At 44.9% G+C, this 144,179-nt stretch overlaps 1 protein-coding gene and 1 long non-coding RNA gene across 3 annotated transcripts; one reads left to right on the top strand and one right to left on the bottom strand.

The window, feature by feature from the left end:
- Positions 1 to 72,113: 72,113 nt before the first annotated feature.
- Positions 72,114 to 79,688, bottom strand: LOC132527800 (uncharacterized). The gene is made up of 3 exons (XR_009543100.1): positions 78,685 to 79,688; positions 75,505 to 75,754; positions 72,114 to 74,335 (listed from the first exon to the last, which is right to left on the bottom strand). It is a non-coding gene; the product is annotated as an uncharacterized LOC132527800 (long non-coding RNA).
- DUSP22 (dual specificity phosphatase 22) lies at positions 79,164 to 126,487 on the top strand. Of its 2 annotated transcripts, XM_060163844.1 has the most exons (8): positions 79,164 to 79,619; positions 91,453 to 91,486; positions 95,555 to 95,637; positions 113,931 to 113,980; positions 122,614 to 122,688; positions 124,290 to 124,461; positions 124,896 to 124,968; positions 126,156 to 126,487. In XM_060163844.1, the coding sequence occupies exons 1-8, from the start codon at positions 79,599 to 79,601 to the stop codon at positions 126,200 to 126,202; spliced, it is 555 nt and encodes a 184-aa protein (XP_060019827.1). In that variant the 5' UTR covers positions 79,164 to 79,598; the 3' UTR covers positions 126,203 to 126,487. The 2 variants fall into 2 exon arrangements, with proteins under 2 accessions (XP_060019827.1, XP_060019826.1); XM_060163843.1 differs by lacking the exon at positions 126,156 to 126,487 and having other exon boundaries at positions 79,165 to 79,619; positions 124,896 to 125,654.
- Positions 126,488 to 144,179: the final 17,692 nt, after the last annotated feature.

Genomic DNA, 144,179 nt, shown 5'->3' with positions numbered 1-144,179 from the left:
AGAAATGATGCTGTGAGGATTAAATGAGATTATGCTTCAAAGGGCTACGCACAGTGTTGCCACATGAGAATGTCAGCTTTTATTATGCTGCGGATAACGATCAAGACGGAAGGCGTGAGCAAGACGAAGAAGATGAAGATAATCTGACCAAGTCAGTGAAATAACTGATTGGTCTAGCAAGGGAGACACACCAGCCCAGGAAGTTACCCGAATTATTGTGGACCAGAAAGAAGCCAGGTTGCTAGCTTGACTCCATAGCTCTTCAGCCTGTGATGGCATGTTTTGCAGACAATATGGTTTCTTGGGAGATAGTTCTAGCTACCACAAACAGCACAGTTGTGTCCCCTCTGCAAAGACCACTCTTGGCCAGTAGTAAGAATAGAAAGTGATGACAATGATCAGTCCACTGGCCAGCTGGGATGGAAGGGGAATTCTTCCACAGATCATTGTAATTCCCCAAACTGAAAACTTGACCAAGTAGCCAGAAGGTTCACAAGGGGCCTCTGCTTGTCAACCCATGGCAGTCTGGTGGGTTTCAGGCAGGGTATCAGTATGAGCTTTCTGCAGCGCAGGCTGGCATGTTGCTTCTGTCCTGACTCAAGGACCTACTCATGACATTCTGACTCACCAGCACCTCTTCCTGCAGCTTCTCTATACAAGACTCTCTCCCCCAAGGGCTAACGAATGATAAAACTCAGAACCAACAGTTATTAAACATGTACTAGGTGTCAAGAGCTGTGTTATTCTAGCAGCATAACAGCCTTATGAGGTGCCTACACCCCCTTTTTACGGAGGAGAAGACTGGGCTGTGATGTCTGGGTGAGTCTTCCCAGATTACAGTTTGTAGCGAAATGCAGACCTGAGCTCCTTGGCTCCAAAGTCCACATTCTTAACTGTTGGACAAAGAGACTGAGCACATCTCAGCCCACATAATTTAGGGTTGTGGTCAGTATCATAGTTAACAGATTAAATAAGTGCATATCTGGTATGATTTGAAAGGCAGTAAATGTCTATTTAAAACAAACAAGCAAAAGCAACAACTAAAATACCATCTGTATTTCCTGAAATTCTTATATTGCTCACCTCTTTAGATCAACACCCTAAGACTCTATCTACTAGGGAAAGAAATGTGATCTATTAAACAGACGCTATGTGGCAGGTAACTGCCAGGGATCCTGGGCGATTCTTGGGCACATTAAAGTTTGAGAACCTCGCCCTAGAGCATGTCTCCATTCTCTCCGCTTCACCCGTCTCCCCTTGTAGATGACTCAGAACTCTCTCTGTTCCTGAGTTCAACACCGTTCTTCTGGTAATCTGACAGTATCTGCACCCAGCTGTCCCTTTGGCACTCAGTGGCCTCAAAGTCAGACTTTTTTTTTTAAATAAATGTATTCATTCTATTTATTTCATTTTTGGCTGTGTTGGGTCTTCATGGCACGCGGGCTTTCTCTAGTTGCGGCGAGCGGTGGCTATTCTTGGTTGCGGTGCACGGGCTTCTCATTGGGTGGCTTCTCTTGTTGTGGAGCACGGGCTCTAGGCACGCGGGCTTCAGTAGTTGTGGCACGTGGGCTTCAGTAGTTGTGGCTCGTGGGCTCTAGAGCGCGGGCTCAGTAGTTGTGGTACACAGGCTTAGTTGCTCCGCGGCATGTGGGACCTTCCCGGGCCAGGGCTTGAACCCGTGTCCCCTGCATTAGCAGGCGGATTCTTAACCACTGCGCCACCAGGGAAGGCCCAAACTTTTTTAAAAATCCTCTCTGACTTCTCCATTCTAGTCAGCGTTGACACCATTTCTTTACCACCCAGGCTGGAAAACTCAGTCTCCCTGGATTCTCCCTTTAACTTGAGAGAACCAACTGAGTCCTATAGATTCTGCCTTTGTACACTCCTTGGAACCTCCTTCCTCTGCTTCCCTCTCCTGTGGCTTTGTCCCTGTTCAGGAGCTGTTTGTTCTCCACCCCACCCACCACCATCAGGACGGGACGAATGGCCTATGCTGAGAGCCGCTGTCCCAACTCCTGTCTCTCCCCACCACCGCCCCTGTGCACACCACCACAACTCGGACCACATCATTGCTGTCAAGGCTTCCCACCAGCAGATGCTGTCACTGAAGGTCATCCACAGGGCGGCTCTAACCTGCCTCAGTGCTGCTTCTCCAGCTCCCAGGCAAGCCCTGGCTCTTGCTGCCCGACCACAGCCCCTAAAGTTCTCTCCTTTGGAGTGCTCTTGCCGTCTCTCCACATAAACGCTCCAGAGTTTTTATTAAGACCCTTTCAAAGGCACACTTTCTCCAGGGCTTTTGCTGGTGGCTTCTGCCGCTCCGTCCCAGGAAAGAACTTGAGGACAGGACATGTGAGCCTCGATCCTGACCCAGTGCTTAGCAGCTGGGTGGTCACAGAGAAACCAGCCCTGCAGAATGGGATTGAAATGGATAGGTAGGTAAGATGTGGACTAATGGGAACCAGCCTATCTTAAGCACCAGAAAGACAGTGTTTGAATCTAAGCCCAGCCCATGGTTAGCCACGTGGCCATAGTCGAATTGCCTGGACTTTGATTCTTTATAATTTGATTTTCTTACCAGCAAAAATGAGAATAAGTATCTCTTTTAGAGAAGTTCTGTGAGGATGAGAATTAACAAATGCAAAGTGCTGCATACGTGACCCTCGACAACGGTGTTTTTATTGTTAGTATGCCTCCTGTCCAACAAGCATTGCACACACTTACTGTGATTATTGCTCTCAGCCCTTTGCAGCTCCCCTGAAGCCTTATCTTCCTTTGCCATGTTTTCTACTTATTTTAAGATTGCCTTTCCCTTGACTAAACTTGGAACTTCCTAGAAGAGAGACTGCTTCTTACTTATCTTTGTATCTGTCATAGAAGCTAGCAACATGCCTGGCACACAGAAGTAGCACAGGTATGTGGGATTTGGTTAAATCTGAGGAGAAAGGAGCCCCAGGTAGGCATGGAGGGTGGGAGGGGGTGTCCTTTGAGGCACAGCAGTGGGGACCTCAGGGACAGCTGGGGGCAGCCTGAAAACAGCAGAGAGACCCAGGGCAGCCAGGCTCATGGGTTTTCAGAATCTGGCCACTTCACAGTCTGCCTCCTGGGGACGATAAGAGGCGTGTGCTGCAGTGCAGTGTGATGTTCATGAAGGAACAGAACCTTCAGTCACCCAAGCTCGGGTTCAAATTTGGGTTCTGCACTTAACTAGCTCCCTCAGCCTCCGTTCACTCCTCCATAAGGCCAAATAAGAATAAGATGATGAGCTCCAGAGGGTTTTAAGAAGACGGATTCTCGGCCAAGTGGCTTGAATAACAATTTTCATCTTTCAATGTGATGACTGAGAGATGTGAAGGAAAATGGCCAAAGGGCAGGATTAGCTTAATCGCTAATCCTGTAGAAACTCCACCACATTACACCACCTCTTTGGTTGTAGGAAACCCCCCTCTTGGTCCCTGCCCTCCCATGGGCGAGTAACACAAATGCCAACTACTGGAAGTGATGCTCTACATCATGTGTCATAACCACCTGCGTCCAGGGTGTGCACATTGGGGTGGAGGCACACCGGGTGAGGGAGTACGGGCACACGGGCTGTCATCCACGCTACTTAGAGCCCAAAAGGAGCTGAGAAGGCCAACAGTGGTCAGGTTATTGCCAACTTCATGCTGAAGGAAGCTTCAAATCCTGGCTTGTCTGACTTCAAAACCAGGCTCTCTTCTTGAGGCCACGACATCTCAGAAATGAAGACATAGTCCCAGTTCTCAGGAAGTTCACAGTCTAATCCCAGATTTGGAGAAGAAATGAACTGACTGATTGATATGATCAGAAGGAAGAAACATCACACGCCCTTAACAACCAAAAATTAAAACTAAAAAAGCCCCAAACTCTTTACTGACCAACTTCCTCCTACACTTCCCTGCACTTTTATCTTCCCTTCTAAGCAGAGGACCAGGGCAAAGACCAGACAACAACCTCTCCTCTTGTCTGTTTTCTGACATCTGTACTTTTGGAGGGAGGTACTGCTTCCTGAATTAATGTTCCAGAATCAGAGCAACTTGAGCCGTGAGATTTCTAAATCCCATCACATGAAGTACCAAGTGTGTGTGATGCTGTTTGGTACAGAAATCTGATTTCCTAAAAGGAAAATGCCCTTTTAGCACCAGCATTCATACTGAAGGGAGGCTGCAGCACCTCACTGCCCTGAGGGACCGAAAAGGGGCAGGAAAGCTGGTCGAAGATTCCCCTGGGGGAGAGTGTTGACCTGAGAGATGGTGACGACTTTTTTGAAGGTCCTTAAGCTCCTCGAGGGGTTACGTTCTGAGGGTTTACCTTGGAAGAAAAGAACAGGCTGGAAGAAATAGGGGAAATATATGCTTACTTGGAGGCATATAATAGACTATAGACCCAGAAGCAGCCTTGGAGATTTAGTCAGTCCAACCCTCTCATCTTACACACAACTTGACTAAGACCCAGAGAGGTGAAGCAGCACGCCTAAGGCCACACAGCCAGCTAATGGCAGGAACCAAAGTTTCTTAGCAGCAATTCAACACTCTTCCACCACGTCAAGCTGCAGAACAATACCTTACAGCCTTGGTGGGAAGTGGGGAGGCCAAAGCAGCTGTGCAAACCCCCAACCCTCCTCACAGGCTCTGAGTCCATCCTTTCCCAGCCTGGAGTAATAAACTGACGTGTCAACATCTTTGAGGAGACAATCCGTACGCTGTTCGTTTTCTATGTCTTCCCAGCCCCACTTCCGTCCTGTCAAGCACCACACCTTGCAGGGAAAGTGAAGCAGGTGCTGAGGGCATGGGCCACTTGCTGGGCTCAGTATGATGAGCTAACTGAGCAAATGTAAAATAAAAGAATAAATCAATGAATCGTCTATATTTTCTTTTTTACAACCTAAATCAATATCCTCCCTAATTAATAAAAAATGAGTGAGTTTTAAAAATATAGATACAAGAAAAAAGTATTTCACATCTGCTCACTCTTATATATAACTTTTTTCACATATTCAGACTGTATACATCTGAATATCCTTAAATATTATTTTATACATTTGTTCACATAAGCCCTGTATTTTAGTTATATTTATTCCTAAGTATTTTTCCCTGTTTAAAAAAAATTTCAAACCCACAGAAAAGACAAAGGAACACCTAATCTACCTTTCACCCTAGATCTATCAATTGTTAACAGTTTGTCATATTTGTATTCCCTATCTCTTTCTCTGACAAACCGTCTGAAAGTATGTTGCACAAATCAGATCACTTTACCCCTAAAAGCTTTTGCATGTACTATCTAAGAACAAGGACATTCTCCTACATAACCACAATAGCATTGTCGCAGCCAAGAAATGTAACATATAAAGACATATAAGTTTTTTCGTGTGGTTTAATTTGGAGCAGCATGTGTTGAAGAAATCTGGAAAAATTTGATGCTACTTCTACCAGATTGACTTGAAGCAGCAAAGTCTCAATTTTGCATTAATGCCAGTCTGGGTTCTGCCATAACCTCCACCACCTTGCCCACCCCCTGCAGATGTTGACCTTTTCACACCTTAGGCACAGGGACTCTAAAGAAATAGGCTCAGGGGAGGCTGCATCCTTTCTCATGCAGGGGCTGGCTTTTAGGCTTCTCAGCCAGAGTCATGAAATATTAGTATTAGACTAGCTTTAGAGGTGTCTGGGAATCTTGCTGATTTGAAAACATATATAGCTTATTTCCTTTTCATGGAAGCCTCTTGTTTTCAGTCAGACGGAGCAGAGCATCGTGCAGATGTATTTTTCACTTTAATGTGATGCACTTACTTACTCTGCCTTCTGAGGTGACGTTTCTAATCGAGGGTGCTAGCAAGGCGCCCAAGTTCCTGTAAATGCTCCCACAGGCTCCAAGTAGCTGGCTGTGTGAAACTACAGCTGAGTGGCAAGGGAAGGCACAGTGACACAAAGAGAAGAGAAGTAACGAGTATTCCAAGAAGCACACCCAAAGGGTTAAATTTGAAAAGAGCCGCAGGAAACGTCAAACAAGGGCTGGTCTTCATGGAGAGACTAGAAACTTCTAAAAAAATTTAACACAGTTGCCAGACACAAAGAAGCAACTTGCAACCTCTAGCAGGGCCCTTAGAACACTTCTAACTCTGAGCTTCCTTAAAATGGATAGCTATGGTGACTTTAAAATAAATAATATCCTGCCTTTGAGGGCGGAGATGCTCAATTAAGGGATTAAGGAACATTTGAGAGTGTACTGCTAGGTCGGCCACTAGCTTTTTGCTGCAACAAAGTCCTCAATTTCAGTTATTTAAACATGTAGAGTGGCATCTGGGGAGAGAATACACTTTCTGATAAGAAAGGAAACTTATTTTTTTTGAAACTGGTTAAAGATTGTCGAGTTTGTAATTCCCAGAGCTGAAAGAGCTATATTACTAAAGGAAGTGAAGACTCTGTGGTCCCGTATTTGTAAGATGACTAACAATAACAAGAAAAAAATGAATGAATTCACATGCATATTAACAGATATGAAACTTCTACTTTGGCTTCTTTCCTAAAAATTGTTTTTATTTGTCCCAATATTTTCCTCAAAAGAAAAAAAATGTAAGTGGGTTGTAAAGATAGATAGTTGGCATCTGTTAGGGTGGAAACTACCGTAGAGTATTTTGTAATGGTCAGAATAGAAACATCAAACAAGCTAAAAACTTTGCATCAATGCCCGTACTGCAGGTTCACTTTTTAAGTAGATAAGCAAAGTTTTAAGAACTTTGAAACATACTAGATCTGTTGAGGATGGCAATCTAAACCGTTGTGCTTTTCTAAATAATAAAATGTACATTGGCCTCAGGAGGTGAACGTGTGCTTCTGAGATTCTCTTTCTGTAATGTGAATGGTCAGTGTTCTTTTTCTTTTCTCTGATGGTGGAAAATGTCATAATGATACATCCAATTATATATTCTGCTGCCTCTTTTTCTTTCTTCTATTTGTCTGAGATCACACATTTGACTTTCCATGTCCCTGCGTGGTCCAGGGAGTGGAAATTCCGAGAGGTCTTACATGGGGAGTCCCCTTCCCTCCCGCCCCTCACACCCGAAGGCAGAGCAATGGAGGTATCTGAAGTCTGACAAGCTTGGCTCTAAAAAGGGACACTTTTTTTTTTTTTTTTTTTTGCGGTACGCGAGCCTCTCACTGTTGTGGCCTCTCCCCCTGTGGAGCACAGGCTCCGGACGTGCAGGCTCAGCGGCCATGGCTCACGGGCCCAGCCGCTCCGCGGCATGTGGGACCCTCCCGGACCGGGGCACGAACCCGTGTCCCCTGCATCGGTAGGCGGACTCTCAACCACTGCGCCACCAGGGAAGCGCTAAAAAGGGACACTTTTTATCCCATGCATTTTCTTATAAATGTGAGAGTATCATTTATTTTGGGTGAAAGCCTGCACAAAAGTGGTTTAGTAAAAAGCACATTAGAATTAAGCTGCTTCCGCTTTCATGCTTATAGTTTCATTCCTAATTTATAGCTGTCAGAATTGAAGCTCCTGGGTTTTGCAACAATGACAGTAACAAAATCCTCTCCCACTTCTCTGTGTATTTGCTGATGAATTTGGGGAAGAGGGGTTTGGGTTTGACTGGTCCTCCCAGCCTGTGCTTTGCGCAGCCTCTCCACAGCCAAACACAACATCCAGTTACCAGAACAAACTTACGTCCCTACTTCAGACATAGACTCCCTTTGTTATTGTTCATTACAGCAGATGACGATTCTCTTGGAAGTAATTTTAGAGGAAGTCTTCCAGCCCATATGGCCCTAGTTCAGCTTATGTGGCAATTCACTCGTGTAATCGTACATGGTTTTGTCAGTGTGGCCTGTCTCCACAGTAATGTTTTAGCTTCCTGGATCTCATTTCGTCTGTCTCTCCACTTGCAGTGTGGGAGAATGATGGCTTAGCCACAGTCCAGGGTCTAGAAGGCTTGTGAAGCCCTCGTGCGCAGTCTAGCTGGGAGCGGCATGGCTGGGGAGGGGTGCTGAGCGCCAGACTCAAGGCTGCATGTCTCGTTTTCAGGAAGCAGATCTGCTTTCTTCCGCGTGCAACCAGCCTGATCACATGGCGCAGGGCGACCACATGTCAGGCCCAGAAGCGTGCGCTCATTAAAGCCCGACAACAACCCTGTGAGGTAGATCAGATGACCATCCCTTTCCAGAAGAGGAAGACCAGGCCCGCGAGGGCTCACAGTGATGGCGTAGGGTTGGAAACCTCTTTGCAGTACAGCATGGCAGGGGGTGGGGAAGTGGGCGCCCTCAGGAAGCCCTGCCAGTGCCATGGTTGAAAAGCTACCACCTGCCTTGGGCATCAGGCAAACAAAATACCTCATCCCTGCTTTGCGAGTTTTTATCTGAGTGGCTTCATCAAAGTTGCTTAACCCTGACCCTCATCTCTTTCATATGTAAAACAGGGGTCAGAAAATTTACCCCACATTTACCATGTGAAAGCAATTAACTGAGGGCCAGTTCTGCCATAGGTGCTCAGCACATGTCAGCTGTGTTCTGCTCACGCCTGCACCCTTCCACCCTCAATGCCCCAGTGACTTCACTCACCGTGCTGCCGCCTGCCTCACTGCCCATCCTGCCAGCCCAGCCGGAGCTACAGCAGCTGCCCTCCTGCTGGCAGAGCATGTCAGGGGTGAAAGAGAGTGTTTTCTAAGGGATGTGATGTGCAAATTTCCCAGGCACTGATTTCTCTTTTAGCTCTATTTACCCCAGTTGGAATTTAATAGCTCCCGAGTGGCGCTTATTCCCAGGGACTAGGTTGTCCTGAATAAGAACTGCGGGAGGCCTGGACAGGAAAGCATGATGTTTCGGAGCTCCACCTGTGACACCCTCTGGAAACATCTAAAGGGCTTGAGAGCGTGGCAGAAGAGCCATTCCTCCAAGAATTACTTGCAAACATTCTTCCAACTATGTGCTGGACAGTCTTTAAAATGAAAACTAATTCTTGCTTTACATATGCCCGTTTTGTGCCAGGCACTACATGAGGCTCTTCACCTACCTTACTGCTCATTTCTACACCAGCTCTATGAAGTAGGTATTACTATATCCATTTTAGAGATGAAGAAACTAAGCAGAAGTAGAAATAGATTTAGAAAGTGACAGAAGCAAGCTTCAAGTCTGGGGCACTCTGGATACATGTAACCTTATCCTTCCCGCTCCATCTTTGGTTCTCACTTCCATTGGCTGCACCCCTGTTCCACCTCTCTGGCTTGGGCAGAAAATCAAACCCCCTAATCCCAACTCTGTAAATTCACCCCAATGATCTGAGCATTTATGCCTCACTACAAGGGATCACTCCTCCTTCTCTTCAAAGAGTAACCACCGCCTGGCCAGGCCGGAGTACCACTCTCTGCCCCCACCATCCTGGGCTCCAAGTCACCTTTGCCTTCTCTGCTCCACCTCTGTCCCTTGACCCTCCAGCCCCAGGTCTCTCGACTCCATTAGTGCACTGGCCCCCAAACCCCCTGTCCGGGCGGATGCAGCCTCAGGCCGGGAAGTAACTTCATGAAGGATGTGACTCACCTTGCAGAGCCCCAGAGACAGCATGTAACCTCCTTTAAGGGCACTGCTCTGACCCTGCATCTCCACTGGCCTCAGGCGAGAGGCAGCATTTCGTGCGCTTAGGGCTCAGGCTCTGCCCTCACAGGGAGCTGGGCGCGTAGCCAAGCCCCACGTGGCTGGGAAACCTGGGCTTTAATCAGCCATTACACTCTTTGTGAAATGGGAATAAAGTCTCCCAGCAGAGTCCTTAGGAGGATCAAATTAAAAAAAGAGAGAGCCCTTATTTGACGTCCCTCCCATTACTGAAAGGCGAATAGGTGGCAGTTGTCGTCCATTTGTCTGCGTTCTTCTGGAGCGGCACAGGCGGCCACGATGCCACGTCCGTCCGCGGCGGCCGTGGGGACAACAGTTAGCTGTCTCTGGGGACACAGCTGGGACCATTGGGTTCTCCCGGTTTCTCTCAGATGTCTTCACTCCAGACCCCCAGCTCCCTTTCGACCAAAGGTAAGCATTTTTCTGAAGGAGCGGTCAGTCTGCGGACTTCGAGTGAAGAGAAGTCCTTTCGGACCCTGGGCTGGAGACCCCGGCACGGCACCCAACCCTCTGCAGCAGGGGCCGGGTCTGCAGCACCTCCCACCTAGGAGTCACTCTGCTCACATGCGCAGTGACTTCTACCCCGGCTGGGCCAAACATCACAGGTGAAAGGCAAGGCCTCTCACAAGACTGCTCTCACTTCTGATGCCAACCACGAGCTCCAGGGTCCCCAGGCCACCTGCACCTCTGACCAACAAGCTATAAATTCAGAGGTTCCCACAAGCCCTCAGGCTTAATCATTCACTGGATGATTCACAGAACTTAGGAAAATGGTACATGCATGATTATAGTTTCATTATAAAGGATACAAATCAGGACCAGACAAAGAACCTGGGGTCCTGAGTGCAAAGCTTCTGTGCCCTCCTCTCCCCGTGTCCTCAGGAAGGGTCACCCTCCAGGCACATCAATGTGTTCACCAAGCAGGAAGCTCCACTGAGCCTTGGGGTCACAAGTTTATTGGGGTTTCATTCCACAGGCATGATGGATAGAATCACTGGCCATGAGGTTGAGTCAATCTCCAGCCTCCTTCCCTCCCCAGAGGTTGGGCCGACCTCACGTGGCTCAAAGCCTTGATCCTCTAATGACATCATTCATCTTCCCAGTATGGCCAGCCCCCATTCTGAAGTACCTAGGGCCCACCAGGAGTCACTTCATCAGCATAAACTATCAGGGCTTACCATGAACAGCAAAGTTACTCCAGTCACTGGGGAAATTCCAGCGATTTTGGGGGTCCCACCCAGGAACTTGGACAAAGGCCAGTTAGATTCTTTATTAGGCAGGGGTATGTGTATCTACTTGCATGAGCCTTCACACACATGCACATGTATGTGTCCTCTGTCATCCAGAGGATAAAACCATATCTCCTTAACATGCCCCACAAAGTCCTTCATTATCTGGCCCCACTCCTCCTTCCCAGCTCTCCCTCCGGCTGCACAGAGCTCCTCACTCTTCCCGGGACACCAGCCCTTCCACTAATTCCCAGGTGCACGTCTCATCCTCGCTGCCTGACGTGAGGCTCCTTCACGGCCAGAGAAGGAGCCTCATGTCCATGGCCCTCCCCAGAGAAGCCCTCCCCAGGGAAGCTCTCCCCAGCTCCTTCCAGCAAGGCTGAGTGTTCAGTCTTTGGTGTAGCCAAAGCTCTCTGATCATATTTCTGTAATCAAAATTAACACGATTACTTTTCTATTTAATTTAATAGTTTTCCCCACTTGATTTTTAAGCCTGTGTATACATTAAATGGTGTTTTTGGCTACAAGTAATAGAAAAATCTGGCTTACATCACAAGGACTTTTCTAGTTTACTTAATAAGTCTAGAGATAGCTGAATCCAAAGTGTTTCAGCCACTCAGTGATGCTGTTGAGGACCGGGTTCTCTCCGTCCTTCTACTCCGCCTCCCCTGGAGAGCTGGGCTACCTGCCAAGTGTTCATCATCTAATGCGGAGGATGGCAACTGCCACAGCTGCAGGCATCATGTCTCCACAGTTGTGCTAAGCAGGAAGGGAGGGAGGAACAAGGGACTTGCTCCTCCTGCACTTCTCTCCCTCAGGAAGTAAAATAGTTTTAAGTAGCCCCCAGCACACTTCCTCTTATATCTCATTGGTCAACACTGGGTCACAAGCTCTCTCCTAGACCAGACCCTGGCAAGGGGAATACATTGCTACAGTTTATTTGAGCTGTCATGCGTTCCCTAAGCACAAGTGAGGTTGTTTTAGGAAGGAAGATGGTGGGAATGGCTGGGGAGGGGCGGTCCTTTGACTTGGAGTAGTTGTAGAATGTGTCCTTAGACAAGAGAAAGGCAGTCAAGGGTATGAGGAAAGGAAGGAAGGAAGCAAGGAAGGAAAAGGGAAACAAGCAAGCAGGCAACGGTAGGAAGGGGGAGAAAGGAAACAAGACAGAAATATTTAACCAAAACAAAACGAAAAAAGGCAAGGTTCTAGCTTGTAGAAATTTTTAAAACTCAATTTATATTACAACTAAACCATATTATCATCACTTACTATGGCTTAATAGTTTTCAAACTTTTTGAAGCAAACTAACTTCTATGTCAAATAAATAAAATCTTGGGTTTTTTATTTTTTAAATTTTTATCATTATTATTATTATTGTTTTAATTCTATGGGTCAATATAAGACAAAGATAACCTATTTTCCATCTGGAAGTGACTTGCACCACACACTTTTTGGCTTATTCCTGGTTTGCTCTTGGGAAAAAATGCTCCATCCCTCTTTAGAGTGAAGATAAGCACTTTCTTTGGAGATTGACAGGGAGACAAAGCAGAATTAAATAATAAACTTCTGCAAATTTCAAATTTAGTTTTTCTCAAAGGACCAATTTCTCCCAGTCCCTCAACTTGTGGCGTCCTTGTTGAAGTCCTCCCTAGACTCTCAGGCAGTGCTGGTGGAACCTCAGCAGCCGTGCTCTGGATGAGCCTCCCTCCATGATGCCTGCACTGGCAGAAGGGCAAGACAGAAGATGCACATTGGAAGTTGTGCCCCAGAAGCAAAGGACAAAGGTGCATGATTTCATCCCTCCTCACAAGGTCTAAAAGGAGAGAGGGGCTCAGCCAGGCGGTGGGTGCTGATGTGTGGACCGATTCTCACCTTCCTGCTGCCAGACGGATCCAGATCAGTTTCAACGGTTTTGAAATGAAACTCACCTGGTGTATGTGGTTTGGATTCATTCTTCAGGTGTAGGTGCCCCCCAAGGTCAAATTGAAACCCTCGAACCAGTGCCTCTTAAGAGGCTGACCCTTGTAAGTTATGCAATGTGTGCTTCAGACACCCATCACCTGAGGCGGGTGGATTCTCAGAGCCCAACAGGACCCACCTCCCAGCCAGTGACCCCCTGGAGTCCTGAGCTGACAAGAGAGACTTGTGTCCAGCACTGACTCAGAATGAAGGCACCTTGGACCCCAAAATAAACTCCGTTTACTCTAGACCCTGCCCCCTTAATCACATTTCCAGTACACAAAGATGATGTAAATCCTTCAAATTTATACCCAGATGAAATCATTATATCTAAATATATATATATATATATATATATACACAGTATGTATGTCCACACATATGTTTTTAAGTGTGTGTGTGTATATATACGATTCCGAATCTTGCTTTTTCACTTAATGATATGACTTGCAGAATTTTCCATATGATCATATTTAGACCTACCTCATCCTGTTTAATAGCTGCAAAATATTCCATGGTATGTATATGCTACAATTTATCTAGTCTTCTATTTAGGAAATAGGAGGTTTCCTCTCCTTCCCTCTTTTTTGTTTTTTTAGCCTTACAAATAATGCTGCAATAAGCAGCCTTAGACATAGATATCGATAGATAGATAGATGATAGATAGAGATGATACCTATTTACTTAAAAACACATGTCCATGGGGTATATAGATTTGCCTGGAAAAGAATATATGACTTTTAAATTTTGACAGGAGGGCTTCCCTGGTGGCGCAGTGGTTGAGAGTCCGCCTGCCGATGCAGGGGACGCGGTTCGTGCCCCAGTCCGGGAAGATCCCACGTGCCACAGAGCGGCTGGGCCCGTGAGCCCAGGCCGCTGAGCCTGCGCGTCCGGAGCCTGTGCTCCGCAACGGGAGAGGCCACGACAGTGAGAGGCCCGCGTACCGCAGGAAAAAAAAAAAAAATTTTTGACAGAAATTGCCCACCAAAATTATTGCACAAATTTACCTTCCCACCAGCACTGCAGGAGACTTCCAGGTAAACCTCACCAGAACAGGACTTTATCAAATGTTATTTGGTGCCGTAGTTAAATAGACGGCCGTGCGCATTGCACTGTTACCTTGATTTGCATGCCTTTAATTATGAGCGTAACTGAGAAATCTCTTTGGTGGCTATTTACATCTTTACTGTCACGCACTGGATGTTGATATATTATTTTTCCATAGAATTATTCACTTTTTTTTTTTTTTTTACTAATATAACAGAGCTCTTTGTACAGTAAGGAAAGAAGCCTGTGGTCCATCATGTTGCAAAATTTCCCCAGTATATTGTTTATCTTTTGGCTTTGTGTATTTTTTATGTAAAAGTTTAAAACAATTTGTGCAAGATTAATCAATATTTTTCTTTATTACTTCTGGCCTTCCTTTATCAAGATGATTTTTGAGATCAACCATCTTTTCTTAGAACTTACAGTTATAACTAATTTTAACGTATCACACAGCTTTTAAAAGATGACTGTTAATTCATAATCTCAGTGATTCCTGGGTGATGTTCCTGTGAAAGCTTTGGCACTTGTAAATGCACTTTTGTCCTACGTGACCTTTTCTCAAGGAAGACAAACTCATTAGCTGCTTGTCCTTCCCATCGTATTGGTGTGTGAGAAGATGAGTTTTGAGGACGCTGAATGCTGGTTAAACAATTATATGAACATTCATGGTAACAGCAGCCAGGTTTCCTGATTTTTTAACTGTGAAAGATTCCTGGGCTGTTAGAGCCCTAATTTAATCTACAATTTACCTTATTCAACGGTAGTGCCATTTATTTTTGTTTAATTAGAGTGATATTTCTTTTGATGAAATACTTTGAAAGAGTGGCCTTCGGGACACGCTGAGCACGTTCAGTACTTGTGTCTATGGTGGGGTTGGCTGGGAGGAGGAAGGAGGGGGATGGGGCTTGGGTAAGCCAGCAGTATTTTCCATTCAGATTCTTCTCTGATGCCCCGGGCCGTGCTTCCCTTCCTTTTGGAGTATAACTTGTGGTGCTGGTGCCTTTAGGGAATGGGTCAAGTCATGCTAAAGGTTGCTGTGGTGGGAATGCATATCGCATATCAAATGGGAAATTGTTCTTCAATCACTCACACCAATGCTGCGTTATTTTTTTCATTTACTTTTCAGTAATTTCAATACTTATGTAATGAACATGTATTAATTTTACTTTTTAAAAGAACAATGGATGTGGGAAAAAATTAAATAACAATAATGTAGAAATTTAACTCTTGTTGGGTGAACAGAGAAGATTCCTGAGTTCATTCATTTTGAAACAAATGTGGGAGGGTGAGAATACACGAGCTGATAAGGGGCCCTAAAGATCAGCTGGCGATCAGATGTCCACGTGACAACAGAGGCAGAGACTGGAGTGATGCAGTTAGAAGCCGAGGGATGGCAAGGATGGCCAGCCACCACCAGGAGATGGGAGAAAAGGAGACACGGCCTTGCCGACACCTTGAGTTTGGACTTCTGGCTTCCAGAGTGTGAGACAATAAATTTCTTCTCCTTTAATCGACCCAGTTTGTGGTAATTTGCTATGGCAGCCCTGGAAGCTAATACAGATACTGAGGCTCATTAAGTAGAAAGTATGACCAAATCCACTCAGCCAGGATTCACACTGAGGTGTCCCTGATTCCAAAAAAGTGATGTTTTTTCTGTGCTCCACACTGCCCTTCTAAGGCCAAGTGAGTGGTGGAGGTGACCTCACGGTGCACCCCTCAACCCCACTGCGCTGGCAAAGACAGAGTGGAAAGAGGCGGGAGGATAAACCTCTCCCAGGGGTGTTACTTCTGCTCTGAGCTCGGCAATCATGCAAGCAGGTTTTCTCAAAGCAATAGCTACCACATAGAATAATCACAACTCCACAGTTCAGCTAAGGAATAGTTACCTTAGGGATACAAATCAAGTTAGAAAAGGCTTAATAATAATAGTAATAGTGGCAGGAGAATAGCTCAGGTGAAGGGCTTTGCAAACATCAGAGCACAAGTGACTTTCTTAAAGACACACAACAGAGAAGTGGGGTTCTGAGTTTTAACCCTATGAACTGACTCTACACCAAGTGCTGCCCTAGTAGAAAGTTGTCGTAAAGGACGAGCATGCAAGAGAGCTTTGAGGGTGTAATTAGGTCACTTCCGCTAGGGCTTCCAGACAAAAGTCTCACTAACAGCTCCTGGGGAAGATGCATTTGTCCTTTCAGACTCTTGGCCCAGGAATCTTTTTTTTTAATTTTTACTTTTTATTGGAGCATATTTGATTAACAGTGTTGTTAGTTTCAGGTGTGCAGCAAAGTGATTCAGTTATACATATATGTGTATCTATTCCTTTTCAAATTCTTTTCCCATTTCAGCTATTACAGAATACCAAGCAGAGTTCCCTGTGCTGTCGTTGTTGGTTATCTATTTTAAATATAGCAGCATGTACATGTCAATCCCAAACTCCCCATCTGTCCCTCCCCCGACCCTTCCCCCCAGAAGAAACTGGATGTGGCAAATTGGAGGCTTGCCTGGGGGCCCCTAGCCTTCAGGGAGGAGGGAGGGTGGGACTGAGAGACGCAAGGGAGGAAGGAGGCTCCTCTCCTCTCCCTCCCGGCCTCTCCACATGCATATTAAAAGTAGTCCATAAAATCTCTTCCTTTCAAAATATCTGGGTTTGTCGGTTTGTACCAATTACCCCAATCTTTTCTTTTCTCCTCCTCTTCCCTGTTCCTCTAAAGCTTACAGTCCATAAACAGATGGCACTGGATGAAAGTAGTGTTGGGCGTGGGAGGGAGACGCCGTGGGCAGAGGGACCAGTGCCGACAGAGGGTGCTTGCGCGTGGAGGAGCTGCATCCTCACGGATTGTCCTGATGCAGCTTTTCAGTGTGTCAGGAGTTGTTCCCAAATCCCGTGTCAGAAATTCATCACATCTTATTAAAAGGACTATCTTATTCGTATACTCTCTTTTCTTTTCCCACAGTGAACACAGAGGAGCCTAAAGAGAATTTACACTCAGGTTTAAATCAAAACTCCTATCAGTGAACATAAATATTTTCCCATTCAAAAAAGAAAAGGGAAAAAAAGGTTTTGGAAACTTCCTTGGTGACTTGATTTTCCTTCACTTGTTGTGCTCTCTCTTCTCTCTCTCAAGGCCTCTTTCCATTTTTTCAGACATCACAAAGCAGAAAAGAAACTTATCTGACATAGACTCATCCAGGACGAGGAGCCCACCACACACCGAAGGCTGTCAGGGTGAATGTGGTTAATCATTTCACAGAGAGAAACCTCTTTCTGGGGAGAGCAGAGAGAGAAGAGGTTGAATTTTTTGCTCACTTGGAATTGACAAAATAAAATTGCAGAACTGGGGTCTGTAAGACCAAGAGGGACAGAGAAATAATGAAACAACAGCTGCTAGGACATCTCACCAGCCTGTGTCTTTCACAGCCCCGCTGCCCTCTCTTCATGCTCCTGGAAAGCCAGGTCTCTGGGGCATTTTATCTGGGATGCTGATAGGGGAAAAGTAGGGTTCTAGGAAGAACTATTAAAACAATCAGGAGTTTTGGATTTCTGACCTCAAACCTGTGTGGACAATAAATAGAACTTTCTATATCCAAAAACAATTTCTTCTTCCGTGTCCATTTTGCCTGTTGGGAGAAACTTGTTTTCAGGCAAGTCAGGCCCTCACCCCCTCCCACCCCCAGGATTGTCTTCAAATACAAAAGCAAAGCTCTTGTTCTACAGCCCTGCCCACCTCTGGAGCACTCCGGTGCGCAGGCAGTCCCTCTACTGATGGCTGCTGGCGCCACACCGGGCGCCCAGAGACCTAGAGAGCTTCCTTGGGCCATCTTCCCAGGTGCACCATTTCTATTTTTGCTTTCTTGGTAATTCCCTTTCATCCTCTCGACCCCCAGTAACACTGTTCCACAAGTCACCTAGGACTTCGGAGGAAAGTATTCTGTGACACAAAATGCAGTGAAAACTCTACACTAATGTTGTTTTTTGATCCTATAAAGAGAAGGAAAACCCCTAAGTTGCTGCCAGCCTATCTGATTTTTCGTCTTCTTTCGTGTTACTTCAGGACTCCAAAACATCAACTAAAAATCAGAGTCTTGTCACAGAACAAAAGTAAAATGCCATTTTCCCCATGATGTGGATAAGCAAACACGTACACACCAGTTCTCAGGGCTGGGCATGCTGTGGCACCGTGCAAGTCTCATTCACTAATGGTAGAAATATAGACGGTATACAGCCTCGCGGTGAGTAACCTGGCAGCAGGCATCTAAAAACCTTACGCATTTGGAACACTGATCAACTCTACTTGGAAAAATGTTAATTATATGTTAAAAGTGACTCATATACCCAAAAATGTGTGTGCACCATATTTATTAAAGTACTGCTTAAATAGTGAATAATTTGAAAACATTTAAAAATCCAAAAATGGACTCACTATATATTTTAGGGTATTTTCATACAATGGAGAAAGTATACAGCCATTAAAACTTGTTGTAGATGAATATTTAACCACATTAAAAATGTCACTGATATATTAGAAAGTTCATATTACAAAATAAGATTTATAGTATTGTTTTTATAGAAACTTATATTTATATTATGTAATATGAATAGAACAAAGACCAAAAAAACCCCTAAAAGCTGAAATGTTACCATTAGTATTCCTAGATTATGGGCAATTAAAATTTTTTTCTTTTTCTAAAATGCTCACAATGTATTTTCTATACCTGTATAGTTTATAATTAGAACTTTTTAAAAGAAATTCACTGGATGAACAAGACAATACTTTTTAATATTTTGTTCTTTCCATCAAAATGTTCTCTCCAGCATAAAGCCCAATAGAAGGCAGCACAGTGCTCAGCCCCTCATACTTCATACAAGCTTGAAGAAGAAACTTCACAGAAATGAAAACTATTGTGTTTCACACACCTGTTCTAAACTGGAGGCTAAAGATAACAGCTCCTGCTGAATTCAAAGCAAATTTACAAAAAGCAAAAACAGTCTCCTCAAGAAACAAACAAAAAACCCCACCACCTACCACATACTCTTTCAGTGAACACTAAATTCACTTTCTAGTTGATTGTCCAATTCCTCCCTATTATTTTTCCTGTAAAATGAGCCACTAAATTCATGATCACTCAAACCAGACAGCTCTTATTGATCATTAGCAACACTGAAGTCCAAGAATATAGAAATTGCACAAACCTGAGACCAAATCTGCAAAGGACAACCGAGAGGATGATCTAACAAAAGGAATTGCATATATAAAGGAGTGGTATTTATAGCACATATATATATATATATATATATATATATATATACTTTTTTCTTTAATATTCTTTATGATACATATATATATACATAAAAGAAAAAAATTATAGTTGGAAAGTCTCTTAGTAAATAAAAGGGAGCTCTTACTATATATCACTACATTACTATTAATTAATTTTAACTTTTGAAAGAATGTACTTCATGGAACTAAAAAACCACTGATGGTGAAAATGGAAACAACTGTTGAAGTAATACATTTATTTGACTTGACTGTGTGCAGCCTCTTTGCTCTCTTCCCCTGCCACACTCCAGGACACCAGTATCTCCCAGAGAGGAGCTTCTACACAAGTCTGGTGCCCAACTTTTTGCAGCTGCCACGCAGAAGACACCCCTGATCACCTGGCTCTAGAGGCCAGGGGGGCTTAAGTTCCTGGGTTCCATTGAGACTGTCACAATTGGAGGGACAGTATTTGGCAGACTACTGCTCCAGGGCACTGCAAACACAGCAGGCTGAAACACACCTCAGTCTTTCTGAGAAGGAGGCCTATTTGCCTGTCCAGAAGCTTCAGCTTGAGGGGCAGGCTTCTGGCATGCAGCACTTACAGAGGCCAAAAAGATGCTCCCAAGAAATGGAGGCTGGTGGAGGCAATCTTCATGCTTGGCCTCTGCCTTGCCCCAGATCACCAGTATCTTACAGAAAGGAGTTTATACCCTTCTCCGGCACCTTGATTTTTGTGGTTACTGCCAGGGGACACCTCTACATCTCCTGGCTTTGATGACTAGCATGGCTTATGCTTACAGGTCCCTCAAGACTGTAACCAGCAGCAAAAGAATACTTAAATAACTACCACCTCCAGGGCACAGCAAGAGGCAACAGACCAAGGAGCTCAGTCTTTCTGGAAAGAGGCCTATTAGCTAATCATCATAGCTGCAGCTTGAGGGGCTTCTGATTAAGCACACATCTAAGGGCGGACTGTAAACCTTTCCTGATACCTCTGAGGGTGGGCACTGTGTTCATGCTATCCCTCTGTTGCATGCCAGAGAGCCAGCATTTCTTGAAGGGGAGCTCTTACACACGTCTGGTTCCCCAGTTTTTATGTCTGGTACCCTGGCTTTTGCAGCTGCCATTCAGGAGACACTCCTTTGCCTGACTCTGGTGTCTGGGGGGCTTGCATTCTTGGCTCCCACAGGACTGTAACACCTAGAGGGAATGTTCTCAGAAGGCTACACCACCAGGGCTCTTATACATGTACAGGGCACTGCACAGAGGGCAAAATGAAACACACTCCCAAACTTTTTGTGAAAGAGGCCTACTTGCTTGTCTTGGAGTGTCAGCCTTAGAGGCAATCTTCAGGTTTGGTACATCTAGAGGTCTATGGATGTGCTCGCAGGGAACATAGTCTGGAGGTTGCCATCTTTGTGTTCTCCCTCTGCCTCACTACAGCTCACCAGTATCACCCAGAAGTGAGTTTTTATGCTCATCTGGAGCCCCAGTTTTTGCAAACTGCTGCCCAGGGAACAACTCCAGATCAACTGGCTTCGGGGGCCAGCAAGGCTTACACATGTGGTCCCACAGGACTGTATATATTTGCATTATTTAAAAGTTGTTACCTGAGGGTCTGGCTTCCAATCAGCCTGAATCTAAGTGCTGACTGAGATCCTCCCCTTTGGGACACTGAGTGGTCTTGGCACACCTTCAACTGCTAGGAGTTATTAAAAATAAAATAGGTTGCTTCAACAACCACAAAGGTTCGAGAGACATCCAAGGCCATGATTGAATGATAAGGTTTTCCTACACAAGGCCAACCCTTCAAGATTGGGAGAAGTGGCTGTTTTATCTAATGTGTAGAAACTAACACAGAGAGTCAAGCAAAATGAAGAAACAGAGGAATATATCCCAAATGAAAGAACAAGATAAAACCTTAGAAATACAGCTTAATGAAACAGACATAAACGATTTACTTGATAAAGAGTTCAAAGTAATGGTCATAAAAATGCTCACCAAACTTGGGAGAAGAATGGATGAACACAGTGAGAACTTCAACAAAGAGATAGAAAATATAAGAAAGTTCCAAATAGAAGTCACAGAACTGAAGAATACAATAACTACATGAAAAAAGACACCAGATGGATTCAACAACAGACTAGATGAAGCAGAAGAAAGGATCAGTGAACTCAAAGACAGGACAAAGGAACTCACCCAATCAAAGCAGCAAAAATAAAAAAGAATGGAAAAAATAAAAAAAGTGAAGAAAGCTTAAGAGACTTAAGGGACAACATCAAGCAGACTAACATTTGCATTGCAGAAGTACCAGAATGAGAAGAGGGAGAAAGGGGTAGAAAACTTCTTTAAAGAAATAATGGCTGAAAACTTTCCTAACATGGGGAAAGAAACAGAAATCCAGATCCAAGAAGCCCAGAGATTTCCGAAAAAGATGAACCCGAAGAGACCCACACCAGTACACATTATAATTAAAATGTTGAGAACTGAGGCTCAAAGAAGTGAAGTTGTCCCTATCACAAGGTTAAGTAACCAGATAATATCAGAGCCAGGGCCAGAATCTAGGTCTTCTCATTTCTAGTAGAGAAGTCTTCACCTCCACCACATTCTCCTAGATCACATCTCAGAATAGTGACACAACTTCCACTCCCTAGAAATGTTTGCCCTCTACATTGTGTAGGCACTTGAGGTTCTTGACTAACTACTGCTGCCCAGAAAAGGAAGTGGAGTGACTCAGTGAGCAAGCCCGTTGCAGCTCAGGGTGTCGGAGTGCTGAGGAGACTCCGTGGGGATAACTTCTCTCTGTACCTTGAGTTATCACTATCATCATTTCAGCATCCAGTTCAGTGACTACACTCATTTCTTTGGACAATATTATGAACAATGGCTTATAACTGTTTATTATTTTAAAATCCATCTATTGATCTATCCTCGTTGATTTTACAATCCCATTTTTCCTATTTCTCTGTGCCCTTTGACCGGGAGTTTAAAAATAATATTAGAGACAGACAAGTTATTCTTATACTTGAACCAATTCCAAGAACAGTGTTTTCCAGAGCAGTGAATCAGGAGGGGTTGCTTTGGCCTGAGTAGAGGTAGAGGAGCATTATTACGGCCTCGGACTGGGTCTAGTGCAAGCATCTCCTCTGATTAAGCACAGGCATCCTCTGAGATGCAATTAAAGGCACTATTGCCTTGGTGGCTCCTTTACATATAAAAATTTTTTTTAATTCTTTTATGGCTGTAATTGATACAATGACAAAATCCAGGTTGGAGTCATCATTATATCCTCACTATTATTATATTTATTGTTTCTTCTGATTTTAAAAGAAATTAAAATTAATTATTTTTGAGGGTAGCATGGGCCCTGGGCCCCATGTCTCCCGTGCCTGTTGGAAGAGTGGGCCCTGATCAGACTTAGATGGGCTGAGGCAAATCCTGCTCCTGTTGCATACTCTTCGTGGTATCATGAGTTCCCCAAACCCCTGTTTCTTTTTCTCTAAAATGGGGATGATCATCAATCTTCTACCCAGGGCTGCTGTGAGGATAGAAGGAAATAATACATATAAAAGGAATATCCACCCCCATCCCTCCATCTCCTCCCTTTCCTGGGAGACTGATCTGCAGCATGTGTCCTGGATTTCTCCCTTCTGTAATAACAGACAAACCACTGGTCAGTGGCATAGCCATTAGCAGAATCTAGTTTTCTAGATATCAGCTCATTTTTCTCCCTCTGCTCTTGTCAACACGTTCAGAACATTGCTAAAACTTTCCCATGATGATGATTTCCAAATGATTTCATATCTCCCCATTTGTGCACAAACACAAGCTAACCTCATGTATAGAATAATTCACCTTGAGCATCTTTTTAAAAATTAGCTAAAAAACAGAGTTACTTCAACCACAGGAGACAGAGGAGGAATAACGTCCAATTAATGGTGAAAATATCATTCATTGATTCAAATTATTTGCTTTATCCTTTTACGTGTCAGGCACCAGAACAGTCTTATAAGCCAACACATTGGTATCTTCAGAACCAAAATTCACTGTGAAAATAGACAAAGCATTTTTTTACAGTTACTTTTGGTACCTCAAAATCTTTGAGACAAATGCTCTAGAGCGTCATGTGATAGGCAATCGTATGGCTTTTCCAATAAAGGAAGTGTGACAGTTTTTACTCAGGTAGGATAATAGGCATTACAAAACTGGCAGTAATGACTCCAGAGTTTCTAGTATAATTACCAAACTCTGGTGCAGTGGTTCTAAACCATTAGTTCTTAAGGCACAGACTTCCAAATCAGAAAAATTTTGGTAGTATTTGTGAAGGGTATAAAAGATAAAGAATGAATTTAAAAAATGAGCACAGAATTATTTATAATGGAGAAAAGTAAGGAAGTAAAAACACCCAACAGAAGGGATTAGTTAACAATCATGGCCTATCCATATGATGGCCTATGCTATCCATATGATGGAACGTTATAATATGGATTAAATTTTGGGGAATGGAATAGTGCTCATATCATGCAGAGAAAAAGCTGAATAAAAAACAATAGTGATAGTATGATGCTCTCTAAATGGCACACACACACAAAATGGTGAAAATAACCAAGATTGATGCATTCTGTAGTATCCTGAGGCCTGCCTTCCTCAGCTATTCATTTGCCATGAACAGTTGTGAAAGATTCTGAAGTGGGGGAAAAAGTGGGTGAATATATGGTGCAAATGATTCTTTTTCATATAAATGCAATTTAATTGTGTCCCTATTGGAAAGCAATTGATCATTGCCCTATGGAAGAACAATTTTAAGACTATTTGTAAATTCATTTTATAGTTCCTTATTCCCTCCCTATATGGTTCTTAGAATTCTCCCTTGAACTGGTTGTAACATCTTACTGCTTCCCTTATTTAATTAATGAGTACAATAAAACCTTTGATACATGTTCATTTTATATTTGTATTAGAGTCTGATTTTACCTTTTTGTAAAATTTTTCTTTGACATATTTCATCACCAATGATGAGATAACTCTTCCCTCCTTTATACAACCTCATCACCATCTGACATGAACCAAAGCCTAAAACCAGGTCTTTAAATCATTGGCCCATGATGGGTCTAGATTATCTGACAGAAGGAAAAGATATCAAGTAAAACAGATGTTATAAGATGAACAACTTCACTATGAAAAGTCTGGAAACCCAATCTCTGGTTACTGGTTTGAGATCATCAGATATGCATACTCTCCTTTGATACATTTTAAATGTATGTGTTGTGCTAGGCTGAACTACAAGAAATTTCTATCTTATAGGTTAAAATTGTCAAATATCAGCATATTCAAACCATTCAATCTAATCTAATCTATATATATATATATAATATATGTATATATATATACACATACAGACAGCACAGATTTATACAGAGTAAAACCCTAAATGATAATGGAATTTTCTGGGCTAATTTAGGAATAAGCAGAGAACTGCACTTCTTTGTGTTTCTCTGTTTCTTTAAGCTCTTATTTGTGAAACTTTCTGTGAAATGTCAAGAGGAGAAGCAGTGCAGTATTGTAAGAAACTTATTAATCCAGGAATGAAAAGACTTTTAGTCTAACTCTTGCTCTAAACTGTACTCATTCCATTAGCAAACATCACCTTAGAAAACTCTTCTTTGTTGATGAAGGATCTTGCACTTTATCTGGAGTACCATTTTGACAATCTGTTTTTCCTGACGATCTGGAATGAACAGGAAGTAAAGTAGAGTTGGAGCTTGAAATTCTCTGTTTTACTTTTGGCTGGTAAGCGTCAAGTTTTGAAGAAAAGCAATTCTTGATATGAAATTGTTTTTCTGATTGACTTCTTTCTACCAAAGGGGAGAGCAGCAAACACAAAGCCTGACTGAGATTCCTTTAGCAGAGCTTCAGTGATTCTGAGTTTGACTCTCCTATATTTTCATTCTACAGAGCACATCCCTCCCACACAAACTCACACTCTCCCATATCCATCATGGTGAGTGTGCCACTCATGAAGATAATGGCTCAGGCATGCAGGAGTAGGACAATGCCCTGCCCATGACACCACATGTGCTCTTGGTGCCAGTTAACGGCAAAGACTTGCGTTGAGTCATCTTCAAGTTCTCACCTTCTCCTCGGCAGTGCATGTGACCTTCAAGCACAGGTCTTAGAAAAATGACCAGGATGATGGAGAGACAAAAGAGAAAGGGTACACACTTTTTTATATAATAGCTTTATTGAGATATTATTCATATACCATAAAACTCAACCTTTTTAAGTATCAGATTCAGTGATTTTAATGCATTCAAAGCATTGTGTAATCATAGCCACTAATTTAGAACATTTTTATCATCCCTCCCCCCAAAAAATCTCTCTTACTCATTAGTAGTCAACTCCCTATTTTCCTCTCCCCCAGCCCCTGGCAACCAGTAATCTACTTTCCATGTCTACGGATTTGCCTATTCTACACATTTTATATAAAAGACTCATACAATACGTGGCCTTTTTTGTCTGTCTTCTTTCACTTACCATGTTTTCAAGGTTCATCCACGTTGTAGTATGTATGAGCACTTCATTCTTTTTATGGCTGAATGATATTTCATTGTATGAATCTATACCACATTTTGTTTATCAACTGATGGATATTTGAAACTTTTCTACTCTTTGGCTAGTATAAAAATGCTGCTACTGTGAACATTTATATACAAGTTTTTGTGTAGATGTATGTTTTCATTTCTCTTTTTTTTAATTGAAGTATAGTTGATTTACAACGTTGTGCCACCCTCTGCTGCACAGCAAAGTGACTCAGTTATACACATATAGACATTCTTTTTTTATATTCTTTTCCATTACGGTTTATTACAGGATAATGAGTATAGTTCCCTGTGCTATACATTAGGACCTTGTTGTTTACCCATCATTTCTCTTGAGTATATATCTAGGAGTGGAATTTCTAGGTCGTATGAGAACTCTGTATTTAATATTGTGAAGAACCGCCAACTGTTCTCCAAAGTGGCTGCATCACTTTATATTCCTATAAATAAAACAAGAGTGTTCCAATTTCTCCACATCTTTGCCAACACTTGTTATTATTTGTCTCCTTGATTATAGTCATCCTAATGGGTGCAAAGTAGTATCTCATTGTGGCTCTGATTTTCGTTTCCCTAATGGCTAATGATTTTGAGCATCTTTTCATGTGCTTATTGGTCATTTATACATTTTGTTTGGAGAAATGTCTCTTCAGATCCTTTGCCTTTTTTTTTTTTTTTTTTTTTTTTTTTTGCGGTACGCAGGCCTGTCACTGTTGTGGCCTCTCCCGTTGCAGAGCACAGGCTCCGGACATGCAGGCTCAGTGGCCATGGCTCACGGGCCCAGCCGCTCCATGGCATGTGGGATCCTCCCAGACTGGGACACGAACCTGTGTCCCCTGCATCGGCAGGTGGACTCTCAACCACTGCGCCACCAGGGAAGCCCCTTTTGCCCCTTTTTTAAAAAAACAGGTTATTTTTCTCCTTATTATTAAGTTGTAAAAGTTCTATATTTATTATGAACACAAGTCCCACGTAAGACGTACGGTTTTGCAAATATTGTTTGCGTTTTATGAGTGGTCTGTTCACTTTCTTGATGGTGCCTTTTGCAGAACAAAAGTTTTAAAATTTGATCAAGTACAATTCATCTATTTTTTCTTTTGTCACTTGTGACTTGGTTTTGTATCTAGGAAGGCTTTGCCCTATTCAAGGGTATAAAGATGTACTCTTATAATTTCTCCCGAGTGTTATAGTTTTAGCTCTTACATTAAGGTTTATGACCCACAAAGAGTTAATATTTGTATATAAGGAAGGAGACCAACTTCATTCTTTGGTATGTGGATGACCAGTTCTCTCAACACTACTTGTTGAAAAGATTTCCCCATTAAATTGTCTTGGCGCCCTTGCCAAAAATCAATTGACCACAAATGTGAGGGTTTATTTATGGACTCTAAATTCTTTTCCATTGACCTACATATTTATCCTTATGCCAGTACCACACTGTCTTGCTTTCTGTTGTTGTGTAGGCTTTGGAATCGGAAGGACGACCCTCTTCTAACCTTGTTCTTACTTTACAAGATTATTCTGGCTATTCTGTACCCCTTGATTTCCATATGCGTTTTCTGCCAAAAAAAAAAAAAAAGCCAGCTGGGATTTTGATAGGATTTGATTTGCATTGAATCTGTAGATCAATTTGGGGAGTATTTTCCCCTTAACAATAAATATTAGGTATTCCAACCTATGAACACGGAATGTCTTTCCATTGATTTAGGTCTTCTTTAATTTTTTTGATGATGTTCTGTAGCTTTCACTATACAGGTCTTACATTTCCCGTGTTAAATTTATCCCTAAGCATTTTAATCTTTTTGAGACTATTGTAAATTGAACCATTTTCCTAATTTCATTTTCAGATTGTTCATTGCTAGTGTATAAACTCAATTATCTTCTGTACATTGATCTTGTACCCTGCAATCTGGATGAATTCGTTTATTAGTTCTACTATTTTATTTTGTGGCTTGCTTCAGATTTCTGTATATAAGATCGCGTCATCTGCAAATGAAGAGGGTTTTAATTCTCTCTTTACAGTCTGGATGTCTTCTTCTCGTTCTTGTATAATTGCCCTGACTCAATCCTCCAGTACAATGCTGAATAGAAGTGATGAGAGTGGACATTCTTGTCCTGTTTCTGATTTTCGGGGAAAACTTTCAGTCTTTTACTATATAGTGTGATGTTAACTGTGAATTTTTTATAGAAACTCTTTATCACATTGAGAAAATTCCATTATATTCTTAGGTTTTGGGATGCTTTTATTATGAAAGGGTGTTGAATTTTGTAAAATTCTTTTTCTCCATCTACTGAGATGACCGTGTAGCTTTGTTAATTATTCATTACGGTGTATCACGTTGATTGCTTTTACAATGTCAAGCCAACCTTAGATTCGTTGGCTAAATCGTATTTGAATTAATCCTCTTTATATGTTTCTGGACTCAGTTTGTTAGTATTTTGTTGAGGACTTTGTGTCTATATTTTTAAGGGATTATTGGTCTATAGTTTTTTTTTTAATTTTTTATTGGAGTATAGTTGCTTTATGATATTGTGTCAGTTTATACTGTATAGCAACGTGAATCAGCTATATGTATACATATATCCCCTCTTTTTTGGATTTCCTTCTCATTTAGGTCACCACAGAGCACTGAGTAGAGGTCCCTGTGCTAAACAGTAGGTTTTCGTTAGTTATCTTACACATAGTAATGTATATCTGTCAATCCCAATCCCCCAGTTCATCCCATCCTCCCTCCCCCCTTGGTATCCATACTTTTGTTCTCTATGTCTGTGTCTCCATTTCTGCTTTGTAAATAAGATCGCCTATACCAATTTTTTCAGATTCCACATATAGACATTAATATATGATATCTGTTTTTCTCTTTCTGACTTACTTAACTGTGTAACAGTCTCTAGGTCCATCCATGTCTCTATAAATGACCCAATTTCATTCCTGTTTATGGCTGAGTAACATTCCATTGTATATATGTACCACATCTTCTTTATCCATTCCTCTGTTGATGGACATTTAGGTTGCTTCCATGTTCTGGCTATTTTAAATAGTGGTCTGTAGTTTTGTTTTCTTTTCTTGTGGTGTTTTCATCAGGTTTGGGTACCAGTGTAATGCTAGCTTCATGGAATAACTTGGAAAGTGTTCCTTCATGTTCTGTATTTTGAAAAAGTTTGTGATGAATTGAAGTTAGTTATGCTTTAAACATTTGGTAGAATTCATCAGTGAAGCCATGAGAGTCTGAGCTTTTATTTGTAGGAAGCTTTTTGAAGACTAATTCAATCTCTTTACTTGTTACATGTCTATTCAGATTTTCTGTCAGTTTTGGTAATTTGTTTCTGGTACACACATGTTAAAAGAAAAAACTTAATTTGAAACTTCTTTCCCTCCCTCTCATCTACCTTGTTAATTCATCTCCCTGACAGTCACTGTAGAAAAAAATGAGAAAGAAAAAAATACTATCTGTTTACATATTGCAGATTCCTTTAGATTTTGCTGCCCATGGTTTCTCTTCATATACATGGTCTCCTTCTAGCTACTGCTCCTTGTCTTGAAAACTACTCAACTACAGAGAAACATAAAAAGTCGGGGGGAGGGTGATGAGGTGGGGGAGAGACTGCCCCAGTAAGATTTAAGTCCATTTTGCTTGGCCACGTGGATGAAAAGTTAGGCACACCAAATTTCACTAATGCCCCCATGTGGGCATCATAAAGCTCTTACAGTGAGTAACTGTTAACACAGGTGTGATGATTCATAACTTCAGCAGAAATGAGAACATGAAATCCTATATTTCCTTCCTCCTTAGGATTGTTCAGAGGGAGAGAATACTGTTTCTTCTAGGAAAGTAAATTGCAAGTTTCTTTCCTTGCTTTCTGAATCAAATCTTAACATTTATTGATGGAGAACCACTTCCACAAAGAATGAGGTAAAAAAGATTACAATTCTCATATTAATTCCAAGGTGATTTAACAAAGAGGCATCAATACTGTTGTTATTAGAAGGAGATGAATTATTTTCCCCTCAATGTACTTTAAAAAACAAAAACTAAACACCACACCACCAACAAATACCCCTTCAACTTGTATTCAGACTGCAGTGAGAAAAATTATTTTAGCAAAGTTAGCATTTTCCTAGTATTGCCCCATCTTGGATTCGAGCTTTTAAATGATCATGGGCAGTGCCTTTTCTTCTGAGAGGTTTAACAGCCTTTTCTGCAGGCCATTCCCTCCAACTCTACCTGCACGGTAATATTTTATTTTATTTACCAAGAAGTAAATGTTACAGTCTTGGGGACTAGACTGCACAGAAATTATCTAGCAGTTGTGTCCACTGAAGGGTTTCACTGCATCTGAATTTGCCCTAAACACTCCCCACCACCGCACGGCTATTAGGTCACGAAAGGAAGACCAGCAACTTCTCCATGACCTGGACCCTGGCTTATGGTTTTACAGTTAACTGTGTGCAACCCTGGAATAATCATTTACACTCAACTGTATAGTTTCTCTTACATTTTCTTAAAGCTGCTGTTCTTTACCTTTATAAAAATAATGCTGATTCAAATTGATTGCCAGTCTTTTCATTTACTTATAAACTTGTTATTTTGAAATAATTTCAGACTTGCAGAAAAGTTGCAGAAATAGCAGAAAGGACCCCCGTATTTCCTTCACCAGGTGTCCCCAGGTGGTAGTATTTTACCAGATTTCTTTTGCCTATGTTAATGTTTTTAAAACAGCAGTGATCTCAAGGGGGGATTATGGAATGTGTGTTCCCATTTCATCAGGGCCAGGCAATCAACTATCAATAAAATGTAAAACATTAACGAGGCAGCTTTGTTGCTATCAAAACTCATCTCCAACTTTCTTACTCAGTTTTTTTCTTCTTTTCCTTCTTAGTTTGTTTGCTTCTGGAGCCCTGTTTCAGAAAGTCTTAGAACATACTTTCTTGTCCATTTAATAAACATTGCAGGACCTGAAAAAGTCTGTCCTCAATTATTTCAAAACTGAAACTAAAGCAAGTTTTAGCATGTCAATATGATATTGTAAGCTACACACAGGAAGCCCACGTTTGTCATAGAGTGTCTTAGTTCTGAATGGTAAGCGAGGCATTTTTTTTTTTTTTTTTTTTTTTTTTTGCGGTACGCGGGCCTCTCACTGTTGTGGCCTCTCCCGTTGCGGAGCACAGGCTCCGGACGCGCAGGCTCAGCGGCCATGGCTCACGGGCCCAGCCGCTCTGCGGCATGTGGGATCTTCCCGGACCGGGGCATGAACCCGCGTCCCCTGCATCAGCAGGCGGACTCTCAACCACTGCGCCACCAGGGAAGCCCTAGCAAGGCATTATTGCTTCTTATAAAGTAGTCTATAAAGTAAAGCTAACACTCATTTATCAGCATGTATAGCTTAACTCAGATATTAAACAAATTAAAGAGACCTTTATTTTCTACCTGACAGTGACAAAGTAAGTGTCACAACAGGTAGAATAATAACAAAACAAAAATATTTAATATGTCATAAGATGTTTATTTTCTAGTTTGAGAGAAACAAGGACATTATTTTGACGCTATAATTACTCTTTTCCACTTTCTTTCTTGTCCATGGATCTTATCTGCACAGACTTAGATTATTCATAATCCTTGGTTCATGACACACCCACCATTGGTCCATATCTGGCTCTTTTATTAATTTACTTATTTATTTATTTATTTTTAATAATATAAAAACACCCATGAACCCACTACCCATCATCACCAACACACAAGCCAGTACTTTGGCAATAATTTGGTTCTAGTGTTCTGGTCCTCTCCCATTTTATACCTGTGCTTCTCCCCACCCAGCATTTAGGACTGTAGCCACCATCCTAAATTCTTTGTTTATCATTCCCTTGCCTTTCTTTTTAATGTGAATTTTTTTCTTTGCTTCTCTTGATTAGCAGATCAACTTATTTTGTTTATTTTTAAGTCCTTCCCAGGTTTCACTCAGATATGCCTTTCACATAATTGTATTTGAGAGAATGTTTCTGTTCATCAGTGTTGGGGTAATCAATTCTTCATTTATTCTTATGACTGGCAAGGGCGGGGAAAAACCCCATCTCACTGGACAATAAAAATAAGAAGTTGTTCCATGAGTTGTCTTAGTTACCTCATGCTGAGTCTTCTCATGACACGCCAGCTTTGGGGGGCTTCTCCTCCACTCATTGAATAGTACCTGTGGCTAGCCAAGTTCTGTGATGACTGACACTGTGAGTTTCCTTTTCAAGAGTTTTTCTATATGATGGCTGACTTATGAACCCACACTGAGGAAGTTTTAAGCAAGGGAGGCTGACTTTAGGGGCGTTTGGCTGTATTATCCATTGAGGTCAATGGAAGTTGGTTCCACAGGAAGGGAAAATTACAGAGTAGTACGAAGAGTACTGGCTTCAGAGCTTGGAGACATGAATTGTAGTTTCGGTTCTGCTGCAAACTAGCTGTGTGACCTTGGGCGAGTGGTTTTGACCTCTCTGGGCCCCAGCTTCCTCTTCTGTAGAATAAATACTTAAACCAAATAATTTCTAAGGGTCCTTTCAGAGGAGGAACCTGCAGAAAGAGTGGTTAAGTAGGCTGCTGAGGGTTCCAAGGCTCTTCCTTCACGCATTTAGTTGTAGAGTCAACATTCAATCCCTTGAGCTCCTACAATGTGCCAGGGATACAGGGATGAATAAAACACTTATGGCTCCTGGCCCAGGAACTCAGAGTCCTGCCACACTGGGAAGTATTGTAAAATGTATTTTTCAGTCTGACTTACTAAACGAAGATCTGCTTATGGACAGGACACCATGTTAAGACTCTTGAATGTAAGCAACAGAAGCACACTGGGCACTAACTTAAGCAAAAGGGGAGGTTTATTTTAAGAACACAGGGGTATGGAGTGTTTCATGAAATCATAAGCAGAAATACAACTGGGATTCAGTAAAAGGCCAGAGACATTAGCTTGTTTGTAAGGGGCACCCAGGAAACCATCTCTCTCCATCTTTATCCCCAATTCTCCTGTCAGCTTTCTTCATTCTTCATTTTTTCAGTAGCTGTCACTTGGCAGAAAACAGCTTTGACAATTACACTGTTTTATATGGAGGGAGACATACTCTTTTCCTCTTGGTCTCCATTCCGAATTCCTAGGAAACAACTGTGATTGGCCCATTTCGCGTCAGCCACTCCACCCTCCCAATCCAATCTACTGTGGCCAAGTCGAGGTGGAGGTTAGGGAGGTTATGTCACACCAATATGGCCTCTAGCTTTTCCACTACAAGGATGGGGTGTGGGAGACATGCCTGGGAAAGGCACTCTGGCCTCCAACTCTGACAGAGGCCCATGATCAATACTGGCTCACTCATGTCTCCATTCTAGGCTCCAGCCCAGAACGGGCACTCAGTATATGCTTTTTTGGGGGGGAAAGGGTATAGTTGCTTTAAAATGTTGTGTTAGGTTCTGTTGTACAACAAAGTGAATCAGCTGTATGTATACATATATCCCCTCTCTCGGACCTCCCTCCTACCACCCCCCATCCCATCCATCTAGGTCACCACAGAGCACCAATAAATGCACAAATGAATACTATCAACTAAAAGTGAAATTTTAAGGAAAGACTCAGCAAGAGAACCCCATTTTGGGCTTTAAAATGACAGTAAAAGAATATTAGCCCAAAAGAACAAGTCATACATTTCTGAAATAGATGTTCCTAGAAGGCAGTGAAACTTGACACTAGACACAGTGCATATAGAATCATGTATTAATCCATGCGATGGAAAGAAAGGTTGATTATGACCCTTAGGATGAATGTGTATTTTCTTATAAGGCGTCAAACAAAAAGGAAGTGGTAATAGAATGATATCTTTTTGGGATTTCAGTGACTTCGCGGTCTTTCTCAAAGCTCCTCACATTCCTTTAAAAATAGACACCAGAAAAGAATGGCCAAGGTAGACAGGGAAGCCCCTTTGCAGTTCACCTTCTAGTGGTCATGACCTTAAAGTCTAACGAAAGCTTCGACTGAAGACTTGTGGCACTTTAGAGCTGAAATGAGCCTAACACGACCTCTCATTCTTTGCCCTGAATCTATAGAAGAGACTCAACTGTTCACTGCCAGCTAGAGGCAGTGACCCCGCTTGGTGTTCTGGAGAGTCACAGTCTTTAGCTGTCACTAACGTTATGTGTGTGCAATACTGAACATCTGTCCTGCCACTCAGACTGAAGAGGCGAGCCAAGAGCAAAGGCATAGACTAGGACCGCTAACAATTTAGCTATTACTGACGCAGTAAAGCGAAGTCTGGCCCTCACCTGGATGTGCTCAGAGCTAAGCATTGTGTTTGCGCCCAGTTACTTGCTATGTATCACCTAATTTAGTGCTATTATGATGGTGTTTTGACCTGATTTGTGCCTGAGTATTCGCATCCTCCCGGGCCTGTCTAGCAAATGCTGTCAAAGCCGGGCCCGAGCCCTGCTGGCCCCTGTGTAGGTGCCCAAAGGAGGGTTACAGGTCAGCATTTATACAGTCAGCCAGCTGGGCAGCGTATGAACACGCTGTGGTAGGCGAGCTGTAATACTGTATGTTACGTTATATTTATTTTTTATAGATAGAAAGATATAGATATGTATGTATAGATATATATATTTACATAACATATTTATATAAATGTATATATTAAATATATAGATATACAGCTTGCGACAAGGGTATCTTTTCCCTAGATTTTATCTATTTTGTATGTCATGGGACTTTTTTAAGGGAAGGAATATTCGGCAATTTTATTATTAAAAATGTAAAGCTGATCACGTTAAGTTAATTTAAAGTTTTAACTTAGATCTAAAGTTCCTCGGGGAAAAAAGCTCATGAAAAATGTTTCAGCATCAGAATTCCACTTGTATCATTTAAGAACAATATACCCATTTACAAAGCCAACATGTTTCCTCTAAAGCACTGCAGGTGCTCTAGGAAAACATGCTTCCTGGAGAAGCGATTTCCTTTGAAAATGCATTTTATTTGACTGTGACTGTTATTGGTTGGCTAATGACGAGAAACCTCCCATTGGTGAGGTAATTCTAAATCTGATGCTGTCACCATAGGGGAAAGAATTTCCCCTATGAGAAATTTCTAATTTCTTGCTAAGAGGAAGGAAGTCAGTGCCTGGGACAGATAATCACTTCCCTGAAAGAATAACATCTCTTGATAAGTTGAACTTTTTAAGCTTAAAAATTAATTTTTTAATGCTTAAAAATTGAAACTATTGCTATAATTGATAAAGTGGATACAAATTAAAGATTACATGTGTAAGGTAAGCATGGAAAATAATTTTTATGGAAATAGAATTTCTCGGATATTCCTCAGGTCAGAAGAAGGTGTGGACCAGGTCTTTTGAAAGCAACCCAGAAAATGTTCTATATCTCATACTGGTGGAGGTTAAAGGAATATCTACATATAAAAGGGCAACAATATTATGTGCTTTACTGTATGTAATTTATACCTCATTTAAAAAGGCCAGGCAAACTAGCAAGGCAGCTAGAGAGCAGTGCAGAGAGCTTCTCTCCACACTTGCTATCAGCTCTAACCATGCCCTTCTCTGCTCCTGGCTCTGAACCAGCCAGATACTCTACTCAGCTTTGACAAGTTGCCTGAGGGCGACGGAGAAGTGGTCTGCACTGCTCCGGCTTCCATTTTGTTGTTGGGGAGGAATGATCGTTACCCACTCCTGATTCGACTCCTCCCCCACCTGCTGGAATTTGGAAGGGGAGCCAGATGGTGTGCAGCCCCTTCTGCCTCTTTCCTCAGCATGAGATGCTCATGGGAAGCCCACGTTTGCCATGGCTCCTCCATGCTGCAAGTCCTGCAGAGACAGACCTGCCACGAGGGGAGGACTCTGACATTACCTGTGACTGGGTTGGGAAGCCCATGCTTGCCTGTAAATATAAGTTATTTCTTCATTAATATATCAACTCATCTACCTTATTTCTTAATTGGTTCAAGCCTCAGGTGGGAATGAAATGTGACGATCGTTAGGTTCCCACAAAGACCCTAACAATTGCCTTCCAGGCAAGAATAGATAAAAAGCTCCCTGCTTCTCTGAAACTAAAACTGGCATACCTGATTTAAGCCTTGCTAAAGCCTTGTAGAATTATTATATAAGAGTATCAGCTGACTTTTATTTGTTAACTTTTAAATATCTTTCATTTTGAGGAAAATTAAATCTATTATTTTTGATGTTTGAGAATGAATTAATGACACACAGACACAGAAGCCAGATGTGGATCAACATATTGGCTTTGCTACTGGTCAGGTTAGATTAAAAATCTTGGCTTGCACCCAAGGCCCAAATGGTCTTCAAGTTACCACCCACCCACAGGCAAAACAGCTGTAAGCCTCCCCCAGCAAGGGCAGCACCTGGCTCCTTGGGCTCGCCCCAGGAGGGGACGAGGACAGGTGCATCCTGTGGCCAGGCTGTTTTAAAAAATGTTGAGAGAGAGAGACAGAGCACCAAGGGGAGGGAGGAGGGGGAGAAGAGAACTGTATGTTGACCCTGATCCGTAGTGGGTAGCATCAGTAGTTAGCCTTGCTGAAGAGTTAGAGAAGGGAAAAAGAAGAGAGGGAAAAGGTTCTTTCCAATACTTCTGAAAAGTTGGGTTGAGGCAGGAGCAGGTGGGGTCAGGGAGATGTCCCCCTGTGATGGATGACTCCAGTAGGTCCCCGAGAATGTTACTGTGAGCCAAAACTGAAACTAGGCTTTGCCTAACAGGCCTTTGCTTGTAATGCACCAAAACTTGAGAGCCCAGCAAAAGTTTTAAATATCATTTAAAAAAGACTGTGCATGCATTTAAATCCCACCTCCCCAACAAATACTCTGCCACCAGCACTATAGCCTCACTGAAAGAGGTCATGAGCCCAGATCAAGTCTCAGGCCAGCCTGGGAACCAGCAAAGATCATGGGACTAGAGACTCAATGTCCCTCTGTGGGCATAGGGAGTGTCCCTCTCTTCCTCTCCCCTTCCCTTTGCCTGCTGCATACCCTGATGCTTCTTTTGATTTGAGGAATTTTCCCTGCTGCTTGTCTCTAGCATCCAAATTCGTAGTTAGGAAGCTGAAGGTAGAAGAGTTCCATTCCAATAAGTGTTGGAATTCTCTCAGCAGTGACCTATTGAGTACTTACTATGTGCTATTCTAGGTGCCAGATATGCTACCAAACAAAATGGTTTATATTCTAGTGGAAGGAAGCAGCAGTGAACAAGTGATTAATTTTTGGAGATAATTTTGCTTGTGTGTGTTTGCCTTTTACATGCTTTCACATAAACCAGTACATTAATAAGACATATTTCAGTTACTTCAAAGACAGTCATTGAGACAGTTCTTTGAGGAGTGATTATTGTAAGAAGGCATGATGACAAATCACAGACACCAACACAGATACACAAAATTGATTTATTGACCATTCAGGCTGTGCAACAAACACTTTCATTTGAAAGCTTACTATATTGCAGGAAGTATATTAAAACCAAAACCTGATTCCTTTTTAATTGTGGACAATAAACCTTGAACTCACATCTCCGCTTTGTTTTAAACAGATATCCAAAAAGCAATAGTAAAAGCTTTTGGCCTTTTCTTTTTTCTTTCAAATAAAGACAAGTTTGAGAGGCAGATTTTCAAACTTATTCTTTAACCAAGTCACTTTATTGATCTGTGCCCAGTGACAATTGTTTCTTGGAGCCCACATCCTCGGGCTGCCTATGCCTTTTGCCCTTACTGGCTCTTTATAAACAACCATTTATTTAGTTTGCAATCCAAAGAAAAGACACTTTTGTCAGATTGCAGCCTGTTGTCTGTAGGTAGACTTATGGACTCAGCATGGGAGGAGCCTGAGACACCATGAAGTCCAATCTTGCCTGCAACATAGCTGAGAGATGGTCATCTATTTGGTGGCTACAGGGCCCCAGTGAGCACATGCACTTCTGAGAAGGAACAACTATTCAATTGTTGTCCAGATGTGATTGTTAGAAAGTTCCCTCATATATTGTGATACACCACATTAACAAATTGAAGAATAAAACCATATGATCATCTCAATAAATGCAGAAAAAGCATTTGACAAAATTCAACATCCATTTTTGATAAAAACTCTCCAGAAAGTGGGTATAGAGGGAACATACCTCAACATAATAAAGACCATGGATGACAAGCCCTTCACTAACATCATACTCAATGGTGAAAAGCTGAAAGCATTTCCTCTAAGATCACGAATAAGAAAAGTATGCCCAGTCTCACCACTTTTGTTCAACATAGTATTGGAAGTCCTAGACACAGCCATCAGACAAGAAAAACAAATAAAAGGCATCCAAATTGGAAAGGAAGAAGTAAAACTGTCACTGTTTGCAGATGACATGACACTACACATATAAAATCCTAAAGATACCATCAAACAGCTACTAAGGCTCATCAATGAATTCAATAAAGTTGCAGGATACAAAACTAATAAACAGAAATCTGTTGTATTTCTGTACACTAACAATGAACTATCAGAGAAATTAAGGAAACCATCCCATTTGTCATCACATCAAAAAGAATAAAATACCTAGGAATAAACCTATGTAAGGAAGTAAAGGACCTATACTCAGAAAACTATAGGACACTGATGAAAGAAATTGAAGACAACACAAACAGGTGGAAAGATATACCATGTTCATGGATTAGAAGAATTAATATTGTTAAAATGACCATACTATCCAAGGCAATCTACAGATTCAATGCAATACCCATGACATTTTTCACAAAACTAGAACAACTAATTTAAAAATTTGTATGGAAACACAAAAGACCCCAAATAGCCAAACCAATTTTAAGAAAAAAGAACAGAGATGGAGGAATTACACTCCTTGACTTCAGACTATACTACAAAGCTACAGTAATCAAAACAGTATGGTACTGGCACAAAAAAGACACATAGATCAATGGAACAGAATAGAGAGCCCAGAAATAAACCCACCCACTTATGGTCAATTAACCTATGACAAAGGAGGCAAGAATACACAATGGAGAAAAGACAGTCTCTTCAATACGTGGTACTGGGACAACTTGATAGCTACCTGTAAAAGAGTGAAATTAGAACATTATCTAACACCACATACAAAAATAAACTCAAAATGGAATAAAGACCTAAATGTTAGACTGGAAACCATAAAACTCTTAGAAGAAAACATAAGCAGAACAGTCTTTGACATAAATCATAGCAATATTTTCTTAGATCAGTCTCCCAAGGCAAAAGAAATAAAAGCAAAAATAAACAAATGGGACCTAATCAAATTTGAAAGCTTTTGCACAGCAAAGGAAACCATTGACAAAATGAAAAGACAACTTACTGAATGGGAGAAAAATTTGCAAATGGTATGGATAAGAGGTTAATATTCAAAATATATTAACAGCACATACAGCTCAGCATCAAAAACGCAAACAACCCAGTCAGAAAGTGGGCAGAATACCTGAATAGACATTTTTCCAAAGAAGACATACAAATGCCAACAGGCACATGAAAAGATGCTCAACATCACTATGCATCAGTGAAATGCAAATCAAACCACAGTGAGATATCACCTCCCACCTGTCAGAATAACTATTATCAAAAAAGCAAGAAACGAGTGTTGCTAAAGATGTGGAGAAAAGGGTACCCTTGTGCACTGTTAGTGGGAATGTAAATTTGTCCAGCCACTATGCAAAACAGTATAGAGGTTCTTCAAAGAACTAAAAATAGAACGCCCATATAACCCATTAATTCAACTTCTGGGTATATATCCAAATAAATCAAAATAGCTTATTCAAAAAGATACATGTACCCCTATGTTCATTGCAACACTATTTACAATAGTAAAGATATGGAAGCAACCTGTGTCCATTGATAGATAAATGGATGAAGATGTGATGCGCACACACACACACACACACACACAGAGGAATATTACTCAGCCATAAAAAAGAATGAAATCTTGCCATTTGAGGCAACATGGATAGACCTGGAGGATACTATGCTAAGTGAAATAAGTCAGACAGGGAAAGGCAAACATCATGTGATTTCACTTATATGTGGAACCTAAAAAACAAAACAGGGGCTTCCCTGGTGCTGCAGTGGTTAAGAATCTGCCTGCCAATGGAGGGTTAAGGTTAGGGTTCGAGCCCTGGTCTGGGAAGATCCCACATACCACAGAGCAACTAAGCCCGTGCGCCACAACTACTGAGCCTGCACTCTACAGCCCGTGAGCCACAACTACTGAGCCCGTGTGCCTAGAGCCCATGCTCTGCAACAAGAGAAGCCACTGCAATAAGCAGCCCACACACCACAACAAAGAGCAGCCCCCACTCGCCACAACTAGAGAAAGCCTGCATGCAGCAACAAAGACCCAACACAGCCAAAAATAAATAAAATAAATAAATTTTAAAAAATAAAAAAATAAACAAAACAAAACAGACTTATAGATACAGAGAACAAGCAGATGGTTGCCATAGGGGAGGGATATGTGGGGGACAGATGAAAAAGATGAAAGGGATAAAGAGGTACAAACCTCCAGCTATAAAAAAAAATAAGGCTTTCCATAAACTTTGTATAAAATAGATACATAATAAGGACCTCCTGTATAGCACTACAGGAGGGAACTCTACTCAATACTCTGTAATGACCTATATGGGAAAAGAATCTTAAAAAGAGTGGATATATGTGTATGTATAACTGATTCACCTTTCTATACAGTAGAAACAAACACAATATTGTAAATCAACTATACTCCAATAAAAAATTTAAAAAAATTTTTCCCAAAGGAAAAATAAAAAGTTACAGAGATGTAACATACAACATAGGATATAATATTGTAAAAACTTTGGTGACATGTGGTAATTAGATTATTGTAGTGATCATTTCATAATGTATAAAAATATTGAATCACTATGTTGCTATGTTGTACACCTGAAACTACTATAATGTTGTATGTTAATTGTAATTCAATAAATAAATCCAACAAATATAAAAATAAAGAATTAGATTTAATGATTAATTACAAGAACTTACAGAGTTTGGCAAAGCTGTTATACTCATGGTTACAATTTACTACAGCAAAGGATACAGATTAAAATCAAAAAGAAAAAGGCACATAGGGCAGAATGCAGGAGACCAGGCACAAGCTTCAAGGTGTCCCCTCCCACTGGAGTCTTTTTGATAACATTTAATTCTTCCAACAATGATGTGTGACAACATGCAGAAAGTGTTGCCAACCAGGTAAGCTCACCCAAGGCTTTATGTCAAGGGTTTTTATCCAGCGTCAGTCATGTAGACATGGCTGACTCTGTGGCTGAATTTGGTCTCCATTAAGGCCCAACCATAAATCAGGGTATCAGCATAAACTCTCTGGTGTGGCCTCAGGTAGTCTTAACTGACAGGGCTTAGAGGCTATCTCCTGGGAGCCCAGCAGGAGCCTGACCTTCCTTTGGAAACTACAAGTCTGTATGACCCAGACCTGTTGAGTTAACCATTTACTGCACAGAAGGTAATCTTCTATTTCAAAACTTTTGCTTTGATCCATTTTAGTTAATTAAAACAAATCGTAAATTCAAAAGAAACAAAATGGTATACAATGAAAAGTATTCCTCTCACCTCTACTCAGCTTCCCTCCGAAAAACAACCTGTGTTCTCAAATTCTTGTATGTAATTCCAGTTATAATTTAGTTGCCTATGCATATATAAGCAAATATATGTTGTATGTTTGAAACCTCTACTACAAATAGCAGCTGAGAATTGTGAGTGGAAAAATGACACATTAACCACCAGGTGTTTTCTTTTTTTTTCTTTTGAGGCCACTGTTTCTTCTTCTCCTTCTTTCTTATTGTGGAAAATTTATACAACATGAAATTTATCATTTAAAATATTTTTAGGTGTACAATTCAGCGGTATTGATTACATTCACAATGTTCTGCCACCATTATCACTGTTTCCAAAACTTTTTCAATCACCCCCAAACAGAAACCTTGTACCCAGTAAGCTATAACTCCTCATTGCTTCCCCACCGCCACCCAGCCCTTGATAACCTCTAATTTATTTCTATCTCTGTGTATTTGCCTATTCTAGATATTGCAAATAAGAGTAATCATGTGATATTTTTGTCCTTTAGTGTCTGGCTTATTGCATTTAGCATATTGTTTTCAAGGTTCATCTGTGTTGTAGCGTGAAGCAGAACTTCATTCCTTTATATGCCCAAATAATATTCTATTGAATGTATATACCACATTTTATGTATCCATTCATCTATTTGTGGATAATTGAATGGTTTCTACCTTTTGACTATTGTAAATAATGCTGCAGTAAACATTGGCACAAAGTATCTGTTTGAGTTCCTATTTTCGATTCTTTTGGGTATATACCTAGGACTGGAATTCCTGAGTAATGTGGTAATTCTACGTTTAACCTTTTGAGGAGCCACCAAACTGTTTTCCACAATGGCTGAACCATTTTAAATTACCATCAGCAATTTCTAATTCTAATTCTAATTTCTCCACATTCTTGCCAACACTTATAATTTTCTATTGTTTTAGTTATAGTCATCCTGGTAGGTGTAAAGTGGTATCATTTTGATTTTGATTTGCATTTCTCTAATCATTCAATGACGTTGAGAATCTTTTCATGTGCTTATTGGCTGGTTGTATATCTTCTTTGGAGAAATGTCTATTCAAGCCCTTTACCCATTTTATCTATTCTTTAATTTGTCTTTGTGTTGTTGAGTTGTAGGAGTTCTCTATATATTCTGGATATCAATCCCTTATCAAATATATGATTTGCAAATATTTTTCTCGCATTCTGTAGGGTGTCTTCCACTTTCTTGATAATCTCCTTTGATGTATAAATTTTAAAATTTTGATAGTCAATTTATCTATTTTTTTCTTTTGTTGACTGAGCTTTTGGTGTCTTATCTGAGTATTCATTAACAAATTCAAGGTTATGAACATTTATTCCTATGTTTTCTTCTAAGAGTTATATTATTTTAGCCCTATTATATTATATTATTATAATTATATAATATTATTATATATTATATAATATATATTATATAATTATATATAATATATACATATATAATAATTATATAATATTATTATTATAATTATATAATATTATATTTAGGTCATGACCCATTTTGAGTTAATTTTTATATATGGTGTAAGGTAGGGGTCCAACTTCATTCTTTTGCATATGGAAATTCAATTGTCCTTGCACCATTTGTTGATGAGATGATTTCTTCCCCTATTGAATGGAGTTGGTACCCATGTCAAAAATCAAGTAGCCATAGATGTATGGGTTTATTTCCAGCCCCTTGATTCTATTCCATTTGTCTATATATCTATTCCTCTGCCAGTATCACATTGTTTTGACTAGTGTACCTTTGCAGTCAATTCTGAAATCAGGAAGTGTGAGTTTTCCAACTTTGTTTTACTTTTTCAAGATTATTTGTCTATTTGGGGCCCCTTGTAATTCCCTATGATTCTGAGGATCAACTTTTCCATTTCTGCAGAAAAGGTTATTGGTATTTTGAAAAGGACTTCATTGAATCTGTAGATTGTTATGAATAGTATTAACATATTAACAACATTAAATCTTCCAGCCCATAAGTATGGGATGCCTTTCCACTTATTTTGTCTTCTTTAATTTCTTTAAGCAATATTTTATAGTTTTCAGTGTAAAGTCTTTCCTGGTTAAATTTATTCCTAGGTATTTATTATTTTAGATGCTAATGTAAATAAAATTGACTTTTAAATGTCCTTTTTGATTGTTCACTGTTGGCGTACAGAAACACAACTGAATTTTTGTGTGTTGATCTTGCAACCTACAACTTCACTACATTTGTTTTCTCGTGGATTCTTTAGGAGTCTGTATATATAGAATCATGTCCTCTGCAAATGCAGATAGTTTTCCTTCTTCCTTTCCAATCTGGATGCCTTTTGTTTCTTTTTATTGTCTAATTGCTCTAGCTAGAACATTCAGTACAATTTTGAATAGCAGGAGTGGAAATGGGCATGCTTGTCTTGTTTCTGATCTTAGGGGAAAGGTTTTAGTCTTTCACAATTGAGTAATATATTAACTGTGGGTTTTTAATAAATGACTTTTATCATGTTTAGGAAGTTTTCTTCTATTCCTAGTTTCTTAGTGATTTTTCAACCATGAAAGGGTGTTGAATTTTGTCAAATGCTTTTTCTGCATCAATCTAGATGATCATATGTTCCCCCTTCCTTCTTTTAATGTGATCAATCTATTACGTTGATTGCTTTTCTTATTTTGAAACACCTTTGCATTCCTGGCATAAATCCCACTTGGTCATGGTGTATTGTCCTTTTAATATGCCATTGGATTCCATTTGCTAATATTCTGTTGAGGATTTTTCCATCTATGTTCATAAAAGATATTGGTTTATAATTTTTCTTTCTTGTAATGTCTTCTGACTTTGACGTCAGGGTGATTCTGGTCTCATGGAATGAGTTAGGAAGTATTCTCTCCTTTTCTATATTTTGGGAAGAGTTGATAAAGGATTGATTGTTAGTTCTTCTTTAAGTGTTTTGTAGAATTAACAAGTGAAGCCATCTGGTCCTGGACATTTCATTGTTTGGAGATTTGGGGATTGCTGATTAAATCTATTTACTTATTACAGATCTGTTGAGATTTTCTATTTCTTCTTCAGTCAATTTGTCCATTTTATCTGGGTTATCTAATTTGTTGGTTACAATTGTTCAAAGTATCCCCTTATAATCTTGTTATTTCTATAAAATACATGTCCCCATTTTTATTTTTTTTAATTTTTTTACATCTTAATTGGAGTATAATTGCTTTACAATGGTGTGTTAGTTTCTGCTTTATAACAAAGTGAATCAGTTATACATATACATATGTTCCCATATCTCTTCCCTCTTGTGTCTCCCTCCCTCCCACCCTCCCTATCCCACGCCTCCAAGTGGTCACAAAGCACCGAGCTGATCTCCCTGTGCTATGCGGCTGCTTCCCACTAGCTGTCTACCTTACGTTTGGTAGTGTATATATGTCCATGACTCTCTCTCGCTTTGTCACAGCTTACCCTTCCCCCTCCCCATATCCTCAAGTCCATTCTCTAGTAGGTCTGTGTCTTTATTCCTGTCTTACCCCTAGGTTCCTCATGACATTTTTTTTTCTTAAATTCCATATATATGTGTTAGCATACGGTATTTGTCTTTCTCTTTCTGACTTACTTCACTCTGTATGACAGACTCTAGGTCCATCCACCTCATTACAAATAGCTCAATTTCGTTTCTTTTTATGGCTGAGTAATATTCCATTGTATATATGTGCCACATCTTCTTTATCCATTCATCCGATTATGGACAGTTAGGTTGCTTCCATCTCCAGGCTATTGTAAATAGAGCTGCAATGAACATTTTGGTACATGAGTCTTTTTGAATTATGGTTTTCTCAGGGTATATGCCCAGTAGTGGGATTGCTGGGTCATATGGTAGTTCTATTTGTAGTTTTTTAAGGAACCTCCATACTGTTCTCCACAGTGGCTGTATCAATTTACATTCCCACCAGCAGTGCAAGAGGGTTCCCTTTTCTCCACACCCTCTCCAGCATTTATTATTTCTAGATTTCTTGATGATGGCCATTCTGACTGGTGTGAGATGATATCTCATTGTAGTTTTGATTTGCATTTCTCTAATGATTAATGATGTTGAGCATTCTTTCATGTGTTCGTTGGCAGTCTGTATATCTTCTTTGGAGAAATGTCTATTTAGGTCTTCTGCCCATTTTTGGATTGGGTTGTTTGGTTTTTTGTTATTGAGCTGCATGAGCTGCTTGTAAATTTTGGAGATTAATCCTTTGTCAGTTGCTTCATTTGCAAATATTTTCTCCCACTCTGAGGGTTGTCTTTTTGTCTTGTTTATGGTTTCCTTTGCTGTGCAAAAGCTTTGAAGTTTCATTAGGTCCCATTTGTTTATTTTTGTTTTTATTTCCACTTCTCTAGGAGGTGGGTCAAAAGGATATTGCTGTGATTTATGTCATAGAGTGTTCTGCCTATGTTTTCCTCTAAGAGTTTGATCGTTTCTGGCCTTACATTTAGGTCTTTAATCCATTTTGAGCTTATTTTTGTGTATGGTGTTAGGGAGTGATCTAATCTCATACTTTTAAATGTACCTGTCCAGTTCTCCCAGCACCACTTATTGAAGAGGCTGTCCTTTCTCCACTGTACATTCCTGCCTCCTTTATCAAAGATAAGGTGACCATATGTGCGTGGGTTTATCTCTGGGCTTTCTATCCTGCTCCATTGATCTTTCTGTTTTTGTGCCAGTACCATGCTGTCTTGATTACTGTAGCTTTGTAGTATAGTCTGAAGTCAGGGAGCCTGATTCCTCTGGCTCCGTTTTTCGTTCTCAAGATTGCTTTGGCTATTCGGGGTCTTTTGTGTTTCCATACAAATTGTGAAAGTTTTTGTTCTAGTTCTGTGAAAAATGTCAGTGGTAGTTTGATAGGGATTGCATTGAATCTGTAGATTGCTTTGGGTAGTAGAGTCATTTTCACAATGTTGATTCTTCCAATCCAAGAACATGGTATATCTCTCCATCTCTTTGTATCATCTTTAATTTCTTTCATCAGTGTCTTATAATTTTCTGCATACAGGTCTGTTGTCTCCTTAGGTAGGTTTATTCCTAGATATTTTATTCTTTTTGTTGCAATGGTAAATGGGAGTGTTTTCTTGATTTCACTTTCAGATTTTTCATCATTAGTGTATAGGAATGGCAGAGATTTCTGTGCATTAATTTTGCATCCTGCTACTTAACCAAATTCATTGATTAGCCATAGTAGTTTTCTGGTAGCATCTTTAGGATTCTCTATGTATAGTATCATGTCATCTGCAAACAGTGACAGCTTTACTTCTTGTTTTCCGATTTGAATTCCTTTTATTTCCTTTTCTTCTCTCATTGCTGTGGCTAAAACTTCCAAAACTATGTTGAATAAGAGTGGTGAGAGTGGGCAACCTTGTCTTGTTCCTGATCTTAGTGGAAATGCTTTCAGTTTTTCACCATTGAGGACGATGTTGGCTGTGGGTTTGTCATATATGGCCTTTATTATGTTGAGGAAAGTTCCCTCTATGCCTACTTTCTGCAGGGTTTATATCATAAATAGGTGTTGAATTTTGTCGAAAGCTTTCTCTGCATCTATTGAGATGATCATATGGTTTTTCTCCTTCCCCACTTTTATTTTTTATTTTACTTCTTTGTGTTGTCTCTTTTTTCTTTGTCAGTATAGCTAAAAGCTTGTCAATTTTGTTATTTTTTCAAAAAAACAATTTTTGGTCTTGTTGACTTTCTATTTTTCTATTCTTCATTTCATTTATCTCCACTCTAATATTTATTATTTTCTTCCTTCGTTTGGTTTTGCAGAAGGATGTGTAGTTTTCCCTCTCTCTCTCTCTTTTTCATAGATCCTCCAGGTGTAAAGTTAGGTTATTGATTTAGAATCTTTTTTCTGTTTTAATGTAGATATTTACAGCTATAAGTTTCCCCTTGAGCATTGCTTTTGCTGCATCCCATGAGTTTTCATTTTTCTTCATCTCTAAGTATTTTCTAATTTCCCTTGTGGTTTCTTCTTTGAGCCATTTGTTGGTTAAGAGCATGTTGTTTAATTTCCACATATTTGTGACCAATTTTCCTTCTGCTTTTTGTTTCTAACTTATTCCACTGAGATCGGAGAAGATACTTTGTATTATTTCAATCTTTTAAAATTTACTGAGACAGTTTGTGCCCTAATATATGTTCTATCCTTGGGAATGTTCCATGTGTACTTAAAAAGAATGTGTATTCTGATGTTGTTGGGTGGGGTGTTCTGCATATCTCTGTTAGATGTAGGTTTATAGTGTTATTTGAGTCCTCTATTTCTTACTGATATTCTTTCTCTATGTCCTACCCATTATTGAAAATGATATATTGAAATCTTCAACTATTATTATAGAAATATTTTTCCCTTCAAATCTGTCACTGTTTGCTTCATATATTTTGACTCTGCTGTTTTATGCACATATATTTATAATTATTAGATATTTTTCGTGAATCTACCCCTATACTCGTGCCAACACAGTGCTATCAAACTTTCATCTCTGCCAATATGCTTGGTTTATTTGAACTTTTCTTATTATGAGTGCAATTGAGCATCTTTTTATGTGCTAAAAGTCATTTGTTTTTTCTTTTCTATAAACCCTCTGCTCATATTCTTAGCTCATTTTTCTGCTACTTAAATATTACTGACATACATATATATATACATATACATATATATGTGTATATATAAAATCACAATATATTGCGGTAATTAGTCCTTTGTTTCAATGTGATTTGTTAATATCCATTTACTCAGTGTATCATTTGTTCTTTGACTCTGTTTATGATGGCTTTTGCTATGCAGAAATGTTTGACTTTCGTGTATCTAAATTTATTAATATTTTCTGAGTTTAGTATAATAGTTAGTCAGGGATACTTCACTCAACGGTAGTGTAAAAAATTTTTTTTTCTTTAGTTTTTAGTTTCTTTAGTTGTTTTGTTTTGTTTTGTTTTGTACCTTCTGGTTTCATTTTTTTTCAAACTTATTATTAAATAAGTTCCTTTGGGAATGTATGCTGGTGCAAAGTGTAAGGTATGGATTCATACTTATTTATTTTTCCAGATGGCTTTCCAATTATCCCAGACTATGTATTGACAACAAGTTTTTATGTGACTTAGCTTTAACAATCTGCTGTTCTCCCTGATGAGGCAGATTTCTACTCACCACAGCATTACTTAAGAAAAGCCCACCTAAGAATGTAACTCTGTCCTATATTTTGCTACCAAATCTGTCCATAGTAGAAAAGGCATCTACGGATCCCTAAGGTAGATAATTTGTCACCAAGTCAATATTCCTGTTTGTTCTACTCTGACCTGTTCCGGTTTAGTAAATGGGCTTTCTGTAGTCAAGACTCCATCTGTACCCCATTTCAGGACCATATCTTTATTTTGTACAGATTTGAGTGGGCCACTGCCTTGAAAACTTGTTTAGTACCCTTATTTCCTTCATGACTGAGAAATGGAGGCCTATTATAACTTGTAGTGAGAATACTCTAAGGCCAACCATTTATCAGATGATCTGTACCTCTGAATGTTGTCTCCTCAGACTTTCTATTGTGAAGCTCCATGGAGAAAGTATTTGCAAATCACACATCTGCTAAAAACAAACAAACAAACACCTTGTTTCATTCCTTTTTATGGCTAATATTCCACTGTATATATGTACCATATCTTCTTTATCCATTCATCTGTTGATGGACATTTAGGTTGCTTCCATGTCCTGGCTATTGTAAATAGTGCCGTGATAAACATTGGGGTGCACTGTCTTTTAGAATTATGGTTTTCTCAGGGTATATGCCCAGTGGTGGGATTGCTGGGTCATATGCTAGTTCTATTTTCCGTTTTTTAAGGAACCTCCATACTGTTCTCCACAGCGGCTGTATCAATTTGCATTCCCACCAACAGTGCAAGTGGGTTCCCTTTGTTACAAAGTGAAGTAAGTCAGAAAGAGAAAAACAAATATTAATGCATATATGTGGAATCTAGAAAAATGGCACAGATGAACCTATTTGCAGGGCAGGAATAGAGACGCAGATTTGGAGAACAGACGTGTGGACAAGGGGTGTAGGAAGGGGAGGTGGGATAAATTGGGAGAGTGGGATTGACATATATACACTACCATGTGTAAAACAGATGGCTAGTGGGAACCTGCTGTATGGAGCAGGAACTCAGCTTGGTGCTCTGTGGTGATGTAGGTGGGCGGGATGGGGGGTGGCAGGTCCAAGAGGGAGGGGATATAGGTGTACATAGAGCTGATTCACTTCGTTGTACAGCAGAAACTAACACAACATTGTAAAGCAACTATACCCCAATTAAGAAAAAAAAAAAAACACCTTGTATCTGGAATACATAAATAATTCTCAAAGCCCAATAATAAGACAATAAACTACCCTATCAAAATGTTCAATTTGTATAGACATTTTAACAAAGCAGATTAACATATAGAAAATAAGCACAGGAAAACATGTTCAGTATCATATGTCATTAAGGAATGAGATACCACTTCACATCTATTAGAATGTCTAAAATTACAGAGAGTGACCAAAGTAGGTGTTGGTAAAAATGTGGAACAACTGGACCTCTCATACACTTTTGGTGGGAATGTAAGTCAAACATATTCAAACGTACACCTACCATACAATATAGCCATGTTTATACAAAGATTATACATAAATATTTATGGCAGCTTTATGTGTAATAGCCATAACCTGAAAACAATCTAAATGTCACCAACAGGTGAATGGATAAACAAATTTGGTATATCCATACAGTTGAATAGTACTCAATAATAGAAAGGAAATCAATAATGACACATGCAACAATATGGATGAATCTCAAAATAACTGTGCAAAGTGAAGGCAGACAGACCAAAAAAGTGTACAAACTCATGATTCTATAAAATTCTAGAAGGTACTAACTAATCTTTAGTGACAGAAAGCAGGTCAGTGGTTGCCTGGGGATGGAAGGTATACAGAGAGGGGAATGAGAGAGAAATTACTAAAAGGTTCATGAAGAAACTTTTGGGGATGATGGATAAATTTATTTACTCACTTGATTGTGGCAATGGTTTCAGAGGCAAAACAACAAATGATACAGTTCAAATGTGTACAATTTATTGTATATCAATTACGCCTATGTCAATAAAGTTGTAAAAGATAGGTATATAAGCTGAGAATTGCTATTTGAGTCTGTATGCAATAAGCAAGTCACAGGAAGGTTTTGAGAGAAAGGTGATGCCCATAGTGCTATATGTAAAATTATAATTGAATTGATGAAACTGATATTTATGGAAACATTTTTTCAAATTATTACTCCCTAGAATGAGCTATGTGGTACTAGGTTAGAGTTAGAGACATCAGAATGAGCTCATGTTTAGCTTAACACAGACATAGATGGACAGATAAAGAAATTATAGATATTTGTGTATACATGGGTTAGTGTATGTATGTGTGTATATATATATATATATACACACACACACATATATATACCATATATGTCCTAACTCTGTCTACTAAGAGGGCCTAGAAGCAGTGGGACCATAGTAGCAATGAGCATACTCAGATCTTGATTTCTAACAACACCATTCTCTGATAAAAGGAACAAGGGCTCTTTGGAGAAACGGCTAAGTCTGCGGCGGGGAAGATACAAGGTGAGACTGGAGCATCTAGTAGTGCCAGCAGTAAAGGAAGTACTCAAGAAGCAAAATGATTCAGTCATGTCAAAGGGACACAAGAGCCAAGCTGAAAGAGCTCCGAATGGCAAAATTTGGAAAACTCTGAGCAACAAAATAAATAACATAGTGTTGGACTACAAACATCCATGAGTCCATACTGATATAAGTAAGTGGTTGAATGAGCGAATAAATGAAGAAAGAAAGAAGGAAAGAAAGAAAGAAAGAAAGAAAGGGATCTTATATATAAAAGAATGACAAATAATTTATGTAGATACTTTGCCTTCCAAGAGGTATTGCTTAATCCTTCCTCCCTGCCCCAGACTCCTCTTGAGTATGGGCTCTGCTTGATGACTTGCTTCCAAGGAGAATAAGGACAAGGTAGGGGTAACTTTACAGTAAGGATACCTGGAAAACACTACTTCAGCCAGGTGGTCAAGGTTACCATCACTGGTAAGTCTCATTGATAACATGTAACCCTAATATGATCAGAATGGTACTTCACCTCTGTGGTCTTCCTTCCAAAAACCCATAACCATAGTCTAACCATGAGCAAACATCAGACAAACCCAAACTGAGGAACATTTCTACAAATATCTCACTAATACTCCTCAAAACTTTCAAGGTTATCAAAAACAAAAAAAAGGGCTTCCCTGGTGGCGCAGTGGTTGAGAGTCCACCTGCCGATGCAGGGGACGCGGGTTCGTGCCCCGGTCCGGGAGGATCCCACATGCCGCGGAGCGGCTGGGCCCGTGAGCCATGGCCACTGAGCCTGCATGTCCCGAGCCTGTGCTCCACAATGGGAGAGGCCACAACAGTGAGAGGCCTGCGTACCGAAAAAAAAAAAAAAAGCAGTGACTATAACAGAAAAGAAGCCATCTCACAGATATAGAGAACAAACTAGTGGTTACCAGAGGGGAGAGGGAAGAGGGGAGGGACAATATAGGGTTAGGGGATTAAGAGGTACAAACTATTGGTATAAAATAAGCTACAAGGATATATTGTACAACACAGGGAATATAGTTATACATGGAGTATAACCTTTAAAAATTGTGAAACACTATGTTGTACACCTGTAACATATAATATTGTACATCAATTATACGTCAATAAAAATTAAATAGATAGAGAGATAAAAGACAATGGGGAAAGATAGAGCAAGTTTCTGCCCTTTCTTTGCAACTTTTCTATAAATCTAAACCTATTCTAAAATAAAATGTTTATTTTAAAAAGTATTATCCACCTTATTCTGATCTTTAGGCAGACTATTACAAACCAAACCAAACCAAACAAACAAAAACAAAGTAAAAACTATGGCCAAGATCAACTTTGTTCATCTCAAAGTGATATCTCATGAGAAAAGAAGAGAAAGTCCTCCTATTCCAAATCTAACACTTGGCTCTGGGTGTTACTGACTAAATTCCCAACGTTTTATAGCTGAAATCTGAGGTCTTAGTATTCCCAACCTGATAAATGAAGTTCCATAAAGGAAATCATTAGTGGGCTAACAGGGGTCTAGTGAACTTGTTGAAGGTCCGCAGAGAAGCAGATTATGTTGATGGCTTCTTCCAGTTGGGGAGAGACGCCTTAGAAGAAAGGTGCTGGAAGGCTTTATCCAAGGACAGAGGGTGAGGGGATGATCTCCACTATCAGAAATAAAGGCTGAGAACACAAGTCTTTGAAGTTCCCTGTTGTCGTATTTTAAGTCTCCCTGAAATATCATGAATTTCCTGTATCCTCCAGCTGGGTTAGATCCCCTACTCTGCTTTCAAAACACATTAAATATCCCATTTTGGCACCTGTGATTATTTAGTTAGTATTTCTTTCCCTAGCCAGATGGTAAACTCCATGAAGGTCATGTCTCTGCCTGTATCCTTCCCCACTCCCCTCAACCCACTCTGACGTTGTGCCTTGAACTCAATAAATATTTTGTATTAGTTTCTGTCCTAATATTACCACAAACTTAATAACTTAAAACAACACAAATTAATTAGCTTACAGTTCTGTAGGTCAGAAATCTGACATGATTTTCACTAGAAAAAAATCAATGTATTAGAAAGTCTACATTCCTTTCTGGAGGTTGTAGAGGAAATCTGTTTCCTCCTAATTTGGCTTGCTGGCAGAATCCAGTTGCTTGCAGTTGTAGGATGCAGGCTCATGTTTTCTTGCTGACTGTAATCTGAGAGCTATTCCTGGCTTCTAGAGGCCATGGGATTCCTGGGCTCTTGTCCCCCCTCCTCCATCTTTAAAGAAATGGCACTTTTCACACTGCATCTTTCCAACTCACTCTTTTTTTGTCATCGTCCACTTTTAAGGGTTGAGCCAGGATAATCTCCCCATCTCAGGGTTCTTAACCTTAATCATATCTGCAAAGCCCGTTTTGCCATTTGAGGTAAGATATTCACAGACACCAGGGATTAGCTTGTGGACATGTCTGGGGGGAGAGCATTTTTCTGCCTACCACCACGTTTGTTGAATGAGTCAAATTATAGAGTGAAAAGTTTTGTTTTAATACACTACAGGAACTTCGTAAGTTTTGTAATTTCTTTACATTCATTATTTGTTGTTACCTCATTTCATTTTTTCTGTAGTGATTAGTTTTGTTATGATTGGCAGTGACACTGTAAAAAACAAAAGAAGAAAGTGTTCCACTTTAGAAAATCAAATCATAAAAGCACTAACTAAGCACTAAGATGTCCCAGGGACTCTGCTAAGTGCTTCAGATGCATTACATCCTTTGATTCTCACAAACCGTAGAAACTTAATATAGGTATTATGTCCTCATTTTGCAGATGAGGAAGCCAAGTTTAAAATATTTAATAAATCTCCCAAGTTTATACAGCTCATCACTAGTGGAGGAGCTGGAATTCAAAACCAGTTCTGACGAAGTCCAGAGCAGAAGTAGCTACCCAAGGAGCAACTCTGCCTAGCAAGGAAGAGGGTAATACAGGAAACCCTAGCATTAGCCCTTAGCTGAGTTTCAGAGTTAAAAAATCCCAAGAGTTGGAAAGGATGGTGTCTAACTACCAACAGAAAGAAAAGAAAAATGAATTATTTGTGGCCTGAGCAAAGGAAAAAATAAGAACAAGTAGGACAAGGCTGAAACTAGGGGTGGATGAGAGGAGCTGATCTGAGTGCGGGAAGGGATCCAGGAAATGACTTCTGTCACTCTACTGAAATTGTATATGTATAAAATTTATTTGTGTCATCTTTAAATCTTCTCAGCATTTCCCCCAACAGCATTATTGAGATACAATTTATTGCCATAATATTCACCCTTTTAAAGTGTAAAATTCAATGGTTTTTAGTATATATATTCAGACAATTGTGCAACCATCATCACAATCTAATTTCAGAATATTTCTAATTACCTAAAAGAAACTCAGTACCCACCAGCCGTCAGTCCTCATTCCCGCTCCTCAACCTGAGGCAACCACTAATTTATTTTTGGTCTGTATAGATTTGCCTATTCTGGACATTTCATGTGAATTGAATCATGCAATATTTATCCTTTTGTTTCTGGTTTCTTTCACTGTGCACAATGTCTTCAAGGTTCATCCATGTTACAGCATATATCAGAATTTCATTTCATTTTAAAGCTAAATATCATTCGAGTGCATAATATACCACATTTTGTTTACCCATTCATCTGTTGGTGGACATTTGTGTTGTTTCCACCTTTTGGCTATTGGGAATAATGCTGCTATGAACATGGATGTACAAATATCTGTTCAAGTCCCTGATTTCAATCCCCTCGTGTACATACTCAGAAGTGGAATCCTGGATCATATGGTGATTCTGTGTTTAAATGTAATTACACAGAATGTAAAAGCGTCTGCACTATTTTACATTTTCACCGAAAGTGTTAAAGAGTTCCAGTTTCTCCACATTCCCACTAACACTTGTTGTTTTCTGTATTTTGGGGTCTTAAAATAATAGTCATCCTAGTGCTGTGACATGGTATCTTGTGATTTTGATGTGTATTTCCTTAATGATTAGTAATGTTGAACTTTATTGGCCATTTGTATATCTTCTTTGGAGAAATGTCTGTTCAAGACGTTTGCCCATTTTTGAATTGTGTTGTTTGTTTTTTATGGTTGTTGAGTTTTAGGCATTCTTTATATATTCTGGATAGTAATGCATTATCAGATATGTGGTTTGCAAATATTTTCTCTCATTCTGTGGGTTGCCTTTTTACTGTATTGATAGTGTTTTATGCAAAGAGTTTTAAATTCTGATGGAATCTGATTTGTGTATTTTTTCTTTTGTTGCCTGTGATTTTGGTGTCATATCCAAGATATTCCAAATCTAATGTCATGAAATTTTGAGTTAATTTTGTATATGGTGTTGGGTAAGGGTCTAAATTCATTCTTTTGTATATGGATACCCAGTTTTCCCAGCACCATGTGTTGAAATAACATCTTTCCCCTTGAATGGTTTGAGTATACTTGTCAAAAAACATTTGACCATATATTTGTGGGCTTATTTCTGAGCTCTCTGTCTCATCTATTGGTCTCTGCATATGTCTTCATGCCAGTACCACACTGCTTTGACTTCTGTAAATTTGTATTGTGGTAAGTTTTTTGTTTGTTTGTTTTTTGTTTTGTTTTTTTTGCGGTATGCGGGCCTCTCACTGCTGTGGCCTCTCCCGTTGCGGAGCACAGGCTCCGGACGCGCAGGCTCAGCGGCCATGGCTCACAGCGCCCAGCCGCTCCATGGCATGTGGGATCTTCCCAGACCGGGGCACGAACCCGTGTCCCCAGCATCAGCAGGCGGACCCTCAACCACTGCGCCACCAGGGAAGCCCTGTAGTAAGTTTTTAAATCAGGAAGTGTGAGTACTCCAAATTTGGTCTTTTCTTCTGGACTGTTGGGGCAATATAAAGTCCCTTTCAGATTCCATACGAATTTTAGTATGAATTTTTTATTTCTGCAAAAACTAATTGTTGATATTTTGGTAGGGATTGTATTGACTCTATAGACCCCTTTGGGGAGTAGTGACATCTTAAAAATATGACAATTGAACATGGGATGTATCTGTATTTATCTCTAATTTCTTTCAACAATGTTTTATAGTTTTCAGTACAAGTTTTTCACCTCCTTGGTTAACTCCTAAGTAGTTTATTATTTTCAATACTATTGTAAATGAAGTTGTTTTCTTAATTTCCTTTTTGGGTTGTTTATTGTAAGTGTATAGAAAAGCAAATGGGTTTTGTGTGTTGATTTTGTATTCTGCAACTTGGCTGAAACTGCATATTAGTTCTAACAGTTTTTGCTTCTCTCTGTTTCTGTCTCTCTCTTTTGCTCTGTGTGTGTGTGTGTGTGTGTGTGTGTGTGTGTGTGTGTGTGTGTGTGTGTCTGTATGAAATTTTGGGGGTTTTCTACATATAAAATCATGCCATCTGTGAATAGATATGATTTTACTTTTTCCTTTCTAGTTTGAATATTTTTATTCATTTTCTTGCCTAATTGCTATGGTTATGTTATGGACTGAATGCTCCCCTGCCCCCACTGTCAAATTCATATGTTGAAGCCCTAATCCTCAAACTGCTGATATTTGGAAATGGATCCTTTGGGAGGTAACCTGGTCATGAGAGAGGAGTCCTCATGAATGAGATTCATACCCTTATTTTTTTAAAAAAAGAAAACACAAGAGAGATGATCTCTCTCTTTCAGCAAAGTGAGGGTACAGCAAGGGGGAGGCGATCAGCAAACCAAAAGTAGAGTTCTCACCAGGACCCATATTGCCTTTGATCTTAGCTTTCCCAGACTCCAGGACTGTGAGAAATAAATGTCTGTTGTTTAAGCCACCTGATTTGTGGCATTTTGTTACAGCAGCCCAAACTGACTAAAACAGGCTAGAACTTTCAATACTCTGTTGAATAGAAATGGTAAAAATTAACATTCTGGTCTTGTTTCTGATTTTAGAGGAAAAGCTCTCAGTCTTTCACCACTGAGTGTGATGTTAGCTGTGGGTTTTTCATATATAGCCTTTATTATGTTGGGTAGTTTTCTTCTATTTCTAGTTTGTTGAGTGTTTTTATCCATGAAAGGGCATTGGATTTTGTCAAATGCTTTTCCTGCATTAATTGAGATGATCATGTAATTTTTCCCTCTGCATTCTGTTAATAGGTGTATTTCACGATTGATTTTCATATGTTGAAGAATCTTCACATTGCAGGAATAAATCCCACTTGGCCATGGTGTATAATCCTTTCAATATGCTCATGAATTCAGTTTGGTTATATTTTCTTGAAGGCTTTTGGATCAATAATTCATAAGGGACATTCACCTGTAGTTTTCTTTTCTTGTAGCGTTCTGTGGCTTTGGTATCAGGGCATTGCTAGCCTCTTAGAATAAGTTTAGAAGTATTCCCTTCTCTTGAATTTTTTGAGTTTGAGAAGGATTGCTGTTATTTCTTCTTTAAGTGTGTGGTAGAATGTACCAGTGATGCCATCTGCTCCTGGGCTCTTCTTTGTAGGGAGGTTTTTGATTACTGATTCAATCTCCTTACTAGTTACAGATCTATTCAGATTTTCTATTTCTTCATGATTCAGTCTTGGTGGGTTTTGTGTCTCTAGGATTTTGTCCATTTATTTAGGTTATCCAATCTGTTGGTATATAGTTGTTTATGTGCCCTCTTATAATCTTTTGTATATCTGTAGATTTCGTAGTAATTTCCCCACTTTCATTTCTGACTTTAGTAATCTGAGTCTTTCTTTTTGCCTCAGTCCAGCTAGCTAAAGGTATGTCAATTTTGTTGATTTCTTTGAAGAACCAACTTCTGGCTTCATTGAATTTCTCCATTGTTTTTCTACCCTCTATTTTATTTATCTCTGTTCTAATCTTTATTATTTCCTTCCTTCTGCTAGCTTTGAGGTTAGTTTGTTCTTCTTTTTCTAGTTCCTTAAAGGATAAATTTAGATTGTTGATTTGATATCTTTCTTCTTTTTTAAAGTAAGCATTTACAGTTATAAATTTTCCTCTTTACAGTGCTTTCACTGCATCTTATCAATTTTGGTATGTTGTATTTTCATTTTTAATTCAATTCTAAGTATTTTCTAATTTCTTTTGTGATTTCTTCTTTGAACAAGAAAGAAGAAATCTTTGCTTGTTAAAGACTATACTTTTACATGATTACATATTTGTAAATTTTTTTAACATCTTTATTGGAGTATAATTGCTTTACAAGAGTGTGTTAGTTTCTGCTGTATAACAAAGTGAATCAGCTATACGTATACATATATCCCCATATCTCTTCCCTCTTGTGTCTCCCTCCCACCTTCCCTATCCCACCCCTCTAGGTGGACACAAAGCATCGAGCTGATCTCCCTGTGCTATGCGGTTGCTTCCCACTAGCTATCTATTTTACATTTTATAGTGTATATATGTCCATGCCACTCTCTCACTTCATCCCAGCTTACCCTTCCCCCTCCCCATGTCCTCAAGTCCATTCTCTACATCTGCACCTTTATTCCTGTCCTGCCCCTAGGTTCTTCAGAACCACTTTTTTTTTAGATTCCATATATATGTGTTAGCATACAGTATTTGTTTTTCTCTTTCTGACTTACTTCACTCTGTATGACAGTCCCTAGGTCCATCACCTCACTACAAATAACAATTTTGTTTCTTTTTATGGCTGAGTAATATTCCATTGTATATATGTGCCACATCTTCTTTACCCATTCATCTGTTGATAGACAGAATTTTTTTTGTTTCCTTTCAGTTATTAATTTCTAACTTCAACTTGTGTTTAGAAAAGGTATTTTGTGTGATATCAATTTTTAAAAATCTATTGAGACTAGTTTTGTGGCCTAACGTATGGTCTATCCTACAGAATGCCATGTGCACTTGAGAAGAATGTGTATGCTGTTGTTGCTGGATGAAGTGTTCTGTGTATGTTTGTTAGATCTAGCTGGTTTGTTGTGTTGTTCAAGTCTTCTGTTTTCTTACTTATTTCTGTCTGGTTGTTCTATCCATTATTTTTTTTTAATAAATTTATTTATTTATTTATTGGTTGCATTGGGTCTTTGTTGCTACATGCAGGCTTCCTCTAGTTGCAGCGAGCAGGGGCTACTCTTCATTGCAGTGCGCAGGCTTCTCATTGTGGTGGCTTCTCTTGTTGCAGAGCACAGACTCTAGAGGATGCGGGCTTCAGTAGTTGTTGCACACAGGCTCAGTACTTGTGGCTCACAGGTTCTAGAGAGCAGGCTCAGTAGTTGTGGTGCACAGGCTTAGTTGCTTCGTGGCATGTGGGATCTTCCTGGACCAGGGCTTGAACCTGTGTCCCCTGAATTTGGCAGGCAGATTCTTATCCACTGCACCACCAGGGAAGTCCCTGTTCTATTCATTATTGAAGGTGGGGTAATGAAATCTCCAACTGTTATTGTAGAACTGTCTATATCTCCCTTAAATTCTGTCAGTTTTTGCTTCATATATATTTTGAGGGCCTGTTATTAGCTGTGTAAATATTTATAATGGTTATATAATCTTGCTGTACTGAAACTTATTAATATATAATGAGTTTTTTTAATCTCTTACAGGCTTTTTAAAGTCTATTTTGTATGATATTAGTATAACCTCCCCAACTCTCTTGGTTATTATTTACATAGAATACCTTTTTCCATCTTTTCACCCTAAATCCTTTTGTGTCTTTGAATCTAAAGTGAATTCCTTGTAGGCAGCATATAGTTGGATTATTTTTAAAAATCCATTCTGCAAATCTCTGTCTTTTCATTTGAGAGTTTAATCCATTTACATTTAAACTACTGAGAAGGAGGGGCTTGCTTCTGTCATTTTGCTATTTGTTTTCTGTAGGGTTTATTGCTTCTTTGTCCTTCATTTTCTGCATTACTGTATTATTTTGTGTTTAATTGAAACATTTTCCTTCTCTTCTCATTTCCTTCTATGTACGTACTATAGCTATTTTCTTTGTGGTTACTATGGGGGTTATATTTAATATCTTATAACATTCTAATTTGAGGTTTACCAGTTTGAGTTTAATACCATACAAAATCTCTGCTCCTATACAGCTCTGTCCCCACCCTCTGTCAGTCACAAATTACAAAGTTGCACACTGTTTCCTAAAACAATGACTAGTAATTGTTTTTCTATGCATTTGTCTTTTAAAACTTGTAGAAAATAAAGAAGAGTTACAAACCAAAAATACAATAATACTAGTTTTTATAATGTCTATGTATTTACTTTTACTGGAAACATTTATTTCTTCAAATGGCTCTGAGTTCCTGTCTAGCATTCTTTTATTTCAACCTGAAGAATTTCCTTTAGCATTTCTTGCAAGAAGGTCAGATGCTAATGATTCCCCTCAGCTTTTGCTTATCTGAAAATTTCTTAATTTCTCCTTTATTTTTGAAGAAGAGTTTTGCTAAATGTAGAATTCTCAGTTGACAGTTTTCTTCTCTCAGCACTTTAATTATCTCAACCCAATGCCTTCTGGTCTCCAAGGCTTCTGGGTGTCATGTGTATGATGAATAACTTCTCTCTTCTACTTTCAAGATACTCTTTGTCTTTGTTTTTCAACAGTTTGAGTGTAACTTACCTCAGTGTGAATGTCTTTGAATTTATCCTGCTTGGAGTCCATTGAGCTTCTTGGATTTGAAGATTCATACCTTGCTTCAAATTTGGGAAGTTTTTAGTCATTATTTCTTCAAATATCTCTCTGCACCTTTCTCTCTCTCCTCTTCTGGGACAATGCATATGTTCCTTTTCTTGATGATGTTCCACAGATCCCTTAGGCTCTATTCCTATTTCTTCAACCTTTTTCCTTTCTGTTCCTTAGACTTGATCATTTCAGTTGTCCTTTCTTCAAGTCTATTGATTCTTTCTTCTGCCTGCTCAAATATGCTTTTGAATCCCTTTAGTGAATTTTTCATTTCAGTTATACTTTTCAATTTCAGGATTTGTTTTTGTTCCTTTTATGCTTTCTGTGTCTTTATTGATATTTCTATTCTGTCCATACATTGTTTTCCTGATTTTGTCCATGTCTTCCTTTAGCTCTTTGAGCATCTTTAAGAAAGTTGCTTTAAAGACTTTGTCGAGTCTGGCATTTGGTCTTCCTCAGGAATCACTTCTATCCATATATGTTGTCTCTCTGCATGGGTCATACTTTCCTGTTACTTTGTATGCCTTATAATTTGTTGTTGTTGTTGAAACCTGGACATTTGAATCTTATAATACGGTGACTCTGGAAATTAGACTCTCTCCATTCCCCAAGGTCTGCTGTTTTGTTTTGTTTTTTTCCCTATGAAGAAAGGCAGACAAACTTTTGAAATATTGGGAGCATCATATGCCATGCATTCTGACCTTTACATGTGACATTTTATTGCTGAAAACTATTTGTGAATGGAATGAGACCTTTCCCTTATGTTAAAAAATGTATAGTGTAATAAATCTTTGATATTTGCTAGATTATTTTGAGATCTTTTCCATTTCCCCAAGTTTGCAAATATCTTTCTGTCATAGCAGTTGAATTTCTTCCGAGGCCATCTCACAAAGAACAAAGCTTTTATCTATGTATGGTGATGAATAGAGTACAACACACCCTAAACGAAATTTGGATACTGATCAGTGGGTAAGCACACATATCAACTAAGTGACTTGGTACTACACATTATAAAGCAAAAATGATTCAAATTTGCCTCAGCAAAATTATACATGACCATATGTTAAAGACCTTTGACATCTCTCATGTTTAATCTTTAAATGCCGTGGTACAGATTTAGACCATAAGTAGCATTTATATTTTTCCTTTGTTCATTTTAGTTTTCTCTCTCTCTCCCTGCCTTCCTCCATCCTTCCCTCCATCCCTCTTTCTCTCTCTCATGGCAGAAAAAAGAAAATCTGAGCTGCTTATTTAGGACAGGTCTTGTCATTGTGCTTAATTTAAAAAGTCACAACAGCCTTAATAAAAATGATAGAATCCTTATATTCTGTACATAAAAACGACCACCAAGTACTTACCATGGGCAAGACACTGAGTTGTTTACATGTTTCTTTGCCCTGCCCATGCAGTATAATCACCCAGGGAACTTTTTAAAACACAGATACCCAGGTCTAGGCTCAGACCTGCTGAACCAAAGGCAGGTAACCAGTGGATTCCTGGGCTCCTAGCTACACTAGCCACTTTCATACATGTCACTTAGTTCTCATAACTGTGCTAGGTGGTATCTTGTCACACACTATGCCTGAGATGAATGACTCACTTTAACAACTTGCCCAGGGTTACATGGCTGTTGAGTGTAGCAAGATTTAAACTGAACTCTGTTTGATGCCATAGCCCATGTTCTTTCCACTGTGTGATAAGTTAACAAATGCTACAAAAATTTAATCTCTGTAGGTGTTTTTTTTTTTTTCTCTTTCCAGCGTTTCCCCTTGATATCCTTGGCTGTACTGTGTGTTTTATTTAAATGGAAAAATATATCAAGAATTTCCCTTTTGTAAGAACCTCTTTTATTTTTGTGGTTCCTATAATACCAGCTCCTCCTCCATTTCTCTAATTCTTTTTTGTTTGTTTTATTGAGATATAATTAACACATAACATTGTATTAGTTTTAGGTGTACAACATAATAATCTGATATATGTATATATTGTGAAATGACATCACAATAAGCTTAGCTAACACATATCACCTCACATAGTTACAAATGTTTTCTTCTGTGATAAGAACTATTAAGATCGACTATCTTAGCAACTTTGAAATATACAGTATAGTATTATTAACTATAGTCACCATGCTGTTCATTATTATATCTGAAGAACTTATTTATCTCATAACTGAAAGTTTGTACCTTTTGACAACCCTCACCCACTTCTCCCACACCCACCCATTGCTTCTGGCAAATACCAATCTATTCTCATTTTCTCTGAGGTTTTTTTTTTCCCCCATATATAAGTGAGATCATACCGTATTTGTCTTTCTCTGCGTGACTTATTTCACTTAGCGTAATGCCCTCAAGGTCCATTCATGTTGTCACAAATGGCAGGATTTTTAATGGCTAAATAATATTCCATTATAGATATAGATCTATAAAATCACATTTTCTTTATTCATTGATCCATTAATGGACACTCAGATTGGTTCCCAGCCTAGGCTATTTTGAAAATGCTGCAGTGAATATTGGGTGCAGCCATCTCTTTGAGATAGTGATATAGTGATTTCATTTCCTTCAGACATATACCAAGTAGTGGAATTGCTGGGTCATATGGTAGTCTTATTTTTTAACTCTTTGAGGAACCTCCACACCATTTTCCACTGTGGTGTATCAGTTTACATTCCCACCGATGGTGAACAGGGATTCTTTTTCTTCACATCCTTGCCTGCATTTGTTATCTCTTATCTTTTTGATGACAGTCATACTAATATGTGTGAGGTGATAAATCATTGTGGTTTTGATTTGCATTTATCTGATGATTAGTGATGTTAAGCATTTTTTTCATGTACTTATTGGTCATCTGTATGTCTTCTTTGGAAAAATGTCTAGTTCTTTTGCCCACTTTGTAGTTCAGATTGTTTGTTTTTATGCTGTTGAGGTGTATGAGTTTTATATATTTGGATATTAACCCCTTATCAGATATATGATTTGCAAATATTTTATCCCATTCTGTATGTTACCTTTTTATTTAGGTGATGTTTTCCTTTGCTGTGCAGAAGCTTTTTAGTTTGATACAGTCGCATTTGTTTATTTTTGCTTTCATTGCCTTTGTTTTTGGTATCAACACCAAAAATCTTTGTCAAGGTCTATGTCAAAGAGTTTACCCTCAATGTTTTCTCCTAGGAGTTGTATGGTTTCAGTTCTTATGTTCAAGTCTTTAATCCATTCTGAGCTGGTTTTTTGTGTGTATGGTATAAGATAAGGGTCCAGTTTCATTCTTTAGCATGTGGCTGTCCAGTTCTCCAAACACCACTTATTGAAGAGACCATCTTTTCCCTATTGTATATTCTTGACTCTTTCATCATAAATGAATTGACCATATGTGCGTGGGTTTCTTTTTTGGCTCTATATTCTGCTCCCTCGATCTATGTTTGTGTTTTTATGCCAAGTCTATACTATATTACAAAGCCATAGCTTTGTAATATAGTTTGAAATCAGGAAGTGTGATGCCTCCAGCTTTGTTCTTCTTTCTCAAGATGGCTTTGGCTATTTGGGGTCTTCTGTGGTTCTCTACAACTTCTAGAATTGTTTATTCTATTTCTTTAGGAAAAAAATGCCATTGAAATTTTGATAGGGATGACAATAAATCTGTAGATTGCTTTGAGTAGCATGGACATTTTAACAATATTAATTCTTCCAATTTATGAGCACAGAATACCTTTCCATTTATTTGTGTCATCTTCAATTTTTTTTCTCCATGTCTTATAGTTTTCAGAATATAGGTCTTTCACCTTCCTGGTTAAATTTATTCCTATGTACTTAATTTTTTTTGATACAATTGTAAATGGCATTCTTTTCTTCATTTCTCTTTCTGATAGTTCGTTGCTAGTGTATAGAAATACAACTGACTTTTGTATATTGATTTTGTATCTTGCAACTTTACTTGTTTATTAGTTCTAACAGTGTTGGTAGAGGCTTTTAGGATTTTCTATATATAATATTATGTCATCTGCAGATAGAGAGTTTTCCTTCTTTCTTTTTGATTTGGATGTCATTTATTTCTTTTTCTTCCTAGTTGCTCTGGCTAGGAATTCCAGTACTATGTTAAATAAAAATGGCAAGAGGAGGCATCCTTGTCTTGTTCCTGAGCTTAGAGAAAAAGCTTTCAGCTTTTCACCATTGAGTATGATGTCAATAGAATCCTCCATATAGGTAAATAGTTTTGAGAGGGATAAACAGGCAACAGTAAAGGTTACCACTTCTGAAGTATTAGTGTAAAATCTCATTCATATGCTTCATATTTTTGGTAGAATCATCACTAGACATTTCTTGCATTAGCCCATTAACCTTAGTTCTCACCAAATAATATTTCAATGTTATTTGGAAAAACTTCTGCCACTACACTGTGTTGGCCATCATTATCACATAATAAAATCATGACCCAGTCATCTAGTCAGAATTTCAATTTTTAAGTTTCATCCATATTTACTTTTTTAGCGTTCACAGACATCACTTTGCTAAAGCTTCATCTAATAATTACCATTGCTCTAGAATAGTCTTCAATACACAGGGTTAGATGTCCAGGGTTAGGCCTTGTCTGCACTAAATGTCCCTGACTTCAGGGTCATAATTGATAAACCCAGGGGTGGGCATCTCACCTAACCTGGGCCAATCAAATTTTTTTTCTCCCAGGGAGAAAAAAAGTCTAGAAGTAAAAATGCAGATTTATATTAGGAGTTGTTGGAGGAGAGTCACATTATTGTATTATCTAGGGAAAAGCTTCACAAATCCCTCCTGCTCAGATCCTTGGAGACATGCTGGGAATTTCTTTTCTGACTATTGGTTGCTTTATTTTTCATTTGATTCTGTGAGATAACTCATTGTTCACTGCCTACTCAAGAACCCTCCCCTATTCTTCTTTGCTTAAAACCCCCAGATATTTCCCAAGATGGTCTCTCATGAGATGACTTATAATTGCTCTAAGACTTTCCAGACAATATAGTTCATCTTTGCCAGGTACTCTATTTTTTATACTTTCTTGCAACAAGCGTGGCCACATGACCCTGTTCTGATCAAAGATACACAAGAAAGTTTGAAGGAGAGATTCTGTAATAGCTCTCCCTCTGTCTTCTAACCTTGAAAGCAGACATAGTGCCTGGGACTGCAGCAACATCAGCAAGTCAAAACACTAAAGATGGTAGAGTAGAAAGATGAAAGAGGCCAGACCCTGATGGGCACCCAAACCTAATCTCACTGCCTCCAGACCCCATTCTATCACAGAAAAATAATTCCTATTGCTTTAACTCACTAGCAGTCAGGTTTTCTATTTGCAGCTTCAAAATTCTTAACTAATCTCTATGTACGGCAGGCAGAATACATCAAAGATGTCCATATCCTAATCCCCTGTGAATACACTGCCGCCTTACATGGCAAAATGCACTTTGCAGATGTGATTAAGGTTAGGAACCTTGAGACAGAGATATTATCCTGGCCCAGTCTAAACATGTGAATCCTTAAAAGTGGAAGACAATGAAAAAGAGTGGTTCAGAGAAACGCAATGTGCAAAGGATTCAGGCTGCTAATGCTTTGAAGATGGAGAAAGCAATCTAGTGACCTCCAGAAGCTGGAAATGGCCCTCAACTTACAGCCAGCAAGAAAACATGGACATAGGTTTTACAACTGCAGGGACTGAATTCTGCCAGCAGACCAATGAGGAGGAACCAGATTCTCCTCTACAACCTCCAGAAAGGAAGGCAGGCTGCCAACACCTGGATTTTAGCCCAGTGAAACCCATGTCAGACCTCTAACCTGCAAAACTGTAAGCTAATAAATTTGTTTCATTTTAAGCCACCAAGTTTGTGGTAAATTGTTAAAGCAGCAAGAGAAAATTAATTAACATAATATTATCTCAGGAAATTTAATTTCTCTCCCCTAGAACTAGAAGAATTTTTGTAATTCAAGAATTCAGTTTTATAAAATTAAAACCGTATCTTCTCTGCATTAAAAGGAAACTATGCTTTCCCGAGACTCTCAGACATGTGCCTGGCTGTGCCCAGTATTATCATTTATTTGTTTTGGTTTAGTTTTTTTTGTTAGTCTATACTCTAAGAAGACATGGAAATTTCTATATTTCTCTCTGTTATTCTTCAGAATTATATCTGGAGTTGTGGTTCCTCTTTGTTGCTTCCTCCATCAACTTAGACAAACTCAGCCAAGCAGAGACAAATATTTAGATGTTCTTCTTTTAGCAGAATTAGAATCACAGTAGATGTCTAGAAATATAAGTGTGTGAAATAAAAAACAATAAGTTCTAATCTGTGATTCTATCAATCAGCTCAATGTATGGAAAAATTTTTAATATTATTAAAAATTAAAAACAATTCTATTATTTAAAAAATGGTTGTTAGAAATCCATGTGGGGTTGCTCTGTAATTATCTCTAATGAAATACAGTGTTGTAAGTAAGTGTGCACAGTACAGAAAGAATTCACATTGGAGTAGCAGTTAAGTGCTGGTGCCCTGAAGACACACCACCTGGTAGAAACACCACACTTTCCACTTACTCAGCACATGATTATGGGGAGTTACCCTCTTTTAACTTTAGTTTTTGGTCAGTTAAAATGGGAATCATAGAACCGTAAGCATTAATAACCCATACTAATGCTAAAAAATTATTTGTTGTGTATGTAAAATTCAAATTTAATTTTTTTTTTCTGATAACCCTACCCATACTTGAGCTGCCAAAGATATGCAGAATAATTTGACTCCATGGGAAGAGGGGAAGCCCAATCCTGGAGTCCCAGGCACACAGGACCCATCTGAGACTGCAGCTAGACCAGGACAACAAAGCATTCTCCCATTTCCCATCACAAAGATAGTGAGCGCCAAGGAACAAGCAACGGCCGTCTACCACTGGGAGGTGACATATTTACACAGAATTTTTTTTATTGTTTTTGTGAAATTCAGATTTAGCTCTAGCTTTGCTTGCTAAACCTGGTAACCCTAGTGTTGCAGTTCCCAGCCCTCTCCCAGTGGCAGGAGCCCTCCAAGGTACTGGTATGGGATCCTGGGCCAGGACTGTTTTCTGTCCCTCCCCCAGAGATAGATCGTTTTTATTTTTAATCTTTCCTCAGACACAACACATGCTCCTTTGTGCATGTCCCTCTCCCAGGGACGTAGAGCTTTAGTCGCAAAGGGGAGACAGGCCTGGATGGGACTCGGATTTCCCTGGGCTGGCAGCACTCCCCTCGTCCACATCTGCGCCCCACAGGGGCTGCCTCCCACCTCCTACCCCCAGCCCCAGTCGCACCGATAGGGATCTGATGAAAGTCTGTGGGGAGGGGCTGTGAGTGGGCACAGACTCTCCTCATGTCACCTGGGGGCCTTTCACACTAGCTCGTACTTGGCCTCTAGCAATCTGTTACCAAAATTTTAGCTCTTACCTACTTGTATGGTGCCCGGTATCTTTTCCTGCTATCTTCTACCATGGGTGGGCAAGTGCTTGTATCCTCTCTATCCTTGAAAGGGCCTACGTTTCCTTGGACTTGGGGCTATTTAGTTTACCTGTGACCTCAGGTCTCTGATGGGTTCAAGAAAAGTTATAATTATATAGTTTATCTAGTTTTTACTTGTTAGAGTAGGAGCAATATTCCTTGTCTTCTGTATGTTTAGAATTCCTTGCCTTTCTATTTATGTCTTAAGTGAAATTTCAGTTAGGATATAACAAAGTACATAGTTTTTTTATTGCAATAAAGAAAATGCATGGTGCCTTATCTTTCTCATTATCCAAATATATATTAGGGGCATTTGTTTGACCAACAGCATAACCAAACAGATGCTTTTGCAAGGGACTTTTAGGAGGATTGAGAGCCATTTCTCAAGGAGGCTGTCTCTCTTTTATACTACTCGGCACCATAATTAGGGTTGTCAGAACTACCAAGCCACTGAAGTTGAGGTGGATGATAAAATAAATTATTTCGAATTAAGATCTCATAAAACCATCTTTGGGGTCTCTTATTTAGAATACACAGGCACCTTTATTATCTTTACAAGTTTCGGCATTGCATAGTTTACTTCCTCATTGTTTGTTGCCTATTAGAGCTAATTTGAAATGATACACTAGAAAGAGGCCTCCTGCGTGACATGTATAATTTGCTCTACCAGTGGGGTTTAAGAGTTGTTGCCTTTATCTGGCCCTTATTCCTATTATTATTTTCTATTGCTGACAACATAACTGGAATGTGATTTATGAGTAGCTTAGTCATCACGCTAGTGTTCAGTTGGAAAACTTGAGGCATACCATGTCCATATTTAATTCCATCCTCTTTGGGTCACTCTTTTGTTTCATTTTTGTAACTCCATCAGTTATTCCTGGAAGACTCTATTTTATTCATCTTTCACTATTACCTTCCTATCTCCCAATACCTATTTTAGTACTTTATGTAAAATTGGAACAATAATTGCTTATTTAAAAAATTACTGAAATAACACTCTTATAACTATGACCTAATCATGGTGGTATTTGCTTATCTCTCAGAACAAAGGTAGGAAAAATAGTCACTTTTTAGAGCAATCAAGATATTGTGATTTATGCTGTGAGATACAACACAATTTAAGTCATCATTGGGTTTTCTATATTTTCTGGAGTAATTTAGCTCTGTATTTTCTACCTGGATAACCCAGAGGTATCTGAAACTCGGCATGTCCAGACAATAATCATCGCTCTCCCACTAACCCTGTTCCTCCTCCTGTGCTCCCACCCTTGTGAATGGCGCTACCATCTATACAGTTACCAAAGCTAGAAACCTGGGGTAACCCTTTGCTCTTCCCCCTTTCCAATCTCTTGTATCCAATTAATCTTCAAGTCCTACGAATTCTCCCTCTTCCCTTTTCCCCAACCAGCCCTTCTCTCCATCCCCTCTGCCAATCTTTATTTAGGGCTCTCATTATTTTTCACCAGGCAATGGCCTTCTAAGTGATCTCCCCATCTTCAGTCTCACCTACTAAAATATGACATACTCCCAAAAGCCCTCAAGATGCTCATTCTAAAATCCAAATCCTGCAAAGGGTCCCCAACATCTCTGAGAGGGAGCCTAAACTTCCTGGCATGGCATATGAAGATGTCTTTAAACTGGCTCTGCCCCCCCTTCCACTGATGTCTTGCCTCTCTCCACTTTGCATTCCATGTTGCCACCTTGGTAAACCACCTCAGGTCCCCAAAGGTGCCACAGTCTCTCTTGCCAACATGCCCCTGTGTCTGTAACATCCTCTTTCGGAATTGTCCTTTATTCAGGTTTCATCATCTGGCTGATGGCTATCAGGGATGCAACCTGGACTGGTGGCTTCTGAGCTAGGCAGGCTTGAGTATGGAAACTGGCTTAGCCATTTGCTCAACCTCTTTGAGCCTAATTCTCTTATCTGTAAAAAGGGGAAAATAATACCAACCTTCCTGGACTGCCAGGATGAACCAGAAATAATAAATAGAAAGGGTATGGTGGTAAAAACAACACCACACACAACTCATATTACGGTACAAGTAAGCTTCTAAGTACTTTATTCATATTAACTCATTTATTATTCCACACCCAGTTCAAGAGCCACCTCCTCCATGGAGCCCTTCTTTTCAAAACTTGATGAGATGTCTTTGCTGATCATTTTCTATTTGTCCCCCCGAATCCATTCTTACCCTTCTCTGTCCTGCAAGTGCCCTGGGAGAGTGTACATATGGAGCAAATCACTTGGGCTCCTTTGCCGGCCTCCAGGTAGGTTTATTTTTTAAGTGAGATAGAGAGCAGTTGGAGAGAGAGGCTAGGGCATCTCTTCCCCATGGCTTCCCTACAAAGTCACGGTTCTGGCAGTGGCTGCTTCCTTCTCTGTATTAGTTTTCTAGAACTGCTGCCATAGCAAAGTACCACAGACTGGACAGACAACATCTCTTATTTCTTTTAACAGCAGAACATTATTGTCTCACAGTTCTGGAAGCTGGAAGTCCAAGACCAAGGTGTCAGCAGGGTTGGTTCCTCCTGAGGCCTCTCTCCTTGGTGTGTAGGCAGCGGTCTTCTCCCTGTGTCCTCATAAGGTCTATCCCTCTGTGTGTGTCTGTGTCCTAATCGCCTCTTCCTTCTTAAGATAGGATGCTTATTTTTATAGAAAAGAAGAGCCAGCTAAGGCAGTTCTGAGTGCCCTCCTCTGAGTTCCAAACAGCAAGTTTTACAAACTCAGCGTATACCATATTCCATGAAATCATTTATGTGTAAGTCCCTATTTCCAATGAACTTATAAATAAATGTGAGTTGAGTGTGGGGCAGCTTTGTTTTTATTTCTGTATCCTCAGCTTCTGGCGCAATGCCTAGAACCTGGTAGGTTTTCAATAAATGTTGGTCGAATGAATAAAAATGTCACCTTAATGCTTGGAAATGGGGTTGCAGAAGGATGTCTAAGGCCGTGTTACCTGGGGAGCAGTAACTAGGCTGAGGGACAGTAGGCAGTGAGGGGGAGTTACGAGGAGAAAGAAGATGCTCAATTAAAGCATTTATGTACCCAAACCCTCCGCTTTGTGAAAATCTAACTGCTTTTAGGAAACTGTCCATTTTCCTTGAAATAAGTACTCTTTCAAGCATTGTGATCTCGTCAATTTAATACTATAAGGAAAATCTATTAGGCTCTCATGGTTACTCTGAGAGAGTTTCTAGGGAAAATATTCAAATTGAACCTAACACAACTATTGATTTGTTTTGGGGAAGATCAATATGCATTTTTCTTCAGGGAGAAATACTGACATTGACTTTTCTTTAGCCAATACTTCCCTTCTGGAAAGTAGCAGCTGCTATAACTGTTAAGGAGAGACCAGTTCCTGCCACATAGAAGCAGCTGAAGACAGCCTGGCTCTGTCCAGTAATGGGAGACAACTGCTCCTTTTCAACATTTCACACCTGGAACTATTTGTAAATAAAGAGGAAGCTGCTTAAGTAAAAATTAAGTATTTTTTCTTATTTAAAGTTAATGTGTATTCCCCCAAAATACATCATAGATCTAGGGTAACCAGCTGTCCTGGATTGCCAAGGATTAAAGGGCTTCCTGGGACACAGGACTCCCAGTTCTAAAATGAGGGAAATCCTGGGCAAACTGGGACAAGATAGTAACACTCATGACAGATGCTTTATACTGAGTGAAGGGACCAAACTGTCCCCTCTTTTTTTTTTTTTTTTTTGCAGTACGCGGGCCTCTCACTGCTGTGGCCTCTCCCGTTGCGGAGCACAGGCTCCGGACGCGCAGGCTCAGTGGCCATGGCTCACGGGCCCAGCCGCTCCGCGGTGCGTGGGATCTTCCCGGACCGGGGCACAAACCCACGTCCCCTGCATCAGCAGGCGGACTCTCAACCACTGCGCCACCAGGGAAGCCCTGTCCCCTCTTTTTTATGTGATAACTAAACATTTTAGAAATAAGAAATTTCATAAAATTAAAAAGAACAGAAAGTGACGGATACAAACTAAAACCATATATTTTTTTAGGAAATAGGTAAAGAGGGCTAAGGGGTTATTATCTTGACTCAGTGAAACTTTACACTTAACAACCAGAAGGGAGCACGGTCTGTTTCAAGGTAGTTCTGCCTCTACCACACAGCAGACATTTTACCTCTGCAGCCCTGTCATAGCCAGATATGTAACTCTGGAGATCAGAATCAACACTTACACCGACTCTGAAGTCCTAGAGTTACTGTTACTCAAGGAAAAAAACCACACACATACCTTTATACCAAAAAGAAACTTCATACATGGCTTGAATAAAATAACCACAAAGCAGAGAGCTTCCTGCCCCGTTTGCTTGGTTGTTACGACTGCAACGAACATAGTGAGATTTTAAAAGCAAAGTTCCCCTTAAATTGTACATTTTTTTGTTATATTCAATATCTTGCAATAACCTATAATGAAAAATAATCTGAAAATGTGTAATATATATAACTGAATCACTTAGCTATACACATGAAACCAACACAACATTGTAAATGACTATACTTCAAGAAATTATACACATTTTTAGAAGCACTGCAGTGAGGAAAGACGTCCACATACCACACTGTCTTATATATCAATTATCTCTCTCTCTAAGCAGCCACTGCACTTGCCCTCGGGCTGCCTTACAAAGCCTCGACAAGCAGGAGAGGAGACTGCTATTTAAAAGTCACAAAGTTTTCTATGTTTAGAGACAGATCTCACATCACCTTGAAGACAAACTGTGCCTTTGATAGGGTAAGCACCATCGTGGACCCTTTAATTACAAGAGACGTAAAGTAAGGACTCCCTTGTATTTTGAAGCAGAATGGGGAGAAACTGATGCCATTATAAAGCCAAATATAAATGTTTTTAGATTGAGACATTGCTCTAGTCTGTACAGTATGCAAGTTGTGTGTTGGTGAATCAGGGCGAGCATTGCCTCAGACCTTCCTGCCCTCTTTCAGGGGTTACTGGATGTATGAGAGGTGAAAGAGAAACACACCCTAACTTCCTGTGAACTGAATACACCTCGTGCTACCGTGGCTTGATCCTCCTTGCAGCACTTGCTCCTGTGCTAGTGGCTGTCTATGCAGATCTGGAGTTGAAGCCCTGCATAGAGAGGACACAGGTATGACAGAGATGGTAAAAAGTGCAGGCCAACAAGCACTGGAAAGGTGCCAGTCTTTGAGCAGCAATTCGCAGCTCTGAGTGAAACTCTTGTCTGGGTGGAGGCAGGTGGTCTCCTGCAGACCAAGAGATGGTCAGTGAGAAAACACAAACGCCCCGTCGTGTATAAGAAAGAAAATGATCCTCATCTATTGTTTAGCCTGAGTAGCACTTTATGTATAATGGTCTTTCTGTAATTCACAGGGTTTTAATGATGAATGACAAATCAAAATAATGATAAATATTAACAAATTGCCCAACAGAGTGTTGAACAATGACACCACTACGTCATATGAAATGGACTTCCCCTCTCACGACAAGTGAAATTTCTCTTGGGACATTCCATCCTCTGAGGAAACCCCCTTCTCCATCCAGCCCCCTACCCAGACACTTTTTAATGTCTTCAGATCTAGTTCAATTTCTGTTTCACATAAAAGGGGGAAAAAAACAAACAAAACTAACCAACATGAAGCTCTTCAGTAGGAAAGAACTCTACAGTAACATTCCGCAGGTGCGGATCAGTCTCTCTAAGGGGAGCTGCCCCTGCCCAGCTGTTTCTCAGAGCTGGGGCTTCTCTTGCCATGTTCTCTCGTGTCTTCAGTTCAGGGCTGCCCCCAACCACCAAAGGCATTTGAAGAAGCAGAAGTACGCCTCCCAGAGGGCAGCTGGGCATGCAGGTGTGGTAAATGCAGACGGATCCTCTGGCCAGGGACACTCAGGGGCTATCCCACTCTCCACTAGATTGCAGGCCATGCAGTCACTTTGAATAGGGTTTTAGGAAGATCTGGAGACCGTGAAAACAGTCTGAATCACTTAGCTACACACATGAAACCAGCTAACATCACCTATTAGTGTACATTTGAGTGGTTATCAAGTGAGAGAAAGAGACACACAGAGAAAGAAATCTCGTCCCTAAAATATCTCATCCCTATGGGCCCACTGCACAAACAACACTGGCAGGGGCTGCATTTGCTCTCCAAGGGCTGCAGACATTTCTGACCATCACCAGGGAAGTACTTGGTGTGTCTCCTTGCACCCAGATGAGCTAGAATACAAAGTAAGGCCCAGGTTGTATCTTATGCCAGCCTTGTCACACACAGATGGAAAGGGCAATTATTCTACTGAACCTAAAATACATTCGTTGTTCAGATTTTGTCAGCTGTTTTGGGCTGGGATCATCGACCATGAAAGGCTTCTGTTTTTTTCACCATGAAGGGTTTTAAAGGACCTGTTTGTTGTCTCAGGTAGACCTTCCTTAGTAGAGAGAGGGGAGTGCAGAGGTGGAGTCAAACCATTCCAGACAAGAAAAGGAACCATAGCCAACCTGCAAGATGATGTTCATAAGCCAGGACTGCTTTCCTAACCAAAGCTCAAAGAACAGCATGACGTCAAGGGCAGAATTACAGAGCTGGGCTCTGCCAACCACAGCTATGGCTGCAAATCAAGAGGAAGGGCACAGCAACACATGCAAGCACTGTGTTCAATCTCCCTCCCTCTCTCTCTCTCTCTCTCCGCCCCCCCCCCCGCCCCTCTCTCTCTCGCTCTCTCTCTCTCTCTCTCTCTCTCTGTCTTTCTGTCTCTCTCTCACCAGTATATACTGCATCAGTTTTAAAAACAAGGCACAGTAGGACTTTGGTCACTCCTAGATCACAGCCATCCCACATGGAAATTGCATTGCTCTAGAAAGGCAGGCTAAGTAGATACAGCATTGACAGAGTATCTGGCATATAAAGGGATGAATTATTTGTGAACCTTACATCTGGATAAATGCAACAATCTCCCAGTTGTGTTTTCTCTCCTTAGTCAACAAACATCTGAAGGTTTCCCCACATAGTAGGGGCTATTTCAGGTGCTGGATACTAAGATTGATGACAACTTGTCCCTGCCCTCATGAAGCTTACAATTCTGGAAACTAGGTATACTGACAACACACAGGCATACGTGCTACAACCTGTAGGCTGACAGCAGTGTCACCTTCCTCCAGTCTTTAGGGACCCGGGCTCTGTCTTATTCCCCCTTTGCCTGATACTCTGCCTTACAATCTGCCTCACAGCTCCATTCCTCCACAACTGGGCAGGCCTTGCCTCTGCCAACCCAGCTGGGAGCTCTACATGTCAACGTAGTTGACTGATGCCCAACTACATGCCTGCTGGCGTCTCTCCACTTAACCTCCTCCCAGACTCTCCACCACGTCTCTCTACGCTGCTTACCTACCTGGGTATTCATTCCTCCTGCTGTTTTCCCCTGACGCCACACTCTCCAGTTGTCAGTGCTCTGAGATCCGCGGTCCCCAAACCTCTTAAGTGGAAGAAGGAAACCAAGTTCATGTTCAGGAGACTGCTTGGAGGCTGGAAATCAGTGGCCTTTCAAACGCTGAGGTCACTGAAGGGGCCATCCTTGTGCTCACACTGCTTGGCAAGGCCCCAAGCACTCAACTGGATACCCATTCTCCTTCTGGACAGTTCTGGAGAAGCAGAGAAAAATGTTTTGTGCTTTTGCTTCAGTAGTTATAGACTCTTTTTTTTTTTTTTTTTTTTTTTACTTATTTCCACAATTCATTAGGTTCTAGCTTTTTCTTTTAACTTTCAGTCATGTTTTGGCTAGATTAGCTCTTCACCTTAACCTCTTGTTCTTAATTTGTTCTAATTTGACCGTGTGGCCTGAGGATTCTGCAGAGGGCTAACATCACCTATTAGTGTACATTTAAGTGGTTACCAAGTGAGAGAAAGAGAGAGGGCAAGAGGCACACAAAGAAAGAAATCTTGTCCCTAAAAGATCTCACCCCTATGCGCCCACTGCACAAACACCACTGGCAGGGGCTGCATTTGCTCTCCAAGGGCTGCAGACGTTTCTGACCATCATGACAGAGGGGTGCCACTGGCATCCAGTAGTAGAGGCCAGGGATACTGCTAAACATCGTACAACGCACAGGACAGACCCACAAGAAAAAAAAAAAAAGATCTAGCCCCAAATGTCAGCAGTGCTGAGGCTGAGACACTCCAGATTGCAGTATGTTCAAAAGGCCAAGGAAGATTGCTTCACTACTTCCCACTTGGGCCAAGGTTGATCTCAATTCTCCGAATTATCAGCAACACCCGTAATGACCTGGCTGTGGCTCTAATGGCTGAACTTCTGCTTGTGGGCTTTTACACACTCCCACCTTAAAGTTCAAAGTTATTGCTCACTAAATACACCACTAACTGGTTATCCTTAACCACATGCGTATGGTCCCTGCTGGCCCACGTGACTGGTAACCATTCCGCACTGTGCACACATGAAAGCTTTATTTGTTTGGGAGTTGCTGCCAAAATGTGTGGTGTTGGCTGTGCTGAGACACAGGAAAACAGCAGGAAGAAAAGTAGAAGTAAAAATCTTACATGGAGTGAAATTCCACTAGGCTTATGATGCCTTAACAATTTTACGAATAAGAATGCAAGTGAATAGATTCTACTCTAAACGTGAATCTAAAGAGATTCTAAATAGATTCTACTCCAGCTTCCTCTAGGAGTCTTCTTCCCTCCCTTCTTTCCATTATCAGCAGCTATAAAGAATAAAAGAGGAAGACAGGAAGGAGCTTGGAAATGAGTATGTCACCTGTTCAGCATGAGAGCTGAACCTGAAAATCTCTGAGGTGGTGCTATGAAAATTAAAAGAGAAAACCAGGACATGTCAAAATGGATCAGACTTTCTCTTTTCCTTTTCTTTAGTCACAGAATTGCAACACATGACAATGATAATTTTGGGGTTATGATGCAGAGAGTTGGGGTTAGCTTCAAGGATAAGGTGGACGGGAGTGCAGGGAGATAGAGTCCCTTGTGGAAAACTTTCCCGACACACCCATGCACGCACAGACACACATGCACACACACGCACAAAGACACACACACACACAAATACAGACACACAAACGCACACACACGCACACACCATAGCTGGTTCTGAGCTTAGGAGAGCTTGTTAAGCAGATGGTCTGAGCTAGAAAAATAAGTTTTTAAGAAATGAATAAGAGAAAGAAAATGTTCCAAATGGATGGCAGAAGAAAAACTGGGTGTGGCTCTGTCATTTATGGGCAGATACTAACTCAAGAATTGTTCATGTTTTCGAAAGTTCATCTGAACTGGAAGCAACGACAGCACAAGCAGAGGAGGGAAATAAAAGTCGTTCACTGATTGTTGGCTAGGACCTTTGAAAATTCACAGTCCAGTGTTCTATTTTAAGGAGGAAAAAAATGGTTCAGAAAAGCTGATCATCTTGCCCAATAGCACTCTGAGATTTAGGGACACAGGCTGGTCTTGGGATTCCCCAGGCAGCCCACTAACCATGCTGTGCTGTCTATAAGCAGGAAGGCAGTACAAGTAATGATGGTGAGGGGCAGAGGAGGTGGGCTGTCCAGGTGACTGGGAGGGGGAGGGAAAAGAGGAAGTGAAGGTGGTGGGGAAGGAACACCCCAGAAGCAAGGGATAGGAAGGGTCCTATCCTACCCACGGGGGACAATTTGGGTGCACACCAAGGGGGGCTTCCTACACGTGGGGCTCTGGTACCTGTAGTGGCCCAGAAGACATCAACAACGAGGGAAAATGACTAAGATGGAGTCTGCAAGTTCTTTTCAAAATGTCAGCCTTCCTTAGAGCCTCACTACTGTTTCCTCAGTCTTCGGGAATCTGTGAACTTATTCCACAAATATTTACTGAACACCTATTTTGTGCCAGGCCCTGTCCCTGGCCATGTGGCTGCAGCAGTGAATAAGACAGACAAGGTCCTTGTCCTCTGCAGGATGCTTGCCAGTGAGATAGATAGCAAATAAATACGAGAATGTCCACTCATCTTAATTGCTACGAAGAAAACAATACAGGGTAATATGATGGTGACTGGAGAATCTCCTTTAGATCGGGTGGTCTGGAAAAGCCTCTTCGAGGAGGTGACATCTGGGCTGGGAGCTTGAAAGGAAGAGCCAGCTAGGGACTGAGACGGCTGGGTGGAGAGCACAGCCCACACAAAGGCTCACGGCCATGGTCAAGATATCAAGCGCCAAGGGTGGCACGTTCAAGGGACACACAGAAAGTCCCTTTCTGTGGGAAAGGAGGAGCAGATGAAATGAGGTCATCGGAGGTGAGCCCGGCCGTATCAGAATGAGGCATCCGTTCATTTAACAAATAATTATCAAGCACCCACGATGTGCAGGGCATTGCTGAGGGTATAAAAATGAAACGGCTAAACGCCTAGTTCAAGGATTCTGTCCGCAGGGAAGAAGTCAGTTTAGTAAGGGTGACAGACTACTTACACAATTCTGCTACAGGTTAGAAAGTGTTCCACTCCAGGCAGAACCACAACGCAGACATTACCGTGTTGCTTAGCAAGGAAAGGGGCTTTCCGGAAGCAATTGTATCAACATACCCATGCAACTACTAGAGCCAGTTTACAATCTGAAGGGGGCACACTGGCCGTCCAAAGTCACGGTATGACGTCTGACATCCGGACATCTGCTCCGCCAGGGTCGGGAGGTTAGGTCATCCCAGAGATGAGTCACCGAGCCCACCTTCTCCACCGGGTGAGCCTTCTCGCTCTTCGTGGGTGCGGCAGGGCCGTAGGAATCCCCCCACCCGGACTAAATCGGTAGCACTCAGAAAACCCAGGCAGGGGAGCCTGCAAGACCAAGGCTTCGATTAGCACCTGATTCACCCAGGCAGTCAAGGCAGGGCGGCGACTGCCGGTAACAGGCCCCCAGTGGCCCCGGGGAAAGGCCTGCCGGAGTTTTGGTGACCCTGACCCCCGGGGAGCGACCCGTGACACGCCTCACTAGGTAGGGGCTGCGCCTGCGTGACCACCGGCCCCGCCCCGTCTCGGAACGCGCAGGGCGACGGCGGTCGGGGCGGGGGGTGCGCGTGCGCCCTGGGCCCGGGCCCCCGAGTAGCCAGAATCCTGGAGGCCCCCGCTTCCAGGAGTCATGTCCCTGCACCCCGGTCCCCGGGAGACATAATCCCTGCGCCCCGGCCGGGCCCCTAGGAACCGCGTCCACAAGTCCCGCGGGCCGGCGTGGCAGGCGCCGGGCTCACTCCGGGAGGGGGCGGGCGCCGCGAGCCCCTTCCCGCAGGGGCGCCTGTGCCGCTGTCCGGCGGCCGAGGAGCCCGGGGGCCGCGGGGGACAGGAGCGCAGCGGACAGAGAGGCCTGGGCGCCGCCGGTCCGTGTTGCTGTTTACGCTGCGGGCGCGCAGTGCCCCCTGCCCGCCCTCCCGCTGCTCCCCCGCCCGCTCCAACATGCCCTCAGTGCGCCTGCCGCCGCGCCCCGGGCGCTAGACCGCGCGGCCGCCATGGGGAATGGGATGAACAAGGTAACGTGTCCCTCGTTCCCGCCCTCTGCCTCCACTCCTCAGCCTGCCTGCGCGGGGCTTTGCCGGCGAGGGGAGCCGTCCGCGCCCCCGGGCCCCCGAGAGGCGGGGGCCGCCGCGTGCCTGCGTCTGCGAGGCCCCCGGGCCCCGCCGCTTCCGGCTTGTGGCTGAGAGCTAGCCGTGCCCTTTAGCGGCGCCGGCGCTTGTTCTGCCCCGACTTGGGCTGAGCTCACAAGGATTGTGGTTTCTGCCTTTTCTCCCCTCCCCTTCACCCCCAGACTCGGCTCTTGAAGCCTCACCACCCACATCATTACTAAAGTGGAGTAGATAAGTGTCTTCTCTTCCGTAATTTCCTCTTCCCAGATTTTTTTTTCCGTGTACGCAGATAACTTTTTCTTGTGGACAGAAAAGTTGACAGAGGCCTAAATCCTGAGGTGCTTTTAATTCCCTGGGGGGCGGGGGGGGGCGGGTGGTGAGAGCACAGATTCAGAGCTGATTTATCCGGATCGCGTGGTTTCTGCGCAGGGCGACCTGTGCCTTCTAGAATAGAAAACCCGGCTTGCTCTGCTCTCCGGCGCCCCAGACCCTTCTTCCGAGGCCGTGGGATGGTCTGTGCCTTTCCTGCCGGTGGAGGGGACCAGATTCCAGCTCTTACAGTTGAGAGTTGCTTGGGGTGTATTCATGTCAAACGCAAGGTTAAGGAGCTTTTGATCTGGTACTTCTGGTTTAAAGAAAAGACTTACAAAACTTTTTCTTTTTTTAAAGCCCTCATCTTCTCGGGTCTTTGAAATGGTCCTGGATCAGATTAGTCTCTGGTCTGTTTCTCTTCCCCGGTGTATTCCACTCACCAGCGTCTCCGCGCACTTTCAGCTTCCCTACTGGGTGGGTATAAAGCTGATTTGTCAGCCCTGGGGTTCTTTCAGCTGGAGTGTTAGCAGTCCAGGCAGGTAGGAAAGGTACCCACTTAACTCTTCACCTGCCACGTCAAGTTCACTGTCATGGAGACTCAGTTTATATAAAAGGGGATTGTGTGGTTTAGGCCTGCGTACCGGAGGTTTTTTGGTAACCAGAATGGTATTCCTTGTGAGGGCTTTTTTGGTGGGAAGGGTGGGTGGAAAGAGACTCTCTTTCTTGGATAAGTACTCGCAGTATGTATGTCCCCATTAGCACTGGAATCCGTCAGCACCACATGCTTCTGCTTTTTTAATGCAAACAGAACAATAAAGGGGCTTCTGCGAGTTTGTGGGCTCTGTTTGCCTTCCCATTAGTTGTGGTCACACCTCAGCTTTACTTTGTTTTTTTCCTACAGTTATTTCCCCTTGAGGTGTTCACTTTCCACCTCTTTCAGCATTAATTTGTAATATTTTTCTATTATAACTCAAAGAACGTGTTTAGGCATACAGATCATTGCCTAAGTGTTCAAAATTAATTGCAGGCTTTTCAGCAAAAGCAGTCATATTCATATCATGATTTTTACCTTTCAAAGAAAGCACTACATTTCTTGATGATGTTATTCTCATGACCATCTTATATTGTACATAGAGCCACTATCTCCAATGTAGAGACGGGGAAACATACATACAGACAGATTTAGAGACACCATTAAATCAACGAATTGTTATTGTGTACTTACCATTAGCCAGGTGCTGTACTGGTTGAGGGGGCTAGGAGAGGTGCAATGGTAAAAAACACAGACAGAGGTCTTTCACAGAACCTTCAGTATAGACCAGCAGTTGACCGATAGAAATATAATGTGAGCTATATATGTAACTTAAATTTTTCTAGTAGCCACATTAAAAAAGTAAAAAGAAACTAATTTTAATAATATATTTAACTGAAATATGTTGAGAATATTGTTGTTTCAACATTTAACCATGATAAAGTTACTCTTAGAATGGTTTGTATATAGTTTTTTGGGCTAAGTTTTCAAAGTCTGGTGTGTATTTGATACTTAAATCACATCTCATTTGGGATTAGCCACATTTTAAGTACTCAAAGCCACTGTGGCTAATGGTTACTGTATTACACAACACGGGTTGTGTGAGTGTGTGTGTGTGTGTGTGTGTGTGAGAAAGAGAGAGAAAACAAACACAAGGTGGGGAGGAGTGAGGGCTCCAGAGGATGACAGGCAATTTCCTGAGAGTCGGGTAAGTAGATGTGATGAGCACAACCTAGAAGCAGCATTCAGTCCAGGCCAAGGATCATGCTGGAGAACAGATGTTTAAGCTGAGATCTGAGAATTGCTCTAGGTTGCAGGGTTATTTAGTGGCAAAGTAGATTGCTGGAAGCGAGAAATTAAAAGCCTTAATTAGAATTTGCTCATGTGTTAGTGTGTGACTTGGAACTAGGCTTCATTTTTTCTGTTAAAAATTTTAAAAAAGAATGGTTGATTTGCAGACCTAGTGGAATTAGTATAAGGTGCTAGCCGTAGAAATGTTTTTTCTAAGAACATTTATAGATAAAAACGCAGTGCCTTTGGAACTGAAAACTTTATTTGCCGTGTGTGTGTGCCCTGAGGTGCCTGGGACAAGATTTATTTCCAGTCTCACAAAAGTCGGTCATCCTTGGCAAAAGGAAACTTATGAACTAAACAATGCAGCAGTTTTTGAATACAGCAGTTTTTATTTCTATTCTTTGTCCTCGTGGAGGATCTCCTCATCAATACGCCCCCTGTCTCCTGTGTGGCAGAATATCGTGCCCATCTCAGTTAGGTGTACACAGCGTGCTACTTGGAGAGTGTTAGGGGAAGAGACATCTGTGTTCTGGCCAATTAAAGATGATGAGGAGGGCTTCCCTGGTGGCGCAGGGGTTGAGAGTCCGCCTGCCGATGCAGGGGACACGGGTTCGTGCCCCGGTCCGGGAAGATCCCACGTGCCGCGGAGCGGCTGGGCCCGTGAGCCATGGCCGCTGAGCCTGCGCGTCCGGAGCCTGTGCTCCGCAACGGGAGAGGCCACAGCACTGAGAGGCCCGCGTACCACAAAAAAAAAAAAATAAAAGATGGTGAGGAAACAGAGAATACAGCAGTTGTAATCTTTTTTTTTTTTTGAGCCTCGTACAATGTGCCTGAAGTTTATAAACTCTAAGCCTCACTATAGCCCTAGGAGTCAGTCTGTCTTATCTTACTCTCTGTGCTGATTAGGAAATGGAGACTCAGAAAGTAGCATGTCTAAGGTCCTAATGCTAGGAAGTGGCCGAACTGGGTTTTGAACCCAGTTCCCACTGATGTTGAAGATAGTGGAAGTCTTTCTTTGAACTAGAATACCAGTTCATTCCAAGTGACTTCCGAAGACACTGAAAAAAGCTCCCCGGAGTCCCAAATTAGTTGCAAAATAGGAAAAGCCTTCTCCTCTCTCCCTTCATGTTTGATATTGATATAAGGAGGAGAGGGTTAAGTCAGGCAACTACAACTATTTTTTCATTGTTTTTTGTGCAGTTTCCAAATAGATCCTCTAAAGTGACCAAAATTATAGTCACTGATGAACTTACGGTGTGCCAAGGCCTGTTTTGAGACTTCACCACATGGAGTAACTCATTGAATCCCCACCACAACTCCACGCAGCAGGTGCTGCCATTTTCATCCCTGCTTTACAGATGACCTGGCCAGAGTCACCCACTGGGTGGGTGGCAGAGCCTGGACTCAAAGCCAGGTGGCCTAGCTCTTGGCGTCATGCAGGTTGCCCCGCCTTGCTGCTGAAGGCCAGTCTAGCAAGTGTCTCTAGTAGGATTAGGTCAAACTAAACAGGCTGCTGCAAGCAAATGTGTTTCTGTGGAGCCTTTGAAAATTCCTAGTTGAGTCGAAGTTTTCTCAAAGGTCTGACCCCCAAATCTTTTGGGGGAGGGCCTATAAAGAAAAGTCCTCATTCTCATCTTATTAGTCTTAAGTACTATAATAGCCCATTAAAAACAATCTAATCTCTCTGGCCAAGCATTCTATTAGAGAAATGTGCATGTTTTTATCTTGAGCAACCTGAACTAATGATCTAAAAGTGGGCTGAAGCATTACCATTCTAGGGCAGGTTGTAAGGACCCAGCGTTGGTTCAGTTCATCCAGCACACAGCTGCCCAGTCTGGCGGCCTTTTCGTTCCTCACTGCCCTGTTTCCCCTGAAAGCATCCTACCTGGTGGAAACAGGTGCTGCCCAGTATTTCATGGGCAACTTGCTCATGGCAGCGGGAGGCAAACACTTAGCTTGTTGCATCACTTTTCTATGAGAAGACCACTGTTGTGAAGGAGGGGGCAGAGCCATCAGAAAGCCTGATCTGTGGTGTCCACCACTCTGCTCCTGCATGAGTGTGTTCTTGAACAAGCCACTCTGTTTCTGAGCATCAATGTCTTTATTGCCCTTGATCCATAGGGATGGTGGTTTGCTTAACTAGTCTCCTTATTTGGCTCTAAAATGAGTATAATGTTACTTCCCCCATTTACTACCCAGATTCTTGGGAGAAGCAAATGAAAATGTATTAGAAGACATTTTTGCAAACTGTAAATTACAAATATGCACTGCTATTAGTGTTCTTGGATTTTTCCCATCAACGGTGACAGCGAAGACATCTGCTTTAGATATGGTTGACACCTGTTTTAGGATGACTTCTCTTCTTAGGAAGACAAGGGAGTACAGTTGAGAAAGGAGTATAGTCCAAGGGCAAAGAGCAAGGAGAATACGTCCCCCTAGGCATAGCCCGTTCCTCAACCTCTGCACTGTTGACACTTGGGGCTGGATCGTTCTTTGATGTGGACCCCAGTGGGGGCTTCATGGCGTTGTGGTGAACAACATGCCAGCCTCCACCTGCTAGATGCCAGTAGCACTCTCCCCTGATGGTGACAACCAGAAATTTCTCTGGGCACTGCCAGATGTCCTCTGGAGGGTAAAACTACAGTTGAGAGACACTGGCCTGGGGTTCTCCATTCACAATCTCCCGAGCCCTGTGTGATATGGAACTGAATCGTTATCAGAGGGTGGAATAAGGCTGAAAAGGTTGGGAAGCATGGTTTTAGTTTGGGAAGGGGCTGGAAGGTCAGACGTCCTCGTGCTGTTAGATGCTGCTGTTTCCACAACGGAGCACCCGATGTGGCTACCTTCATAACTCATTCGTCTGTCCATTCACCAGTTCATCAAATTAGGTTATGGAATTCCTGCTATTGTCAAGGCACCATGCTAGATCCTGTAGTGGGAAATAGCGTGAAAGACAAGACCCTGCCACCCAAACTGGTCACAGGCAGCCTACAGAGGAGTCCTGCAGGAGGGAGCACGCCGCAGGCGGCGTGGCTGTGGGCCTGGCGGATGCATGGTTCCATGCTGGTGGTTTCTGTCTTCTGCACACCACCCCTTGTATGTTTTTTCTTCTCAACATTACAGTTTTATTTCATTTTAAAGAAATAGATGCTTAAGGCACTGTTCTAAGTGCACACAAGAGTATTCTCAGATTCTTCCTTTCATAAATGCAAACTGTTAAGTTCATGGCCAAATGGCATTAAGAAAGTCTGTGACATTTAGACCTTCAGGGAATCCACCAAAGTCTTCCCCGTTGCCCCTGGCTTTGAAGCCCACAGAGTCCTTTCTAACCTAGGAAGAATTAAGATGCCCCGCCCCGTGGCCGTGTACTGCTACCTGATCAGGCATTTGATCTTACATCTGTTTGGGGGGTGCCCTCGGATTCCATGGCATCCTGAAGTACTAAGAAAAATGTTTAAAAAATAAACTTAAAATATTTCCTGTCTTAGAAGTAATGTTGTTTTGTGCCCAAGTGCTTTTTTGTGGCGAAGGATTTGATTTTGTCCATGTGTCTGTGGTCAGTGTTAGGACAGTGTGGCTGTGAAGGAGGCTGACCAAGAGGAGCCGTCAGCCATGGGCAGGCCGGGTTGCTGCGGGATAACCTTCGTTATCTCTCCCAGACAGTGTTCTAGTAGAAAACAAGGATCATTTTTGACCAGCAGAATGTCAGAGAGTGTTTCCCTTTGTGGTGTGTTTCATCACCTTTTATTCAGTGGTTATCGCTTCATGTGCCCATCTCTGGGCCTGGCTTTTGGGACACAGCAGGGAACAAGACAGACACAACCCCTGCTTTAAGGTCAATCAAAAAAGTAAGGAAACAAATGAAAAAAATTTAGGTACTGATCAACGTGATAAAGAAAATAAAACAGGGTAATGTGACAGAGGGTGCCAGGGAGTTTGATGGTCAGGGAAGATCTCCCTGGGAGCTGTTACCTCATGTGAGACCTGAGTGACAAGCAGCCACCCAGGTGGATGATGGGGCATGAACATCCTCAGCACAGGGAAAGAACAGTGGTTTCCAAGGCCCAAGGATGGTTGGGACCAATTCTCTACTTTTCTTTTAGAGCCGTAGAACATTCCCACGTGGCATTTACAGACGTTTTCCTTGATGTATCCTTACTTCTCACTGTGTGGTGATAACTTCACTCCCCCTGTGTTCTTGCTTCTGGCTTGAGTTCAGACTTTCCATGAATTCACTGGTCAGCCGCTTTGTCCCAGATGCACACTCTGCCCTTCCCTGGCCTCCCCCATGGGCCAAGAGGAGCCGTGAGCCTGCTGGGAAAATATTTCATTGCATTTTCTCTTTCTCTGCACTTACGGCTTTACCAGCAACAGTAATACCAGGGGAGTCAACCAGTCAGATTTTTTGAGTTTTAAGTTTGAACTGAGGCTGACTGGTATAGAAATTTAAATATTTACGGGCTTTTTTTTCTCCTTGAAAACAAAAATGTAATTTCTCTGCCTGGCAATGGCCAGTTCTCCAGCCTTCCTGGGTCTTGTTTTGTGATTTTGTATGGAAGGAACTACAGAAACCGGGACTGAGCAGCTTGCCCCCTGTCCCCAGCCCCTGCGTCTGCAGCCCATCCTCCTGGTCTGGAGGGTGGAGTTGGAGTTGGCACAACGCTGTCCTCTCCTTATAATTAAGATATTTAAGTGCATTAAAATGTGCATCTTACATGACGTTTGGTAAGTTGCCTCCTTGATTTTGCTAAGTTCGGGCCTCTGTCCTTGCCAGCGCTCTGCCCCGGGGTCTCTTCTGCGAGCCGCTCTCCCTTAACACCAGCCCCAGAGCCACTGGCCCTGAACAGAAAACTTCCCAGAGCAGAAAGGGGTAAAGCTTGATCTCTCAGGCCTCACTCATCATGGTTTTCCATCTTTCTCTTCCTTGCTTGGCCCCCTCCCACCTGACTCACGTTGTCTACTTGTTCATTCGTTTGTTGAAGAAACATTTACTTAAGTATCTACCAGTCAATGGAGAACCACTCAAGTTTAGAGAAAACATACTCACAAATACGATGCAGGCAGCAGATAGAGGTCATAAACTAGATGTCTATGGGCCATACTCAGCCTACAGATGTTTTATTTATCACAGTATTTAAGGTTTTAAAAAAATACAGTCGACAGTATTTGAAAATTGGGCTGTTTCCCATAAAACCCAGATGTTGGAATTGGGGATCCTGGCCTGCATCTCTGCATCATCACCTTGGCCAGGCATGGGGCGGAGGCTAAAAACATAGAAACCTCCATCCTTGAAGGTCTTTCTTGCTGAGGTGTCGAATTTCTGATAGCTACTTGGAGCCCTAAGGAGATTTTAGTGTGTTGAAGGAGGCTTGAGGAATCCTTTGGAGGGACCAGTCCAGAGGTAGGGAGGACTCTAAGAGCTGTTGCAGTAGGTCAGGCAGGAGCTGAACAAAGGCACTGCACCAGGGCCCAGAGGCGCAGACTAACTGGGGATCTGTGGAGGAGTGGAAGCTAGTGCTGACTGAGGCAGGCGTGGTGTCCAGAGGAGGGAGGCGTCTCCTGTTGGCTCCTGGAGTGCCAGTGGGGCTGCCCTCGTGGGTGGGTGGGGCTTTGCTAGTCTGTGACTCGCTTGAAGGTCTGTGCAGTTCATTTGCATTTGTGCGTTTTTCTGGGTTGAACGGCCAACATCAGGGTCCCTGGTTGTAAGCAACAGAATCCAAATGTGACTCCTTTAGGTAGAATAGGTCAGAAGGCTGGGAAGTCTGGAGAACCAGATTTAGGCTACCTGCCAGGAGCAGATCCTAGAACTGGTCTGGTGAGAGCATTTCTGCGGCTGCCCCAAGATGCTACTGCTGCTGCCAGTGGGTCCTGCATGTTCCATCTGCCCTACTGCAAGAGAGGATGCTCTGAGTTGTCTCTGGCTTCGTCTGGAGGAGCCGTGGAGACGTGTTGCACTTATGTCCCATGTCCCTGCTGTAGCAGGAAGGCAAATGGGAGTGGGGAGCTTATGTAGGAAGAGCTGGGCTCTGCTTCCCACTAAGACTCCAGAGTGGGGATGGGGATTCTCCAAACACAGGAAAGGGCTTCAGAGGCTAGGAAACCAATAAAATAACTGTCAATTACAGGGTTTATAATTTTCAAACATACCCATGGGATGAGGGACCCCAAAGAGTGAGCATCTCTTCCCTGTTTAGAGAGAGTATTGGGAGCAGAGCAGGTGATGTTCCAAGGTGGAACCAGGAGGGGATATTGGGAAAATAGGGGTTATCTGGCCTGACTGCAGATTGAAGAGAAGTGGGGAATCCTTTAGAGGTAGGAAGCCACGTTGAAATTCTCAGCTCATTTTCAGTTTTGGCCTTCATTTTCTTGGGAAAGGGTTTGCCAACAAACATTTTGACCTAGAAAATGACCCAATGAGCACATGGCTTTCAGAAATTAATTTGATGAGACAGAGAAGTTCAGTGGCTACTGCTCTAGCCTGCGAGGTTCTGCACTGGGACCCTTGGCCTCACAACCAAGGGGTAAGGGCCGTGATGGGACTTGGTAGCTCACTGAGAGCTACCAAGGGGAGGGGTAGCTGGGAGGGGGCTCCACGTTTTTCATTCTGGGTGACGGGGAGAAGGTGACACCGTGAGGGGACAGGTGGGATCAATAGTGGGGGTGGGAGGATAATGGGGTGCAGGGTCTGGAAGACGCCCTGGAGGTGAGTTCCAAAGGATGGATTCAAGGAACATACAATCAGTTCGAGAGCAGTAGAGCCCAGAGATGAGCTAATCTCATGCCCCTGTTTTATTTTATTTGAAAATAATATGAAATATATTAACTTACGTTTAGTAGAGAAGGTAGTAGAAGTACAAAGAAGAAAAGCAAAAATGGGCCATAATCTTTTCCCCAAATAACCCCACTTGACTTTCTGGAAAAACTAAATTGAAGTAATGCATGTACACGATATGTAGAAGTGCCAACGGAAATCTAGAAGTGGTCTTTCCAGACCTCCCAGCCCCCAGTGTCCCCTGCCAGAGGTGAGCACAATAAGGAAAGCATTCCTTTATATTTATCATGATCTTTCCCAGATACAGTAGATAAAAATACTTCTCTCTAACAGCCACACACACCTAGCATCTCAGTGGCACTTAACCTAGAGCCTGAACACTTGCAGCGGCTGCCCCTCCTCTGCCCCTTCCGTCTCGCCTCCTTCACGCTCGCTCCCAGGAGAGACGGGCCTTCCTTCTCAGGGCTGGCTGTCTCCACCGCCCCCTGCCTGTCCTGCCTCTCTCCCAGCCCGCTTCTTTTGGACATCAGGGCCCCTGAGTGTCATCGCCTCCTGAAGGTCCTCGGGGACCCCAGAGTGGTCAAGGCGCCTCTTCCCTCCCTAAGCAAGCAACTCAGCAAGGGAAGTGGGACACTGGCAGGGCCATGTCTCTCGGTCACACTGTATCCCGAGTGCCCAGAGGGTACCCGTGTGTGACAGGAACTCAGGAAACCATTCAGCCACTCTGATGCATTCTGCAACTTTGGGGAAGCAAACGTGCTCCATGATTGTGTTCTGGTCCATTGTAACTGTCAGCTGTATGAATTGGGAGACTGCTGTGGTCAGTGTTAGGAAAGAAAAAGAATTTTGACACATTGGAAATGGCAAGGATGATTCTATTCAAGACCATTACAAGTGGGAGATGGAGCTCCACTCCCACTGCAACCGGGGCAGGTGAGGGAGTGGGTGGAAATCACTGATGGAGCTTGATCAGAGCCAAGGGTGGAGGAAGAGGGGCTTGACTGATACCAAGAGCGGGTGGGCGCTTGACACCTGGCTCAGCAGGGTTCTTGGCTAAATCTGGCCAAGGACCAGCCAGGTGGAGAAGACTCGAAGTTCGGTCAGGGAGGAAGTCTGTGTCTCCATCAGTCAAAGGAGCTGGGTGATGATTTTGCCCTTGAGTATCTAATGAAGATAGGAGAGACCCTGGAGAAGCGCAGATGACACGTGAAAAAGCTCTGTGCAGGCAAGAGCTGCCAGAGAGCATCAGTTCGAGGCGTCTCCCGCGTGAACTTGCATTGTTCTTACGTTGTTTTAAAACAGGAATGGTGAACTGTTTACTCCACCCTTCCTCCCAGGAGAATCCCAAAGACTGATTATGTTTCAAGAAAGACCTGTCAAGTGTTTTAGTTCCTTGGCAGTTTTCCATTTCCTGGTTCCAGGGCTAACCCTGCCCGCCTCAGTGCCGTGACTCTCTCAGTCCCCTGGGGCACTCTCCAAGCCAGTTTTGCCTCCCCGGGTATTGAGTCAGCCAGAGTGACCACATGTCTCCATGACGACGATGTCACTTCTGGATTTTGCCTTTTGTCCTAGATTATTAATAGTACCTCTTTTCACTCTCACAAGTGTCCTATTTTGGTCGATTAGTTCTTTGGTCCCCCATGACAGACGCTGACCCTGGACCCAGTACTGCTGTGTCCCAGTAGATCCCCACAGTGACGTTTTCGTGGGCAGCTGGTTGTCAGGAAGATGCTTGAAGGAATCCAAGCACGTGAAGGACGTTACTACCTGCTGCTTTCAGCTTTCTTAGTGGAAGTGGAAAAAAACAACAGAGAGTGTGAAGCAGATGGGGCTGAGAGGTGTGTGTGGCAGTGGTGCTGATGAGGGTGTCGCCAGGGCACCAGGGGTTGCACTGAAGTGTCCCCAAGGCCAGTGTGCTGTATGCACTTGGAAATCATATACGTGGTGTAGCTTCCAAAGCAGTGTCCGTATTTGGATTTCAGAGGTTCCATACAGAGTATTGGCAGGACAGGAATAGGCTTCGTGTTTTGCAAAGTGGGGGTGCTTTAAGGTGAGAATTACAGTCACCCGTTTCTGTCTCAGGTCTACTGAATCATTCTGTGTGGAGCCTGGGGCTGGGGGCTTCCCAGAAACCTGAAGTTTTAATAGATTCCGCTGATTCTGGTGGATAGGCGGGCTTGAGAACCACTGCCTTAGAAGTAGACGTTTTGCAGCAAATGTGTGTTCTTATTAACGTGCCCGTTTAGACAGTTCTTTCATTCATTTAGCAACTCTTTATTGAATGGTAATCACGGGCCAAGCCCTGGGCCGGGAGCTGGGTGTGCAGCCCAGCAGAGGGGACAGGCCTCCACCTAGTAACGTCCATGACAGCATCACTGCAAGGGGAAGACGGTGGGCGCTGAAGCAGGGCTCAGGACAGGCCTCCCCAGGGCATGGGTCGGAGCTGGGGCCTGAAGGATAGGGAGAGCGGGAGTAGAGCTGCTGCCTGGCTGCGGAACAGCATGTGCGAAGCCTCAGACTGCAGAGGGTGGGTTTGCTGGAGCTGAGAGAGGAGTGGGAGGGGGGAAGCGGGGGGCGGGCAGGCAGGACGGGTGGAGGGGATGCTGGCAGCGCTTGGTGTGGGGCTGGACTCAGAAAGCCGGCGAGCACTGGCGAGCCCTGGAGACAAGGATGCTTGTCGTCCATGCTGTCCACCTGGGAAGGTGCTGGGAGGTGGGTGTGGTGGGCACAGGCCTGGGCTGCGCTCCCACCTCCTGGAGGGCCCCGCCTCGTGCCAGATGCCGTCAGCTGCAGGCCTGTAACACTTGCGTCTGGTCTGTGTCTCCCCCTAGATCCTGCCTGGCCTGTATATCGGCAGCTTCAAAGGTGAGTTCTCCTTTTTTATTATTGTGGTAAAATATGTAAACTGTTAAATAGGCCATTTTAACCTCTTTTGAAGCGTGCAGGTCAGTGGCATTAAGTCCATTCACACCGTCGTGCAGCCGTCACCACCATCCGTCCACAGAACTCCCATTTTCCCAACTGAATCTGTCTCCATTGGACACTAACTCCCCATCCCCCACCCCAGCCCCTGGAAACCACACCCCTCCTTTCTGTCTATGAATCTGATGGCTCTGGGGACCTCGTGTGAGTGGAGTCATGCCGTATTAGTCCTTTTGTGACTGACTTATTTCACTGGGCATAACACGGTTGATTCACTTCTGTAGCCTGCGTCAGAATTTCCTTCCTGTTTAGGCTGAACAACGTTCCAGTGTGTGGATGGACCACACTGTGTTTGTCCATCACCTGTGGACGGACACTTGGACGCCCCTGCTAGTGGTGAGTTCACTGTTTTAAAGATTACCTTTAGGCTCTCACGCATGATGGAGTCCAGGTGTAGACGTCAGATCATCCAGAGTCTGCTCTGGACGTGACCACCACTGTGCTCTGGTCCTTGTACCCCGACACCTTGGCCAATGGCTGGCAGAGTGGCGTGGAGCCCTGCAGATTCCACCTTGACCTCTGACTTTTTTAACTCTGCACGCTTGCTGGAGCTCTGTTATCAAAAGAGGATGGCTAAAAGGCACATTTAGCAGCCATGTAACTTGTTTGTCATCTTTATCACTTTTATTTTCTAGTTATTAATAAATTTTCAGAAACCCATTTTTTAAATTACCTGGGGAAAACAAGTGGCAGTTTCATCTCTAGCAGATTATTCTTATCCTGTGTTGACTTTTCTGCTTACACATGTCTCTGCAGCTTGTTGAATATTTGTTGATATGCTGTCTGCTACTGACCTTTTATTTTTAGCTCGTTTGTCTCAAAATGCTCTGTAGATGCAAAGGTGAGTAGCAACCCACGGAGCAAAGTGCATGCGGAGGGGAGGGGCTGGTCCCCACCTTGTGAGGCGTTTGAGTGTGTGTGATGGGGAGCCCGGTCTCCCTCACGCTGGAGATGGACTGTGCGTCATCCATGGACTTGGCCCAGGACGTGTGCAGAAACAAGCCTCCTGTTTTGGTGGCGAGGGCCCTCCTCACCACGCCTCGCTCCCCAGACAAACAAGAACACACTCCTGTCTGTTTTCTGGTTGCTTAAATCTGTGAGCTCAGGTTCACATCGATTGTTAAAACAGTCTCAATGACTTCTCTGCATGATGTTCATTTCTTTTTCCCCCTGGGCTCCGAGGGCAGCTAACCGGCCTCAAAGAGAATTCAGCACAGTGAGCTGACAGCTGCTAATTGCTGCTAGAACATGTTAAAAATAGTCCTGGAGTTCCTAAATTAGTAAGCTCTGTAGTTCTGAAAAAGCAGCAGTGCTTTGTGGCAGGTAGGGGAGTGGTGCTAGAATGCATGAACATCTTTATGGTTATTTAGTGAATTATTATTAACGCTTTCATGGGGAGAGGGGAATGTCTTTGTTTTTGAAAACAACAGAATTTAAGATAAATTCTTGGAAGTAGAATTGCTGGGTGAATATTTTTACAAATCAGAAATTGTAATAAATACCAACCAAATTCAATACTCCTGCCAACAGTTTCCATCACGCTCACAGATGGTGCCAGGCTGCTGCTTGCCAGACCTCGGTTTGAGCAGCAAAGGACTAAGTTCTCCAAAGATTTCGTGCTCAGGGAGAGCTTGTGCACGTGCATGTGGGCTAGCTGATGACCCCACGGCCGACCTTCCAGCTGCATTCACACCGTTACCACGGTGCCCATGGCTCTAGACAGCCATCCACCAATAACATGTAGTCCTGAAGAATAAATGTCATCATTCCAATAGTGTTGGCTGAGCACTCATGCACGTAAATGGGTGGACAGAGCCTGTGCTTATGGGAAAGAGTAATCCGAAGGTGGCGTATGCATGCGGACGGATGGCGCTGCAAGAGAGTAGAAAGGAGCGCAGAGCAGAAGGGGCACGAGCGTCCCCAGGAGTCACTTCTGTTTTCTCTGGGGCCCAACAGTCAGTTTTCTCATCTGTGGTATCAAGGGTGGTTGTATTCGAAAACAATTTTATCCCCAAACCACCTTTTTTGTTGTTGTTTATCTTAACCTGTGTTACAAAAGCATATTTATGGGGTGATGAAAATACTCTAAAGTTAGATTGTGGTGATGGTTAAACAATTCTGAATATACTAAAACCCATTGCATTGTACGCTTTAAAAGGGTGAATTTCATGGTATGTGAATTATCTCAGTAACACTGTTTTTTAAAAAAGGAAAACACGTATATTTAAACAGTCTTTAAAATTCAAGTCCTGGGTGGAGTCAGAATCTGGAAGAGCCTGGCCTGGAGTGCCTTGCGGGGAGACCCCGCCCAGCTGCTCCGAACGCCTCGCTGCCCCGCCTTGTCTGGGCGCCAGCAGCTCCAGCTTGACCTTGTTTCACCGCTTGTCTAAAATGCACGTACTGGTGGGGACTGGAAAACCACACCTCGGTGAACACGTGGGGTCTGCCTGCCTGTGGGACCCTAAATAATTTGAGTTCCCGCCGAATTCAAAACTCACTGAAGCCCCGGCTTGGCGTAGCTGGCGGAGGGTCTGCCGGGCCGGGTCCTCTGTGATGGACGTGGAGGCGCTTGGGGTTGCTGCGGCAGTTAAGAGAGTTTTAAAGTAAAACCGACGTTTTAAAATTACTTTTAAAGATCATTCTCTTGACTCTAAAAATGTTACATGCTAATTGCAAAATGTTTAGAATGGTGTTTCTTAGTTTCTGCTTAATCACCAAGGCTTATTAGAAATGCAGATTCCCAGCCCTGCCATAGACCTTGAACTAAGTTGGAGCCCAGGAGTCTGCCTTTCTAAAAAAAACCCAGGTAATTCATAGGCATGTTAAACTTCTACAACCACCTGTGTTGAATACACACAAAAAAACTATAAAGAAAAAAAAATTAAAACACTTGTAATTCCACCTCTTCAAGATTATCACCGTTTGGGCTAATTTCTTAGAGCAGTTTTCCCCCACTGTGTGTGTTTGTCTTTATGTGTTTTAACAAATTGAGTTTATATTGTATTTGTAGTTTGGTACCTGCTCCCCCTCTCCTCCGCTAATACCGTATCCTGAGCATTTTCCCATGTCATTAATATTCTCCAGAAACATCATAATTAAACATTTGATTTTCAGTCCATTTTACCCTCTATCATTTTCAAAGGCTTGCCCCAGGCCAGAACAGGGGCAGAGGGGAAGCGGACCTCCTTGATTCTTGCTGGGCCCTGTTTTGTAGATTAGCAGAAGTTCCAACTTGAGGGGATTTATTCCAACTTTCTTCTACACGTATGATCACTGGAAGGGAATGTAATTTTGGTGTCTCCTTAGTGTCATATGCAGATAATTTAATAGCCAACTTATAACTTATGGACTATTTTGTTTGGAATTTCCAGAAAATGTTCCATTTTTAGTTTTGCCATAAAGTGAATGTAGATGTTATAAACCACAGTCTTATCTGCATCTGGAGCCATTCCCTGGTGTTTGACATTAGGGTTGATAAGTCTGGCAGATTCCTATATCTTATATAGTAAGTTGCTTTTTTGTATTTAATTTTAATTTAGATTACTAATCATTAAGAGGTAGTTAAAAAATATTTGAAACATCTTTCCTATTACATGTTTCACGTAAAATACTAACCTAAGGGTCTACAACTTAACAAGTGTCAACTACAAAGTGACTCCCTCTAAACAGTAACACTCATGATTATAAAGTTTATTAATCTAAATATATTTCAAGTTTTGTATGACTACTTTTTAACAGAAGATGTGCCAATCAGAAATAAACTTAGTTATCTGCAGAATACCTAAAAGCAATAATCCTAGATTCCCTAAGTCTAGATTATTCTGGTCTAGTCAGTTATGAATTTTTAAGAGAGAAACATGCAAGTCATTTTGTGTTCTTTTGCCGGCTAAACTTAAGGAGTACTTCACTTGCAGAAAACATTAAAATGTCCTCCTCTTTCTTCTGTGACAGATGCCAGAGATGCAGAGCAGTTGAGCAAGAACCAGGTGACACACATTCTGTCTGTGCACGACAGCGCCAGGCCAGCACTGGAGGTGAGAGAACTGAGGTGCACGCGTGTCTGCACTGTGCTCCTGGGTCCAGGGGGCACTGACGAAGCAGCCATGTTCTCTGCAGCACTGCTGTGCCCCTGTGTCACCGGCCGTGTTAATCTTGCGCTCAGGCCACGTCTGTGCCTGGTCCGTGGCGTGGCGGGAGGACGCCTTCTCTTCCTGATCGTCCTTCTGTTACGCTGCTAGCTACTTGGCTCTCTTGGCTGAATGCCAGAGGACAAGCTGATGCTGCGTTTCCCTTTGGACCTTAAGGACATTTAAAACCTGTTTTAGTTCCTTTCAAAATTATCTCCCGTTTTAGAATCCAGAAGAATTCGGGCTGCTCATTTCCTGATTTTTTCCATTTAAGCTCAATTATTTGCTAGGAAATAAAGGCAATGGAGGGTAAATTGTCCCTGGAGATTTTCCGGGGCTTCTCTGCGCAGACTGTCAGTGCAGAAGCTGTTGTTGTGTTTTAGGTTTTAGAGTAAACAGGGTGTGTCTGCCTTCACACTAATTCCAAAAGCATCTTCAATTTTACCCTAATGGACGGTTTGAGCTGTTGGCTGGGAGCAAAATATATTTCTGTTTATTAGCCTTGACAGAGCCCAAACTACCTCTTTGTAGAAAATAATGCGAGTGTGGTTGTGATGTGTTTTTCTATTTTAGGGTTGGGTATTGGAGAGGGAGGTGTGGCTTGTTCTGAAAGAAATAATCCTAGTTCAATCAGTTTACACTTAAATTCATATTATGCGAGAGTAGGTAATATATTTTTATTTCAAATTTATCTATTTTACTTGTCCATTACAGCTGCCAGATTTCAGTCAGTTTCAAATAAATGAGGATATAGAGTAATAAGTGATTCTACTGACATCACCATACAGAGGACGGTGGGATGTGAACAAACCTCTGTTCCTTTCTCCAGATTTTTGAGCTTGCACTTCCCTTTGTTGTTTTAGCTCATGGGTTTTGTTAAGGTGCTATAACTTGTGCTGCAGCGTGATTTTATTGGAAACAACAGCAACAAAACATCATTTTTCTGGAGCCTAACATTTCCCTAGAAAATAGCTACTCCATTTTTCATATATCAACAGTAGTTTATATTAAACATATAGCCAAGCTATGGCCTAGATGATAAGTTAAACGTAAACTGGTCATGATTTACTTCCTCTTAAATCACAAGATGAGGCTTGAGGTTTCCTTTATTTTAATAAATTGCATAGATGTCCTCCCCACCCTCGCCCTCTAGGCTGCCTCGCACCCTTGTGCCCTGGTCGACACAACACGTTGTCAGGTAGGAACACGGCCCCGGAATCCGTCCACACTGTGCCTTCCGTCAGACACCAGATCTTCAGGCTCACAGAACGTCCTCCTTGCGGGAGTTCTGTGAGCCTTGCTGCCCTGCCCGACACTGGAGGTGCTTCTCTGATGGACGAGATCAGGTTTGCTTATCCTCTGAACCCTGGGGTGATGTGGTCAGTGGAGGGAAACAGGTCCGAGCCTCCAGGTACCAGATCTACTGCCTTTTCCCCACGGGACTGCTTTTATTTGGCAACATCCTGTTTCAGCCTTTGGGTGCTTTTATTGCCTCTCTTGATAGTGAGTACTTTCCTGTGATTTCATTTTATTAAGGGTTAGACCTTCGTTTTATAGCATGACATACTTTAACGTTGCCCCTCTTACTTTATTCATTTTTAACTTCACAAGTAATTCATGAATATATTCTTAGATTAAAAATTAAAACGATAAATTCTCTGATTGCACAGGTGGGGAAAACTGAGGCGTCAGAAGTTATCTGATCGGGCGTGCTTGCCTTGAGTGGTTGGGGTCGAGGACGCTCTCCAGGGCCCCAGAAGCTCCGGACCTTTGTGTAGCCCTCTGCCTGATGCATGAAGGCAGTTGTCTCTCTTAAGGTTCAAACTCAGGTCCAGAAGCCATAATTTCACCCAGCCTGAGATGAGTCAGGGAAGTTACTTGTTTGCAGTCGGTAGGGAATAATGGATAGATTTTATGTTTCAGCAGCTCCATGTTTTGCTGGCCCTGATCCTTGGATGGAAGTAGGGCAGGAATGAGGTGAGAGGGCAGGTGGTTTCAGGGCCCTGATAAAGGGTGGAGGGATAAGAGATAGGAGAGAAGGGAGCTGGCACCTCGTGCCCTTTCTGAGATCTTCAAAGCCGTGCATGTTTATAGAACAGGCCCTAACCTTCTCTGGGCAGCCCTGGGCTGGGCTGGGCTGGGCTGGGCTGGAAGTGGGGAGGTAGTTACTATCCAAAATAGAAAGGTTTCAGTCCTGTCACATCCATGCGGGGGTTCTGTGAGCCTTGCTGCCCTGCACGGCACCGTAGGTGCTTCTCTGGTGGATGAGATCAGGTTTGCTTATCCTCTGAACGCTGTGGCGAGGTGGTCAGTGGAGGGAAAGCGGTCCAGGGCTCCAATTACTATCTTCTCTCCCAGGCCAGAGATTTTCCCAGAATGTTTCACTGCCTTGGTCCTCTTCTAGCATGACTGATGCTTCTGACTTTGCTAGCAGTACTAGTAGATATTGGCACATCAGCTTTGGAAAGGTTGTACCATTAGTACCCCCACTGGCAGTATATCAAAATACCTATTTCCCCAAACCATCACCAGCACAGAGTTTTGCTCTTCTTTACTTTTAATTAGCAGTATTTTTGTTTTGTTTTATTTTCTGTGAATGCCTTCCTCACACCGTCGAGTCCCCTGTCCAGACAGTTCTTCCATTTGAAGGCAGGGAGCGGATGGTTTACTCTTGAGCTCCTGCCGCAGGCAGGGCCCTGGGACGGGTGCTAGAGATAAAGTGATGCCAGTGTCTGCCATGGTGAAGCCCTCAGTGAAAAAACAAAATACACACGGTAACTCTTTTATACATGTTACTAATAATTACCATCAGGCTCAGGGCAGGAACCGCTCAGAGAACAAGGGTCCTCCTTTACCACGTCAGTCTGAAGGCATTTGCGGTGCTGGGCTTTTGGCTGGGCCTTTGGAGACAACTGGGGATTTAGAAAATTTGGTTGGTACCGCTCTGGCTGGTAGAGTACCAGGATATGCCTTCTGGTGGGGCCCTGACTCCACGGAATCACATCGGTCCTGCTCATCCCCCATGGATCCTGGGGACCCAGCCTGGAGGATAGCAGTGTCCTGGTTCCTTTGTAGCATAACCAGACCTGGCGGCCTGCCCCCGTCACCTGCTAGCAGATGGCGGAGCCGGGGGAGAAATCATTGCCATGTAGATGAATTTCAAGTAGGAATTAAGCCGAAATCTGTAATCATGACATCTAAGGGGGAAAAATCCCTTCCTCCGATTCCACATTGAGGACTGGGTGGGGCAGTGGCCTGCGTTTGCTGAAAGTGTTTCTTTATTTGTGGGCTGTGTTTTCAGTGCCTACTGGTTGCTCCAGATTTGAGGGATGGTGAAAACTCCTGTCACAAAGACAGTGCTTTTTCAATCAGAAACCCCGTGTTGTTTGTAGGTGCTGAGGAAGTAATATTGAGCAATGAAAGGTTTCTCCCTTCCTCTGAAAAAAGAACCAGAAGTCTATCTTTCTGATGTAAAAATTTCAGAGTTTGTTTCATCTTTCATGTTGGGTATTTAACCAGAGCACCTGCAGGAAACAACTATTTTTCACTATTAACAAAAATGCTTTAAAAAGTATTCTCATTCCTTCTCTGGGCTAATAACAGAAACAATTTAATGTTTAAGTGATTTACATTTTAGGATTAAATAGAAAACAAATCATTTATATACATATATTCAAATCAGGGCGTTGCATGCATGATGCCACAAGGATTTTCTGAGCTTGAGTTCGGCTTGCGTATTCTTCCCATTTTAAGTTGTGACTTTCGTATTTTGAACCATTTAAGCGTTTGTTTCTGTTTTCAAGAACAGGATGTTTTCATAGGCCAGCATTTACTCCTGGTGATTCTGTTTTATATTTCCTTTAACACAAAAGACATCTTCTTGAGTTATCCAGACTCAGGATTTAATTTTGTTAGTTTTCTGTGTAGTTGACCACTTCTCCTGATTCTGCCACTTACTGTTATTTATGTGTCTGTACATATAGGTGTGTATCTCCAAGAGATGCCCAGTCTGCTTGGACAGTGGTGCTGAGAGCCTGAGGGGCTCCTGTAGGGACCTCGTTCCCCTGCTGCATTTCTGTCTGGTGACCCACCCCGTCTCTCACCCTCAAAATTTTTGTTGGCTTCCTAGATGTAAAACAAGCCCAGTCCAAGGTGTGAAATGGCATTTGAAGTTTGAGAAACTGTGCTTCTGTGTCCACTTCTTTATTCCACCCTTCTTTTGCCCACCCAAGTCCTACCCTCCCTCAGACCTTGGCCCAGCTCCTTTTCTGAGAAGGACACTCCCAGTGACCTCCAACCTCAGGAATTCTTCCCTTTTTCCTATAATACTTATAGTTTGCACTCTTTGTCGGGCCCTGAATTGTGAGTGCTCTGTGACAGACCCTGCAGGCCGTCAAATGGCCGTCTGACCTCCGTCTGATGGCCTAGCTCCTCAGCTGGCCTCAGGCCACTGCGGGCAGTGGATTTCTGCCGCGTTGGACTTCCTGGTCTCCCCAGCACTTGGCCTGGATCTGGTTCTGCAGATGCTGACACACTCAGAGCCGAGTGCATTTAAGCTCCACTCCCAGTGAGAAGCCACGTCTTCGGTCGTTTGTGGCTGACTTCAGGGTGTGAAAGAAGAGCAGTGTCAAGAATGGTATATTGACCACCAGTGATCTGTGAGGCCAGAGGTCTGTTAATGCAGCGTAGCCTCACTGCCCTCCCCCCACTGTCAGGAAGCCTGGGCAGGCGCAGATGTTCTGCCATACACAGCTGGAGTGGCCTCCAGTTCAGAATTCCCTCTTGCTAAGTTCCTGCAACCACGTGACTCTTCTGTGACTCTCTGGCTGACCTCTCAGCGGTGCTTCATCTGCCTTTGGTCTGCGTTGGAAGCCTGGTCCTACAAGGAAAGCACAGTCTAAGACACGGACAGTGGACGACCAATTAAAAGAAGACTGGCCGCAGCCAGGGCAGCTCGAGGTTGGGAAGGTTGGCTGAGACATCCTCTCGGATCTCGGGAGCTTGTGGCCGGATCATGAAAGGCTGGGAGGACTTTCCAGGCACCGGGGCCGCGTTCTGACTCATCAGGGAGACCTTGGTTACCTTGTCCTCCTCTGGAGGCTTCGTAGGCAGACCCAGCTCTGCCTTTCTGCCTACCTGGTGACCATGTCAGCTCAGCTCTTAGGACTCTGAGGCCCCTCCTGTCCATGACCTTCAAGTCACAGGGGCTATTGGCCACATTTCCCCTGGCACGAGGAAGAGAATTGCTGAAAGCCACATGCCTTGTCCTGTACACACAGGTGTAGGCAGGGAGGTTCACTGCAGGTCTGTTTGTAATGCAAAAAATTGGAGCCAACCCACATAGCCGGCAGAAGGGTACCTGTCAGCGGTGATACACCTGTGTGAAAGAGACACTGCAGCAGTTCAAACAGAAGAGGAAGGCTTACATGTGTGCACTGGAAAAGGTTGATTGCTAAGCAAAAGAAGCAAGTTGTAGAATAATATGCACAATATGATCCCCTTTGTGTAAAATTGCATATCAATAATGTATTCCTGTATGTACATAAATAAGTGTGTAAGTGTACAGATAGGAGCTTGCAAGGACCGTATCAGACTCCTGGGAATGGTAAAGAGCAGTAGGATAGGAGAAGAGAGTGGAGAGGGTGAGTTTCACTTTTTTCTCTATTTATTTTCCACAGTGGGAGTATCTTCATAGTATCATTTTGAAGGAAGAGAGGTAGGGAAGGAAGGTAAGCAGGTGGCCACACTTGGTGTCTGGAGTGGTGACAGGCAGATTGCACTTGGGTGTCCAGGCTTGGCTGGAATGGGTTCTGTGTTTGGTAACAATGTTTCCCATGGATTCACACGTGAACGTGTGGCCTCAGACACACTGCATGCTTGTCATCCTCCTGGGTCAGTGGATGCAAAGCGTCTCTTTTAGTCATCTTAATCTTCAAAGGGAGAAGAAAGCCCATGACACACCTCTCAACTGTGCACATTTTATTTTCAATATCAGTTATGTTGTACTTCTACTTGAACGTTTCAGTTAAATGAGTTTATATCCTCTTTTAGGATTCACAGATCCCCTAGTGATACAGCTTGAAGCACTGGGCAGGGTTTCCTGGTCAGATTGGTCGGTGTGGATGAGTTCTGTTACTCTACTGGCATTACAGAAACCACCACACTATCATAATTGCTGATGAGGTCCAGGGCCTTTGAAAGCAAATCGTTGTTCGACCTGGGATCGTTCTCAGGCTGACAGTTGTTTCCATCTCTCCGGTGAAGTCTCTGAGTATCGGCGGCACCTCCTGGGCCAAAAGTTTGCAGCTTTCATGTGTTGAGGCAAATTTCTTTGAAGCCAACCCCAGACTTAAATAGAAATGACTCAAATAGAAATGATTATGGTAGGTATCGAAAACTGTCTAGTAATCGCTCTTTCTCGAATCCAGCCGTGTCTGAGTTCCCCGTGTGTGGGCCGTCAAGCGCGAAGAAGGCGGCTCCCCTGGCTGCTGGCCTTCTGTGACAAATGGAATTCTGAAGCCAGAATTCCAGCGCAGATGAGCCAGAGGGGCTGAAACTGCCGAGGCCTGCGTTGGTTCCAGGCAGGAAAGCAGTGCTTCTTGTCTGTGAGTGAAAGAGGTGTGTTAACTTCCCTTTGCCCGGCTCCCTGGAGCTCCTGGTGCTTCAGCTGTGGGCGTGCTCTCTAGTTCTCACACTTACTGACCAGCCTCCACCACGTAACTGAAGACTTTTGCAAAACACTCTTCTTCCTAGACTTTTCCTCTCAGTCAGGTTCCAGTTTCTTGAGCATCTCCTGCTGAGCTTCCATCTCCTCTCTCTTCTGCAGACGCCCCTGTGCGATCACGTCCTGTGCATGGGCGCCAAGCGCTGCTTCTGGAGGGGACTCTCCTAGCTCAGACCCCTCCCAGAGTCCTCAACAGGGAGTATGCTAGTGGCAGGATCTGCCAGGATTTCCAAACCGAGGTCTCAGGAGAAGCATGTGACACGTGGTCTCTCCCCTCTGCTCCAGCTGGAATGGCAGTATGCACTGACACACTGCGGCAGGATTGCCCGTAAGTGCTGGATGGTAGTTGGTCTGTTTATACAACGTCCTCATGCCCACGGACTGGGGGTTGGGGAAGACTTTGTGAAGAGGAGTGTTGAGGCAGCCTTGCAGGACTGGTATGTCCGCTTCAGTGGGGAGGTGTGTCTCACGTAGGACCAGCCCTTCCGGGCTGGTCAGGAAGGGGGAAATAAGGACACGTGTGGATGTCGTCTGGTTGCAGAGTGGAGAGGGTGGTCAGCGTGGGGGGTGAGGGGGGTGCCACGTTCAGTTCTCCTTTTGGCTAAATTGGGAGTTACTCCTTCAGATTCAGCAAATGTTCATTGAGCACCTACCTTGTAGCAGGGATTGGGGATAAAATGCAAAGAGGAGTACGCTGTGGCCCCACACTAAGAAGAGACAGGCAAGAAATCCTTAAACGGTGCGGAGCTGCGAGTGCACGTCAGAGCTGAGGGGCCCGGGGCACCGTCCCCGCTGGGTCAGCCAGACCTCGCCACAGAGCGGGCAGTGTGGACTGACCCTCCAGGATAGGGGGGTCTGCTGGGGAGCGGGGGATGGATGCTGGGTGAGGGCGTGTGTGCAGGGCACCGGGTGTGCAGAGCACAGGGCTCAGCGGGGCAGGAGCGCCAGGAGCCAGGCTGGAGGGGCAGAGGCGCCGGGAAGATTAGGAAAGGTTTATTCGTCAAGCCGAGGAGTCTGAGCTTCGTCTTGTGTGAAGCAGAGACTCAGCAAAGACTTAGGAACAAAGTCAGGTGACTCCTTCACATTTCCTTTCCAAGATTCTGACTAGGGGATGGGATGGAGGGAGGGAGACAGATACCAAGGAAACTGCTGGGAAGCTCTCACGGTAATCCTGGTCAGAAACCGTGAGGGCTGAACTGGGACGCCAGGAAGTAGAGGAGTCATCTGCACAAAGAGACACAGCAAGGTTAGAAATCAAAGGATGGGAAACGGGTCTCCAGCAAACATGAACCAAAAGAAAGGTGGCATAGTAATAGTCTTATCAGACAAAATAGAATTCTTGTGGGCACCTTATAAAACCCTAAGCAGATTTGCCATTTTCAGGTGCTCCTGTAATTCATTGCCAGGTAGGCACTGCCAGTGGGCCCTGTGCCTGCCACACCTGCAAGGGAAGTGGCCCAACCTGACTCCAGGAGCTGGGGGTGAAGCAACAGTACCAGCTGGTGCCGTCGCCTTGCTGCAGCCGAGGCCCTGCCTTCCCCTCTCTGTGCTCTGACTCCTGGGATGTTGCGGGACGTTTGTGTGTGTGCCGGGGCAGAGACTGGCAGAGGCCCCGGGTCTGGAGTGAGAAATTGTTTCTCTCCTCTCAGCTATCACCACGAGAGGAGCACAGGTGTGGTTCCAACATCGGTGACTGAGCGGGGCATCTGCAGCCGCTCTGCTCTCTCTTCTAAGGGAAAATCACTGAATCCGCGGTGAGGGCGGAGGCTGGCTGGCGGAGAGGACACAGGTGCGTCTGCATTCGGGGTGGGATCCCCCTCCTCTTGAGGGCCAACTGTGGACAGGCTTGGTGGCTTCCTAGACTTTGTCCCAACTAAAGGAGCGTCATCCATAGAACTACTGCCAGAGCCAGAGAAAGGAGAGGCCACCCCGCATTGTCCCAGTGGCTGCAGAGGGACGCCGCCGCGACTTGTGCGATCACCTGAGGCGTCTCAGACAACAGAGTGGAGCCTGGGCTTCGGCTTGAGCGTTCCAGGCCTGGAAACTCTTCCTAACCAGAGTAGTTCAGAGGTCGTTGCCGACCGTACTGGCCTTCAGAGTCCTCAGGGCCTAGCGATGGTGGAGCTGGTCCGACCTGAACTTACCTGTGTAACCAGACCAGCCCCACGGAATGCAAGTGGAAGACACTCGCAGATCCCCAGATCAACCCAAAGGGGCTGAATTCAAACGGCCTTGTAGAACACCCCGACTCACGGCGAAGAACGATCTTCCCCAGTGTTTGCCTTTCTCCCACGCCCCCCCCCACCCCGTGTCCCTGTAACCTGACACTTCCCCACTTTTCCGCTGGAACCCTCTCCTGCTGCCACCCCTGCACTTGCAGTGGCGTCAAGACCAGTGGCTTCAACCAGTTGTCTTGACGTCCTGCCCACCCCCGTGAAGGACCTCTGGCCTCCCCACACAGTTCTCCCCTCTGTGCCCACTGCGAGAGGAGGCAGCTGTCAAAATAAAAATGGCCCGTCGGCTTGCTTTCAGCGGCAGCGTCTGGGAGGGAGGGCTTGGTGAAGTGTTGCCCTTCAAGGAAGGCCTGGGGCACTGAGCAGAGCGGAGTCAGTCTTAGAGCAGAGCAGGGAAGGCGCCCCTCCCCTGTAGTGCTGGAGGTTGGACCCCCACACTGTGGTATGTCGGCGACCCGCGCGCCGGGGAGATCCAGTGCACGTACCTGCCTTGGAGAGCGCGCCCTTCCTCACGCCCAGGAGAAGCAGGAGTCATGGACTCATGCGCTGGCCTTTACCGCATCCCACCTGTGCGTGTCCGTACCCTGACCCCACCCACGCAGGACTGGCTATCTCGCAGGGCAGTGCCCTGCTCTGGGTCAGTGTTTGCTTCATTCTCGAAACACCATTTCTGGGGTCTGACCCCACCTGGAGGATGTGACGTTAGGCCTGAGGGACCTTGAATGCTGCTTAGAAAAAGCTCCTCAAGTGCCGAGGATTGTGCCCCAGTGGAATCTGTGGCGTTGGCCACTCGCCTGTAGGGAGGTCTCGTCCCATTGGGAGGGAGGGAGTCTGGACTCATTTGCTTGGCAACCCGCAAGAGGGACCACAGACAACATTCCAAACGCTGAGCTCCTTGCGGAGGAGGGGCTGGGCACCCTCCTGCACAGAGGCGAGGCCAGCCGGCAGTGCACCCACGCATGAGCCCGGCCCTCCAAAGCCCCGGGCGACACCTCTGCAGCCTGGTCTGTGCTGGTGACAACACACGCCTCGTTTCTTTGTTAGCACCTCCAGCCGCTTCAGTGCTTCACAGGTGGAATCAAATCTCCTTTTTTAGAAAAGTCCTGTGTTGGAGAGAAATTCCTCTGTGCCTCTCTCCAGAGTGAGGAAGAGAGCCAGGCACAAGTGATGGTTTAGAATCAGGCAATCCCAAGGCCTGAGCCCCCGAGGCCTGATCCTCATATCCCGTGTGTGGAAGAGGAATGCGACGTGTGATTTACCTAATGAGCTCCAGGTTGTCACAGTGACCTCGGAGGCATCACTGTCCGACCAGGGCTCAGCACACCTTCTGTCAAGGGCCAGATGAGGAATATGTTTGGTTCTAGGACCCTGAGGTTTCCGGGCAGCACTCTGCCACCCCCTCCCACCCGTGTCCTGAGAGAAGCTGCAGGCCACACGCCGATGAACAGGCGGGCTGTGTCCGGACACACACGGGCCTGTTTGTCACCTCTGGACTTGGTGGCCAGGTGGCAGGGAGTGTAGCTGGGGTGCACCTCAGGGACTGAGCCAGCGGTTTCCAGGGGCCTGTGTTGGGAATGAAACTTGGGGCCACTGAGTCCCCAGTTTAATGCACTCCTGGAAATTTCTGAGCATCTGGCCAGCCTCCACCTTAGTAATAGTTTTTCATTGTTAGTGAGATGGGCCCAGCATCCTGCTGAGATTTAGAGCTCATAGGACCCTGCAGATGGAGACATCGCCCTTTAACACGGCTTGGCCTGCCTGCCTGCCCTGGGCGGTGCTTCCTGCCAACTCTAGGGACCTCTGGCCCCCCTGGACACGGGACTCTCAGGGCACATTGGAATTTAATATTCTAAAGGTGGATCTCCCTTCCTTCACTTAGTGACCATGTATTGATGATCTCTGGAGAGAGAGGTGCCTAGGGTGCTGCAAGAAAGATGAGTGAGATGGGACCCAGGCATTGAAGGAAACTGGGATCTAAGGGAGATACCCTCAAGTCAATTACCGTCCTCAGTGCTGGGGCCCCGGCACCCTTGGGGTCTAAAGGAGAGACTGACCCTCAAATCAGTTACTGTCCTTTGTGCTGGGGCCCCGGCACCCTGTGCGGCCCATTGGGTGCTGGGTGGCAGTTAGAGAAATCGCGGGAGTCAGCCTGGGATGGGGGTGCTTTCTGAGGAAGTGCCCCCCAGGACTCCTGAGGGAGAGAAGGACCCACAGGAGCCTGGGGAGGGGGAAGCAGGAAAGTGCAGGATGCCTGGGGGTCTCAGGCAGCAGGTGCCTGGGCTTGGTGAGCTGGAGGAAGGGGGGTCGTAACAGAGCCACAGAGCTTGGGAGGGGGTCGTTTTACTTTGCAGACGGGGTGTTTCACCAGCCGAGACACACGATCAGATAAAAATCCACCTTTGTGTCTTTTACAGGCAAACTTGGTCCACTGCTGATCACTCCTGAGGAGTGTTTCATTCACGGTGACTTTCAACGTGGTCGTGTAGCATTAACACCCGTTAGGTTACACCGTAGAATTGCTCGATTTGGAGAGATTTTGCCGAAACTGCCCTGTTTTCACGAGTCACATCGGGCGCACCAGCAGGTCCTCAGACAGAACCCAGGTCGCGGAAGAGGGTTAGGTGGTTGGGCTGGCGTGACCTCCCCATCGCCCGCCCTCGCAGCCTGAGGGACTCCAGCGGACTGTGCCCGTGTTAGCAAAAGGAGGTAGAGCAAAAATAAGCCTTTGGGTTCTCCACCTGTTGGCCTGACGAGTCAAATGTATGTCGTTTTTTGACTAACCTGAAAGAAGCCAGCAGGTGCTGGAGGGTTCTCATTTGCATTTTTTCTCACAAAATCAAACTGAGGGCTAAATCTTGTCTCTCCACTCTGACCTTCCCACCCCTCCCCTCCCCACCAAGCACCACAGAGTTCTTGGAAGTTGTTATTTGTGGTGGTGTTTCCTAAATTTAGCTGATGCAGGAAGAATCAGTGGCAAGTGGGGACGTTAAGAAAATGCATCTTCGGTTTAGAACCTGGATTTAAGACGTGTATCATGTGGCACAGCTAAGGGGCCGCAGTTAGCTTCTGGGGTGATTTTCTACAGTAGTTTCTTTGAGATTTTTGCTGCGGTATAAACAACCAAACAAGAGAGATGGCGGAGCCTCACCCTCGGGACCTTCCCTGTCTGGTGTTTTGTGCTGATTTCCAGCTCTTAGTCCGCAGACGCACATCGGGTTTTCCAGATGTAACCTCTTTATGGATATAACTTTGTACTGTACTTTTTCCTTTTAAAATGTTATTGGCTGGGTGAAAATTCTTACATCAAGGAGAAATACTAATCAAAGTGTATGTGCCAGGAGCTGGGCTTGGCTTCCACGTACATGAGCGATTTGGGCATCTTCCTGGGCTTTCTCTGCACTGAGCCTCTGCCAGGAGGGGCCCTGGAAACAGACAGTGAGGCTGTCAAACCTGGTATGTTTGTCCAAAAGCAATTCCAAGTCAGCAGTTGCCATCTGTTGGGTATGTGACCTTTAAGAGTGTGGCCAGACTAACTTTTTCAGAGTTTACCTACCTTTAGGTTTATATAAAAGTGCAGAAGTTGTCAAATTCATAGCGACAGAAAGTAGACGGCTCGCAGGGGCTGGGGAGGGGTGGGAGCTAGTGTTTAATGGGGACCGAGTTTCCATTTGGGAGGATGACAAGGTTCTGAGGGTGGGCGGCAGGGATGTGCATGTGAATGCGTTAATGCCTGTGAGCCGTGTACTTGTTAAAATGGTTAATTCTATGGTATGTGTATTTTACCACACCAGGAAAGTGGAGAGAGCGATTGTCTCAAGCGAGAAAGACTTTTTAAAAATTAGTATATAAGCTGTGGTCCTGCTTCTGATCAGGTGTGAGACAGTTCAAATTGAATTCTTTTTTTATTTAACACTGTATTTCCAGTCCTATTTACTTATTTATTTTTTATTTTTGGCTGCGTTGGGTCTTCATTGCTTTGCGCAGGCTTTCTGTAGTTGTGGTGAGCAGGGGCTACTCTTCGTTGCCGTGCACGGGCTTCTCATTGCAGTGGCTTCTCTTGTTGCGGAGAACAGGCTCTAGGTGCACGGGCTTCAGTGGTTGCAGCACATGGGCTCAGTAGTTGCAGCGCGTGGGCTCAGTAGTTGTGGCGCACAGGCTCTAGGGTGCGGGGGCTCAGCAGTTGTGGCGCACGGGCTTAGTTGCTCTGCGGCATGTGGGATCTTCCCAGAACAGGGCTCGAACCCATGTCCCCTGCATTGGCAGGTGGATTCTTAACCACTGCGCCACCAGGGAAGTCGCCACATTTAATTCTCTTTAATTTTATGTTTCTTTTCTGGACTCAGAGTTTTTTGGGAATGTGGTGAAACTAGCTTTTCATGGGGTCTTCAGCTTATTTTCTCAAGCCGTGCAGTACAGCCCCCAAACATGCTGGCCAAAGGAAAAACGCAGTCTCTTCGGGGTCCTCCCATGCGCACCCAAGTTGCTGCTGGTACTGAACGGCATAAATGAGAAACCAAGATTTCTGATTATGTCGTTTCTGCCTGGATTTCCCGACTCTGGCCCCTTAAGTGAGCCCCTGCTTCTCCTACTGATGTTTCCTCTTAGGTTGTAAATAGGCAGGAAGGAGTTATTTTCTGTAACTGGTCTCCATTAGCGTCCTGGGAGAGAGAAGACAGCTCTGAAGGGCTTGGCCTTTCCTTTGAAAAGTAGAATGTCAACTAGGTTCTTCAGAAGACTCTTACTTACGATGTTTCAGAAAGAAAAGAACAGTGAATTTTAGAAATTGTACTTGAAACAAGCGAGAGTTTGATTCCTTCACTAGTCCTGAAATCAGAACCTTGGCCCTGCTTTTCAAGTACTTGCCTACGTATCGTTTTAAGTGTAATCTTTAGTTTCAGACCCAAAGAAAGGCAAAAACCTTACTCTTGGTGGTTACTATGCTTGTTGAAACAGAAAACTGAAAATTATTAGAACTTTTGAGAATACGGACTTAGAAAGCTTTAACCTTTTGTTCAAGAAGAGCCTCTGGAATACTTTCTCAACTTTCTTTTCAGTCAAGTGATGACTACCGCTTCTTTGAAAACCTAACAAAAACAAAAACTTCATCCAAAAAGCGCTCCTTGGCAAATCCCACCTAACTCTTACTTCTTTTCTGTATTTTCCTAATTTTTTTCCTACGTTGTGTCACATTAGTGTGACATTATGTCACACTAATCGATGTGTCACTTGGTATTGTGAAGATTTAGTGTATACGTTTTTTGCCTTTTTTCCTCCCTCTGGTTCCCATTTCATCAGTATTGGTGCCATTCTCAGGACATGTGAGGCCATTCAGAAGGTCATGTAGTCCAAAGAAATTGGCTGCTCTTTCTTTGTCCCTCGTAGAAACCATGGCCGTCTTAACTGAGCTTCTTTTTGTACTTCAGTGGGCACTCCTGGGCCAGCTCTCTAAGGTGAGAGTCTGTAACTCGACATTTATTAGCTCCATAAAAGTTTAATGTCAATTAGCTTTCCAACAATCACTTCTTTGAAGATCATGGAAATACTGAATTTTTACTTATTTAGTAAGAATTTTGTTTCAAAGAAGATAACTGATTTTAGGGGTTTTAAAAAATACCAGCGGCAAATACGAAGGAGGAGATACCCCCAGCAAGCGCTGTACTAAAAGGGAGACCATGGCTGCTGTTTTTATTGCTTATGAAGTTTTCAGATTGCTCTAGAATTTTGTCCTATAATAAGACGTTCTTTATTTTTTTGCTGAACTTTCTGTAACTTAGCTAAACATCTGTCTCTCTGAACTCCAGCACTCCAGCACTCCAGAAAGGTCCTTTGTTTAGGTCCAGGTAGATGAAAAATTCTGTTCCACATCATATTAAAACATTTGCTGAGCCCAGTTCTTTAATAATTTTAAGTCTGTCCGGCTTTCTCATTAGCGTTGCGGTCCTTCACGCTGCCAGCACTCTTGCTGCTTTCTGAATTAGTAATTAACTGAATTGTACACATGTGCAGGCATCTGAAGCCTTCTTTCAGGCACCTTATGTTCTGCAGTCTGTGGCCTCCAAGAAAGATACTTTTTGTGCTTTGTTAATGACTAAGCCAGGATAAGTAGACGTTCTTGGGTGGTGAGCAACTGAACCTTTTTGACAGTTTTGACTCCTTTCTTCACTGTATTTGCATAGTTTGTTCCCTTCTTATTGTAGATCACGGTGAGCTGCTTCTTAGCTGTGTCCCGCTGGAGCGTGTGTGTGCGCGTGCCCCCAGCATGGCGTGCCTCTTGTTTCTGTGGTCACCAGAATAAGGCCTGGGCACGTCACAATATTTTTCTCCCCTTGTACTATTCTTACGATGTGATCTTCATGTTAACTGATTTTCACCTCGTTCTTACCATCCAGCAGACGTTTAGTAAGTGCCTGTGGTGTGCCAGGCATCGTTCCAGGGAAGGTTCTTACTGCTGTTATTGTGTCTTTGAGAGAACATGATCTTATATTGTATATTTTCAGCGTCCTTCCTTTGCAGTAGGGGATCCCCAAACTTGTGGCCAGGAGACCCTTTGTTCCTCCTTAAATGCGTCACAGATGGGAAGCCATCATTGCCACGTGCCCGTCCCAGCTAGTGAGGCTGAGGGGACCGACATGGCCGAAAGGTGCTTCCTCACCCTCGGCAGGCACGGAGTGGGGACACCCCTTGCCACCTTCTCCCGGCTTGCTCCTGCTGTGTGGGCTGGCCTCTTTCCCTTCGTACGTCAGGCACCACAGAGGGGAACGAGACCCCGTCCAGAGACCCCTGAAGCAGCAGAGCACCCCCCCGACACCATGCTGGCGTTGATGGCGGACGCTCTCGATAAGCTGAGAGCCACTTACCCTCCCCTCCTCTCTTCCTTCTCTCCTTTTTTTCTCTCCTCCCGACACATGGGCTGGGCCGGCTCTGGATTCTGCAGGATTAAGGGGCTGTCGGTCGGAAAGTGCGGCAGGTGCTTTCCTCCCACATTAGAGGGACCCGCCTCAGCATCGCTGCCTAGCAGCTTGCTCAGACCGACAGTCGCAGGAGAAGGGAAAGTGGAACCCTGAGAACCCTTCCCGTCCCTCTGGAAGGGTTGGTCTGAAGGAACTTGGGGGAAGTGTGTGGGAGGGAAGCATTTCACAAGCTTCTGGGCCTGATCCAGCCGACTCTCACTTCAGAGTAAAAGGAAAAAAGTAAATGAGTCATTTCAATGGCGGATCACAAGATGATCAGTGTGTGTCTACACCAGCAAGCCTGTTGGCCTCCATGAGGGGAGGCGTGAAATGACTCTTTTTAACAGTGTCGTTTCCTTTTCCATTTTCTTTCCCTTCGTATCAGGGCTGTCAAACCTCTCTGGGTTTGGAGCTGCTTAGAACTTCAGGCAGCCGCTTCACTGTTTCCAACAGAGCACGATGCCCAGAGTCCAGGGGACGGGGACGGAAGGAGACAGTGAGGTGACGAAGCGAAGCTTGAGTGAGGGACAGCCTGCTGCTTCACGTTCTTCTCCCAGCAGCTAACCCGTGGCGTGTTAGCACGTTTGGCCACGTGTGGAGTGTTCCGCTGTGGTTAAGTAGCAGTAAAACTCGTCTTCTTGGAGATCCACGGGAGCCTTTGTTAGAAGATGTCGTGACTGACTCAAAACTGAAAAATATATATACATATACGTGTATGTGTGTGTGAAATAAGCAGGAGAAACGATTTTTCTGACCTCTCATAATGGTGGGGGACAGGAAGGGGAATTGTGTCACTCAGATCTCAGTTGCAGACAACAGATTCCACTCTGAGGCACTTCAGCAGAAAGGGGCTTGTTAAGAGAGAGCCGAGGGCTATGATCTCCTCCGAAGAGCTGGAGAGACAGGCTGCCAACTGCAGCTCGAGGAACAATACCCAGTGCACAGCATACAACTGCCCACTGTGACCTGCTGCCACGTCCGCCCAGCACTTCCCGCCTCAGCCGCCACCTGCACCTGTTGAGCAGGTGCTCTTTACCCATCTGACACTTCCCGTGTCCTGTTTCCAAATCTGCCTCAAGTAGGTGTGTCAGATGATGCAACCAGGTCCCGAGTCTGCACCCTAACAGCAAAGGAGGTTGAGAAACATAGTTTCTATAGCTTCTGTGTTGGAAAGTGGGATCCACAACGTGGTGGAGGACCACATGTTCCTCACAAGACTGCACTAGCAAGTACAACACAGAAATTCCTAATGATACGAGTTGAGTGTAAAATTTTAATGATCAGCTGCAAAAAAATTGCAAATAATTCTAGAAATAATAATTTTATGCCTTCAGCTGCTAAGGGACATGTGGTTGTCTGTACCATGATTCCACATGTTTCTCCTTCTTTGACTCTCTTAGGTTGGTTACTTTTCTAGTTTCTGAAAATGTTTTCCCCGTTAATTATCTATGACCTGGTGGCTAGATTCTGTTAGACTAGGCTATCAAGAGAGAAAGGTTTAAAAGTGGTTTATTTAAGTCTTCATGAAGCCATACTCCTTCGCAAAGTTTGCTGAGATTTCTAGACTTTTTTTTTTACTTGACATTGAAGACCTTTTGAAATATACTTTAAATCCCTCCAAAGAAGAGGCAACCAGGCTTTTAATAAAACTCAAATTTGGCATGATTTTTTATAGTATGAATTTACATAAACATTTTTATAGATTTTTATAGTGAACAATGTGAAGTTCATCTTTTTTCAAATTGGGCCATTCTTTTAAAAAAATATTCGTTTGGTATGTAAACTTTTACTCTTCTGAAAAGCAAGCAAAATAAATCAAATTGTTTCGAGTGTGTGAAGCTCCTACCATTGCATCAGTGAAACTGTAACTCTCCTCCTCCTAAGACTGTCGTATAACATGTCATCATGATAAGGTTTTTACTATCAGTGCTTCCTTTTTGGCCATTCAGGATCTTAAGTGAAATAGATTTAAAGAGTAGAGTATTTGAACAAGCATCAGAGAGGACAGTTTTGAAACTTGTAGACACTTCCTGGGAAGGACTCAGTCATCTCGCTTCTTCGATAAACCCTGTCTAACCTACAAACGAGAGCATGAATATTTGTGTGCATGGTCATAGAAAATGACCAGGAACTTAACTAAGAGTTTTCCTCCAGTTCCTTGGCAATAGAAGATGAGTGAAAAACTTCTCCTTTTTACTTTTTATTTTTTGACCTGAGTAAATAGTTCCTTTAAATACTTTTCTCCACAGAGTATCATCTTTTTATCTTATTTTATTTTTTATCATTCCACAGGGGGTTAAATACCTGTGCATTCCAGCAGCGGATTCACCATCTCAAAACCTGTAAGTTTTTTTCTGTATTATTTGGACATATTAAAGGTAAAGGACTTAAAGCCATCAGAGCAGAGGGACCTCGATGCACAGCTGCCGCCCGGCCGCGATGGGGGAGGGCCAGGAGGTCAGCGCTGCTGGTTTGCCGGTCCTTCCCCTGTGCAGCTCTGACAGTGGGGTGTGTATGAAGAGCCTAATTTTGTACAGGGTGCCTCAAACCAAACCTTTAGCATGTGCACCCTTTCCCTGGAAGCTGTTACACTTTGTCCAACAGAAACATAATACGAGCCACAGACACAAGCCACACACATGATTTTAGATATTCTAGGGGCCACATTAAAAAGTAGAAAAGAGACAGGTGACAATAATTTTAATAATACGTTTTATTTAACCCAATATACTCAAAATACTATCAACTCAACGTGTGCTCAGCATTTTAAAAATGAGATATTTTATATCCTTTCATTCATACAAAGTCTTCAAAACCTGGTGCGCTTTTTATACTTACATCACATTCCATTCGGACCAGCTCCGTCTCAAGTGCCTAGCAGCCTCACGTGGCCAGTGGCCACCTGAGGGACAGCATCCTTGGAAAGCTGGTCTGAGTTGAGAGACCACGTTTTTCTGGTTAGGAAAGTCCTGCCCTCTCTTCCCCACAGCTGAATACATCTCCGGTGCCGCTTTAGCTCTGTGTGTCCCTCCAAAGAGAGATTCATAGTCGCTCTCCTTTCCAGATTCCCCACAGTCATACGAGACCTGTGGGACAGGGGTTGCAGACCAACGAGGTTACAGCTGTGACACCACACTCCTCGGTGTCTGGAGGTGATGTGGACTAGATGAAAGTTCTCCTGAGCCTGGATTTGAACCAGGCAGGCTGAGAGCCACAGGAGTCGAGGACGTGGCTGTTCAGTACGTCCAGCAACCCAGCCTCTGCCTCAGACTCACCTTTGCTGCCTGTTCTAGGGCAGACACAACAACCCTTCCAGAATGACATGTTGCTGCATTTCATCAGGGAAGAGGCTGTGGTGTTGGGGAATTTGGGAGTCCATGGGCTTGTCAGGATTGAGAACCTTCATGGTTCTCAAGCTTTATTGCCTGCAAGGCCTACATATCAGAAGTACAGACCATACAACTTTACCACTCTGAAGGTTGTCCAATACTGAATGTTAGCCAACCTTGGTTTTTCACTGCTGGAGAGCAGAGAAATCACAGGTTATGCAATAATTTTGTGAGGTCTACCTGTTTGGAAAAACGGGAGGCTATAGTCAGATGGACTGATGGGGGAAAGAGTAAAGGTGAGGGCAGGGGCAGGAGGTGTAGAGTCAGACCAGGAAGGGGCAGGGGAGGCTGGATGCAGGGCCAAAACCTCCTACCCAAAGCCTGTGTTTCCACAACAGCTCTCCGTGTTTCACAGAAAAGGTCAGTCTTTAAGATCGAGGATGGTGAGGAAAGATTTTATAGGGTCACCAGGGAAACAGTAGTAGCCTAGATCTGGAAGGAGAAGAAGTATCAGAGAGCCTCCTTGGTTACTAGTCGTGTCGAGAAACAGAAGTGGTTGGAGGGCATGGTGTATACGGAAGGAAGCGAGCCACTGCCTGTCTCTCGAGGCCACGGCAGTCTTCTGCCCATGTTTTGGTGGCTGTTTTTAGAATGGTTGCTCTGCTCTTATCTCAAACCGAAATTCTAACATACTGTTGAACTTGTCGTACCTGATTGGCATCCTGACCCTCCGGAAGAATCTGACTGCAGCAGCCCGTGGGTGTTCGTGGTCAGGGCAGATGGCCACTCTGCTCGAACCGCCCCAGGATGCTTCAGCTTCGGTGGAGGCAGGCACTGTGCTCCACGTCTGGGGCAAGGACCCTAGCTCACCAGGTGAAGACAGCGCTCAGCGGTCCTGCCCTGTGCAGACAAGTGAGCGGTAGACCCAGTCTGCTTAGAGATCTCAGGTTCAAAAGCAGCTCCCTCTGCCACGGGCCAGTCATTCTAACGCCCCTGAACTTCAGTTCTCTCATCTGCAAACGCCTGCCTCCAGGATCTGTGGAGATGAGACCATGTGTGTGGAAGTGTTTTCTGTGACCTCTGAGCACTTTTGAAAATAAGTGTGTTTTTACTCCAAGTGCGTTGGTGCGTCCTGAGAGTTACAGGTGCTCAGGAGGTCCACTGCGGATGCTGGGAAGGTGTGATCCAGGGAAGGACGGGGACAGAGGGTGCAGCAGCCGCTCCCCCGACTTCGACGTCTCCTGGGTCTGTTCAGATCTTCTGGCAAAACCAGCCCGAGCCCAGTCAGCCTGGGGCCAGAGGACTGGCTCATAAGATTGAACTTGTTCTCTGCTGTCCCAAGTGTGTACAGATGTCTTGTTATGATGTGTGGTTTGCCTTCTTACCCTTTCCTGGAATCGGGCCAAGAGTGTGGTCCAGCAGGGGGGTGCTGCGGCGTCTGTGCTCGGGGCTGGTGACAGGTCGAGCTGGGCAGTGGCCGTTGCTGCCGTCGTGAGTGAAGCCCTGCAGCAGCCTGACCTCGGGTTCAGTTGGAAAAGGGGGTCCAGACCATAACTCAGGGAAAGACGGTTGTGCTCATAGGCACATGTGTGATTCTTTAGGGAAACTTTTGTTTTTGATCCATTAGTAATAGCAAAGCTTATACACAAGTAGGGATTTAGGTGCATAAATGTGCACGATTCTATAAATGTTTCTTGCTTTAGTGAAGTTATATAGAGATCGTGAAGTTAAGCTTGGAATTCGAGGGTACTTCGTATGTTAAGAGACAGCCTATGAAATAGTTTGAGTTTCTCTACCTGTTACAGATACTTCATTGGAAAGCACAGCCTGCCTTTTAACCGCGAGCATGCATTCATTGTACAGTGAGACGGTTGACGCTGGCAGGCAGAGCTCTTGACTTCTCTGTATCACCCACGTCGCTTTGGGTAGCTTGTATTTATTACTCACCAAGTAGTAGGCGCATGTGCAGGCTGACCGTGAACCTTCAGCTTCTGTATCATCAACCGACGTAGATGGTCAGGAGGCAAATCCTCTTACTGCTCTGGAAGCCCAGTTAGAACCAGAGGCCCTTCAGTCTCGCAGCTTTTACTTCCTGGTGCCTGAGAGTTCCTATATTTAAGGACAAAAATAAATTCTAGAAAACTGTATTGCTTATTTTTTTAACTTAAAGATTTTAAAAATTATTTCCAACTTTGGATATAATTTAAGGTTTGATATCCTAACTCTTTCCCCACAAATCCCTATACCAGCAGGAATTCTTCTTGCTAATTATGCTTAGTAAGAGGGTTGTGACCTTTGGAGACTACCTGCGTTCGGTCACCGCAGACGCGCCAGAAAGGTCAGTTTTCTGTCTTGGCCGTACTCCTCACAAATTCCCCTCTGATCTTCCAGGAATTTGAAATGCAGAACCCTGACCGGAGACAGCAGTAACACATCAGAATTTTAGCTTGGTCCCCACTACCACCCTGCCTCACAAAGTCAGGACACATGAAAGTTCAGGTTCTCACAGTGGTGACAACCCCACAGAACCCAGGCTGGTGTGTTCTGCGTGCTTTGCAGAATTGGAGGCATCGTCGGGTTTACATCAAATGCACACCCCCTTCTGCCAGTGGCAGACGTGCAGTGGTTGAGTGAGCTGAGGCTTTGGAAATGTTTGCTTTTGCTTTCTGTCTGTGCTTCCCTGGGCAAGTCATTTGAACCTCACTTGTCTCCCCTGTGAAATACCTGTCTCACACGATTTCTGTAGCATTAGGTGAGGTAGTGCAAGTGTATAAAAAGACACTAAGTGTCTCCAAAGAATCAGATTCCATATCCTGCCTCTTCAAGAAAGGCGTGTTAACGTGTCTTGAGAGTGAATGGTTGGAGGTATCGCAGCTTATTGTATTCATTCCTAGTGTAGTATTTATCAGGTTGGTGTTTGGATTTAGACACCATAAGGGAAGGGTTATCTTTTCTGTCTTCTCTGTGGAGCTGCAGCATCGCATCTTCGCAGCAGAAACTTGGTGACAACAGTGGCTTGAGGGTCAAGCAGGGTCTCAGGTTCCTGGGGTTTTCGTGGAGAGAAGAGGCACCAGAAATGCAGAGAGCTTGCGTTAAACCCTCCTTGCTTTATTCCACCTCCCGTCTTTTTGTGTGTGTTTTCTTTAGTTTAGTCTTCTGTACTTCCAGCTCTCTTTTTCTCTCATTTACATTTTTCTTTACTTTTATTATTAAAAAGCAGTTTTGCAAGATCAGAGCTAAGTGGGCCCTGATGTGCTCTGTCCTGCTTCCAGACAAAGATGCACATACACGACTCCTGAGGACTCTGCAGTCGCAGAAATGAGAAATATGTGGAAAACGTGTATTGCGTTTTTCATAAGACTCTTCACTTATTCAACTTAAAAACCTATTTTTTAGTCTTAGACTATGTCGTCCTTGCTTTTTTGGGGTGGAACTGTTCTTTGTAAAATGATGTTGTAGTAGATGATAGAGAGGGGATGTTTTTTTGTTTGTTTTTAAAATGACCTTATTTGGCAAAATGAAAAGTACATATTCCCCGCAATTTTTCTTTAAATGTTGACAATGCAGGAAATGTAAAAGTTGCGGAAGCCTTGACATAAATGTGCTGAAGGCTGTGTGCAGTCTGCTCCGGGTGGGGAAGTTTCCTTCCCGCTCACCTCGGGTGCAGTGAGAGCTGCCCCGTCAGCGCAGGGCCTGGGGGGCTGCACTGACTCTGCCCAGGAGGAAGCAGCTCTCTGATCTGAGCGCACCCTCCAGAGCCTGCACCCAGAGAGGACACTCCACCCATAGGCTTTTTTTTAAAACATTCTTTTCTGAGGGAAAAAACCCCTAAGGGTGCTGGCCTTTCCTGGTCTTTTTCTCCTTTGCTTTCCTGTATACATACCGCACACACGTGCGCACACACGTGCGCACACACGTTCATACTCTCACGAGGGGCAGGAGAGGTGGCCTGGATCTTGTGGCTGTGCTGTCAGCGCAGCCTGGTCTGGCACTGCGGGCTTTGGGGTGAGCCCAGCTGCCCCCCGGGGTGCTGGGCCAGACCTCCCACAAGCAGAGTCCCTCCCAGCAGGACAGGACCGCCTCAGACCTCCCAACAGTGGGGACCACAGCCTCCAGGTCTTGCCGTCTTGGAGTGAGAAGAGATTGTCCAGACGCAAAGAGTGAGCGTCGTGTGGTGCGGCTTGGCTAGGTTCATCCAGCATCCTTTCCCGAAGGTCAGGGACACCCAGCTGGTCCTGCTTTGGGCGTCTGGATGGAGAGGGCAGGCTGGGACGCACTGCCCAGTGGGGAGGGCCAGCACAGACTGGGGAGGAGGAAGAAGGGGACAGTGGCACAGCTGCCGGGCTGTGTACCAGCCCCACGGAAGGGCGTCTCTCGCCCGGCCCCCGTGCTCTCGGCGATTGTCGGCAGCTCCACACTGGCAGCCACACGCACGTGTCGGCACGCGTCCTTTTGGACGCGCCCAGGTGGCTGTCCTCCGGCAGAGCTTGACCGCGTGTCTTTGTGTGGAAGTAAAGGTACAGCACGAAGAGCAGGAACAGGGAACCGGCGTTCAGGGGAAGCCTGTGGCGGATGTGCTTCCCTCTGGTCTTCTGCTTTGATCCAGGGTTGAGCAACGTGCGGCCCGGAGCCCCGGGTATTTCCCACTGTGGAGGAGGGGGTGTGATGGCCGGGCCAGGGCTTATGTCACGAGCTTCCCTGGAAATAACCTACCCCAAGAGCACTGAGCGCACCTGCCTCCTGGCTTTCCTTGGAAGAGGCACTTCCAGGAGTGTCTGTCCGGCTTGGTCTCGTGTCCGGTCTTGCCCATGAGTCAGGTTTCGAGGTGGGGCTCCGAGCAGGCCCTCCGTGGGCATCATTAAGCTCCTGGGCCGGAGCCCTTGTCCCAACACAGCGATGGGCAGGAGCCGTCGGTGGGTTTTTCCTGGACTTGACGCCTGATGCAGACAGAGCCGAAAGAGGAGAGGCTGGGGGGAGACCCTCCTCACAGCTCCCTTGTCGGGGGGCCCCTCGCACACACGCTCTGGGCTCCGGCCACTTTAGACGTTTCCCTGCTGACCACACCCCACCTCAGTCTCTCGTGCTGAGGTGTGGCAAAACTGACCCTTGAACCCAGCACCACGCCTTATTTAGGACCTGGGTTTCATCCTGCGTGTGATTTTGGACATGCAGGTGTGAAAGGCGGACAGAAGAGGTTCCCACCCTGGGGTTTCAGTAAAGGGGCTCACTTGTCGTCTCTGTAAGGTGTCGGTGGCCTCCCCAGGGCCGACAGGTCCCGGGGACAAGCCATCCGCCTGGCATAGCCTCCACAGTGTGTTCCGAGGCCGTCCGTGCTCCCCACGCACTCAGGCCGTCGTCTCTCGTTTCCTGCTTCGCTCTTCCTTTGCTTGGAGGGTGTTCTTCCCACCTGTCTCATCTCAGACACAGCTCTCCTGGGCCAGAAAGAGCCCCACAGAGCACAGGCTAGAGCATGGGCTGCAGGCGTGGAGAGGCCTCTTGGGAACCCTTGGATACTGCAGTGTGGCCAGCCTAGGGTACGGAGGCCACTAGCCTGCAGTTGAGATGAGCCTGGGTCCTGGGCGAACTGCCTAGCCCTGGACCTGCAGTCAAACCTGCCCACCCTCTGGCGTGTCTGCGTGGGATACCACGAGGCAGAGGCTGGACGGGCCGCCTGTAGCCACTCCTCGGCCACATGAGTGGCTCGGTGTCTTTAAAACCGTTGCACTTGTTAATATCAGGTAGACAGTGCTTGGCTGTAAATAGCAGAATATCTGATTGACAGTGTTTTAAGTTATAAAGACATTGATTTACTTCACTCCCTGCCCAAGAAGCCTGGGGTGGGTGCTCCAGGTCTGGGCAGCAGCTCCTGGAGCCCCCTTCCACCCCGGAGGCCTGCCACCTGTGGTCGCAGAGCGGCTGACGCAACTCTGGGCATGAGCCACTTCCCAGTCCCCTGGCAGGAAGCCTGGGGCAGAGATGCCCTTCCTTTTATCAGGAGGGGCCCCCAGCCCACAGCCTCCCCTTTACTTCTCTGTGGCCGGAACTGGAGGGAAGACGGGCCTCCGAGGGACTGGGAACTGCTGCTCCGACAGCCTCAGGGTGACAGAGGAGACCCCCTCAGCCCCAGCACTTCCCAATCATCAGAAGAGTTCACCGCCAGCTCCGCCTGCTGAGAGACAGGATGGGCGGCGCTCCCCGCCCTGGACCGTCACTCCTGCCTGTGCACGGGCAGCCTCGCCTCCAGGGCCACACCCTCTGCCCCTCCCTGCTCTGCTGCCTGGCCTTCCTGGCTTCTGCCTCACAGCCCTGCTCCGAGGAGGTCTCCTCGGATTTCAGGATCACAGCAGGAATCTTTCCTTGCCTGTTTTGCAACAGGTCGGTTGGGGGAGTAGCGTCGTGGCACCCTGCTTACTTTGTACGTTTACACCTGGAGCGTTTGCCCCTGGGAAAGTCAGCAGAAGCACCCCTTGCCCTGCTCTATAGTCAGGTTTCAGGTGAGAGTCTAGAGTCTGCGGGTGGGAGCCTGGCCCCTCCGCGCATGGCGGCATCAGGCCTGCCACTAGAGTTTCCTCTGTGCCAGGTGCCCTAATCTAGCCGGGCACCGGCACTTGGGTTGCTGAGTTTCCTCTGCAGTCGATAGCTGGCTGAGTTGGTTTGTCCCACCACCTGAATTTCCCCATTCTTACTGGATCCATTCACCCTGACATGAGACAGCAGACCTAGTTTGTGTGGCTGAGAACCACATTTTATTCAGCTCTGAATCTCTTGCATCTTAGCAGAGTCCCTGCTAAATAATCAGTACTCAGTAGGTGTTGTGACTTTAGTCCATGGGCATCTTTAGGTGTTTTGCTGCATTATAAGCCATTCAAAGGCAGGAGACATCGAAAAGCACGTCCTCTGTAGTTCCCCTCAGAGTACGTGTACTTAACCCACCTACCCATCTAGAACATGCTGGTGCACACAGCTGGGCAGGAACCAGGGACAGGGGAAGGGGGTCCTATAAAAGCCGAGGGTCAGGAGAAAAGATCATGGTTTCATCTTCACGCAGGACCTCAGAGTTTGCAAAGCACATTGTTATATGTTTCTTCGTCCCAGCCTGTGACACATAGCTCCCACTTTCTAAGTGAGGTTAAGGGAAGCCAGGTGATATTCCCGAAGTCCCATATCCAGTGAGGCCGAGCGGGACTGGAGCAGCAGTTCCCCTTCCCCGGCCTGGAGGACGGGCAGACAGGACCTATCCACAGACGGTCAGAAGTGAACTGGCTTTAGGGCTCAGGGAGCCCACACTGGGTGGGCACCTCCCTCGCCTGGGTGGCTGGTAAGCAGGTCACGGTACTGCTGAGTGTTGAGGGACCCAAACCGACCATGGGGCTGGGCAGGACCCACCCCCCAACAAGTCAGTGGCAACTGTGTGTTTCAGGGATCCCTTGCAGAGAACTTCTGACAATTCCAGCGGATGGGCTGCCCTCCCAGACCTCAGCGGTGTGGGTCGGATTCAAAGCCGAGGCCGTTCTAGCCCCGGTCGGTGACTGGGGTCTGAAGCTGTGAACTCAAGACCTTTACAATAAACCTCAGTGGAGTTTTCTTTTCATCATGTGTTGAGTAAAGTACAGAGATGTCACGTCTCTCCTTTTTCCTCACCCCAGGACAAGACATTTCAAAGAAAGTATTCAATTCATCCACGAGTGCCGCCTGCGAGGTGAGGGCTGCCTTGTTCACTGGTACGTGTGCCCCTGCCGGATGACCCCTGGCCTGTTCTGCTTACCTCCCCCAAACGCCCAGTGCACACCCTACCTGACCCCACCTGCTTGTTAGTCGTCCTTTGCTTTTGTGCAAAGAGAACCGTACATTTTTTCTTTCCTTTTCACTTAGGATTTTCATTTTCTCAGTTAGGTTTCTGCAGGGACTGTTGAGGTCACAGGACACAGAAACTCCTTTTCCAGCCTTCCTCCGAGATCCCGACAGAGTATGGGCTCTGTCCGGTGCCCATTCAAAGCACTGCTTCTTGCTGGAGACTTTAGATTGCACGTGTGGGTGTCACACCAAAATGACCATTTCTTCTCAGTTTATAGATTGGAGCTTTTACGTGTTTGGGGCTTACACTTTGCTTTAAAGAGAACTGAATAGACTCCTAGAATTGAGCAGTTCCTATGCAGCTCTCCACCTGCATTCAGCTGCCGTCTGCGTGGTACACACACATACACCTGTGCACACATCGTGCAGAGAAAGCTTCTCTGAGACACAGAACTCAAGCACGGTGCCCCGCACCTGGCACGTCGCAAGCACTCAGGGAATGTGGGCCCTCGTTTCATCGCTGCCCATTTTCATTTTACTTTTAAAAAGAGCAGGACATGTGATAAACACAAAGTGCAGGTTTTGTGACATTTGCTTCAAAACGCTTTGCGGCGCAGAGCCGTTTCAAGGGGCTCTGGAGTCCTGTGCCGGGTGAGAGCACCTGCCCGGGTGCAGCCCAAGAGTATGTATATTTTTTAACGCTCTCTCAGTTTTTCTGATACGCAGGAAGAACCGCTACTTGAGAGTGGTTTTTTACTGTTACTATTATTTATATTTGAATATGTGCAGGCCTGATGTTCTAGGAATTTGTATCTCATACAGTTGTGTCAATCTGAAGATAGGCTTTTCTAAAAATGAGAAATTTGCTAAACTTCCCCATCTTAAACCGTTGCTGAGCACTCCAAGTCTGACGCCGCACAACCTCTCTGTGACTGCCGTCATTTGCATGTGCGTTTAAGGTGCGTCCCTTACTCGGCCTGTGGGAGAAACTTGGCGGTTGCGGCCTGCAGAGCGCGCCCTCGCTGGCACTCCGCTCACGTGTGGCAGAGGGCCGCACGATATTTGCTAAGGGCTTCTGCAGTTAATGAGTTTCTTAAGTTATAGACTTGGCCCTTATATCCCTAAGAAAACCAGACTCTAAAAACGTGAAGCTGTCTGAACGGCTGCAGATGATAACTGGGTTTGTTGCTCAGATCCTGGACCCCTCCAGTCCCTGGATGTCCTTTAGTTACTTTATCTGTCCAGGGAAACGGGGACTATCCGAAGAGGAGCTCAGGAGCAATAGGGAATCAGACAGTGAAGTGTCCGGAGACACAGCCAGTAGAAAACCAATAAAAAAATGAGGCTACCCAGGTAAAGGATGCCTGAGATTCTAGTGTCATAAAGGAGAGAGAGCTGGTGTGTTCTGAGTAATTTCCTAGTAACGTGCTGGCTTGCTGTGCACTCGCACTCCAGGGCAGGCAGGCTTCCGCAGTGAGCCTTCAGAGTCCCCGACCCTCCCTTGCCTGTGTGGTTCTTGGCCCTGCAGCCTGGCCGGCGTCTCCAGGAGTGTGACTCTGGTGGTCGCATACATCATGACGGTCACCGACTTCGGCTGGGAAGATGCCCTGCGCACTGTGCGTGCGGGGAGGTCCTGTGCAAACCCCAACCTGGGCTTCCAGAGGCAGCTGCAGGAGTTTGAGGAACACCAGGTCTGTCAGGTGAGCGTGCTCAGGGGCTGGGAACACACCTCCGTCTTTCCGTGCCCGCCTAGACTTGTGGAGGCTGGAAAGGCCCCCAGAGGTCGGCTGGTCCGAGGACACCCCTTCAGCCCCTGCGCAGTGTCACTGGCCACTCGTCCACCAGCCGCTGCGGTCATTCCCTTTTCCCACTGTCCTCAGGCCCCATGTTAGTTTCTGTTTCTCTGCCTTGGGGTCAAGTACCGTTTCCTTGGTCAGGCTTGCTTTCACGTTCGCAGGCCAGAACCTGGAAGAAGCAGTCATTTCTCTTGCTAGACACTGGCTGGCCAGCCTCAGAGCTGACTGCCCGATGCCCCTTGGCCCCCTGTTCATAGGGGCAAACCTACACCATCAGGTAACAGGTGGGAGTGTAGGGGATGAGCTGTGTGACGTCCTGGTTTGTTTCACTTCTCCAGTTCCGCCAGTGGCTGAAGGAGGAGTACGGAGAGAGCCCTTTGCGGGATGCAGAAGAAGCCAGAGGCATTCTGGGTAAATACAAAGAGCAGGGGCGCGCGGAGCCCCCGCCTGGCGCCAGGCGCTGGGGTGGCCTCCCGGCCTCACCTCCTCTGGCCTACGGCAGCTGCACCACGGAGACCTAGCTGAGCCCTTGGCGCCCCTGCCCGCGGACAGGAAGGGGTGTCCCGGTGGATCCAGGCCCCCCCCGAGACCCCAGCAGCCCCACTCCCAGCTTCTGCGCCGCAGGCTGGGGAGTGTGCACGCGCGCGCTCGTGTGTGTGTGTGTGTGTGTGTGTGTGTGTGTGTGTGTGTGTGTGAGTGTGAGTGCTGGATGTGCGCGCTGCGGGAGCTGCCGTGAAAGCCACACCGCCGGCGTCGGCCTCACTGCCTTTCCCCGTGCGAGGTCTGCTGGAAGGCACTTGGAGGTGGCCGTGGAGGGCCCCCTGCTGCAGCCGGCCCTGCCCAGGCCAGCCCTGCCTTTCCGCGCCCTACTCGGTGGTGCCTGCCTGAACCGCCTGCCCTTGGGTCGTGTGGGGAGCACCCTAGACGCCCGCCCTCGGCCCCCGTCCAGCTTCCCCTCCTCCCAGCCCCCCGCTGCTCTCACCCTGGGGGCCTCGTCACAAGGCTTGCATGCACCTTTGGGATTTGGGAAGAAAGAGCATCGTTAGGCACTGTCACGGTTTGCGCTTAAAAATACATTTAAAATGCCTGAGCACTTATTAAGCGCCTTTGTGTCTGCTGTGGTTTTGGGATTTGATCTCAGCTACCTCATGAAATGGTTTTCGAAAAAGTGTTTTTCATTATTCCAATCAACTCTGCCTCATGGGTGAAAGCGTTTGGTCACGATGGCTTTTGAAGCCAACGGGAAAAGGATCGTATCATTGGGCCACTCGAAGCTTCTGATGCGGGCTTTGGGGGTGCCTTGTGGTGGGTAAAGCCGAAGTCAGGCCAAGCCGGGGGCCAGGCTCCACGCTCGTGCGGGCCGCAGATGTGCAGCAGGAAAGGAAAGCGCAGCCGCGGAGCTCCTCACCTACAGCCACAGCAGTTTGCTCTAAAGTAATGTTCTCCTTAAACCAAAAAGAAATGTAAATATGTTAACAGAAGTATTTAGGAGTCAGCTTGAAGGCTTAAATGCGGGTACAGTGTGAACGCCTAGATCTGTTCCTGTAACCTGGAATGTTGTCCTAATATCGGTCGCCAGTAACATTCTTTCTCCACAGCCACCCCAGGGATTCTGGAGTACTGGGCCTCTCTCAGAAGACTGTAATGTACCTGAAATATTGCAAAGCCAGAGTTTAGGTGCTGCCCAGAAGAAAAGCAGTCAGAGTTCATTTTTCAGTGTCCAGAAGTAATTTGTGAACGCACCTGTTTTCATTTTAAACAATACATATGCAGTTGTGTCATCATATGTTGGGAACTACGCGTCCTCTTTGACAAGGGAAGGATTTTTGCCTAATTCCCCTGTGGCTGTGGCTCCTTCTTCGCCCGTAGCCCTGCTGCCCCCAGGCCATCTCAGGGCCCTGCTGCCCCACCCGGTGACCATGTGGTGATCGCGGTTGCCACTCCTGAGGGCCCTGCTGGGCACACCTGCCCCTGGGGACTGTCTCCTGGCCGGTTTCGTCCTGGGGTCTCGCCTCCACCACACGTGCATGCCTCTGAGGTGAAGGGCAGCTGCACACGCTGCGCCTGCCCTTAGCTGGGGTGTGGATCCCACTTGCTCCCACGGGCGCCACGAGGCACGTTCGGAGGCTGCCCCTGGCAGTGATGCTGCTTTATTTTAAGGCCACTGCCATCCTCCAGAAGGAGAGTAGTGACGGCAGGAGACGTGAACTACTTTCCCTGGGAGAGAAAGCGAGTCCCCTGCTTGAGCAGAGGGAAGTCCGGGGGGTGCGCAGGGCCATCTCCCAACTCCAGTCTCAGCTTCAATGTGAAGGACAGTAGCTGGTGTGAAGAGCAGTTTAAGTTGATTTCCCAGCGTTCTCTCGTCTAACTCACTCCAGTGGGGGAAGAAGGAAGTGTAACGTTTTACTTAAAGGAGAGGTCTGGCGGGACCACGGGAGCTGAGGCGCGTGGGCTCAGTGGCTGAAGGAGGCTTGACCTGTGTGCTGCGTCTGCAGCGCCTGGACGCTCCTGGCAAGGGCTCGGGGCAGGACACTTCGTGCCAAAACGGCCCCTGATGGGTGTGGGGTGACGGGCACCACAATGCTTGTTCTGACTTAACAGGCCTACCTGGGTGAAGAACAGGTGATCCAGGTGGAGGTGCCAGGCCTCGAGGCCCCGAGGTGTCTCCACTGCCCACCTGTGAGGGCGCGCCGGGGGGCGCGAGGAAACAGCACGAGGGACGACGGCCCCAACCCTGTGGGCTCCCCTACCCCTCGTGGCACCCACGACAATCACCCAGTAATCGGTGCTCTGCGGGTCACGGACTATCACCTTGAAGCCGTATAAACCCACAGAGAAGGTATTACTTCATTCACTTGAGGCTCAGAGAGGCCAAGAAACACACCGAAAACTAAAAACGTTAGTGCTGCTTTGCCTGAACCCAGGTTTTGATCTCAAATCAGTGTGCGATGCGAGAGGGAGGGGCAGAGTGCCCTGGGCTTTGCACTTCGAGGTTTGTGAGGCTGTAATGCCAGGGCCCCTGGGAGAGCCAGCACCACTGCCGTGTGCACGGCTGTCCGAGCCAAAGCCAGCACCGCTGCCGTGTGCACGGCTGTCGGAGCCAAAGCCTCTGCCCGCTCCCCCCAGTCTCTCTGGGGGTTTTGTTTGGGGCCATGGTGGGTGGTGGCCAAAAGCACACGGACGTTTCCGTTAGATGGTATTAACCGTGCTTAGATGTTAGAGGCAGAGGCCCCTTCTCCGAGACCAGAGCAGGTGTTCAGGTCACATGGACGTGGGGACGGTGAACCCCCCCGTCCCAAGGGCCTTGCCTTGTTAGAGGAGGGGGTCGTAGCCCTGGCAGTTTCTTTAGGCTGTCTTTTCTGTGATGTTCTTTGAACACAGGTCTGTCCAGCCTGGGTCTCAGGATCGTGGCCCATGGTGGAAGAGACCTGCACTGCCTCTCTTCATTCAGTCATTTGCCAGTTTGCTTGAGAAATGCTTATTCATCCCAGCTGACACTCTGGGACTCAGGCAGGGTGCACAGACCCACCCCTGATTCTCAGAAAGACTAGCTTGGTGGGGTTGGCAGTTAGGAAAACTGGCGGTTACAGAGCCGGCCATAAGCACTGGTATAGGTGCCCCTGGTGCTGTGTGTGGGGAAGGCACAGAGAGGCCATTCCAGTTTGGGTGAGAGAGGTCGTGTCCCAGGACGGCATCTGGGAGGAGGTGGTACCTAATCGGGGCCTGAAGCATGAGTGCTGGAGGTGGCCGGCACAGTGGGTGCGGGGGAGTCCAGGCAGGGGCCTGGCATGCGCGCAGGAGAGGCCACAGCCTCTCTGGGTGACCAGAGCAGGCAAGGGGTGGGCGCTGATGAGAGGTGCAGACAAAGCTGCAGAAACAGGCAAAGGCCCAGGCTTTCGCTCTCTGCTTGGCACAGTAACTGGTTTCCTTCTCGCACCAGCCCTGGAGCTGACCAAGCTCAGAGGGCGGGTGCCCGGCAGCTTCCCGCAGTCTGGTCCCCGGGCGTGGAGCCTTGCAAGCGCGTGGACGCCGTTTTGCAGGTACGGAGTGGGGCTTGCCGAACGTGCTGGGCAAGCGGGCACCGTGATGGTGCGGGGGAAGGGGGCCCACGCTGGGGGCCTGTCAGGAGGCAGCAGTCACGGCCATCCAGGCGACAGTCGTGGCGCCCAGAGCGGGGCTTTGGTGCGGAGGCGAAGGGGCTTGAGGGAGCCTGGGGAGGGGGAGGCCATTGCTCCCGGGACCAGAGCCCGTGAGGGGCTTGCTTCCCTGGCGATGGCTCTTCCCACGCCGAGGTGGGCTGTGGACTCCGGCGCGTTGAGGGCAGGCTGAGGGGCCGCTGGCCAGAGGCGTCCACGGGGCTCACGCCCTGCGGGCACCAGCTTCGCGCACCGGGGGCTCCAGCCTGTCCACAGACCCGGAACAGACTCCCAGGCACCATACTTGCGACAATCCATGTCCAATCCAAATGTCCAATTTATTAATTTATTGTGAAAGATCAAACATTAGCTTTATGAAGACTAATCTTATCCCCTAACTAGGCTGTCTTTCATTATCGGATTTTTGGAAGCCAACATGCTGTACACCTTAACTTACACAATGTTATATGTCAGTTATATCTCAATAAAGCGGGAAAAGAAAAGGAGTAAAGCACCTTGTAAATTAGTCCTGAGGTATCTCCCTACGCTCCTGGAAGTGGGGCTGAGACCTGGGGGCGGGGTGTCCTGACAGGCGTGTCCGGAGAGGCGTGCTGTTGCCATCGCGCCCTGGAGCATTTCTGCAGCCTGCAGCCTCCTATGTCCCCGTCCACGTTCTCAGCAGCCACCCTGGTCTGCGCTCCCTCTGCCTGAGCTGGTTCTCTGACTTAACTCACGTCTCTGAGAGCAACTTTGTGAACCTTGGGCTTCCCCCTGGAGATAGGTTCCCCCTGGGGGCTTTTTTATGTATGGGGTGCTGATTCTCTCCAGCTTCCGTCTCAGCAGGGAACCCCACTTCCAACTTCTGGGGCTGCTTCCTGTTGCTGGTGCATGAGACAGCCTACAGATTCCAGGGACTGCTGTGCATGCGTGTGTGTGCACACAGCTGTGTCCTGTTGTTTTTAAATTTTATTTTAGAGGACTCCTTAGCCTTCAGGGGAGCCATGTGGGCAACGTCAAGGGGCATTGGGACCTTAGGCAGCAGAACCTGGGCGCCCAGGGAAAGTCAGAGCTGGTCACGACAGGCTGCCCTGCACACCAGCATCTAGTCTTGAAAATAGGGAACATGCTAAGACTCAATACCCTGTGATCCCACATTAGGTGACCCCTCCCATCCTGACCCTGCGTTATTAATAATTTTATCGAGAATGTGCTTTCAACACGCTTGTATTTATAGATGTACTTAAGAAGAAATCACCAAGACTTCGGAGGGAAGTTCCTCTTCCCTTTCCTTTTTATTGCCCAGAGAAAGGGAGGGAAAAAGAAACCAAAAAAAAAAAACGGCCTTTGACTTGTTCCCGGAGGCTTGAGAACATTCACCGTCCCTTCTGAGGGTTTACTGGGGTCTCGCTGGGCCCCCAGCTAGGACACCCAGGCTGTCAGGTGCTTGAATCTGGTGACAGCAGCTGCATTTCACCGGGACACTTTGCTCTCTTGCTTCCCCCCAGCTGCAACAGTGGGACGTGATTATCGCAGCCAGTATCAGAATTCGCGTTCTCTTCTGCAGCCTGGGCTCCGCCACCTCGCCGCGAGGCCGCGGGGCCGCTCTGGGCTCACTGTCGGGGAAGCGTTGCCATCCGCGGCTGCAGGGTGTGTGAAGGGCTCTGGCGGCCTTGACTGAGCACAGACCGCCGGTGTTCTGATCCCGGCGGTGTGCTGCGTCTGTGGGGAAGGGATCGGACCTGAGAACATCCTTTATACCAAGGCCTGTGTAGGAAAACTAGATGGGGCAGGGGGGCTGGTTCTGGGGGAGGACAATCCCTTCTAGTATCGATAGTTCGGGACAGTTTTTGGAAACAACGCTGACCACGCCAAGTGCGTTTTGTGAGCTCGACCCAGGGAGACACATCAGCTCATGGGGGTCGGGGCCTGGCCCCCCGGACACTCTCACGATGAGCACGTGTGTGATGGGACCTTGACGTGTGTGTCCCTCCGGCCACAGAGAGGGACAGAGTCCACTTGCCCCCAGACGTGGCCAGACCAGCACAGACTGGAACCGTGCTTTCTGGCGAGCGGCCCTGCCTGTCAGTCGGCTCTGGGTTTCCCCAAGGCACTGATGGGAGCCTTTTTGGGAAATAATAATCGAAAGGCCTCCATGTGCCCCAGAGAAATGTCACCTGCTTTGCAAAGGGTGTGCCCTTCACGGCAAGAGGCCACGGGCGCCCAGCTTCCTCAGAGGGCATCCAGAGAGGCCCGTCCCGGCTCTGCCGGACGTTCCATTCCCCTTGGTGTGTGTGAAGCACGCGGATGCCAACAGGAACAGCAGGACGGTGTGAGATCAGGTGTGTCTCAGGTGTGCTGCGCCGTGGGCCATTCCCGCGGCACGAGAGCCCCTCCTGAGTCATCCGCTGCTGGGAGCTCGGAGCTGCGGGTACCGATGCGCAGCTCGGGGCAGAGGTGGTGCTGGGCCGGGAGAGGGCAGCCGAGGCCTGGGCCCATGGCCAGGTGGCCTGGTAGAAGTCCACTGCGACCCCAGTTCCCTGGAACACCTTGGGAGCCCCCGAGGAGGCAGCCCACTCCGTGGGGACTTCTTCTCAGACCCGCCTGAAAGAAACGCCCTGGGAGGGGTGAGCGGGCTTGGCCGGCACCCTGTTTGGTGGCGCAGAGGTGTAGCCAGAGCCCACCTTGCAGCCCCCGGGGTGGCCCCTTATGGTCTAGGAAGGCCCCTTTGGCCCCCCTCCCCCCATCTGGAGGACAGGACAGGCAGCCTCTGGACGGTCAACAGTCACTGAGCACTTAGTGTGTGATGTTCCCGAAAGCGCATCCTCTCGACAATCTTGTCACATAGGTTTTACTTTTATCCCCAATTTTGAGATGAAGAAACTCTAGAAATTCTAGAGAACTTGACTGTTGTCCAGTCTCGGGCCAGGAAGTGGCAGAGTGAGGCCTGGAGTCCGAGCAGCCTGACCCACTGCGCTAAGGTCGCCGCTTCCTTGTAAACGCCAGCACCGCTGGGGCAATGCCAGGGGGTGCGGGCATCCACGCTGGAGTTCTCTCCTGAGGTCGGGGCCTCGTGGGGAGACAGGAGGAACACAGGTGAGGCACGAGGGAAGCCTTTCTTCTTTCCACCACATCCCCTTGCGTGGGCGCTGTGTCCACCATACGTGCCTCCACCAGGCCTTCCTGATACTCCCAGGGTGGCGGGCAGAGTCCTGGGGTGTCGTGGCGCCCCAGGAGGCCCTTTTCAGGAACACGGAATTGGACCAGAGTGGGGTTGGTGCTGGGAGCCCAGCACCCGAAGCAGATGGTGTTCTGTCCTTGAGGTGCAGCGTTACACAAGTTGAGGGGCTCCGGTGTGGGGGGGTTGTGCAGGAAGCCCAGGGATTTGCTGTTATTCAGCTCAGATAACTCAGTGGAGACTCATCAAGGACAGAGGCAGGGGAAGCAACAGTGTGTGGAAGGAACAGGGGGCCTCCTTCTGACTTTGGGGCTGAGGGCAGGGCTGGGGGCAGGGAGGCAGGGCAGGTCTTCAAGAAGGACGGTAAAGCTGGGGGCAGAAGAAGTTTCCCATCCTGTGTCCTGTCCTGACTCCCCAGACCCAATGGGATGCTGGCTGGCAGGGTATTCTGCTCGCTGTGGGCCAGACTCCTTCCTACAGGCAGCCCTGGCCCTCAGCATGGGTGGGACGGAGAGTCCGTGATAGGAAGAGGAAGTACCACCGGCTTCCAGGAAGTATCAGTGTCAGCAGCTGATGCTAAAAGTGGGTCTGAGAGAGGAGCCTGGGTTCTCCTCCACGCTTTGTCCCAGAAGCATGCTGTCGGGGGCTTGGCCTGTGACTCACCGCTTTCATCTTTAAAACGCATCCTAGAAGCATCTGTTCCTGCCAGTGTGCCCAGTGTGCCCCCCGATCTGTACTTTCCGTGGCCCATCTGGAGGAATGACACCCTCCAAGGGAAGGCCAGCAGGGTCGGGTGGCCTCTGACATCTGCTATGAACTGTGCCCCCCTGCGAAGGGCGGGGGAGGATGGACTGCGTGCCTCAGTCAGGCCTCAGTGCCCAGCTCACGCAGGCGCCCAGCAGCTCGCGCAGGCCGCCATGGGGGAGGGGGGGAGCCAGGCTTGGCGGCCCTGCCTTCAAAGGCTTTTTAACTGAGTTGGGGAGAGGGGGCAGTCACTCCGGAATGTCCTGTGAGCAAATGCTGAGCTAGAAGCATAAATGCAGGCCAGGAGGCCCCTGCAGTGGAGGGTGCGCTGGCTGGGGCTGGAAAGGGAGGGGAGTCAAGGGCCTGCTGGGCGGAGGGCGAAGGAGGGGGGCGGCACGGCCAGGTGCACTTGGAAGCAGATGTGCAGGGCATCTGGGGGCCTGGCTATGACTGGCAGGCAGGATGGGCTGGAGGCGGGGGAAGAGCTGTGAGGGAGGGCAGGTGTCAGCCTGATGGAAGTAGTGGCGGGCAGTGCTGGTTGGGGTTCCCCAGAGGTAGAGAGGGTCAGGCGCCAAAGGTGACTGGCGGGTAGCACCTGTAACGGGCGGGGGAGGAGGCTGGCGGGGCCGGGGGCTATCAGGCCGGGGGCGGTACGGCGGCCCCAGAGAGTGGCCCGAGCCTGGCGACGCTCACCGTCCGCACAGGCTGGGGCGGCCCGGCCGCTCTCCGGGGTCCTCAGGTGCTGCAGTGCGACCCTGCAGAGGTACTTCTGCACAAGGGTTTCCCCGGCAGGGCCGCCGAAATGCTTCAGCCGCGCTCCAGACTCCAGAGCTGGAGCTTCCAGGCAGCATGGTCACCAGGTACCCCTGGCGACCTGAAGTCCCCTCCCCGCCCCCAGGTGCGGCACCAGGACTTGGGGGATCCCTTCTGCCCCTCCTCACAGCCATCCCTCCAGGGGGGCAGCAGGGCCTCAGCGCTCCCAGTGCAGGAGATGTGGAGACGCACTGGCCACAGAGCATTTACTACAAATAACTTTTAGTAATAAACAACTAAACGTTGATCTGTCTACCCAGAGCCAGCAATCCTAAACCATTCCAGTGCGAAAATACTCCTCCCCCAGAATTTCTTTGGTTGATCCAAGTCTAAATAACGGCTGTGTCTGCTGTAGAGTCTTAATAATATTACATCACCTTTAGATGTGGGTGTTTTTATTACGTCATCTTTAATTAACGATGTTTTCTACACGATGTGAATGTAGAGAACCCCAGGTAACAGGCAGCACTGGCGCAGAGGGAATCAGCTAGGCTTAGCTTTGCCTTTTTCTTTTTCACTAAATTCAGAAAGACTTGGAATCCGAGCCCCATGGGGGCAGTTTGGTCTCCAGCCTGCAGAGTAGATTTGAAATAACCAAGGGCAGCCCCTGTGTAACCACCTGAACATTTACTTGCCTTTACAATTTTGGGGCTGGAGAGAGATTTGAAAGCTACCAGAATTGGTCCCAAAGACGCATAGACATGCTATTTATGGAATTTGATGTGAAATGGGTTTTCTATAAATCTCTCCCAATCTTATGCTTTTAAAACTTTTCCTAACTATTTGTATCGATATATCTGTTGCTTAACATGAAAGAAATTTTTCAGAATTAAAATAAAGCAAAAGAGGTCTGTGATCAATGATGAGTGAAGATAGATTGACAAATCTGACATAAAGAGAAGTTCGGTTCTCCTTATGTTTATTTGTTAACTTTTGCAACAAATTTGCAAAAGTTAAGGCTTTAAAACAAATTGTAATTATTCATTAATGTGACAAACCAACATATAGGTACATATGTATTTCCCCAATTTTCAAACTATGCTTTATTGCAATTGAAAAGTATTAGTCCATGACTTTTTTCTTCTTTTTACTGTGATATTTATTTTATTTTTGTTCTCATTTATTTACTGGAGCGATAAGTATAAAATTCAACAAGAACATTTTTAACAGCATGTGTTTATGTTCTGTCCCGTATTCTTTTTTGTTTAATTCCGTGACCATTACTGGCTGTCACACAGAGAACCCTGGTGTCATGTATGCTGTGTGGACCTGTGCTCACAAGCTCCCTAGGAAACACTGAGGCCCTGAAGCCCACTGGTTTTACTGCAACCTATGTGCGTGGGTCTCCCGACCCCATTCTGATTTGGTTTTTTCACATTTCCTAATACCCGAGACTTCACTAATCTGTTTCTATTTCATTCTCTGTAGAGGCACAAGTGAAAAGATAATGAAAATTCTCTGATTTTTCAAATGTTCATTTTTTCTGGTCCTTTTTTCAAAGATAATTGAAGATGATTATTGTTATTTGGGGGGACCCTCGGTGAGAAAGCTGCTCTATGTTTCCTGTGCAGTGTTCTCCTGTGGGTGTCCCTTCCATTAAGAGGCTCACATATGAGAATCCACACTTCACAAGACGTGGGCAGAGGCTGAAGCACCCCCCTCTCCCATCAATGTGTCTTTAAATTGCCGTCTCTCCTAGTGCATTTCAGAGACTCAGATATATAATAATTCTACAAACATACAAGTTATTAAGACTGTCTCCTCTATTGCAAAAATCACGATGTTCCTCTATTTGGTGAGGGACCTAATTTAAGTGTTTGTGAGATTTTGATGAATCCCAGTCATAAAGCATGCCCTTCTCCTGTGCCAAAAATCACCAAGTGCATTTCTTTCTTTTTTTTCTACTGAAGTTTAGTTGATTTACCATATTGTGTTAGCTTCAAGTGTACAGCAAAATGACTCAGTTTTACGTACTTTTTTCACATTCTTTTCCATTGTAAGTTATTACAAGATACTGAGTAGAGCTCCCTGTGCTGCACAGTAAATCCTTGTCGCTCACCAAATGCATTTCTAAGGTGGGGGAGCCAGCCTCGGCAGCGGGCCCTCAGCTCCCTGGGGGCGGGGCCTGGGGGCGGGGCCTGGCTCGCGGCAGGTGCCTGAGTCTCCTGGTCATAGCTCCCTGAGTCTTGCTCCCATCAGGCTGTCCTGCCCCGAGCAGGGCGCCTCAGAGGCCCCAGCTCTGCCCTGCTCGCTCCCCAGACCCCAGGCTCCGGTCTGTGCTTCCCTCCTGGCCCCTCACGACTGCGCTGTGGGAGCCCCCCTTCTTCACTTTCTGGATCGCGAGAGGGCGGGCTGAGCCGACCGACGGAGGACAGGAGCCCCTCTGCTCACCGGGTCCTGCCTACCCACCCACCCAGTTTTCAGAAACGCGCTCAGGACCTCGTTTGCCCTCATACAGTTAGCACCTTGGAAACTAGGAATCTGAGCCCACTGTGGACCAGGCAGGACCCGGTTCAGCCCACCTGGAGTTTTGTAACCTCCCCTGTGTGCTGACATCATTTGTTTCTGAGCCTTTCTTTAAAAAATAAATACATAAAAGTCAAATGTTCTGGGAAATGAATCTTAGCCTCTTAAACATTCTTTTTATCAAGGCCTCACCACTAGGACCCTAATCTTATTTTATTTTGCTTCTTAAGCTAAAAAAAAAAAAAAATTCCGCTGACATGTTTATTTCCTTTTTCTGTATTTAAGTCAATCAGTCAAAACTATTGGTGGCCCCGCTGTGCTCACAGCCCTGGGCCAGGTCCCCGCCCAGCCGAGCCCATGTGTCCCCCGCAGGGTGCAGGGTGCTCTGGTGCAGAGGAGAGGCCTGTTCCGGGGTCTCCTCTGCGGCTCCCTTCTGCAGACCCGACCAGAGCCCAGCCACACGTTTCTGGCTTCAGCTACCTTCCTGTGGCTTGGATTTTTAAACTCTTACATATTTCTTACAATACCGTGGACCTTATTCTTGTTACCTTTCACTCCAATCCATGCACTTGCTATCTGATAGCCTTGTTCTGTTTCCTGGATTTCTTCATTCACTGCCTTTCTCACAATTTACATTCATTTCTCAGAAGAGTTTTGATGCTGATTGTTTGCTGTGAAACTAGCTCTGGACAAAGTTCACGGTACCAGTTGAAACGGTTGCTTAAAGCCACTTTTCTTCTCTCTAGAGAAGCACAACTTCTGGTCCTAGAATCACACACCTCTTTGGAAAAGACACGAGCTGACATCGGGCGACCGGGATGTTGCACCGTAAGCCAGCCTGCTGGCGGCAAGGCTCCCGTGCAGCCTCTCGATCGGATCTGAAGTGCTTTACTGCATTGCAGTGTCCAGACATGTCTGTTCTACTTTACCACTTCTTTTCTTCAGGTTTCTCTGGGAAAAGTCCAGACTCTCTAGGTTTTCTGTTCAATAGCTTCTTCCTCAGATTATGAAAATTTGTTTTCCCTCACAAAATGAAAGAAGTCTACAGTGCCATTCAGAAAATTACTTTTATTTTGTAAATCCTATAACGCTTCATAAAGTGTTTCCACATAGAGAGCACCTTCACGTACATTAATTCATTTTCCCAGCAAAGCTGTGGAATCACCAGCACCCACGGTCAGCTGCTCAGTAGCAGGACAGGACCTAGAACTCAGGTCTGACTCATATCCATTGCTCTTTGCTCTATACCATGTTGGAACCAATGAGCAACGAGCTCTCCATGTGAGCAAAACAAAGATAACCTGCCAAAATGATTTAGAAACAAAGGTTGAGGCAACGTTATCATGTGACATAGTTGGGTCCCAGTGGATTGATTTATGAATTAATAAAGTGGAACTGAATCGCAGAAGAGGCCACAGTTACCTGGTCCATGAGAGACCAGGTCATGTCTCCACATGATACATTTACACAGGGAAGTGTCTTTCCTCAAGGACTGTGGATCTGAAATCATCTTGAGGCTTGTAGACTTGAATTGGTTGTGTCTGAGATCCACTAAACAGGTCTAGACATGCCAGCGAGTGGCATCTCGGTTAGAAGGGGCAGCAGGTAGAGATGGTGTCTGTCTAGGAGGGACCTGCTGGAAGAACCAAGACAAAGGTGCAGAAAATAAGCCCGAGGCAGGGCAGAAGCTGCCCGGGAGAAGCAATGGGGCAGGTGGCCCAAGAACTGAGCAGACAGGAAGGAGGGACATTGGGCCAGGTTGGGATGGACTGTCCGGGAGCAGTGCCCTGCGGTCCTGGGGACCTGCCAGGCGGAGTGCGAGATGCTGCTGTCTACACTGCGCAGGTCGGCACCAAGTCACACGGTCTCACAAACACAACTCTGGACCAATGACAGCTGTTCCGTCTAACACCAAATCATCAGACATATCTTAACATACTTCTAAGACCAAAGAATCAGTCTCCTCTTGTCGAGAATTGTTCTGCCCCCAAACAAAACAAAAACAAACAAAACAAGACAAAACAAAAGCTCTCAAGTCCATGGAAAAGAATTAACTTTTTCAAAAGAAAACTTTGTGTAGGAAAGGAAACAATGGGGCAGTTGAAAAGTAGTTATAACAACCATTATAAAAAGGCAATGAGTAAATATTTTAACAGACGATGGTTAAGTATAGTGGTGAATACATCTCTGACTTCCTTAGCTAGAATAAACCCAGTTGGGTTCTTGAATCAGTAACCCCGCCCCCCCTCTTTGGTTTCTGTAAGTTTAAAACTCAAAGCTAAGAAAGCAGAGAACCATCATGCCCTCTGGAAGTAAAAGACAACTTCGTGTTTTGGAAAATAGCCTAACCTGCGCCGCTTAGGTAGTGAGGGCTTCTACCCCAGCCATATGCCTCTCGCTCCGATCCTGGCACTTGACAACTGCCGAGATCTGGGAAGAAAACTTGCAAAATTACTTCTGAAGCTTATATTTATGTATTTTTCAAAAAGAGGTAAGCAACAAACCATGACTGGATCTTCTCTAGCGATGTCACCTTTTTCTTATTCCCATGTCTTAGGAGATGCCTATTTTTATCGTGTTTGTTGCCTGGACCCTGTTCAGCAAAACGCCGCTGTAAAATTGTGCACATTTCACAGAATACGCGTGAGACAAACAATTTTCTAGGAAACCAGTGGGACTTAATTGGGTAGATCATCATCCTTCCTGCTCAGCCCACTTCGGAAGTTGGGCCTAATCAGAATTATTTATCGTTCAGTTATTTTTCCTGAAATGTTGGCAGGCGTCACCCACCTTCCTAGCTGCCATTTCCGTCAGGGCCAGTGTGAGTTCTCCTGTCCTCAGTTTACCGGGTCTTAAAATACAGAGTTTCTCAGAATTTCAGTGTTTTGTCTCGGGTCAGATGTAGAGTCATTAAAAGAGAAAAGTATCTTTTTGTGTGCGTGGCCTTTGGAGAAAATATAAATCGTTGAAATTATCTCTTCCAAGGCCGCACAGCTTCCAGCTAAAGGAGATAGGGGTGAATTTACTATCAACACCTTCCTTTACCCAAAACTTCGCCACAATGAGGTCTTGGGATAACTTACCCAACAGCCTCAATTTCTAACCCATTTCTCGATTTTCTTGGGTACATCAGAGCTGAAGATTCTAAAAATTTCAATACACACACTTAGGGCTGTATGTGTATTGGGTCAAGTAGGTATGTATAACTTGACCAGGGAAAGCTCTCCTGCCTGAGACAGGTTACCAACCCCTGGAAACGACTAGCCCTCCAGGGAAGAGAGGATATTTCCGTTCCCTAAGAAGGCATGTGCTGTCCCATTTACAATAAAAGAGACCCCAGAATTTCTTTGAATAGCAACAACAGCTGTTATTTAAGGCACACCAAAGGAGATAGACTTGGTTTTTTTTTTTTACTGTGACAGAGGTTTGAGTCGGCCATGGGGGATTCTGGGGGCTTTCAAACCTTTTTCCCCTTTGCATTTTATGTCACGCTAGGCATGCTTCACCATGAACTATTTCACATGCTAACAGAAGACAGAGATGGTCTTGTAGGGCAGACCCCTGCTGATTGCCCGTCTTCTTCCTGGCCAGGTTGGACATGGGTGACCATGCATACACAATGTTTTCCATAGAAAGACACACACCAGCACTGACTACACAGCCCGTTGGATGGCATCAGGTGCTAACAGACGATGCAGCTGTTTGGCAAAAACACCTCAGGCTTGTTCTAACGGTCGCTCGGGCCAGGAGAAGGCGGGGCTCTGACCTCTGTTTGGGGAGACTGCTGTCCGGAGTCAAAGCAAGTCGCTGGGATCAGGGTGGCCCCTGTTTTGATTCTTCCTTGGGCGATACGTTTACCCTCCTCCTATTGTTTTTTCATGTTTTTTAAAAACAGCTTTATTGAGGTCAAATTTGCATGCTATATGAAAATAGTACACATCTACAGTGTGCTATTCAGCGAGGCTGGGGACACCACCAGACGCAGAGCGGCGTCACCAGCCCTCCTTCCCACAACCAGACGCAGAGCGGTGTCATCAGCCCTCCTTCCCACACTGACACCCGCCCACAGATGCACCCTCTTTCTCTGTAGAGTTGCCTCGCAGGCTGTTTCATATAAATGGGACCATACAGTGTGTGGTCTTTGGGTCTGGCGTCCTTCCTGGTATAAAGTTTTTGAGAGTCATCCACGGTGTACCTTGTGTTGGTGTTTCTTTCCTTTTGATTGAACAGCCTGGTTTTTTTTTTTAATTGGAGTTGAGGGTCTCCATGGGGCCTGCCTGTGTGATGTCCGGAGGCACCGTGACTGTCACACGTGGGTGGGGGCTGCTCCTGGCATCTGGTGGACGAAGGCCAGTGATGCTGCTAAACGCCCGCACGCGAATAATGACCTTTCCCAGAACGTCAGCGGTGCAGAGACCGAGAATCCCCAGTGGGCTCCACAAAATTCCCTCTTATCCTCAGGGTACATGTCTAGAGCCAAGTGCTGCCTGATGGGAGCCTTCCCTTTGATTGCACTGCATATCATTGAATTGGGATTCCGTTTGTCTAATTTATATGGATGTTTAAAATACAAACTCATTTGTGAAATGTAATTTTTTTTACCATTTGGGAAAATTTTGGAATCTCCTAAAATATTATTCATTGGGTTGCACTGTCCACCAGAGAGAAAGGTGAGGAAAGAGAGTGTACAATTCTTGTTTCCTGGCTGAGATCTCAGCGTTGCTTGGTTTTGGAAACTTAGCGACAGAGAAGTAGCAAATGGTGTGGCTTGTACAGCTTTAAGTTCCAGGAACTGCAGGAATCGTTGGGAGGCTTATAATAGAGGAATTTAATAAAGGACATTAAGTTTGTTTAGCAACAAATTGCACTATAATTTTTGTGGCTTAGGGTCCAACGTTACGTACTCTGGTTATATTTTTCCACTTCAGCTCCAGAATTTTGACTCTACTATGTTATTCTTAACATTAATGAATAAAGTTTACAGGGGGCAGGGATTAAAAGAAACAGATCCAAAAATCAAAAACTAAACTAAAGAAGTTCTTATCACCCAGCATAAAACCCCTCTTGGGAAAAAGAAGAAATCAGTCAGAATTTAAATACTTTGTTTTATCTGAGACCAGGGACCTCGGACTGCTCGATTTTTCCTCTGGGGTTGTTGAGGTGCCAGGAGGCAGGATTCTGTCTTGGTTCTTTTGAGTTTTGTGTGATGATGAATAAGAAACACAGTTCTCTGGAGCTTAATAATGTAAGAGGAGACCCAAGTGCTGTGAGTCGGTGAACCATCCTGGGCAGGGTTACCTTTGGGAATTTAACAAATAAACAGTGCATTTCAACTGCCCTGGGTAACTTCTCACTCCGACCACTCTGGGGTCCCAGTGGGCAGCTCTGCCTCAGCCCTGGGGGAGGGGGTGCTGGGCAGGAGTGCTGGTTGGCAGGGGCCAGTAGAGCCGGGTCTCCTGCAGGATCCCCTGCATCTGACCTCCTGCACCGCCTCTGTGTCTCATCAGCACCGCCTGCAAGAAATACACAGCGGCAGTAAAATGAGGGCAAAATGCAAATGTACATGCACACGTGTGCACACATATAACATACATGTATACAGATGGGCACCTGCATATGCAGTATACGCCTGTACAGTCCTATGTGCACACACAGCACACAACACATATACACATACACACAACATGTGTGCACGGCACATATGCACACGCACATTCCTCAGAATGACCGTAAGCACTTTGTACACATTTGTTCATCGCTGCCAGATAGTTGTTTTGTGTCTGTGTTACAGTTGAGGATGCTTAGGCTCAGAGAGGTTGAGCAATTTGATCAGGGCCACACAGCTGATAAGCAGTAGAGTTTAGAAATTAGAACGGAGTTTTCTGTAAACCCAAATTCCAAAGAAAGAAGCAGTACAAAAGGAGATCTGGCCTTTAAAAAGCTGTAACCCAGGGACTTCCTTGGCGATCCAGTGATTACGAGTCCACCTTCCAATGCAGGGGATGTGGGTTCAATCCCAGGTCAGGGAACTAAGATCCCACATGCATGGGGCAACTAAGCCCACAGGCTCTGGAGCCTGCCCAACACAACCAGAGAGAAGCCCGCACGCTGCAATGAAATACCCTGCGTGCCGCAACTAAGACCCGAGGCAGCCAAATAAATAAATAAATATTTTAAAAAAAAAAAAAGCTGTAGCCCCAACATAAAAATACCAGTGGTTGTGGCAGTGGGAGGAGATGAGTAGACAGTGCAAATACTGTGTATGATGTTATGATGTGGGTACATATCATTGTACACTTGTCCAACCCTGCAGAGCGCACAGCACTGCGAGTGACCCTGATACGAACCATGGATGGTGCTGATGTCGTAATGGGTGACTGGGTGTCCATATAGGTTCAGCGATTGTAACACCTGCATCATCTGGTGGGGATGCTGATAGCAGGGGAGGCTCTGTGTGTGTGTGTCTCTGTGTGTATGTGTCTGTGTGTGTGTCTGTGTCTCTGTGTGTGTCTCTGTGTGTATCTGTGTCTCTGTGTGTGTGTCTGTGTGTGTCTGTGTGTGTGTCTGTGTGTGTATGTGTGTCTGTGTGTGTGTGTCTCTGTGTGTGTCTCTGTGTGTGTCTGTGTGTGTGTGTGTGTGTGTGTGTCTCTGTGGGGGGGGAGGGGTGGGGTACATGGGAGATCTCTGTACCTTTCAATTTTGTTGTGAACCTAAAACTGCTCTAAATAAAGAAAGTCTGTAAAAAAAAAAGCTATAACTCCACACTTGCGCTCCAGCTCAGTTGTTTCAACACCCTTTACAGAAGACTCAACTTGGTTGAACAAATGCCTGAATCTAAAACTCTGGAATATGATCAACCTTGGTCTGTCTGTGTCTCTCTTAAACGTAGCTTTTTTTCTGAAGATAAAAATGACATATGCTAATTACTGAAGTAGTATACATGTATATGAAATATTTTTTAAAAGTAAAAATTATCTCCACCTCTTCACCTAGAGATAAGCAATGTGAACACATCCACATAGCTCTCCTGCAGTCTCTCTAGGCAGATTAGATAGATAGATGACAGAGAAAGCGGGTAGAGTTTTATATAAGTGATACTAGAGTATAGACAGGTAATTAAAAGAAGGAGATCAAGGTGAAGGTCTTCCCACTCTCACTGAAAAACAAACTATCGTAGACATAAGCATTTTGATGTTCGCTGGCGGAGGGGAAGTGTTCTGAGAATTTCCTTTGTGTTCATCTTGGCTCCATGATTGATTAACGGATGAAGCTCCCAGAACCTCAGAGAGAAGCAGGTGTTTGTCCTTTTTACCATCTCCCCTGTAAGAATGTGTCTGTTCTTCCATTATGGTGATACTCTGACCCCTGGGAAATGCTCACTGCCAGCACAAACCACAAATCTCTGAGTGCAGGAAATTCTCAGTTCAGCAGGAAACTGTTCCCCTTTGGATCTTGAGCCCCAAACCTGCGTTCCCGGGACCAAGCTGCTCTGTCCTGACCGCGGCCTCCTCCCCAGTACCTGCCTCCGCTTTTCAAGCCTCCCTTCTGTGACCTCCTTCTCCGTCTCAGGTCTTCTTTGAGGCCTTTGCTTCTGTAAATGAGAGGATTTCGATCGCTGCTGTTTTAGCTGATGACACTTCCATGTGCTGAGCCCCCGGTTTCCGGATTCACACACCATCTCCTCCGACAAAGAGCACGCGGCTCTCTAAGGAGATTTTTAGCCCTCACGCTACTGCCCTTAGGAAGCAGAGGTACCTTTCATTGGTCCTGCCAGGAGAGACCCGTTTCCCGCTGGCTGCCTCACGGAGAGCAGGGGGTGGTACCAGCTCCCTCCTCCAGCCCCGTTTGCCGAGGGCTTTACTGCCCCACGTCATGTCACTCGGCGTCAGGTAGATCTGACCCTTCCGTTGGCAGACTGCTGGTCACGTAGTTGGAAGTGGTGTCTCCAGGACCCAGATGAGCATGGCCTTGACCCCGCTGTGCGCTGGGTCCGAGGCAGAAATGCCCCCATGAGCTCTTGCCCTGCCCCAGGCCAGGGACGAGGCCCACAGGAGTGTGGAGAACTTGGGTCCTGACCACACAGGTGACCTGCAGGCAGGACCTCACAGGCAGCTTCAGGCGAGTTCTTGCCCTGCCCTTGCCCTTGGGGAGCTGTCGGGTAAGCCCCCCAGAGGAGTTGAAGAGAAAGTTCTGGATTAGGAACCGTGAATGGAGCAGGGCTGTCAGCCACCTGGGTTCCCAAGCTTTGCTGGCTTTTCTAAAAAAGAAATCCAAAATATACAAAGTAC

This window comes from Lagenorhynchus albirostris, chromosome 10, assembly GCF_949774975.1.
Source record: "Lagenorhynchus albirostris chromosome 10, mLagAlb1.1, whole genome shotgun sequence".
Classification (NCBI taxonomy): Eukaryota; Metazoa; Chordata; class Mammalia; order Artiodactyla; family Delphinidae; genus Lagenorhynchus; species Lagenorhynchus albirostris.
This window is presented reverse-complemented; position numbering and strand designations above follow the sequence as displayed.

What these genes read in the sequence shown, in the direction of transcription:
- DUSP22 (XM_060163843.1), top strand. Translation starts at nt 79,599, where the DNA reads ATGGGGAATGGGATGAACAAG. An exon ending in TGGGGAATGGGATGAACAAG is followed by an intron (nt 79,620 to 91,452) that starts GTAACGTGTCCC and finishes GTCTCCCCCTAG; the next exon opens with ATCCTGCCTGGCCTGTATAT. An exon ending in GAGGGCTGCCTTGTTCACTG is followed by an intron (nt 122,689 to 124,289) that starts GTACGTGTGCCC and finishes TTGGCCCTGCAG; the next exon opens with CCTGGCCGGCGTCTCCAGGA.